The sequence below is a fragment of the Gymnoscopelus braueri genome (genome assembly GCF_963280865.1).
Source record: "Gymnoscopelus braueri genome assembly, chromosome: 2".
NCBI lineage: Eukaryota > Metazoa > Chordata > Actinopteri > Myctophiformes > Myctophidae > Gymnoscopelus > Gymnoscopelus braueri.
In genome coordinates, this window is record NC_137604.1 from 27,656,005 (window position 1) to 27,760,473 (window position 104,469).

The 104,469-nt window shown below is 43.1% G+C and overlaps 2 protein-coding genes across 2 annotated transcripts in view; one reads left to right on the plus strand and one right to left on the minus strand.

Moving 5' to 3' along the window:
* haspin (histone H3 associated protein kinase) overlaps nucleotides 1-2,510 on the minus strand; it is a 13,811-nt gene extending 11,301 nt beyond the window's left edge. Inside the window, exons 1-4 of the mRNA XM_080452538.1 lie at nucleotides 2,263-2,510; nucleotides 1,386-1,490; nucleotides 975-1,100; nucleotides 579-692 (exon numbers count right to left, since the gene is read on the minus strand). Coding sequence (XP_080308664.1) covers nucleotides 579-692; nucleotides 975-1,100; nucleotides 1,386-1,490; nucleotides 2,263-2,417 — 500 coding nt within the window. The 5' untranslated portion in view covers nucleotides 2,418-2,510. The remainder of the gene's footprint in view (nucleotides 1-578; nucleotides 693-974; nucleotides 1,101-1,385; nucleotides 1,491-2,262) is intronic.
* Nucleotides 2,511-10,704: 8,194 nt separating this feature from the next.
* LOC308076576 (amyloid beta precursor protein binding family B member 2-like) lies at nucleotides 10,705-81,174 on the plus strand. Its single transcript, XM_080416961.1, is given in 20 exon segments — nucleotides 10,705-10,822; nucleotides 20,697-20,780; nucleotides 34,477-34,581; nucleotides 36,100-36,163; nucleotides 37,006-38,136; nucleotides 46,249-46,502; nucleotides 47,753-47,905; nucleotides 50,257-50,325; nucleotides 51,081-51,131; nucleotides 51,686-51,771; nucleotides 52,951-53,011; nucleotides 60,419-60,565; nucleotides 62,050-62,152; nucleotides 62,155-62,179; nucleotides 68,147-68,261; nucleotides 69,300-69,387; nucleotides 70,065-70,145; nucleotides 70,562-70,677; nucleotides 72,226-72,405; nucleotides 76,060-81,174. Coding segments are annotated over 16 exon segments (2,817 nt in total). The 5' UTR covers nucleotides 10,705-10,822; nucleotides 20,697-20,780; nucleotides 34,477-34,581; nucleotides 36,100-36,163; nucleotides 37,006-37,022; the 3' UTR covers nucleotides 76,234-81,174.
* The last annotated feature ends 23,295 nt before the right edge of the window (nucleotides 81,175-104,469 follow it).

Sequence of the window (104,469 nt, forward strand, 5' to 3'; positions counted from 1 at the left end):
TACAATTTCTAAAAACAGCCAGAAGCACAAACGGGTCATTTTCTTTCACCATCAGTGAGTGTATAAAGTCTTAGTCAGCAGTAATGAAAGCATGGAGATAATTGGTGTATTTTTCCCACAAATCAAATAACTTAAAAGAAAACTGTCAATACAGTTGCATCAACTGCTGCATCACTGCCAAAATATACTGGAAAGGTTGCAGCCAGAGTTATGTACAATCCAACTCTAAATCGTAACAGCTTGCTGATTTGGCAGTGTCAGGTCTTCATGTTTTCATTGCTGACCCGCTTTTCAGCTGGTTAGTTAGAGATTGTGTATTGCCTGCATCAGATTTAAATATATACATCTTTCAACATATCAATATGCAAAAACTGAGTTCACCATTTTCAAAATGGGAACGGTTTTGGACAAACAAGGTTTCCGACAATACATAGCAACTTAATATAAGACAATAGCAACTGAAGTTTTTCAGAAAACTGTGGGATTTAATCGGCCCCAGGTCTAAATGGGTTAAGAGACATACATCTGACATCTCCATGCGGGTATAATGCATTGTACCCTATCCAAGTCATACAGACCTTGCTGGTTTATTAGTCTGTGGAATGGAGTCAGACGGAGGTCTCTTATCCTTCAAGGAACCCATAGCTCGTCTCTTGGCAGCACTCGCTCTGCTGCTGACAGTACTCCTCTTCCTAAAATAAAGAACTTTGGTGAAACAACCGTTTAAGCCTGCAGTGTTGCTAGGCAGATTCACACACACAGTAGCCACATTAACTCTGAAAGTACAAATGGAACCAAGTGGACCCGTAAGGATCCATTTGTACACTTTCCAAGCGAACACTGAGGATTTCACAGAGTAGATTGGGGTTCCAGAGATAGAAATGGTGTCAAATTGAGGTCTGTGGTCTAATGCATATCAAACTGGGGGTCCTTGAAATTAAAAAGCTTGAGAAAGAATCACTGATAGAACATACCTGGTTTCCTTGGGTTCTTCTTCTAAACAGCTGGCAGACATGGCCGAGTTTGAAGAAGAGGTTTCACTGGCCTGCTGAACATTCCTCCTTAACAGACCCCCCTGCCTGGAGACAGGGTCACCTCTCCTGTTCACACACAGAAACAAATATTTTCACACAATAGAATTTGTTTCCATTAAGTCATGGAGAACTTTGTACCAGTAACGTCATGCTCACTTCAAGGGTAGCAGTCTAGTAAGTAATACGACACTCTGTGGTCAATAGGAACGGTCTTTATTCTCATCGATAAACATTTCAAAATATGTAAAACTGACTTCAGAGACTGCACATGCTGATGACTCATCTGACATCTCCATGCTGTCATAATGCATTGTGCCCAAGCCCCCACATCCCTGTTCACTTCATACAGACCTTGCTGGCTCTTTAGAAGGCTCACAGTTCTCCTTCAAGGAATCTAGGGATTTCTTCTTGGCAGCGCGCACTCTTCTACTGCCGACAGTACTCTTCTTCCTTTTGCTAAAATAAAGAATAACTGCGGTGAAACAACAGTTTTAAGCCCAAGAAGAGGCTGGTGAGGGGTGGGGACACTGTAAAATCCCGAGAGCTAATTTAACTTGTGTACACATTTGTCATGCGAACATCTAATAAAGTATTCAATCAAACGTTCAAGGCTGATCACCGAGCCCTGAAACATGACTGTCATGGTGCCGAGTCCCCCTGGTTTATAGCAGTGTTCGATTTTTTCACTCACACATGTACATAAACGTTGAGATTTCAAATATAAAGTGCTTACCCCCGAGCCACGGATGTTACAAGGCGATCCGGACCGCGATACGTACCCATATCTCCCGTATTGTTCAATAAAAAGCATTTTAATCCCATCGCCGGCCTTTTTTTGGTAATGTATCAGAGTGCAATACACCTCCCAACCATTAGTGTCGCATGGTTGAAAGTATCGGAGAAAATTTGGAGGAAATGGCCGGCGATCGGATTAAAATGCTTTTTATTGAACAATACGAGAGATACGGGAACTTATCGCGGTCCGGGTCGCCCTATATTTGAAATCTGAACGTTTATGTACATGCGAGAGTTGGCAATGTAAAAAAAAATCGTGTAAAAATGTGAACCATGGCTAATGCTTGTAGATTGTGGTCCTGTAGCGCAAACACCTAGCAAATGCTATGTGCATCGTATCAAATGGGGCCTGACCTGTGGCCTAACGCAATGCATATTATCAAACTGTTCCTGTGGGTCATTTAAATGAAAGGATGAGAATACCATAACATACCTGGTCTCCGTTGGTTCTACACAGACGGAGGGGTTAGAGGAGTTAAACGCAGTGGTATCAAAGGCCTGCTTTCTGTTGTCTGGAGACCAAGCAGCCGGGACCATTCGACTGCTTTTCCCGTAGGTCTTCAATAAAAATGCCTTCCCTCGATTCATCGTGTCTTTAACGTTAATAACCGTAGTTTAAACGAAAAAAAAAAAAGATTTGTGGATTTTCAACCGCTAGGTGCTCTAAATATTCACCGTCTAGCCCGGTTCTCATTTCAAATATACAACAACACTCCCTCTTTATCCCTGATACCCGGATGTCTAGTCAACGAGAGCCTCCTGGTGCCGCAAACAATGGCCGTTAAAGAAAACACCGCCTCCTGCTGGCTCAGAGGAATAACAGCACTGATGAGGTGTGTGTGTGTGTGTGTGTGTGTGTGTGTGTGTGTGTGTGTGTGTGTGTGTGTGTGTGTGTGTGTGTGTGTGTGTGTGGTAAATATTGTGGATTGGATGGTGTTTATAAATGCAGTATTTATGTGTGGTAGGGAGAGTGGGGGTTTTATACTGTTTTACACGTATGCAATCAATTCATATTTTTTTTGCAACTAGTATTAGCCACTCTGTTAGTCGGTCTGTCCAACATGTTCCAAACCAAGAGTTGGTCTACTGGTGGTCACAGCTAATTGTCACCGATATGTGGATTTCCTGATCAACAAATCTCAGTGTGTTCAGCTAAATCAAATGGTTCCCATTCTGAGAAACATTTTTCATCTACTGGCAGTGTATAGTACATAATAAAAAAAAACATGCACACACAATTCTCTCTCTCACACACACACACCACACGCACACGCACACGCACACACATACACAAATATGGAGAACGTCTTGGGCCTGTTTTATTTTATTTTAAATAACACAGTTCTGGCAGATTTCAGGTCAGCTGGGATTTGACAGTTGTGGAGAACAGAAACTGAGCATTATTTTTTATGTCATTTGATGAGAAATATCTGTCTTTCATCTCATCCATATTTTATTAAGTATTATTATTATATTATATTAAGTTTGCTGATGACGCAGGCATCCTTAAAGCATAGTCAGCACTTCCTCTCTCTGTCCTGCCTCCGGTCCCATACATACAGTATGACGTCATCTCTCTTTTTATATCTAGAGCAGTGGTTCTCAAACTTCTTCATGATGTCATGTTTGGCCGTAGACCCCCATCTGAAAATGTTTTGTGCCAGGGACAAAGAGAACAGAAGTGAAGATTTATGTAAAAAAAAATCAAAAATCATTAGAAAAGCTCAGGTACAACAGATACTGTACAAGTCTCGCCAAAAATGTATAAAGGCCTGGTCCCCTTTTATTGAATTCACCATTTCTCTATCTTTTTCTACAACGACTGGAAGTGATACTGTATTTTAACTGGAATAAGTGTTTTTCCTGTCATGACATATTATGTCTCTTTTTGTTTTAATTTTTTGTTCCTGTTTGGTGCACCTGTTTACTGTGGCTTCTAGAAAAATTGTTGTTGTTGTTTTTTCTGTGAGGGAACCGGGGAGGGTGGGGTATATGTGGGTTTGTATGTCTATAAACTTGAAAATCCTATAAATAAAAATAAAAAAGCAAAAAAGCAAAGATTATTCAAAATCTTCCAAACATTTTCAAGATTTTTCAAAAAAAATGGCACATGTTACCTAGTGGGGGGGTAATAATTAAAATAAATATGCTCTGGAATCCACGCCACGCGGCCCACCCATGATTTGACCACTGCAGGTGGGCAGCGAACACTTTTGAGATTTTCAAGTCGGCCCTGATCCAGAAAAGGTTGAGAACCAATGTGTGTAGTCTGTAGACTGTAGACAACCTCATCTTCTCCAATATGAAGTGACCAGCTGCTTCTTGTCACTTGGCAGGGAGGAGCACTGCACAACACACTTTGTTCTGTTACCCTCCCTGCTGAGTGCTGACAGTGACTCATATTTTATTTCTACATAGGTAATTTCTTATATATATATACACACATGGTATACAGGTATATGGGGGTTGTGCAATGTCTGCTCTGCAAACATGTTTGCCCTAATAAGGGGACAATCATGTTTAAATTGATGGATTGATCATGGTGAAGGAAGAATTGCTCATCAATGATGTGTTATTCTTCAGTGGATAATATAATTTTAAAAGGATCCCTAGCTAATAAGCCAAATATGCCTTAATACATTATAATTGCCCTCTATAACTAAAATAAAAAATGTAAAACACCTTAAATATTTCATTTATTTTAGAAACAGTTAATTGTTCACACAATAGGGGCTATGCCCGTGGCAAGTTGATGATGTCATTTGCCCATGTGTGGTCTAGCCCTATGGAATTTATAATGCATGTGAAAATTAAAACCAACTTAATACTTCCTAAGGTTAATATGAGCATCAAAACAATATTTCAAATATGTTTTTTTTCGCACATGCATTCCATAAATTCAATAGGGCTAGACCACAAAATGCCATCATCAACTTCAACAACTTGCGACGGGCATTGCCCCTATTGAATGAAACATTAACTGTTTCTAAAATAAAAAAAATATTTAAGGTGTTTTTAATTTAACATTTTAGTTATAGAGGACAATTATAATGTATTAATGCATATTTGGCTTATTAGCCAGGGATCCTTTTAAGAACATGGGCTGTAAATCCATGTACATATTATGGTCATTGTTTGAATACAGTAGTACAAGATTGGGCCTGAACCTGGAACACATTCTTGTTCAGGCCACAATCAACCATTATTTTTGAGCCATTATTTTGTGACATACAGTACATTATAATGCAGTACATAAGCATAACCACCAGGTGTCCTCGTTCATCTAAAATACAAAGAGCAGAGTATTTCAGTTACTGCTGCTGTGTTGTTTGGCTTGAGGGGCAGGCAGGCAGCAGCTGTTTATTTTTTGCATGTGCTTGTTTTAGACTGCAGCTGATTTGATCTTTTTTCCCCCCATCACTTTATTATTTACATTTACGTGTTCTTTTCTGTTTGAGTTGAGTCAGTGCAGTGGACACACTGAGGTAAGGGCCTGGATCACATCAATCAGGGATGGGACAGCAGCTCCTATACAGGGTGAGTCAGCCTAGTCTAGTGCAGTGGTTCTCAAAGTGAAGTTCAGGGACCCTCAGGGTTCCGTTCCTTGGGGGGTTCCAAGAGAACCCTTACAGGTCTGTACCTCTGAGAGCGTACAAATGGAACCATTTTGTACACTCTCAGAGTTATGGGGGTCCTTAAAATTCAAAGGTTTGAGAACCACTGGCCCAGTGGAACCTTGAAGTGCTCAGTAGGTTGCATCGCCCAAATACTGGAGGGGCATAATCAATGGTGAAAGAGTGAATGAGTGAGAGAGAGATAGAGAGAGAGGCATAACCTTGAAAGTAAATATTTTATGCCCAGAGTAGACACTGTCCAGTGCATGGAGAAATGGGCCGACATCTAAAGAAACAAGAACAGGGTACTTAAGAACTCACTTTATAATTCATCTGTCCGGGCACAACCACAGCCAAAGATCCTGACACTCAGGGCTTCAGGGCTTTCTTCAAACTGAATGTCCCTGTGCAGAACCCCTGATGAATGTCTCTATGGTTGCATTCACCAGATGCCCTAGTATGGTCTGAGACAGACAGACAGGCAGACAGACAGACAGACAGACAGACAGACAGACAGACAGACAGACAGACAGACAGACAGGTTTTCACAGTGAGAGACAGTATGTTAATGTTAACCTTTGCCATGGACTAGACGGGGTTTCTGAAGGACAAAGCACCCCCCCCCCACACATCATACAAATACTTTATATTCACATGCATCCAACCAACCAACCAACCAACCAACCAACCAACCAACCAGCCATCCATCCATCCATCCATCCACTTAGCCTCATCCTCCTGCAGGGGGCAGGTGTCTCCATGAATAGTAGGCTATCTGTGATCTGTGAACCCAAGTCAGTTCACTCCTGCAGGGTCACTGCAGACGTGCTTACCAATCTTAATGCTACAATTCCACTTCCTGAAGTTGTATCAATTGTAGTGGGAAAACAATTACATGCTACCTTGTAGTAGATATATATTTATATATATTTATATAATATTTACCTTATACTAGATATAGATTGATTGAATAGATTGATTGAATACTTTATTTAGAAAGACATGGTAACACTACATGGAAGTACAAATCACAATACAAGGTCCTCTAAACTGGATCGCTCATAAAAGCACTTGGCTTATTTAAAATGAGATCCCTGTGCACTCAAATCACGATGACATTTAAGACATACAAATATACACTACTATGCAGAACGTCATACAAAAAGCTTACATTATTACTGGTATAATATAGTAGATTCATAAGCCAGTCTTTAAATGCTTCAGGCAGAGATCTTCTGGCAATGCAACACTATAAATATAGTATATTAATATAGCAATCATATACAAACACATATGTGTGTGTATATAATGAGTGTATGATTACTATATTGATTGATTGATTGAAAACATTATTAACAGTTTGCAAAAAGTACAGAGGTACAGACAATAATGCTAAAAGGATAACACAGAATGCTTTGAGGGCTTGTTTCCATTGTGGTCGTACTGTATGTATTCAATTCATTAAGACATAATAAAGAAATACAAGAAATCATCAATACTATGAGCAGTAAATTACTGTATTAAATTGTATTAAACTAAACTATATATCAGACTATAGTAATCATATGCACACACACATATGTGTGTACATGACTATACACTATACTATATAATAAGTGTATACTGGTGAGAATATAGTTAGTAATAGTAATCATATATACATAGCCTACCTGCCTTGCTGAGTTCTTTTGGGTTTTAAACGGTCCTTGAAGGCACTGTATATAATGCTTTACTAATAATAATGGGTGATGAAAACAATGACACAACAGGAATCATGAGTCTAGTTTGTTAAAATGGCAAAGCCAAAATAATCACAAGTTCAACGCTATTTGTGACTCTCTTTGCTTTGTCTGATCTGTGGTTTTACTATGTTCTCTGTGCTCACTGGTGGTGATGTCAGAGATGGCGGATGTTCTAAAATCGTTTTGGTTTGATTAATACATAAATAAATAAATTAACATAAGAATTAAATCATTGCTATTTATCGAACTTTACTTCACACTGAAGACAATAAGCACAATAGGATTCATTTGATCATCTTAGAATAGATGATGCCATGATGTAGATCATCTTTATCAGTGTCTCAAAGAAGAAAAGTGTGTGCATACACCTGTGCTTGCATGGAGGGTGCTGAATACTAATACTATTAGAATACTTGGCCTACTTTTCAAGCCTAAGCACATTGCTATTATATTTTGTATTTGACCAGTATCACCATTCATCACTAGGCCTAGCTACATAATACATCATACATTTAACAGATAATTATGTTATAAAGATAACCACTGCTTCATGTGCTAGGAAGGAAATGTCTGTAAAGTATATATAGGCTATTATAAAAGCAATAGCCCACCATATTCATAGGCCATCCTTAAAGCAAAATGAGCTAATATAGGATCACAAACAGTTTAACCACTTATCAAAAATAGCAGATTCTTTGAAAAAAAGATACTGAATCTTCTCTTTTGGGGGTCCATGACACAAAATCTTTTCAGATGGGGGTCCACGGCCAAATAAATATCAATTTGGGGGTTATTGACATTTTTCAGAACCCCTCGCTCTGTAGATCACGGAACCCCTGATCTACATCATGAATACTTACTTTCTTCAGACAGATTTTCACACATCTGCCACTGAAAGGGTGGTGGCATTTGTAAGCATGATAGGCAAGGATGGTAGCCTATGAACATGGCATGGGCTGCTTTTATAATAGCCTTCTATAATTACAGACATTTGCTTCCTGGCACATAAAGCAGAGGTTGCCTTTATTTAACATTAATATCTGAAAATGTGATCTATTAGGCTATCTATATAGGCCAAGTGGCCAACTGATGAATGGTGATACTGATCAAATGCTAAATATAATAGCAATGTACTTAGGCTTGAAAATAGGCCATGTATTTTAGTAGTAGGCCTATTAGCAGTCCTTTCAGCACAACAGCACCCTCCATGCAGGCAGTCTCATACACAGATTTTTTTCTGTTTAATTATTATTTCATGTTTCACTCACACGCACGCACGCACGCACACACGCGCGCGCGCGCGCGCACACACACACACACACACACACACACACACACACACACACACACACGCACGCACACACACTGTAACAATCTCTTCCTTTATACAACAGCTGAAATATCATATAAAATGTTATAATAATGAGTGACATATAAAGAGACAACGGGGTAAAGCGCTGTCACGTGAATCCTACTTAGTAACAGCGTTAACAGTGATAAACTACAAAAAGAAGCTTGGTTTTATAGCCTACTTGGTCGTCGTACGGCGGTGTCGCGCGCCAAAAAACACCGATCTACAAGCCCATAGCGCGTGGCGGGCACGACGCGTTATGGGCTTGTAGAGCGGCTGTTATCCATCGTCGGGAGTTTGCTTCCGGAGCAGCGCTCTACTCGCTGCCTCAGCGTTGCCATGTCCGCTTATTATAAGCGACTTACTTTGGGCTTGATTTTCTGTAAAGTTGATTGATTGAATACTTGATTTAGAAGTTTGCAGAAAAAAGCACATGAAAGTACAGTTCAAATACAAGGTCAACTTAAGAGGATTTTTTTTAAGCCAAGAAAGCCACTGCTTGTTTCAATTGGGGTCCTTTTGTACTCAATTCATAGTGACATTAAATGACAGACAGATATACACTACTATGCAGAACATCATATAAACAGTTTAGAAATGAAAAATAAGAAAAACAAAACAAAAAAAATACAGTAAAAAGAAAAAGTTCAGGGGGGGAGGGCTGGGTTATGACTTTTACGGGGCCAGTTTCGAAGGTACTCTTTTAGGGAAGTTTTGAAGGAGAGTAGGGTTTTACATTCCTTCGCTACTTTTGGTATGGCATTCCACATTTGTGTTGCATAGCAGGAGAACGAAATCAGTGGAGCTATACCTCTGGTGTTGTGATTGTGGACGTTTTTGAAGTAGTTTGACAGGTGGGTATCTTAACGTTGTGTTGTATCTTGTAGACCAGGCCCATTGCAAGTTGCTGTACTGTCCTCTACCCCGACCCTAGCAAAGTGAGCAGGGGCTAGATGAGTTGTAGGTGTAAGGCCAAGGAGTAGCCTTACCAGTTTGTTTTGGGATGTCTGGAGCCTTTTAAGACTCTAGTGGTGTTGTGGTACCATCCATGAGGTGCATTCATAGTCGAAGTGACCTTGGATGAGGGGGGCTCCTGTTAAAATCCTCAAAGTATTCTTACTGACTAGAGAGGAAATCCTATACAAAAAACGTGTACTTTGGTTGACTTTTTTGATGACTCTTGTTGCCATTTTATCACCATAAAGGTTTGCCTCTAAAATGGAACCTATAGGTAATTTCCTCCTTTCTTGTGATAACATTATCACCCACTTTGATTGTGAAGCGGTCGGCCTTGCCGAGGTTAAAACTAGACCCAAAGAGAATTCCTTCAGTTTTTCCCAGGTGTAATGATAGTTTGTTATCAGCGAGCGAGCCAGATGTGGATCATATCGAGTTCAGAGCTGAGAGCTTTTTCAACCCGCAGCCTGTCCCTGTCCGAGACCAGCAGAGCCGAGTCATCTGCGAACAGGAACAACAGGTTGTAGTTACAAGCTGATGACATGTCGTTTACATGTATCAGGAACAGTAAAGGTCCTAGTATGCTTCCTTGCGGAACGCCACAGCTCACTGGGAGGGGGGGGGGGACAGGGTTCCGTTCACCTCCACCACCTGTTCCCTCCCCTCCAGATAGGATCGCATCCAGCTCACCGATGTACTATCAAAACCAATAATTGCCTTTAGCTTACCAGTCAAAATAGGGTGATTAACAGTGTCAAAAGCCTTTTGGAGGTCCAGCATGACCATGCCGCAGTATTTGCCCTGGTCTACCTCTTGTTTGATGTGGTTGCTTGTAAAGATTGATTGTTGCGGGTTGTGTTTTTTTGGGCTTGTTTCTAAAGTGTAGTTGCTTATTTGGGCTTGTTTCCTAATGTTGTTTAAACCAGTGGCTCTAAAAAAAAATATGTCAAGGACCCCCAGATTAATATGTATTTGTCCACGACCCCCACCCCCCATCTAAAAGTATTTTCTGCCAGGGACCCCCATACAGGTTAACGTTGTTAAAATATTCCAAAATATTCATTTTTTCCCCCTTTCCCCCCAAGATTTTATTTGAAAATAGCCGATGTAAATGTTTAAAGTGCTTGTTTTCCTAGACCTGGTTGCTTGTTTGTCTCACAGAATCTGGCAACACTGGCTGCCTCCCTTCAGGGAACATCAGCATCTGGAAGAGAAGATAGAGGAGAAGGAGGAGAAGAAACCAGCGGAGAGAAGAGAGAGACAAGGGGGGGAAGGAGGAACATAAAAAATAAACTGAAGCGCTTCGAGGACGTGGTGAACACAGTGGAGGTGAGAGTGAGGGCTGTGTATTTATGCTTATTTCACGGACCGTATTAAAAAGGAAGCTGCGGCTGTCATTTTATTCCCAGGACTGAAAAAAAATAAGACGTGACTGAGTTAACTTTTCATATTGTTGAGGAGGGAGGGCGACGCAGTGCCCCCCTCCTCTCTCTCTCTCTCTCTCTCTCTCTCTCTCTCTCCCTGTGTCTCTCTCTCTCTCTGTCTGTCGCCGCTGTTGTAAAGGAGCAGAAGCGGCGCTGCTGCTGCGACACATGCCATGTTTTCCTTTACAGGAATGTAGCGGACCCGAGATTCGTTTGGTTTGGTTAATGTCGTGTGGGTTTGCTGGCCTCAGCCCTGTGTGTAGATGTCGTCGTGATTGCAGGAATACATCAGGTAACGTTGCAGACAGAACTAGCGCTGCTTGTGTAGCAGCGACTAGCCAACGCCACCAGTGTTGCCAAGTCTGCTTATTATAAGCGACGTGATTGATTGATTGATTGATTGAATACTTTATTAGTTTTGCAAAGACAAGCACAGGGAAGTACAGTGCAATACAATGTCTGTTAAGAGGATTTTAAACCCAAGAAAGCACTTTGGCTTCTTTCCATTGGGGCCCTTCTCCTTTGTACTCAATTCATCGAAACATATATACTTTGGGCTTCTTTTTTTTATAAAGTTGCTTGCTAGTAAATATTGGTGGTTGTGTTTGGGGGCTTGTATGGTTGCTTATTTGGGCTTGCTTACACATTTTGTAATTATTTAAACCAGTGGTTCTCAAATGTTTTCATGTCGTCATGGATGGACCACCCAAATGAATATATGTAGCCTATTTGTGTTCAAAACGTTTCCTGATATTCCACATTTTATTTCAAGATTTTTTTGATAATAGCAGCATCTACAAGCTCACAACGCGTCGCAAGCTTGTGTGTATATATAGTATATAGGTTTAAAGTGCTCATGTGGCCTATAGCTTCTTTGGGCTTGTTTTCCTAGACCCGGTTGCTTATTTCTCTCACACAATCTGGCAACACTGAACGCCACTGGCAGGCTGGCTGTCCAGTCCCGTGCTGCTGTTAAAAGGTTAATGCACGCTTCGATTTTTAAGTAAATGTCATAGTATAGGCCTATATGAGGAGGTGATTGGTGGAAAATCTTGCGAGACGGACAGATCATTTGCTCTCTAAACGTATTCATTGATGAATTGTAAAGGCCTGCTAGTGGAATCCTAGCTGTGTTGTTTTCCTTTCTCAAGTATCTGGTTGATTTAGAATGGGCCCATCCTGTCATCCAGGGGTAGACATAATACTAAGATAGGATCTGGTTGACGACCGGTTATTATTACCTACATAACTCATTTATACACGTTTGTTTCAATTGATGAAACCCACCATGTTGTAGCTCCTAAGCATAGCTGCCCATAGAGGGGTGGGGTAATAGTAACAGTTACATGTAGACTATGTGAAAGAGAGCTTCCAGTTCCAGGGAATCTAGGCTAGCCAACTTTGTCATTGCATCTTCTGGTTCTCATTCACAGCTGCAACCTCAATCTAGCCCTGTGTTGTCCCACCTCTGTGGAGCTGGAGTTGAATCAAGAATGCAGTTCATTGTGTAACAAACATGCATACAGCAGAGTATTACTGTACCTTGGGTTGTGCACATACTGTGTAGGCTAGCTGTGTAGACAATATCCTACAACTTGAACTGGTGCTTGGTGCTGGCTGGACCCTGTTACTTAATTGTTTCCAGCCAACCAAGGTCATTTTCTGCAAAGCCTGTGAGTCTGAGATAATAGGCCTGGTTGTTTTATACAAACATGGAGCCACTTAATTGCCTGTTTATGTTTCTTGATTTAAGGAATGGAAAAAATAGAGAAAACCAACGCGAAGAACCTTCCTGTGTTGTGGACTGGTGGGGAATTTAGATCATTATCAGTTAGGCATTCACAATTAATTGCATTGCATCTGTGTGAGGGAGGGATGAGAGAGGTGTCTAGTGCCTACCTTACTTTGATTTTAGAGTTTAACAGCTTATGACGGAGCATATCCAATTTGTCTGCCTCTCTTTTGGGAGAGGCAATTCTGCTCTGAAGTTGTTGACAATAACACCATTACCAAGGACATAATTGCTGTTTCTGGTGTGTGTGTGTGTGTGTACCAATAACATTTCCCTATCTCTCTCTCTCTCTCTCACACACTCATATTATCACTCTCTTGTGTGTACTCCCTTAGCAACACACTTAAGCTCTCCAGTGTACTCTTTCCATCGCATGTGACATGTACGTTATTTACAGAATGTGTTTGTGAAGTAATGATGACACACAGCACAACAGTACGACATGAATGAAAGCCTTGTTAATGTCTCAATGTGTGGTCTCGATTCGTTGGCCGCTATCTCTTTGAAACACATTCCTGTGTTTTTAAAAGACCCAGCATCCACGACTTACAACTCCAAACAGTGGTTGCGGTGGCTACTCTCCATAAGCTTTATGCTGTGGCATTGGTTTCAGGACTTCATTAGTGCCACCCACAAGACGGAATGTGTCACTGGGACAGCGTGGTTGAAATGGTGCACTGTCATTCTCTCTGCTGTTCCTTTGCTCTTTCCCTTCCCCTCACACTTGCCTCTCCTTCTATTCCTTTCCCCTGTTTTCTGGGGTCTCTCTTCTTGGCCCCACAGTGTGTGTTTAGGGGTGCAACAGCTAATCAAAGTAATAGATTTAATCAAGTTGGGGGAAAAAAAATGTCGCATAGACAAACACTTTCAAGATCGGAGATCGGCAATTTTTGCTATTTGTGTGACACACAAAGTAGTATAAAATGGGGCTTAAGTGGTTAATCATTATCAATCGATTTATTCAATTATGAAAAATATAAAAAAAAACACGTGAGAAATTTAAGAATGTGCTTCTTGATTATTTGATTAATTAAAAACACCATCGATAGAAAATAATTGATAGTTGCAGCCCTATAGGTGTGTGTGCATGTGCTCATGAGTGTGTGCATGCCGTGATGCATGCGTGACTTTGTGTACGTGAATGAATGTGTGTGCCTGCTGAGTAGGAGCATGATGTCATTGCTAATTGCAGTGGGCTCTTTGGTTGTTAAGTTGGTTTATATTCTGACCCCTTTGCCTCTCCTCTCCTCTCATCCCTCCTACCCTCCCCCTCTCTCTCCATTTACTGTATTTCCCCCTCCACCAATCCCCCACCTCTCTCTCTCTCTCTCTCAGTCTAGCGTTTCTATTCAACATCAGGAGTTGCTGACTGTGGAAAAAGTGACTCGGACATTTATGGGCCAAGTTTTTTGGCCAAGTACTGCAGACTGTTCTTGTGTGTGTGTTTATTGTGTGTGTGTGTGTGTTTGTTTTGCTTTGGTGTTATAAAAGCTCTTTGATTTTGCAGAGCTGCAAACTCGCAACATTGCCCCTTCCAGGTTTAGGGAGCTGCTTTGAACAGTCTCTTAGAATTGATATGCATCCTGAATACACACAAAGACCCAGACACACTTGTCATGCACACATGACACATTGAGTGCAAGCAGACACTTGTCACAAGCAGTGCAGCGATGTACTCTATATGATTGTCTCTGTGTGAATCTACAAGCATGTCAGATAACGTCAAAATAACACTACATAACATACCAAAGTTAATCTGTAGTCAATATCTCCCAAAAGGTGTGTGTGTGTGTGTGTGTGTGTGTGTGTGTGTGTGTGTGTGTGTGTGGGGGGGGGCAGGGGGTGGAAAGTTGCCAAACCATCACCTTAAGTTCCCTGTATGCAGGTCTGTTTGTGTATATAGAGTTTGTGCAGCTGAGGAGGACAAAAAACAGTAATGCATTTGTGTGTGTGTGTGAACAATCAGATAAGTGTGGGAGATCTCCGTTATCATCACGCTGCTTCCCCAGTGAAACAATACCACTGGCCCACCCTTGAGCAAACAAGTTGCCTGTGTGTGTGTGCCCGCACACGCATACTTATGTTTACAGTAAAATGGACCTTGAGTAATAGGGCTGCTCCGATTTATCGGCCAGTGGCCACTGATATAAATCAGTCGATTTTTATTAGAAAGAAAGGTTACCAAATTTAAAATGTGTCACTATACACTGTAGTGTATACTGAAGCAATTATTATTATTAGCTGATATATATTATAATCAATAATATTAGGAGGCCCTATCAAATGTTCAATGAGTGTGTAATAATGGGCAACCTTAAGCCTGATTCATACCTTGTCGCACGACGGTGTCGTGCGCCGAATATAGCCGACCTACAAGCTCACAACGCGTTGCGGATACGACGTGTTGTCAGCTTGCAGGTCAGCTATTTTCGGCGAGCGACACGCGTCTTGGATCAAATCTCAAGTGTCAAAGACAGTGTCCTCATGTTGGTACAATGATATGGGTAAGACCATTTTAAGAAGAGATAGCCAGTCCAGGTGCTTTGGGAGCAAAGATTAAACATTCTCATATTCCTTTTTTTATCTGCATTGGCCTCAACAATCATGATCAGAGCCAGACCACCCCTTAGTACTGAGTAAAACGTGAGTATTTTACTGTATACTCCACATTCAACGGATGAATGCCGCATTAGTGCTAGATATATTATTTTGATTAATCAGGTATCATATTGGCAAACATTATGACAAGATAATGACAATGCTCAGTGTGTGTGGGAGGGCATGGAGTGCTCATGTGTGACCTTTTTGTCAATCTTGTTCTTTCTCCTCACTTTCTCTCTCGGGCCCCCGTCAATGCCCCTCAATAGGGTTATTGTCCCGTCATCAGGCTATGGTGTGCGTGTGTGTTGTGTGTGTGTGTGTGTGTGTGTGTGCGTGCTGTATTGTTGTTGCAGTGAGCAGACAGCCGTGAGGTGTGTTTGGACAGTGAAGGAGCACTGAGGCCCCGTTCATCCTGTGTAGGGTGTGAGACTGAATGATAGGGCCTCTCTCTCTCCGTCACTCTCTTTCTCTCTTTATCACTCTCTCTCTTTCTCTCCCTGTCTCTCTCTCTCTCCCTCCATTTCTGTCTCCATTCATTCACCCACTGAGTTGTTACTCTCGTCCTCCTCTTTGTTAATTTTCCTTGGCCTTTTTATGTGTGTGTGTGTGTTGTGTAGGTTATGTATTCTGTCACATCCTGGCAGGTCTCATTGAGATTCTGTCTCCTTGCTGTCAGTGGTCTTGTGATTGGGTCATCAGTATGCATGATATTCCTCATATACAAATTACCTGTGGAAAGGAGGAGGGTGTGGAGCAGTCTCTCTCACTTTAAAATAACACGAGACAGCACACGTGCATGCATGCACACACACACACACACACACACACACACACACACACACACACACACACACACACACACACACACACACACACACACACACACACACACACACACACACACACACACACACACACACACACACACGTGCACTCACGAGCACACACACACACATTTTTCCTTTTGTTTATAATATAAACAATATATTATATTTCTGCTGCTGATGCTGTCGTTTCCACATCGCTGCACACTCATACATGCACCCTATCTTGCTCTGTTCAGCTGCATAAGGGAATTATGGCTTGCATTTTGATCTCCCACACACACACACACACACACACACACACACACACACACACACACACACACACACAGTGAGAGATGAAATGTGATGAAAGACCTTGTAAAGACCATGGCTACAGACAGGTGCCACTCTAATTGGCCCAGTGAGCCCAGTGAGTTCAAGGATTTAGCCGTACAATGTGAAAATGAGGACTGACTCTCAGACACCGCCTCCTTGACTCCTCACGTGTCTTTCTGCCTGCCGTCATTTTGCAGAAACACCATATTGTCATTTGTTGTTCACTGTGAAGACTGGGGTTTCAGAGATTGTGCCTTCTTCAAGTGCGGGGACCTGACACTAGTAGAGCATAATCACCAGTTCTGAAAATAGTCTTCTGTATTGGCTAATATGACTTCAATGATTTGGTTGTTGATGAGAGCAACATGTACTCTATTGCGTCTCAGATTTGCTATTGATTATCACCGCTGACATTCAAGAAATAACAGAAATTACACATTGTGTAATAATTATGACATCAAATGTGCTGTTAAACCCATCGTAGTTTAAAGATAGAAAACTTTCCAACTGATTATTACTAGCTGCTAATGGTAGAATTAGTACTGCACACATTTGTTGGGACCGAATAGGATGAGAACATTCATGCCTTTCAGCGCTGGGAGCTCGCAAGCACGCACACAAAGGCAAAAACGTTATCTGGTCCGCACAAAGTCACAGTCGAATTATCTGCTCGCTGGCACGCCTGTCACGACTATGTCTTCGCCTGGCTACAATCACTGCTGCCATCACTAGAAAGTCTGGGCGTGACACCCCTTATAAATGTGCTTCAGTTACCTCACAATGCTAAGAAGATGCTAATAACTTGCTGTATGAGTATATAATGTTTTCTCTTCTATTTTTGTTAATGTATATGATTGCCTTGGACCTAGACTAGCTGTCATTTAGGCATCAGCTAATGGGGATCCGTCTTAACTCATTAAGACCGGGAAAGCCTATACGTTGTTATTGTTATACCTTTATAACCGGGAAAACATCTGTGTCATTTTAGATGTTGCTATGTATATGGCAACAGGATTCCTTTTCGGAAAACTTAGGTTAGAATTTAGAAGGCGTTTTTAAAATCGTCCTCAGGTCTAAATGGGTTAATAATTATGGTTGTCAATTCGATTTATTTTGCAATGAGGCTCATTTGCAAAGGAGAATTACATGGTTTCTTTTTTTCCTATGTGTACAGGTTTAGCTGCCACACAAGCCATGCAAACCTTTTGTGAATTTTTACCAGGTGGCTGTTGTGGCAGATTTCCTCATGAAGTCTGCCGTTGCGCAACATGGGAATGCAGGAGTTCACTTGGACTGGAAAGAAATTCCTGTCTGATGAATGGCCCGAATGACAGGTGATTGGATCGCTGAATCAGACTTACAGTCATTGTGCTGGTTTGGGTTTCCTTCCTATATGAGTTTTGCCATGATGATGTCACATCCTGTCGGGGAGAGCAAGAGGATTAATTTAGCAGCTGTTTGTCGGGTGTGATGTGGTATCACTCCGGCCTTTTTTATGGCATCCTAATCCTTAAATATTCAACTATGTTTTCTTAGCTTCAATCTGCACTCTCTGATCAAAATTATTATTGAAGAAATGAGCCCAACAAGCCACAAAGCTGGAATTTACCCCTTTGGCTTTGCACTGACCTGGCAAAACAAGACGTTTTGGCTGTGTGTGTGTTTGCTTCAAGAATGGGCAGCCAGGGCCAGCTAGCTATATGTGTCCTGTCCAAAATGAATGTCCTGTCTGAGAAAAATGCCCCGCTAACAACACAAACTTCCTCTTCTCCAGAGGGAAAGAGGAGGGAAAAAGAAGGGTAAGGATTTGACAAGAGGGGAGGGTTTTAAGTGTTGAAGAGAAATAGATAGTTTGTGTGGTTTCTGTGGTCCCTTTGGCAAAGATGGGACATTCCTTTTCTGAAAAGTCACTTCGTCTCCTTTCTTTCGTCATATCTGATATCTCTGTCCATGAGCCTTCCTTCAGTGCAGATCATATTAGACAGATTCAGCACAGTCCCATCCCCTGACATCTGTAAGGGACAGCTTGCCATAGGCTCTGTAATTAAATGTCATCAAATGTTTAGCACACAGAGGAGGTTTGCACAGTTTTGGCAAAAACAAACAAACAAAGAAAACAAAGAAGAAAAAAATCACAAGACAGAAAGCTTGACATCACCATAGGGAGGTCAGGTGGTAATTGTCTGGTTGGGAGAAGTGATTCAGAAAACCTTTAGAACAAAACAATAATTGTGCATAAATCAAATGATTTGAGTAAAGCCCATATTGTTCACGTCTAGACTTCCTTGTACTCTCGGATGTCCTGCTATATATCTCAGATAAATATAGGATATCCAGTCTCTCTGCTGCTGGCCTCTCATTAGATGATCTGACACTCTTTGTGTGTGTGTGTGTGTGTGTGTGTGTGTGTGTGTGTGTGTGTGTGTGTGTGTGTGTGAGAGCGAGAGAGAGCGAGTCAGAGAGGGAGAGAAGATATTTAGTGCATGTGTGTATCAAAGCCCATGGTGGCTGAGGATTGTGTCTCTGTTGTTGCCATCGGTGACGCATCCAGGAAAGAGCTGTGGTCTCATTACAGAGCCATTGCTGGCTGCTCTCCTGCGGTCTGAGGCCGTGTGTGTGTTCTACAGCCTGCAGGTTAAACAGTTGAATCAGGAGTTTCCTCCCCCAACTCTGTTTTGTTTGGGGGGTGTGTGTGTGTGTGTGTGTGTGTGTGTGTGTAGTGTGTACATGGTGTACTCTTTCCTTGCTGGCTGCGCCTCCCCTCACCCACAGGAAAGGGAGACGGAGAGTGAAGCAGAAGGGAGAGGGTATTTGGGACAGGGGGAGGGGTCTCACCGCCATACTCGCTCCCAAGTTTCCCAAATCCAGGAAATCTCTTCTTGGCTCCTGTGTTTCTTTTCCACTTATTTGGGTTTCACTCTCTTTATTTCGGTCTTTCTTTTCTGTTATTTTGTGTTGGTCCCGTCGGTTTGGGGACACAATCATGACCAAATGAATGTGAGCTCCTGGCGTTTGTCAAGTGTCAACAACACATTACGGGACGTCTCACATCAGAACAGAAAACTGCACTGCACCCATCACTCCATATAGACAGCATGCTAGCACTGTGTGCACTGTCAGTGTCCTGCAGCAGCCATTGGAACAATACCACAAAGTACCTAGCTACAGTATACTGAATAGGATAAAAGGCATGAGGTATCTTTTAAGCATAATGGAGCATGGACACTCCTGAAGCCAAAGTGCCATCATGTGCCAACTGCTGATGTGGCTGCACAGACAGATACAGGAATGCAGGACCTTTCATTAGTCAGAAGTCTGAAGGAGTCCAGACTCAGAGTTTGTATGAGGACATGGACAGCACAGATTAACCACATGAACCCTAGCATCCCTATTCTGGGCCTGTCATAATAGGTTTGATTGATTTATTGACTACTAATGACTATGCACAGAACAAAGCAATGTACACAGGAAAACGTCAAAAGGATAGACACAAGAAAGCTAAAAGCTTATTTCCATCGTGGTCCCGTCGAGCTTGGTGCGTGTGAGTATGTGTATGCGTGTGTGTGTGTGTGTGTGTGAAATGTAACTTCAGGTCGAGCTGGTAATGAGCCATCTCTTTAGGGAGGACCTAAAGCTAGCCATAGAGCTAGTGGTCTTAATGCTTGTGGGTAGATCGTTCCATGCATCTGTTGCAGTGTACAGGAATGAACTTTGGCCCATACAGCTGCTGAATAGGTGAGGCACAAAGTTGGTGGAGCTTCCTCTGGTTGAGTACCTATGTACTGCGCTGACCTTGGGAAAGTATTCATGTAGGTATTTAGGTGCGTGCAGCATTATTTATGATCCTGTGAACCATACACATTTTTATTTGAGTGAACAACCAGTGAAAATAGGCAAACATTTGGGGAAAATAGCTGACAATGCATTGTGTTGTGCTGTGTTGTGAGCTTGTACATTGCCTATTTTCCTCAAAGAGATTTGGTGTAGAGGGGAGAAAAGGAGGCGACCAAGTACAAACCCCTGAGGGACCTCAATTAACAGTGGTTAAAGAAAAAGCTCCTAGGACCGCGTTGTTAGCTGCATGGTCTCTTATACCTCCCATCCCAACAGGGTTTTAACAATGAATGACAAATCGGTGCATGCCACACCACCACTATCCCCTTTCCTCTTCCATAGAGCATAATGCCGTGTTTAATGCTAGTGCATAATCATTCCAGTGCTCAAATCTATTCTCTCTTTTTCAGGTGAACCTCCGCTGACCCGTCCTCTTCTCCGTTAGACGACTGTCTGTGTGTCCTGGTCCCAAGAGAAGAGAGACTTTCATTCAGGTATTTATACCATTACCTGCCCCTCTGTCTCCTCCATGCCTTACTCCTTGTTTCAGATCTTTCTTTGGATAGACTAGCATAGCTAGTTTGGGCCAAATGCCAAAAAATAAAAAATGTACACATGCATGCAGCAGTAGTCAGCATTTAGGCCCTAGCTCTGTCCTGTCCGTAAGGTATATACTGCATGCATGTACAGACTTGTGTGTATGTTTGTTTGCTTGCCCTTTTGTCAAGTAATTAAGAGACTAAAGCCCCCCTGGCCCCAGCCTCTGTGACCCACCCACCCAAATAGAGACATACCAGAAATTCTTTGGCACACCCTGAAAATTCCTCTATTCTCTCCTTTAGTTTGTGGTCATTTCTTCATGTCTTGCTCTCCCGCCTACGAAAACCACGGCAGAAGGAAATTATACCTTTTCCATAGTACACTGGGACAAATGCACACAGAGGCAGACTTCATGTGTACTTTAAGCTGTGAAGGAGCATGTCGAATTCTAGTCGAGCGGTATCTATTCCTGTATGACCTTCACACTCACTATACATTACTGCTACAAGGACAACGTCTGGTCATGGGATCACATTGACCTCACATGGACCACCGGCAACCATGTCTGTCTGTCTGTCTGTCTGTCTGTCTGTCTGTCTGTCTGTCTGTCTGTCTGTACTTGTACTAGTACTATATGTGAGGGCCAAATGTCCCCACAAATATAGTAGAATTTGAGAAATAAACATGGGGTCAATTTTCCCGGTCCTGCCAATACAAGAGAAATGGTCGTTTGATGGTTAAAAAAGATTAGGCACTCAACACACAAGATTCGGGTGCAGGTTTTAGGATTAAGCATTTAGAGTTTAGGTTTAGGAGTTTGGGTTGTAGTTCTGCCTGATTTATAATTAGTTGCACACCGGTGTTGGATGCCAAAAATAGGCTTTAGGCTTAAAAACACCAAAAAGGTACACACCTTGTGTTTGTGTGTGCATTCGTGCGTGCATAGTTGCATCCCAGTATGTACAGTATTAGTGGTGTTTGTGTATATGAACTCATGTTTAGGCTACAGCCTCAGTCAAATAGTGTTACATTGTCCCTGTTATTTCCTTCCATTGACAGTATAAGGATACAATCACACAGACATAGAGGACCCCCCCCCTCTCTCTCACACACACACACACACACACACACACACACACACACACACACACACACACACACACACACACACACACACACACACACACACACACACACACACACACACACACACACACACACACACACACACACACACACACACACACACACACACACACACACACACACACACACACACACAGGGCTGGGCCACTTCAAAGTTGTACCACTTCCGTTGTTATGCCGGAACCAAAATCTGAGGATGACATATTGTTCTCTAGCTTGCCCCTTCCTCTTATTACCGGTTGAAAACACACACACACACACACACACACACACACACACACACACACACACACACACACACACACACACACACACACACACACACACGCATACAGGGACACAAATATTTTAGGATAAGTCCTAATGATACAACACGCATGTCACTCAACACTCCAAGTAGCGGCGGCTCCACCACGTATGGCAGCAGAGACAGCACAATACTTTGCCAGCCTTTCTGCCTCGTCTTTGGGCATCCCCAGTTATCAAAACCCTCCAACAACCAGTCCGTGGGTATGTCCTTGGCTGGAGCACCAGAGGAAACAAAGTTCTTAGTCTTGCACTGCTGCTTGGTGTTAAAGCGCTCTCTGTAGTTGTTCTCATGGGCCTGGAAGTCCACCCATTGCTATTCCGACAGCGGACGGACATTCCGCTGGAAGGCCGCCGGGTCTATTGCCTCTCTTCCCGGTAGCTGTTCACGGGAGGGGCCGTCAGGATGCGTCGGCTGTTGGTAGAGTCCACCGGTGAGAAGTGCTTTCTTGTATGCAATTTGATTGATTGAAAATTTTATTAGGCAAAAGAATGTAAAACAACACAGTTACATTTATAATACTTTTGTCTAAAAGGTCCGACCAAAAAAGTCCTTGCGGACTTGTTTCCGTTGGGGTCCTTGAATTAATTTCATAGACATATATAGTAGCAACCAAACAGTTCAAATCAATATAAAAAACAGAGAAAAAAATGCCACTATGTACAAAAAAAGCATCATGAAAAAAAAAAAAAAAAAGTATATACAAAAGCTACATTGTCCACAGAAATTGCAATTGCAGGGCGCCCGCTGGCCTAGCGGTCCAGGCGCATGCCACATATAGCGTGACAGCGTGTCGCGAGTTCGACTCCCGTTCCCGACGACCTTTGCTGCGTGTCTCTCCCAAGCCCACAGAACCCAGAATGGTGCATTGAAGCGCAATGGACATGCTGGCCATTCATTCATTCAGGTACTGCAGCTCAAAACGGCTGGGGCCACTGTACATGAACGAGCGAAAACGGTTTCGAACAATGGGCTCGACTCACAAGCTTGCGCACGAGCTTGCGCTTCTCTATTATTTTTAACTCTATGGTCTCTCACCGTCTCTCTCCCTGTTTCTTATCTATCTCCTGTATTATCAATAAAAGCAGAAAAGGCACCCAAAAAAATCTTTCAAAAATACAAGAAATTCTAAATGAATAATAAATCTACTACATTGACAATGGTAGTTACAACGGGGCAGTTTAATGTCATGCCCAGCACACACACACACACACACACACACACACACACACACACACACACACACACACACACACACACACACACACACACACACACACACACACACACACTCAATCGTTTGGAGGTAGTCGTGCATTTTTGTGTTGATTGATGCATCTTAAAATTCCATATCTGTGTATTTGGGAACTGTTATGCAATCACTTACATGGATATCATGGATGTACCTTCAGCAGGGAACTGGGAATCCATCGTTGACTTTGCATATTAGACTATTAGTTATACAGTTAGAAATATACAATATGTGAATTCAAGATGAATTAATTCTTGTTAATGATTATAAATATCTATGGTTAGAATAGTCTCCTAGCGGAGCCTGGAAGCTGATGGCAGCAGCTAGCTAACAGCTTTAGAGGCCTGGGCTTCAAGATGCAGCCAATGAAAATAAAGCATGGAAAGATCTGGAGAGATTGTCCGCGATTATGCAGCTGGCTTTTACTCTCACGTCCGAATCCAAAAGTTACACAAACACCCGCTTGCCTTTGCTGCTCTGCGTTCCTCGCCTCTTTCACATGAATCCGTCCACATTGTTTTCCACCGGCCAGCTTCAAGCTGTGATGGTTTTGCTTCTCTTTTCACTTTTTTTGTGGTTGCCTTTTTGTTTTGGGGGGGGGGTGTAACAGATGGGGTTTCTTCTCAGAAGAGAAGAAGGGAAGAGTAGTTGTAAATCAGGGTGTAGTGGTGAGAAACCGGTCTTTTTTTATTGGCATATCCAGACCCCCTCTCCTGTTTTAATGAGCTCAGACAGCAACACTCTAACACAGGGGCGCTCAAAGTGGGGTCCAGGGACCCCCAGCGGTTCTTGAGGGGATTCCAGGGGATCCGCAGCAAATAATGTATAAATATAGCATCAAAATCAATGTAATCACTTAAACCCATGTACATCATGTGATGCCATGTAGATCTGCTATTTTCAAAAAGATATAAAAAAACCCGAACATTTTGTAAAAGGAAAAAGCGTGGAGAAATTACAATGGCTTGGGACTAGAAAAGATTAGAATGGCAAAGGAGAAGTTTGAAAAGAAGGTTGGAACTTGGAAGAAGAGGACTTTCTAATTGTAGAGTATGTCCTTGGCTGCTCTCCACTTGGCTTATGAAGTCAATGCATTCTCTGCGTCTGTCTGTTAGTATGTCAGTCTTTCCTTCTGTCTTTCCATAGTTTCTGGTAAGCACACACACACACACACACACACACACACACACACACACACACACACACACACACACACACACACACACACACACACAGGGGGACAGAGAGAGAGCAAGTGAGAGAGATGGTGGAATGGTGGATTTGCAGCTGCTCCCTTCATTCTATCTGGAGCCAGTCTCCCACCATGCCTCACACACACACACACACACACACACACACACACACACACACACACACACACACACACACACACACACACACACACACACACACACACACACACACAGACAGCATGGGTCGACCAAAGGGTTAGAAGTTAAAGGTCTCATTGCGCCACATCCTAGCTCTTATTACCTACCCCCCTGGTTTGTGTCTGTGTGAGTGTTAGTGAGTGAATCTTTTTGCATGTTTGTCTTCCAGCCTCAGCTCATACATTCCTTAACTGTTTACAACTGAGTCCCCATATGCAAAGTTTCTCCTTGTGTTTTCTGTGTGTGTGTGTGTGTGTGAGTGTTTATGTCTCTTTCTTTAGTAGTGCCAGTGGTTCTTGCCCACAGTGGGGCCTTGTAATTAAGGCTACACCACTGTGTCCACAGCAGAGGGCCGATGGGGGCCCTGTATGGCTTCCTTGGGGCCCATCCCAGAGCGTCCCGAGTGCAGCGACACAGCTAGCTCAGTCTCTCCATCCAATGGAATCCATATCCCATTTCTAACTAGTTCTACATACTCAGTACATTTAACTCTGAGAGTGTACAAAGGGGTGTAAAGGGTCCATTTTGGTTACATTTGTACAGTCTCAGAATTACAAATGAATAAATCAACACTGAGGATTTTGCTGTGTGCTGTACTGAAATGTTGGCGGGGACACCAATTTAGTTCTCTATTCACCCATCAGAAGGCTTGAGGAATGATATTAAAATCAAATGTCAAATGTGTTCTACGGCTATGTTATAATTTGATTCATATAATTGCACCAGCGCTTGTAGCTCTGAGCTGTACTTGAATTATCAGTATATCAGATAGACTGTTATGCAGCTGCAGTTTGTTGTTGAGGCCCTTCAAGGCAGTCCAAGTATTGTATAGATTGTTGTATTGTATTTACAGACTTCACTGATTATGAATGGTTGTTTGTTATTTGAGTCGAAGTTGGGGAAGTGAAACAATTTTTCGAAGACACACACACACACACACACACACACACACACACACACACACACACACACACACACACACACACACACACACACACACACACACACACACACAGGTATGTAGGCCTGTTGCAGCAGGAGTCAAGCAGCTAAGAATGCCTTGAATGCAACACATTTTTATGGTGTTATTTTATGATGCCCTTTTATGCATCATCTTTCTTACTGCTCTGTCCTTGGCTGACTTTTACATCAGAGTTGCGTGCATGTGTGTGTGTGTGTGCGTGCGCACGTGTCTGTCTGCATGTGTGGATGATATGTGCGTGTGCTTTCTCCATCAATCAATGTGTTATACATACTCATACATACTCCCTCCATCTCACAGTCCAATCTGTATCTTGGTGGAACACCAGTGATGCTAGAGACAGGAGCTGACATCTGCATTCAGCCTCTGAGGCTCTTGACCTAAGCATGATGTTTATATGCACTCTTTTAAACCCTTAAGCCCTAATATACTCAATCGCACAAGAAATTGTGGAAAATAGCCACTCTACAAACACTCAACGTGTCGCATTGAGGAATTGTGAGCATATATTCACCTATGATGATGATGATGCCCAAAAAGGGGAGGCCAGGTTGAAAGTGGTTAAGTTCAGCAGCACAGTCCTTAACATGATGCTGAGTTCATTATGACAGTGTGGCTCTGCAAAAGGCTAGCCGTCTATTATAGCTTGTTTCCACTTCCAAAAGAAGAGAGGATGTGTGTGTGTCACACAGACACACAATGTGTCTGTCTTTGTGTTTGTCTGGAGCAAATCTCGCAAACCGCTTGGCCGATCGATTGGCGCTAAAGGTTGTATGCATGGCTGCCAGTAGACCACAGAAGTATGTTTTTATAATGTGGTTAGCCAAGTCAATAGGGGCTGTGATCGTGCTGAAACCAAATTTGGAGCCCTATTTTCGGCCCAACATCCTATAGCCACTATTTGGGGATTCAGCATTGCGCAAGGGGTGTTCCCGTGCAAAAGTTGCTATTTTCGGACACCAGACTTATCTCTAAAACACCTACACTAACTGTTACATTATGCATAGGTGTGGTTTGGGCGTTACAATAATAAAACCAATCACCGTGTCAGATGCCATTGCCTTTAAGAGAAGACTGTGCAAGCCATTATCTTATCAGCTCTCTCCCTCTCTGCCCAATCTGCCATGGCCATGGAAGAGCGACGTTGCCTTGGAATAAAAGTATATTTGATACACAGAATTATCACTCACACATTGCTGGTTATAGAGAACTTTAAATTACAGCAATCTGCTTGTGTTCTGTCACACATTGCTGGTTATAGAGAACTTTAGATTACAGCAATCTGCTTGTGTTCTGGATTAATCAAACGAACCCTGCAGCCACACTGGGGTGCCTCAGCATTGAACACTATACGCAACGTTTGCTTAATACCCTGTAGCCTTTGAATAAAACCATTTTGATCAACATAATTATCACCCACATTGCAACCCACATTGCTGATTATAGAGAATTTTATATTATTGTAATCCGTTCATTATTTCCTGGGCAATGGATTAATGAAACTGAACGGTACGAATGGCATAGCGCGACGCGGCACAAATCATTGTCTGCTTTGTATAGTCTATCATCTTTATATAAACACAATTGACACAAGGAATTGACAGTCTCACTTCTGCTGATTAGCATAGCGGGTGGTTTTAGAATCCACTATGCTCTTTCCCAAACGCGTGTGGGCAAGATAGCAATTTTAGGGAAAGCGCAACAACACGCCCACGGGCACACCTCCAGGCGGCATAATGAATAGCGGGTATAGCGGCGGCAAGATACCGTTTAGGGACAGTGCCAGCTCCCTTGTGCGTAATTCACGGGCAGTGGGTAATGCCAGCGGGTAAGGCACCGGCAAGAATGGGGCCCTTGGAGTCATACGTCATCGATAAGTCAAAAAAATGTATAATGTAAAAATGTATCCTACTGAACAAAGTCTTGGTATCTTGCTTTATTTTCATTATTTTCTATGTTTCTTACACATTGTGTCATGATTTTTTGACACTGTGATAGTGAATATAGGCCGAGTTGAAATATGAAAAATAGAAAACATTTGAATGTCTGACAATCTACAGACCTAGACAGGCCATTATGATTATTTGTCTGGTGAAAAAAGAGAGAAAAAATTAACCCAATATATATTTTAAACGTTTTTAACTGGTTTGTATTGTGTAGTGAGTATTCATTGTACTTGCAAACACCTAGTCAATGGTATCCCATCTAGGTCACTTTAGGGGGGATGAGTCGCGCCTGCTGTGATTATCTGGGGGTGGCATACAGTGGGGCTTACAGACAATGGCGTACATCATTATAAGGAAGTTTATAAGGAAACGTCAGTTTTGTAATAAAGAAGTATCTTTCCCGTCTTTGGTGTGCAGGCTCTACCTTTTTGAAGTTAAGCCTCTGTAGCCCAGTGCCCTGAGTCGATGTGCGTATAGCTAAGTTTCCTTTGAAGATGTGACTAGAGTGTGTAATTTGACTTCTGGAGGAACTCTGAACTGCCTGACCCACCTAGACAGCTTGAGTATATTTTCTTGTATTAGCAGGTTGCTTTAAGTAGCTGTACTTTGCTCCAAAGTATCAGTGTTGTATAGTTGGTTTAGCTTAAAATTAGTTTGTTATTTTTTGATTAGCCTATTGTTAGGTCTCAGCTGACAGCCCCATTAAAGGCAGTTTCACCTGAACCAGCTCTATAGTCTTGGATAAATAGGGGAGGAGCCTACTTAGTCTGAAGGTGTTTATAAGTGTGTCCAGGAACAGTGTTTCTTCAGTGTGTAATTTGACTTCTGGAGGAACTCTGAACTGCCTGACCCACCTAGACAGCTTGAGTATATTTTCTTGTATTAGCAGGTTGCTTTAAGTAGCTGTACTTTGCTCCAAAGTATCAGTGTTGTATAGTTGGTTTAGCTTAAAATTAGTTTGTTATTTTTTGATTAGCCTATTGTTAGGTCTCAGCTGACAGCCCCATTAAAGGCAGTTTCACCTGAACCAGCTCTATAGTCTTGGATAAATAGGGGAGGAGCCTACTTAGTCTGAAGGTGTTTATAAGTGTGTCCAGGAACAGTGTTTCTTCAGTGTGTAATTTGACTTCTGGAGGAACTCTGAACTGCCTGACCCACCTAGACAGCTTGAGTATATTTTCTTGTATTAGCAGGTTGCTTTAAGTAGCTGTACTTTGCTCCAAAGTATCAGTGTTGTATAGTTGGTTTAGCTTAAAATTAGTTTGTTATTTTTTGATTAGCCTATTGTTAGGTCTCAGCTGACAGCCCCATTAAAGGCAGTTTCACCTGAACCAGCTCTATAGTCTTGGATAAATAGGGGAGGAGCCTACTTAGTCTGAAGGTGTTTATAAGTGTGTCCAGGAACAGTGTTTCTTCAGTGTGTAATTTGACTTCTGGAGGAACTCTGAACTGCCTGACCCACCTAGACAGCTTGAGTATATTTTCTTGTATTAGCAGGTTGCTTTAAGTAGCTGTACTTTGCTCCAAAGTATCAGTGTTGTATAGTTGGTTTAGCTTAAAATTAGTTTGTTATTTTTTGATTAGCCTATTGTTAGGTCTCAGCTGACAGCCCCATTAAAGGCAGTTTCACCTGAACCAGCTCTATAGTCTTCGATAAATAGGGGAGGAGCCTACACTCCTCGCAGGCGATTAGCAATCAGTTGAAGTGGCCTTAAATACTTGCTCTGAAAGCGTCAGCTTTTAAGCGGCGGCCAGCAACCGAAGGCCAGGCGACCAAAGGCGACAGGCGACTTTGTCAAAATCTGACTTAGTCAATTTACAGCCTTCCACATTGAGTGCTTCTTCTCTTCATAAGCAGCAACAGTGTTTAGTGATATATAGTAGTGTGATAGTAGTAGTACTTATAGTAGTGTGTATATGTTTAGTGATCTACGATGTGTTTTCTTCCTATTCCTGTCCTCTCCTCTTCCTGGTGGTCGCAAAAACACTGGGTTACACCCAGATGTCGCGATACAACTAATCTAATATATCCTACTCTTTCCACTCACGTCGAGCAAGTGGTAACGGGAGGGCTTTGGAATTGCCACTCGGCTGTGGTGGAAGGCAAATCTGCTTTCATCTCAGCCTACGCATCCTTGCTCTCCCTTAACTTCCTTGCTCTGACTGAGACCTGGATCAGACCAGAAAACACTGCTACGCCCGCGGCTCTGTCAGATGTGTACTCTTTCTCTCACACTCCCAGAGCCGTGCGGACAGGTGGTGGGGCTGGTCTGCTAATTTCCAGAAAATGGAAATACTCTCCTGTTTCACTGTCACAATTCTCTCCTACCTCATTTGAATTTCATGTGGTCACTGTCTCTCATCCAGTCAAGCTCACCATTGCAGTTGTTTATCGCCCACCGGGCCCTGCTGGTGGCTTCCTGGAGGAGCTGGACAATCTAGTCTCCCACTTCCCTGTCGATGGCTCTGGATTCATCCTTCTGGGTGACTTCAACCTCCCGACTGAGAAGCAGCTAGACCCACTACTTTCGTTTCTCGCCGCCTTTGACCTAGTTATTTGCCCATCTCCTCCTACCCATGAGGCGGGCAACCAACTGGACCTGATTTTCACCAGAGGCTGCTCTATTGCTAACCTGTCTGTCACTCCTCTTTCCAGTGAAAAGGGTAAGAAACTCTCTGATCACTACTTCATGTCCTACTCTCTCTCTCTCTCCTCTCCCCCCTCACAGCCCCTCCCTACCCACATGATTGCCTCACGTCACAATCTTCGCTCACTTTCCTCCACTGTTCTTTCCTCCTCTGTTCTCTCTGCTCTCCCTGCCCCTGAATCCTTTGCTCTTCTATCCCCTGATACCGCCACAGATCTTCTTTTCTCTACTCTATCCTCTTCTCTCGACCATCTCTGTCCCCTCACCACCAGGCCTGCACGCCAAACTCCTCCTGCCCCCTGGTTGTCGGACTCAGTGCGGACTGAGAGACGGAGCCTGAGAGCGGCTGAGCGCAAATGGAGAAATGGCAACCTCCTGGAGGACCTTCTCACCTTCCAATCTCTCATTTCTACTTTTTCCTCCTCTCTATCAGCTGCTAAAGCTGCTTTTTTCTGCACTAAAATTCAGGCTTCTGCTTCCAACCCTAAAAAACTCTTTGAAACTTTCTCCTCTCTCCTGCAACCACCACCCCCTCCTCCCTCCTCGTCCCTCCTCCCCGACGATTTCGCCAACTTCTTTGACAAGAAGGTGAACGATATCCGATCCTCCTTCCCTCCTCCCCCGGCTGGTGCCCTGCGCACTACCCACACCCGTCTGCCTGCCACCCCCCCCTCTCTACCCTCATCTACTCCTCTCCCCCCCCCCATCCCCTCTCTATCCCACTTCTCTCCCCTCTCCCCTAACGAGGTCCTTCTCCTTATTACCTCTAGTCGCCCCACCTCATGCTCTCTGGACCCGGTCCCATCCACTCTGTTGCAGTCTATTGCACCTGAACTTCTTCCCTTCTTAACCCACCTTATTAACACCTCTCTGACATCTGGCTACTTTCCCTCTACTTTCAAGACTGCCAGAGTCACCCCCCTCCTGAAGAAACCGACACTTGACCCCTCTGAGATCAAGAACTACAGACCGGTTTCCCTTCTATCCTTCCTATCTAAAACTCTCGAACGTGCTGTCTTTAAACAACTGTCCTCCTATCTCCACCAGAACGACCTCCTGGACTCCAACCAGTCTGGGTTCAAAGTGGGTCACTCGACAGAGACTGCCCTCCTGGCAGTGACGGAGTCGCTCCATGCCGCTAGAGCGAACTCTCTCTCCTCCGTTCTGATACTCCTGGACCTGTCTGCAGCGTTCGACACGGTGAACCATCAGATCCTCCTCTCCACCCTCGAGGGGATGGGTGTCTCAGGCTCTGCACTCTCCCTGTTTGCATCCTACCTGACGGGTCGCTCCTACCAGGTGATGCTGAGAGGGTCTGTGTCAGAACCACACAGGCTCACAACTGGGGTTCCCCAAGGCTCGGTTCTGGGTCCTCTTCTTTTCTCTCTCTACACTACATCTCTGGGTGCTGTCATCCACTCCCATGGCTTTTCCTACCACTGCTATGCCGATGACACCCAGCTAATCCTCTCATTCCCCCCCTCTGATACCCAGGTGGAGACACGCATTGCTGCTTGTCTGGCTGACATCTCGGAGTGGATGTCGACAAACCACCTGAAGCTCAATCTGGACAAGACCGAGCTGATGTTCCTCCCGGGGAAGGGCTGTCCGCACCGAGACATGGCCATCACCATTGATAATGCTGTGGTGACCTCAACTCGGACTGCGAAGAATCTGGGTGTGACCCTGGACGATCAACTGACGTTCTCGGCAAACATCGCATCAGTGACGAGGTCCTGCAGATTCCTGCTCTACAACATCAGGAGGATTCGCCCCTTCCTCACGGAGAAGGCAGCCCAGGTGCTCATCCAGGCTCTCGTCATCTCCCGCCTGGACTACTGCAACTCCCTCCTTGCTGGTGCTCCGGCATCTGCCATCAAACCCCTGGAGCTTGTTCAGAAAGCTGCGGCTCGTCTGGTGTTCAACCGCCCCAAGTTCTCCCACACAACCATCCTTCTCCGCTCTCTACACTGGCTCCCCGTAGCGGCTCGCATCCAGTTCAAAACCCTGGTGCTAGCCTATAGGGCAGTGAAAGGAACAGCTCCTTCCTACCTCCGGGCTATGGTCGATGCCTACACCCCTGCCCGACCACTTCGGTCTGCCACCTCGGGGCGACTGATTGCCTCGTCACTCAAGGGTCCTTCTGGCCGCTCCAAACGGTCACGACTCTTTTCTGTTCTGGCCCCACAGTGGTGGAATGAACTTCCCACTGATGTTAGGACAGCAGAGTCACTGCCCATATTTCGCCGCAGGCTGAAAACTCACCTCTTCAGGAAACACTACCCTTCCTCTCTGCCTGACCTACTTGTTGTTAACTAGTTGTACGAACGCTTGTTTTCTATTGCTGTATTGTTTATTGGATTATTGGATTGTTTATTGGATCTTGTTTAGTCGATTCACTTATTTGTTTTAGCTCATGCTCATTTGATTTAGCTATTTTGTCTCATCTGTTTAAGGAAATAGGTAGCTGATATATTGCACTTTTACCTTAGCGCTAGGTATACTCTTGGTTGCTTGTTTTTGCAGATAATGCACTAAAGACTTCTGGTGATTAGTAGTTTTCGTTCCCTACCTATGTTGAATACACTTATTGTAAGTCGCTTTGGATAAAAGCGTCTGCTAAATGACTGTAATGTAATGTAATGTAATGACTAGCTGACCACATAAAGTCTGAGATCCACATTGGAACCACACCGTTTCTATGTGGATTCCAAGATCCACATAATATCCTAATTTATCTGCTCAGCTAGGCTGTCATTGAGATTGCAGGTTTGTTTCTTGTGGAGTTCATTCATGTATTGTCCTTCACTTGTATAACGCAGTTTATTATTGCTGCCTGCTGCAGCCTTCAACATTGCTTTTCCTTCAGCTTTGTGATGCATGATCGTTATGGTAGCTTATTAGTCTGAATTTATGTCAGTCCAGCTCATAACCCCACAGGGATTCATTTGAATGGAGGACTTTTCTAATTGATGATGAATTTGGTCAATTTCTTAGTTTTTTTCTGAAATTATCCCATGGCCGACTGGCAGACATGCAGTAATGTGTTTATAGATTTGCAAACTCTTCATTGGGCCAAGTGCAGATTTAGTGGCACATTTTGTAGTGGAATCTAACCATGCTAATCACATCGTCTATAACTGACTTAAAAAGATCCCTGGCTAATATTTCCTATAGACTGTATGGGGAATGCATGTGCAAAACTACTCAATACTTCCTAAGGTTAATATGAGCATCAAAACAATATGTTTTTATTAACACATGCATTCCATACATTCCATAGGGCTGGACCCCATATGGACAAATGACACCAACTTGCAACGGGCGTTGTCCCCCTTGAGTAAAAGATGAACTATTTCTAAAATATCAAAGGCGTATTTATTTTTTAATTTGAGTTATAGAGGGCAATTATAATGTATTAAGGCGTATAAGGCTTACTAGCTAGGGATCGTTTTAAAGCTTGTGTATTGCCTGTTTGCCTGTATACAGTATGCAGCACTTTGTGTGTGTGTGTGTGTGTGTGTGTGTGTATGCATATTTGTGTGTTTTGTGTAGGGGGAATTTACAAGTCTCCTATGACATGAAGTTTATGATGGCTTCAGTCAATTGGCTGACTGCGCCAAAGGAAGAAATATGAGCTTTCTACAAAATGAGCCTTATGTTCCACACACACACACACACACACACACACACACACACACACACACACACACACACACACACACACACACACACACACACACACACACACACACACACACACACACACACACACACACACACACCTTGTGTATTAATGTTTGATCAGAGGTTGTGAATAATTGATATCTTTATTTGTCCCTCTGGTGTCCTGCAGACCCCTCCCCCTCTCACTCTCTTTCTCTCTCTCTCTCTCTCTCTGTCTCTCTTTCTCACTCGTGCTTAGCCTCGCTCTCCCTGTCCAACATTAATCCTGTTTTATTTGTACTTGTCTCTCAGGAAGTTGGTTGCCCTGAGGCTCTGTGATTGGTTGAAGAGAGAGGCCGTGCCTGTCAGCATGGACACTGTCCATCGTGGAGTTTCCATCAACCCCCTGTTCCTCTGGTATGCTGGCTAGCACACTGTTAGCTCTCTGACCACGTCAAACAGCTCATTGTAAACACTGATCAAGATGATAAAGTCTCTATATATTTTTTATGATTATGTACTGTACAATATGATCCATTGTAGAGAATAGACATCAAATGTTAAAACCAGACACCAGTTTACTATTACCTTTGATATTGCATATCTCTCTTTCTCTCTCTATATATATCTATAGCTTATGGTTGGGTTACACTTAGCATGAATGCTGTTTAAACATTAGACATATGAGGTATAGGGCTGTGTGTCTCCACAACGCATTCTCACTCCCAAGAATGGGACGCACATCCCAAGAAGTCACCCGTTTGACTGGAAGGGGGGACATATTGACTAGGGGGGGATATGAGTGACGATTCTGTCCCTATCTGGACATTAACTTGAACGGCGCTGAGTCTGCTGAAGCGGACTTCTTAACGCTCGGCACGGCAGTGGTGTAAAGTAACTAAGTATATTTACTCAAGTACAGTACTTAAGTACAATTTTGAGGTACTTTTACTGGAGTATTTCCAATTGTCTATACTTTTACTTCTACTCCACTACATCTCAGTGGCAAATATTGTACTTTTACATTATAAAACATACATTAACAACTTTAGCCCTATTTTATACCTAGGCTATTTGAAAATAGCCGATCTACAAGCTCACAACACGTTGTGAGCTTGTAGATCTGCTATTTTCAAACATTTTAGTACTTTTACTTTTGGTGCTTTTAATTTGGATACCAATACTTTTGTACTTTTACTCAAGTGAATTTTGAATTCCAGACTTTTACGTGTAACAGAGTATTTCTACATTATTATTATTAAAAAATAGTTACTACTAAAAAGTATTAATACTTTTACTTAAGTAAAACATTTGAGTACCATTTCCACCACTGCGGCACGGCGACTCGCTCGCCTAACGGCTCACTCGGCGGTGCCTCTCGTGGCTCAATTTCTCTCTAGACGGCTCGCCACCGTCGTTTTAACTGTTTTTTTTTGGCGGAGCCGTCACCCTTTTTCGTCTTGGGTTTGAGAACGGCACTTCCGCATTCCTGGAGTGCGGAAGTGCCCGGGACGGCACCAGATGACCGGAAGGGGGTAGGTACCCTTCCGGTCATCTGGTGCCGTCGTTTGAAGAGTGTGTTGGTCTCAACAACATGAGCAGACATTGCTCACTGTGCAGGAACACACACACACACACACACACACACACACACACACACACACACACACACACACACACACACACACACACACACACACACACACACACACACACACACACACACACACACACACACTGTATAGCATGACCTGTCAGCAGGTCCTCCGCTGCTTCAGAACATCGTGTGTGTGTCTCCTTAGCAACCAGTAGCAGTTAGGTTCCACATGGGTGGCTGTGTCTCTGGGGTCAACCCTTAGGAGTTCTCAGGATTCTCCACATTCCTTGTCTGATCTTTCTTTTCCTTTTTTTTCTCATTCCCTATATCTTGTTCAGATCTGCTGTTTGCAGCTCTAGTGAAACCAGCATCGTGACCAGTCCATGACCGACCTCCTGTAAGGTACAGTGTGCACACACACACACACACACACACACACACACACACACACACACACACACACACACACACACACACACACACACACACACACACACACACACACACACACACACACACACACACTGGTCCATTGCTGTTTGCCTGTCATTGTTTTAGTGTGAAGCTGGCTTCCTGTTGAGATTTGAATGAGATTCGGACGTGAAAGAGATGGATCTCTGATATTGTTGCCGTCTATTCCCACATGAGTTTATTATGTGATTCATGTCCTTTGCATTACAATACTTAGTTACACAAGTACTGTATATGAACCCATGCAGATAAAATAATACCCTTTGAAATGGAGTTACACACTTCTCCACAAGAAAAAAACTAAATGATCTGTAGTAGAACCAGAACCAGACGTATGACTCCAATAAGATCTGAGCCCCACTGACTTAGAGCGGAACTATGCGACTCTTTTTTAATGAATACAATTTAATTTTGTCCAATCTGTATGATAGAGTATGTTAATACAATATAACTTATACAATTGGGGTTGTTGTATTTTGTCTCCCTGGGGCTCTATTAGCTCAATGGTAAAAATGTCAGCACTTGCGCAGGAAACAGGGTTCAAATCCAGGGTAGAAGAGGAAAGTTAGTGAAATATATTTAAAAAAGTATAAAACATATGTGAAAATAATTTGTGGAGGTACTAAGGTTGCCTACTGGCAGTGTGCACAAGATATTTGGTGCTGATCGATCCAGCGGTTTTATCGGCCTACAGTATATTATTAATACTACTCGCAATTGTACACACTCACTTCCGGTCTCCCTCCCTCTCTCCCTCTCTCTCCGTCTTACAGTTAACCCCTCTCGTGTCATGATGATGTCGGTGGATGTGACCAATCGCAACGGCCCTGCCGCCACCCCCCCCACCTCGCTCAGCCTCCGCTCCTCCCACAACCAGCTGCTTAGCGGCGAGGTCATCAAACAGGGCTCCGCCACACCGCCCAAGTGTCGCAAAAAGTATGCCCTCACCAGTATCCAGTCCGCCATGGGCCTAGGGTTAGGAGACGGCGCGCCCCCCTCCTCCACGTCCCCATCGTCCTCACCCACCACGGTGTCATCGTTGACCCCCAACAACCCTAAGCTGACTAAGAATGGCGTGAACCAGCTCCGTAAAGCTGGCCAGGATCACAACAAGAACACGACGGATGCCGAGTCGTCCGACCCCGAGTCCAACAACCCGACAGAGGACAACGTCAACGTGGCCGCAGAATGCCACGCTGAGACTCTGATAACTCTCAATAACAAGCGAGACGATGACGGTGAAGATGAAGGTGACGATGACGACAGTGATGTTATCGAGCTCAACTGCGAGCCGACCTGCCCTGACCCCACCGCCAACCCAGACCCTGATCGGAACTCCCACTTGGAGCAGGAGGAGGAGGAGGAGGAGTGGAACGTCATTGTGGTTCCGGAGGTGGAGCTGAACTCCAACAACACGGGTCCGGGTCTCGACGAGAACGCGGAGGACGGCGACGACATCAGCATCTTGTCTGAGAAGGAAATTATGTTGAAAATGAAGATTGAGGAAGAGGGAGAGGAGGTGCCGGAGCAGGAGGTGGAGGAGAAGAGGCCTCTACTGGTGATAAGAGACGAGATTCCGGAGGAGAACCTCAAAGCTCCTCCTGGCCACGGACTCATCTCTGACCTCCACCCAAACCTCAAGCTCCTCAAATCGAGCAAAGACTCCCCAGTGCCTCCTCCTCCCTCCCCACCCAGGCAGGCCAGCCCCGAGGACGCTCCCCTGCTCTCTGTGGCCTCCTCCTCCACATCGTCCTCCTCGTCCTCCTCACCGGAGACCAAGAAGGACAGGAGGACAGGCGCCAAGACGGACTGCGCTCTGAACCGCATCCAGAATCTGAACCCGAGTGACGAGGAGTCCAGCTGGACCACTCTGTCCCAGGACAGCATCACCCCGGAGGAGACGGGTACGTGCGCACACACACAAACAGATACTGTATGGTAACAGCATCTTACAGCCAGTTATGAGCTTGTGGTGTGTGAGGTCAGCTGCTGTGTTTTTCCTCTGTGCAATTTAGTGGTTTCCCTGTTACTGTATGTTGATGACATGTTTTGTGTGTGTGTGTGTGTGTGTGTGTGTGTGTGTGTGTGTGTGTGTGTGTGTGTGTGTGTGTGTGTGTGTGTGTGTGTGTGTGTACTGAACCACAGTAATGGGCTGGAACCTCAATAATAAACAGTAAAGCCTCCCCTACAGTATATCTCCCAGAATCCCTTTAGAGCAGGAAGTGCTACTGAGGCGCCAGAGAGTGTATGGGAACTTTGGAAGCTAGGTCAGCTGCTTCCTGTTTCAACCTGTGTGTCCACTTGAGTTTATATTTATTTGTGTGTACTTGTATTACTATTCTTGTGAGGACCAAATGTCTCCACAAGTATAGTAGAAACTAGAACAGTGGTCTACTTGGGAACGATGCAAATAGGGAATGCATGCCCTACCTTGCTATCCAGTACCTGTTGTCAGAGTGCCCGTTGTAACCGTCTGTCTGTCTATGTCCCTTTTGTGCCCATATATGGAGCTCTCTGTATCCGTCTGTCTGCCTGTGTCCCCTTTTATGCCCATATATTTGCATATCTGGGGTATCGGCGGTTCTGGAAAGTCCTTGTGCAGTGGTAAACGTCTGTGGAGAATGTGTGGAGAGTGCAAACTGACTGTGGAAAGTAGACTGACTAAGTAATGAAATGGCAGGTGAGGGGAATTTGCCAAATCAAGCTTAGGAGCTTGAAGCTTGGCAATCAATTGGCTCATTTGGGCCACGGCCAGAGCCGATTCTTGACAACCTTCTATCTGACGACTCGATGCCGGGCACTGCACTCCCTCTGGTTGTCTGCGATTCTGGGTTATCCTTTTAGCATTCTTTTGTATAAATCTGTGCCACCGTGCCTTGTTTTTGCAAACTGTTAATACAGTATTCAATCAATCAAAAAACTGAGATTCCCTGCAATAGTCATTTTCTAGTTAGACTCCTCACAAGATAAATGGTTGTTAAAAAATACAATTCACAAGATTCAGATTTGGGTAATGTTTAGGAGGACTATCAATTTAGAGGTTAGGTGTAGGAGTTGGGGTTAGAGATTTTCCTATTTTATACTTTTAGACTAACCAAAGAATGAGCTTGTAGATCAGCAATTTTTCGGGCATTTTCAGCTATTTTCAATGCCATCTTAAAATGTTGATGTCCTCACAAGTATAGTAATACAAACGTGTGTATGTGTGTGTGTGTGGCTGTCAGTCACTGGTCAAGCAGTGAAAAGTGGAGGTGAAATACAGTGCTTCTTTGTCTCTCTATCTTCCTCTAATCATTCCGTCTTTTCCTCCAGCGGCTGTATGCCTTCAGTTCCGTAGCCCTCATTGTCCTGGCATAACCTTGTCTGACATTTGTCTTCTCGCCCCTGGGCTGCATTTATCTTTTTCTGATTCGCTGAGTCTTGCGATTCTTTGATTTTTTTCTTCTCCCCTATCCACCCTTCCATCTTGCTCCTTTATCTTGCTGCACTGCACTAAACACATGAGGAGCTGGAAACAAGCCGTAAATATTTACTGTTAGGATGCAGTTAACACACACACACGCACACACACACGCACGAGCACACTCGCACACAGAGGATGGTGGATCTGCAGTATTACATTTGAGCCCCTCTATATGTACCTGGGGCTGTGTGTGTTATGAGAAGAGGTTTACATGTTGATCCTGCTGATCCCCAGACAGTCATGTGGGTCTGACATGGGGACATGAGAAGTATCTGAGCTCCTAACAGCCACGGTTGTTCCTACAGAGAGGGAACCGTACGCAGCATTTAATTCTTTGCTCAGAATGATGAGTTTAAAATCCTTGTCTTTCTATCATAGGGTTCTCTTACCAGCTACCCTCGATACACCCCTGGTGTGCCACCTGCATGTGATTTGCTATGCAAAACCCCATTTAACCACTTAAACCCTACCGTATATACTTAGTTGTCAGGGGTCCCCCAGGGCTCTAGACAAGGTCTGCTAGTATTTTACATCTACACCAAAACTCTTAGCTGACAATAGCCGAAACACAAGCTCACAACATGTCACGTTGCGAGTTGCGATGCCTTGAGAGCTTGTAGATCTGCTATTTCTTATATCTTCATATGGTTAAATTCTCACCAAGGTCTGCTGATGATATGAAATACCATGCTTGCTTGCTAAATCTGGGAGTTTTATAGAACCTAGGCTTTACCATTTGCTATGGTGATGGAATGTGTCTGCTGATACATAATGAAATGGCATTTCAGATTTGAATCCTTCCATCACATAGTATTGATCCGGTATAGGTCAAATAACAAGTTCAAAGTAGATTGAATGGAAGGACATATGCGGTAACCTTGTTTTGGTGTAATTTGATGCAACCTAAATGGCTGAATTCCATTTGAAGCAGTTAAAGAGGTTTTGTCTTACTCATAGTTTGTCATCCTTGTAAACGGTAGTCATTGCTGAGAAAGGCAGTGTGTGGGTGCCAGACGTTGCTTGCCCGTACTCGCTTCTTGCTGGCCGTCTCAACAGAAGACCTAGCCGCACTTACTTTGGGAGCATATGTTAAAAGCTGGGTGGTGGTTGCATGTAATTTGACCCTTGAAAAAACACCTTCTGCCATGTCCTTTTGTTGTAAACACATGCTGTGAACCAGGCACTCCCTTTTCCAGACTGGGAGCCTTGACCTCTGACACGTGTTCAGCTGTTTGGAGCTAACCCCTCTCTCAAAGTGTCTCAAAGAGCTCTACTGTTGTTGAGACCTTTCAGCAAGGCTCAACCCCAGCCTCTCTCTGCTGACTCACTCACTTTCCCTTTACTGTTTACTGTTTGGAGGCTCTCAGTTCAGTGGTGTTTCTGATTTATTATAGGGCTGTCACGATCAGGCAATTGTCGCTGACCATTAATTGTCACGCAAATAAATTAATGATTTAATTGCGTTTTTGCCATTGAACATACAAATCACATGTCTGTTAGCCTTTTAGGCTTTGTTGTGAGCTTGTAGATCTGGTGTTTTTGTATGATCTTCTACATTTTTTTATTTATTTTTGCCCTAAATGCCTAAAAGATGGGCTTTCAACCAGCCAGGTTGAAAGTGGTTAAAAGAGCGTGGACAACATGGAAATAATGTGACATATGACATTTATGTGAAATGTTGTTGCTGTTTTTATACAAATTAATGGAAACGATTCTAATGATTCTGAAAAAGTATTGTGATTAGCTCAAATAACTGCGACCAGGCAATCATGTAATAATTGTGACAGGTCTATCTCTGAACTATTCTTTTATCTAGATCTTTATCTACATGTCCCAGAAGAATGCTTAATTCTACTCTCCACATTCTTACAGAGTTGTTGAACTTTGGTACAACTTTGGGTTGTATTATGCTACCTGGGCATGATATACTGTACTAGTGCAGTGTTTCCCAACCAGGGGTCTTGGCGCCAAAGATGTCCAAAACTGTAAACATGTTGCACAAATTAAATATAATAACTTGCACTTTTGGGTCATTATATTGTCATTTTTACAAAAAAGTGTCAAAAATAGCGGCAAGTGGCACATACACAGGCATAATCAGGTTTATTTGCATTTGTTTCTATTTTGACCTGTGAATGGCATGGCTAGTACTCTCAGTTCCTCACAGAGCTCAGAAGCAGCAGACAAAGATTATCGGTAATATTTGGACTTCAGGTAGCTATACCTCCCATGGGTCTACCACAGGGGACTACCCTAAGGTTTTGTGTATAGGTATTGATTGTCGAAGGTGCTGTAGTCTCCATATAAAACCGTTTTTTTCTCTTGAGGATCGATGGGTTTGGTAGAGACCCTTATCTTACACCAGTTATGAAATTACATGGAAATAAATATAATAATATAATATTGATGTATTATTACTACTTTTATTATTCATATTTGTCATATTAGGAAAATATTTGTCTAGTTGTTAACGATATAGAGCAGAGAGTCTAAATAACAGCTGCAGGAGATGCATACTGTAGTCTCTCTCTCTCTCTCTCTCTCTCTTTGTCTGCAACTCTGTTGTTTTTCCAGGTGTATGTTATATTCCTCTGGTGATGTTGTGGATTAGAGTGCTAGTGTTACACTGCTTTCACACAAAGGAGTCAAAAAGCACACACACACACACACACACACACACACACACACACACACACACACACACACAGTCACACACAGTCACACACACACACACACACACACACACACACACACACACACACACACACACACACACACACACACACACACACACATATACACACACACATTTACTTACCTGGGAAATGGTATTGACAATGCCCTTGGTGTTCTTACACAACTGTATGTGAGCATCGCAGTGAACACAGCGCTGCAAATGTGAACTAGTTTGCAGCAAGTAAAGATACAAGATGTTTTCAGACTTAAGTGGGTGAGTCGTTCATTCACCCACCCACCACCCACCTGCTCTCTCTTTCACTCGCTCACTCTCTCTACCTCTCACAAACATGCTCTATATCAGTGGTTCTCAAACTCTTTCATGTCAAGGACCCCCACAGTGATATGTATTTGGCTATAGTCCAGACCCCCATTTGAAAAGATTTTGGGCCAGGGACCCTCATAAGAGAAGATTTGTCAACATTTTGGTGAGATTTTTCTAAAATGGCAGATCTACTGCAAGCTCACAGGTCGTCGCGATGTGACGCATTGTGATCTTGTAGATCACCTATGTTCGAATAGCTGGAAAATAAAATAGGCCTTAAAGGGTTTAAACTGTTCCTCATTTAGCTGGGAACCCCCGTAAGGACCCTTGGGGGTCCCTAGACCGCACTTTGAGAACCAGTGCTCTCTCCTCTTTCCCCTCTCTCTCCCTCTGTTCTCCTCCGTTCTCCCTCCATGTGTGATGCTGCAAGAAAGATGATCCGGTGGGGTTGCTAGGACAACGGAGGAGAGGCAGCAGGGAGCGAGATACAGGGGAATAAACCAATATAAAGATGTTTGTCTTATTGAGGGGAAGACAGGCATGTCAAGCGGAAGCGTCTATGGTTCATTTTCGTTTCGCCGAGGATGTGTGTTTTCTGAGCCTGTATGTGCAGGTGTTTGCACGCATGTGTGAGTGAGCGTGCGTGCGTGCACCTTGTGTATCTGGCACAGGGAAAGGGAAGGCAGCCTGAGATGAGATGTTGTTGTTGATGTTCCAGATGTGAGGGAAAGGGGTGACAACAGCAAACACAGCCTCTCTCTCTCCCTCTGTTACTCCTGTCCTGCACCTCCACTTTCTCCCTCTTTCTCCCCCTCTTCCTATGTCTCGCTGTCTCTCCTTCATCGTGTCTCAGCCCGCCCCCACCACCACCACCCCATCTTTCTCCGTTTCTCCTTCTCTCTCTCCTTGTCCCCTCTCTCTCACTCTCTCTGTCTCTATCTGGGATTGTCTCTCTCTCGTCATACCTCGCCAGGCTGTGTGCGGTCACAGGCACCGCCACTAGCTACAGTAACTATGATGCTGGGGAAAGACTACATGCTGGCCATTGTGATTGTCAACTACGAGGGTAGGTGACACTGATGCATCATCTACAGTCTGGGGACGGGGAAGCACACTGTGACGCTGCTACGGTCCCTGTGCTGTGTTGTGCGTGTGTGTGTGGGCACACGTGCATGCACGTGTTTGCCTTGTGTGTGGGTGTGTGTGCCTGTCAGCTCTGATAGGAGGAAGTTCATGGCTGTAATTGTGTGTGTATGTTTTTCTGTTTGTGCGTATATACTGCTACCTGTCTGGCCGTTGGGATATAGTCTGTCTGTTGCTGTGTGTGCAGTAGACTAGAGAGTAAGTGTGTGTGTGCGCACTTGTCAGCGTGTGTGTGTGTGTGTGTGTGTGTGTATATGTGTGCGCGTCCGTGCGTGCATGCGTGTGTCTGTGTGTTATACTGCTGAAGATCAGTATTCTCCCCACCCCCTACACTCAACTCTGCTCTGGTGCGAGGCTGCATGCTAATGGCTATGTACAGGGCTGTGGCACTGTGCTGTGAGCTGAACACGTACATGCAACTATATGTTGGCTAAGTGGTAGCATCCATAAGCATTGAAGGAGTAGTACAGGTGAAGGAATAACACTAGGAGTGTAGTACAGGTGAAGGAATAACACTTAACAGTGCTAACAGAAGCTATAGCACTGGTCAGTTGGAGTGTTGATTTACTGCGTAGAGGCAAACGACAGGCCAGCATGGCACTAAATCGTGTGTGTGTGTGTGTGTGTGTGTGTGTGTGTTCTCTTCACCCACCACCCGTGATCGTCACCATCTCTTCTTTAGTGCTGTGTGTGTGTGTAGTGCTACAGTATTGGCTCTGACCTAATTCTTCTGCTCGTAAAAAGGCTGTGTCTCCCAGAAGCCACTGCTGCACAGCTCTTCGCTGTTCTCTGTGTTCTCAAACCTCAAGGCATGTGAGGCTTTGTGCGTCTGTGTGTTGTGTGTGCAGAAAACCCAGTGCCAAGCTTTGCATCTGAGTTATTTTCCATTTTATCCCTTTTTGGGAACTGGTTTTAGTAGCCTCTTCGCTTTGTGTGTGATTGTGTGCGCACGCGTGTGTGCAGGTGTGCGCATGCATGTGTGTAAAGGTCCGTCTCAATCTCTGGACTGACGCAGTCGTCATGATAACATATGGCCTGCTGTCGTGGTGACAGACCCACGGGCTGTGTTTTATCTGCCTGGTCAGCAGTTCAAGAACCCCCCGTCCCCCCCCCCCCCCCCCACACACACACACACCACACACACACACACACACACACACACACACACACACACACACACACACACACACACACACACACACACACACACACACACACACACAGTCCCCCATAGCCTCACAGAGCTTATATCACCTTTATGAGCTGCTACAGCACCTAATGCAGTGTCATTTCATCCCTACTACCAGGTAGTTTGTCATCTTCAAAGACACACACATAGAAGTACAAGTACACCAGGGACAAATGTTGTGTGTGTTTTAACTTGCTCGCTGGTGTCGGGTATCTAAAAACTTTTGATGTGAAGCCACTGTAATAAGAAGTGCCAAAAGAAAGATTAAGTATTGCTATTCCAACTGAATCCACTGTCAGCATAGAAGGGTGAAGGGTTTTCTCCAGACACATCATGAATTGTGTTAACAGCCATCTGCTCTATGTTCCGTAGCCACGATATTCCGCCGCATGGGATTTCCTCCCCTAGCTGTTGTTACACAGGAAAATTGCAAGACTTGAATGAACCAGAAGGGGTTTGAAGTTCATCTTTGTAATCGTAAAGGACCATATTTGCATCAATACAAGCCTTTGTCTTGTAATTTTCATACCGTGCTGTAATGAACGGAATAAATTGGCTCCCTCAAAAATCAAACAAACCATGATATGTTTTGGAATATGTTTACGGTCTGCAGTAACGTCAAGTATACAGTACCATGAGTTGAAATCAGTGGGATAAAAGCAGGCCACGTCTTTATAGCCAAATGTGTATTCTAGAGACTGAAGAGTGAGTACAGAGAAACACAGTTTTACATTTTTCGATGACGTTGTTTCTCTGTACATCTGTTCTACTGTACGGCTCGATTATGTATTACCTACTTCATTAATTAATTGTCTAGGACCCAAAATACGTCACAAGACTGTAGTTGATGTGACATTTCTGTCATGAAACTAGGCCAGTAGAATAGGCTAAGATAATAAGTTAGGCAAGGGTGCGTACGTGCGCGCCTTTGCATGTGTGTGTGTTGGCGAGGCAGTAATAATGGCAGGGCCGGCCTACTGGGTTTATGTCAGCTGTTAGTGGACATACAGACACATCCAGATACTTGACAGCTGATGCTGGTAATCCCAGTCAAGTGTGGATATAATACGGGAATGGGAGGGTTAATTTACAGCTGTTAAAGGTCAATTTGAACCATACCTCCAGCTGCAATTTGGTATGCTAGTGTGTGTGTGTGTGTGTGTGTGTGTGGCTGTGTGCGTGTGCAAATCAATTAAATGTGTGTGTGTTCCCTCCTCTAGACATCTGGAGTGAACAGTCATTCCAGACGGACCCTGACCTACCTCCAGGATGGAAGAAGATCACGGACATGGCTGGCATCTATTACTGGCATATCCCTACAGGCACCACCCAGTGGGAGAGGCCCGCCACGCACCCAGCACCCACCGGACCCTCACAGCCAGAAGAGGCCCTCGTCAACAACAGCAACACAGTTTCCACACCACGCAAACAATCCCTGGGCTCCCTCACACCTTCGCCCACACCTGATCACGAGGTAAACAACACATTGTTATTGTTCTGCAGAAGCTTTCCATGTCCTGCTTCATAAGGCGATCATCTGATCCTGCCAGTATCCATAGAGTGACAGATATAAATGCCCACATAGCTGTATGATCTCCATAATCACTTATAGAAGTGATCATGGTCAAGTAGGGTTGGGTACGTCCGTACTACCTATTCATATTCGATCAATCAATGCCAAATTTTGCTATCTTGAGAGCGGGTATAAAAAAACGGGTATAAAATAACAACGAATGGCTGGAAGTGAGTTTGCCCCGAAACGTAAACATGTGCATTAATGTTCCTTGGTATTCAATACAGCAACACAGTCAGGGCAGTGGCTAGACGGTTTGACACTTAACTCACGTTTGGGTCCTGGAGCAAAGCTATATTCTTCTTCCATTAGCAGATCATCAACTGTGGCACGATCCCATAAAATATCATCAGTCCTGGGGCGCCCGCTGGCCTAGCGGTCCAGGCGCATACCACATAGGCGGGTAATCCAGTTTGCAGCGTGTTGCGGGTTCGACTCCCGATCCTGACGACCTTTGCTGCGTGTCACCCCCCCCGTCACTCTCCCCATTTCCTGTCAGCCTACTTTCCTATCAATAAAGGCCAAAAAAAAAAAGAATATCATCAGTTCTCACAAATCGCATTGGAACAAAGCAACAACCACTGCCTACCCTGTTCAGAATATAAACTACTGCAAAAATATATGTAGATCAGTCAACGGCAATACATTTATCTGATTAGTTTGTTTTTGAGGTGTAAGTCTTTTGCCAGTACATTTTAAAAGCAATTGGCTTTTACATCGACATTGACGTCGACAAGCGACGAGCCGGTAAGCCGTGGTGGATGGAATATGGAATTATCACCTGTTTCAATGCTCTGAGGTGGTTAGTGCTAGATTCGATGGGCAAAACAAACATGTGTAACTCAAAATCTTTGCTTCTAGGGCTCCCTGGAACAAAATATTATATGGAACAAAAATATATATTGCACACATTTTTAAGATTTTTCAAAAATAGCAGATCTACAAGCTCACAGTGCGGCACTCGGTGCCGTGCTATGACCTTGTATGTCTGCTATTTTTGAATAGCCAAAAGAAATCTAAGATGACAGAGATGAGATGACGTTCCCCGATTAAATGGGTAGATTCACGTAAATACTAAAAAAGTTCAAATATGGACAACAACGATATCTATGTTACAGATGGCAATAACTCATAATTGTGTGTGTGTGCAGTCATCCCAGCCCGAGGCCGAGGCGGAGGCGGAGGTTTTCTTCGGCGCTTCAACCCGTTCAGGCAGCACTACCTCTGACAGTTCAGTGGAGCCTCTCTCAGCTCATGAGCCCGTTCTCCCTACATGTGGAGGATTTGTCAACAGCTGCTACTTTGTAAGCCACAATGTCTCTGTATTACAATTCTATTACTGTGATATGATGACACGAGAAAGATCAACGAATAGTGGAGCACATCCAACCTCTTTGAACACATGGTGCTCACCCCGAAGTGAACTGAGATAAAAGAATACAAAGTTAAGCCCCGACACTCTTGTTGCTCCCTTAGTCAGTTATTTATGTTTTTCAATAATATGAGTGACGTTTCTAGCCCATGCTCTTCTCCAGACACTGGAGTCTGAAGGAGAGCATGAGCTCAAAACGTCACTCATATTATTGAAAACTAAAAATAACTGACTAAGGGAGCAACAAGAGTGTGCGGCTCAACATTTTATTCTATGATGACATGATAAAGCCTTGTTTGGTACTGTAGGTTCTACGCAGTTTCAGGCTGTAAACAGTGTAAAGTGCGTGTGTGTGTGTGTGTGTGTGTGTACGTGCGTGTGAGCCAATTTCATTCCAATTAATATGATTGATTAATTTAGCTGTGCTCTAAATAAAATAATTGGATCCTGTTTACTCCACAAGATAAAGACTGTTTCTGATTTGCACAAACAAAGCAACAGTTGTGTCAGAATATAATACTCCTATAGAATATGCATGGGAGAAGGCGAGCCCAGGATTAACCTGACCACAAGCACCACATCAAAACATAACTGTAACAGGGGCGTATGAGGAGCTTGCTGTTCCAACATATGGCCCTACCCAACCATGATAATGATAGTATAGTAAAAATGAGAATTATTTATTTGATAGCCTTTATATTAAACTAACGGTATAATTAATGGTATAGCCTAAAATATTCTATTCTATCCAAAATGCACAGTCTATAAATTAATGTTTTCTAAATTTAAAGTAGCTCCTCGCTCATAGTCGAGGCTGAAAGAATGTTCAGCCTGCTCACTGCCGTTACACGATGTAAATCATTTAATAAAGAATGAATTCGCAACAGAAAATAATCAGTAAATACTTGCATTATCATGTGTAAAGCATTGCTCTGCAACATACATTGTTTATATAGTTGTTTATCTGTCCATACTTGTCCATACTTACTCCATGCTCGATTTAGAGGATTAACATCGATGCGGAAAGGGAGAAATAGAGGGGAAGAGTTGTGAGAAAGAGAGTAGGATGACAGTCAATACCCGTATTGTTCAGAGAGATAGGAAGCACTGACGCAAGTCAATCAGCTAATCAGTCAGTCAAGCAGAATGATGGAGAGAAACGGAGAGATGAAAGGAGATTGATAGAGAGCGGGACGGTGGAGATAAAACATTGATCCGGAGAGAATGGGTTGACATTGACAGATAGACCGCAGTAGTCTGACACACCACAGTGAGGGGAGAAACTGACCTGCTAGCTGCACGGAGAGTCTGAGACGGTCAGGTACAGTTCTAGTCATTACAGACAAAATGGCAGACACTGTCACCAGAGCCATGAATGAGCTTAAGGTACACTGGTACACTCAGAGGACATTGGTTAAGGTTAAGAATGGGTTTGGTTTAATTAATCAATTTGAGTTAAGGTTTTGGCACTGCTAGTGGGTTAGATTGTTTAGGCATGCGTTTGGTGTGGTTTGACTAACTAATTAGCTTGTAGTTAAGGTTGGGCAATGCTAGTCGGTAATCATTTAAACTACAACCAAATCCATGCCTAAACATTAATTAATTCTAGTTAAGGTGAGGCAGTGTTCTAGGGCATTCACCGAATTGTCGAATATTCGAATATCAAACCGACTATTCGAATATCAAACCACTACATTTTTTTTTTTTAGATTATTTTTTACAGCAGACATGCAGCTGTGAGCTCTGGTGTGACGTCAACTCGCATTCCTTGAGTCGAGTCATCAATGCCATTGTAAAAAAAAAAAAAAAAGAAACTTTTTATTTTTTATAATCAAATCTATTAATCGAATATTCGAATACTTATAGGTCGAATAATTCGAATACTAAAAATCACTATTCGTGAATGCCCTACAGTGTTCATATAGGTTATGTGTAGGCAGAGGTTTGGTGTGATTAAGGTTAGGGTGTGGATCTGGGGAGGATGTTCACCATGAAGACCTAGAAACCAAGTTCGTGGTGACATTTGTTGAAACTTTTGTCATTGATTAAAGAAAAAAACAATTGAGCCTTATTGATTTATTTTGGCATTTTTGACTTTATTTGACAGTTACAGTAGAGAGACAGGAAAAGAAGGAGAGAGAGAGAGAGAGAGAGAGGATCACATGCAGCAAAGGGTCAGAATCGAAGGACTCTACAGGACTTTACAGCTACAGCATGCACTCATACCAGGTGAACCACAACACCGATCCTTACTTTATCTTCTCTCTCTCTGTCCATCTCTAGCCCCGCTCCTCCTCTCTGCTAGGCAATCCTGACCAAGAGTACCGTTCTCAGCACCAAGATGAAGACAAGGTAACGCAGTGAGAATAGTTTTTCCAGTGTCTGCAATCCCCCTTCCTCACTCAAATCTCCTCCAGTACTCCTTTACCCTTTATATGTCCTCTGTCACTGCATTTACACTTACAGTTTGTGTGGGTGTGTGTGGTATGGACATGAAGTCCTGCATATTTGCATATGTGTGTAGTGTAGCGTCTGTATGTGTGTGCATCTGTATGTATGTGAGTGTTCTCTGGTTATATACATAAAGCTATTCCTCTGATGCTAATCCAGAATCGGTAGATGATTCTCAGAGGTCTGGCTGACATTCAATAAGAGCAAACTGCAGTATAGAAAACATTTTTATAATTTTTAAACTCATCTAGACTGTAAGATATTGTCTTCAGTTGAGCAATGTTTTCACTGGACTGCTTCTTATTGAAACAGGCAACAGTAGGGAGTAAAGCGAACTGGCTAACAGCCTTGTCCTTCCTCCCTCTCTCTCCCTCTCTCTCTCTCTCTCTCCCTCCCTCCCTCCCATTGCACCTTGACTCCCAAATCGTGACCCCTCACTTTGTGTGTACGTGTGTGTGTGTGGGTGTGTGCGTGTGTGTGTGTGCGTGTGTGTGTGTGTGCGTGTGTGTGTGTGTGTGTGTGTGTGTGTGTGTGTGTGTGTGTGTGTACTTGTACTTGTACTTGTACTTGTACTTGTACTTGTACTTGTGTTTGTGTGTGTGTGATTGCGTACGTGTGCGACCGTCCGTGTGTGTTTGTTTCAATGATGTGTTAAGAAACAGGTGTGGAGTGATTTTGGCGGAAAGATTGATAGTGAGGTTTGGAAGGCAAGTATAACCTGCCTAATGTCAATCTTGTGTCCATGATGTAACTTTAGCCACTCTGTTTGTGTGCATTTGGGTTATAAAATCACTGCCTGGGCAAAAGCATGTGTGGCTGATGATGCTTTCACATTGCGAATGTAACTACAACTACAACATCTAGTCACTGGTAATGACTGTATTTAACTGCAGCAAGAGATTCATTTGGTCAAACATGTCCATCATTCCTCAGTGCTGGCATGGATACATTCAGTTCTATCTCTAAGTGTGTGCGTGTGTACGAGTGCTTGTGGCTCTCGATGTTTCTAAAAAATGTTTCTCTCTCCTTGATGTAGCATGCCCCATCCCATGTAACCCACCAACATATTTGCTCTATTCAGCAAGGACACTAGCCTGCATTTGGACGCATGCTACTAGCATAATATTTGGTTTCTGCTGTATTTTGGGGGAGTATTCTGGCTTGGTGTCATTTCAAGCTGAGGCATTTGCCAGGTGTTTTGCTGTGTGGGATTTGTTGAGGTCAGTTGATGCTCTCTGATGATGGCATCTGTGTGTGACAGGACCTGCAGTTTGCCACAGTGAACCCTGATCCTAGCCTGAAGGAGTTTGAAGGAGCCACACTTCGCTATGCGTCGCTCAAGCTACGGTGAGACATATACACATACGCGCATGTGCGTTGTATTGAAGTACCACTGTCCTTTGTTGCTTTACTTTTCCCCTGTTATTCAAATAATCATTTCTGTTTTCTATCCTTCCATACGCTTCTTTATATCCTTACACACATACATACATACATACAGTATATACAATGCCCAGCTGCATCAGGGCTACCACATTATCAGCTTGTCCGGCGTTGCTGGGGTTATTGTACTGACAATGCGTCACAAGTGTGTTCAAGTTTTGGTACCCAGCATTACCGCTCCCTCTCTCTTCCTTCCTCTCCCAACGCAGATTTGCGCATCCATATTTGGGCACATCTGTGCACCCGCGGGTTTATAGCACTTAGCACTGTCGGTTGTTACTGGGGTTATTGCGTTGACAACACATTGCGAATCTCCAGTCCATATATGGGCATGTCTATGCGCCTGCCACAGACGCAATTTGAACTTAATATGAATTAATTAATTCAGTATTGTGACATCAGGCATGTCAATGTTTGGGCATAATCCAGGCACTTAGTGTGACGTAACCGTCACCTAACAACATAGATTGTGTGTGATGATGTCAAGGATCTCCAAATATGGGCATAATACACACACACACACACACACACACACACACACACACACACACACACACACACACACACACACACACACACACACACACACACACACACACACACACACACACACACACACACACACACACACACACACACAGGTATTGGGGGAGGGGGAGAGACTGAGGGAGAGAGAGAGAGCCTATTTCACCCATGCAATAACCCGGCCAATGCTGGGCACTGAAACCTGAACATGCTGATCAACGCGTTGTGAAGCGATGCGTTGTCAGCGCAATAACCCCGGTAAGCGCTTTAGCAGTTTTCTATGTATGTGTAATCTGTGTATATACACACATAGATAGATAGATAGATAGATAATCAGTATGAGACATGAATAAGATCAGACAGCAGGAAGTGAACCCATAAAATCAGGAAGTGTGTGTGAATGTTTTCTCAGTGTAGCAGTTGCCTCTAGTCTTTGTCTTTAAACACACACTGATGACAGGATGCTAGGGTAGTTAACACAAGCAGTAATTAGACTTCACTACACTCTTCCGCCAACTGTACCCTGTAAACTCAAATCTGTTCACCCTCCCCCACCAGAAACCCCCAACCGATGGAAGAAGACGAGTGCGGCAATGTCAACGGTGATTCAGAAACCAAGGTAAGTTGAATTCAGCGCAGGCCTGTCCATGGCCATGATGTGAGCCACAGCTACTGTTGAAATCTTCACACATCGCACTTCTAAAGTGCGATGCTGCATCAGCACTTATGATGTTTACTGCTCTGAGAGTGAAGGCAGAGTAAGTGGCTCTGGACGTACCCTTTGAAACAGGATCTGTTATTTTTTTCCCCAAAGCTCGTGCTTTTTCTTCCAGAATGCTCAGTTCTCCAGAGTTGTTCTTATCTATTCTCTTAACCTGCTGTCACACACTGTGAAGTATAATTATCATTCCTACCACAGTCCTCTACCCCCCCCCCCCCCCCCATCACATTTTTTGTCTGTTTATATCCTCTACTTGTTTGTGTACTGCTGGTTCTTTTGTTGACCATTGTGGGAGACTTTTCTGGAAGACATGCGACGATGCCCCCGTGTGGCCAGACTGAGAACTGCGGTTTCATGGCATACATTATTTTGTGCATTGCTGTAAAGTGGGACTTTTAACCTGAGATTCACATGAGAAGTTTTATGTTTTAGCAAAAGACCTATACATGTATGTTAATTAGTAGCAAGGAAGGTTCTTGTTTCCAGCAGATAGCCTATCGCTGTGAGGTTTACAGTTAATGTAAATTAAGGAATCAAGAAATCAACAATCTAGCAGCTGGTACGCATTCTGTCTCTGTCATTCTGTTCAGTGAAAAACCACACCAGATGGTGGTGAGGTTAAACTTCATTCCACACTGTGTGTATCATTTGCGCAGCATTCGCATGGATGGTTGAATAGATGAAATTTAGACTAGTCTAAATCCAACAAACGTCATGAAGATAGCATGCCATCTTGGTGGCTTCATTTCTTTTTCTGGGTGCGTTTTCCTGGCAGAGTTATACTGTACTATCCTTAGCAACCGTGACACTGACAGTTACCAGACACAAATACAGACCTTCTACCAGAGCACACACACACACACACACACACACACACACACACACACATACACACGCACACACACATGCACACATGCACGCACGCACACACGCGCCTAAGCCAAGTGCCACTTGCTTTATCGTCTGTAACAGCTTCTATCCAAAGTTTTATCATGATTGTTCTTTTTATTCTGCTCTTTAAAGCACTTTGTGACTTGTCTGGAAATGTGCTATATAAATAAATTCATTATCATTATCATTATAAGTACACAGCCACTGGTATCAAGCCAGGAACCATGTGAAGTTCTGTTCCAAGTTCAAAGAGTGGTGTAAGCAAGTTTCTCTACTGATGTAATACAATTCTACAATCTACAATTTAGTAGTACTGCACACTTCAGCCAGCTGTCACTCACCTGAAGAGAGCATTAATTTGGATTCATGTAAATTATATAGCACTTAGCTCTGACCTTGCATCTCTATAAAAGTATCACTCTGCTCAATTTACCTTTTATTATACTTGTAAACTAGCAATACACACCAGTTGTAAGAAATTGAGTCAGTTTGCTCCTGATGTGACAACATAGTGAAATCTGTTTCTCCTTATGTGCGTCAGCAGTGTGATGCAACTCTATTTTGAAATGGTGTTGCATCACGCACACAAGGAGAACCTTAACTGATTCTCTGCTCCATCATCTCAAGCATGCACGCACTACAAGATTTTAAAATAATTGCGCATCACACAGTAGGCTACACCACTGGATATTAAGATTATTGTGCCTGCCCGGCAGAACAATGAACCACCACTCAAAAGTCGGTTGCGCCTAGATTCCACTGGGTGCGGTAGCGTCACGTTCCAGTATCGTGATCGCGGGCACTCATGATCAGTGGTTCTCAACCTGTGGGTCTGGACCTCCCTGGGGGTCCCCACATGATTTGTGGGGGGGTGTCCCCAGATGACCTTTTTAGTACCTAAAAAATCACACCCAGTGTGAAGTGAGCGGTGCTATTTATGAGTTATTAATTTCATCATGCATCTCGGTAGCCAATCACAGCACGTCCTGCGAAGTGACGTGCTTACATTTTTTACATTATTATTAATTTCATCATGCGTCTCGCTAGCCAATCACAGCGCGTCTGCGAAGTTTGAAGTTAATTTCATCATGTGTCTCGCTAGCCAATCACAGCAGGTCCTGCGGAGCTTAGCCTATGGGCGTGTTTTCCACAGCATGGCGTCACAGCGAAAGACACATTTTCGTGACGGAAAGAAAAACTTTCACCACGGATGGGTCCTAAACCCACTTATAGGAGCGGTTACACCGCTCAAAAAAGAAGTAAAGAAAGGAAAAAAGACCATTACTGCATCAAAAGTAATCAACAAACTATACTATAAAAACTGGTTAAACTTTGGCCAAATTGTCAAATAATACAAGAAGGAGGCAAACATTGTGAACCAGCCACGCTTCACACGTGTCCCAGAAACTTGTCTCTGTCAGCTTGTGGTCGTGTGCAACCATTCGGATAAATATAAATAATTATCGGGGTGGCCCTGATGCTGTGAGCAGATCAATAGATTTAAGATGGGATCTGTGAACCCATCACACTAAATGATCATCTGGGTAGATAATCGGTTCTGATCAGCTCGAACTAGGAACGCCCCCAGAATTATCGGGAGGGGCGTTTCCAAATCACTAGGAAAGGAATTAACTTTCTAAAAAAAACTAATCTTTGTGGACTGAATAAGCTTTTATCATAAATTAATGTCATATATACTTTTAATGAATTTGGTATAATCACAATAATACACTCAAGGGCATTCTATACTGTGAGATATTGGCACTGGTGTGCTGATCTATGACTGATCTATGAACCAGCACGCCAATGCCAATATCTGACAGTATAGCACTCCATGTTGTGTAGTATGGATAAAATGCATTATTACAGTTTATTACTTAATGTTTTTGAAGTCATTTGTATAGCATTTGCTCTACATTAGATAACTAGTCCATACCTGGTGATGCGTGGGTGCACCCCAACTATGTGCAGAGCTCCTGGGATGTGTGTGCCACAACTCCATGCAGACCTATCAAAAATGCTCATTGTGCAATTTCCGATTTATTGGATGTAGACAGAAGACAGAAGAACAGAGTTTTGCTTCACCAATCCCTGTCTGGAAAAACTGCTTCGTCAGTCCCTGCCTATGGCAATGCTCAATGCCCTTGTGTAATTTCAAATATTGATAGGCCAGCCCATTGAAGGGGAAAATGGATGCAGACAGACAAAAGGACAGAGTTTTCTCAATTTTATAGTAGTAGTACAATGCAAGTTAGCTGGTAGATAAGTGTTCCAGGTGGCTCACACAGACAGAAGGGCTATTATAGCTAGCCTTTAGGGTAGGTATGATGTATTCTGTTTGTTGTGTAACTGCTACCACCTACTGGTTTGGGTTTGCCATGCACCCTCCAGCAGGCTCCTTGCAAAAGGGAGAGGTGCGATGTTCTTTGCATGCAAGCATGCATGCCTGTGTGTGTGTGTGTGTGTGTGTGTGTGTGTGTGTGTGTGTGTGTGTGTGTGTGTGTGTGTGTGTGTGTGTGTGTGTGTGTGTGTGTGTGTGTGTGTGTGTGTGTGTGTGTGTGTGTGTGTGTGTGTGTGTGTGTGTGTGTGTGTGTGTGTGTGTGTGTGTGTGTGTGTGTGTGCCTCTCTTGGCACATCACCCTCAATCACCTTCAAATCAGCAGCAAGTAACATTCCTTTATAATTCATCATCATGTTCCAGTCTTTAGCTCAGCCTGCAGTAGTCTAATTTAAGATAGGCACATCCCAGTCTCTAGCCCAGCCTGCTGTTAGGTTAATGTAAGATGTTAACATCCAGTCTCTAGTCCTGCCTGCTGTAGGGTATACATATAGTGTTTAATTGGTTAAAAGCAAGGATAACAGAGGCTTGACCTTAGTATTCTAGCATAAGCTTTAACTGTTGCAACATGCAAAATGTGTGTGTGTGTGTGTGTGTGTGTGTGTGTGTGTGTGTGTATATCCGTGTAGATCTGTTTTAACATTTAATTTGTTTTAATTATGTTGCACTGGTTGGTAGTCAATAATTTTTGGAGATATGAAGTTGAGTGAGATGCTGAACTGCACTCTGTGTTACCTCTTTTGGACCAGGGCTGCCCGCAGCAGTTTGACTGAAAGTTTAATGAGCTCTTTCTGTGTCTCCCTCTCACTCTCGCTCCATCTGTTTCTCTCTGGCCTGATTCATTCCCTGTATATCTCATCAGTCTGCAGAGTGCAGGTGTATTCAAATGAATACTTGATGCAGACTGTTAAGACCCTGACCATCGAGAGGCAAATAACAGAAATATTGGTGGAAGGACTGAAGGAGGATTAGTTGCGTGTGTGTGTTATAGAATCTGAAACACTGCTACAGGCAAGACAATAACTCAACAGGGACTAATTCAAAACAAAGAGCAGCTGTGTCTAAATGCCAACTACATTTAATAGTTACTTAAAGGATATACAACATGATTTTTTTATTTTTATTTAATATCATATTGTTTATGTCCCTCAAACGTTTTTCAAAAGGTTTGAGCCCAAATCAAGCCTCAGATATACTCATTCCAACTAACTTCTCTCTGGCTTATAAAGCACTTTTACCTGTAAGATTTTTTTAGATTTTTTTTTATGTTGGAACTGAAAAACGGGAGGGATTGTACCGCTAGTGACGTCACTTTCGGGGGCAAATTAGTTTGGCCTGTTTTGAGACCAATTTACATAAAACCCCAGATATGCTGTGATAGCCTGAGTGCTCAAACTGGGGTATTTTTGGGGATAGACGAGAGGTAGGGGAGACCAAAAACACACAAAAGAGAAGAAAAAGTAAAAATTCATGGTGTAGTCCCTTTTAATAGGGTTTCACTGACAACATTTCTCTCAACAACAAGTGGCAAATGAGCAAAAGCAGAGCCATTGAAATAGAAAGAGTTGTGTCAAAGAGGGGTAATCAGCACCCATTACGAGGATTGCATTTTTGGAACTTCTGCATTCTTCTTTTTCTTGTTATCCCTGGCACTCCCTGGCAGGCCTGCGCCAGAGTACCCGTATGACCCTTTTGTATTTCCTTCGTCTCAGCTATCCATCGCACCTATACTGTACAACAGGTTGTTTTCTTCACTGTCACGCTGTGTCAAAAGTCGGTCGTGCCGAGTTAGTGACTTTGAGGAATTATTTGTTTGAAAAAAATGCAAATAGATTGATTTTGGTTTGGTCAATGTGTGTTCAGTATGTTGAATTAGTGTTTTTTGGGGGGTAGATTAAGATTTATAGAGACGGCTTGGAGCAGAAGACAAGTTGTATGTTGTGTAGTGTCTTGTATGCTTATGGGCTGCCCGCCTTTTGGTGCAAGACAATAAGACAATAATAAAAATCAATCATCATTAAAGCCAGTGGCTAAAGGCAGTGGCTTGCATATGCAACTCTGCAAATCTGCAGCAGTAATGTCAGTGAAGAGGCTTGTCTGGAAAGTGAAGATGAAGTTGGAGCCCGCAGAAGGCAACACTCACATCAAAGACGAAGCAGATGGAGGAGCAAGGGAGCAGATGAACATGACACCGTTTTGGTCACAATATTAGATGTTCCATCCATGGTTGCATCAACAAATCAGACCTGAGATCACATAATGGCACAATCCCAGTCAGACTGAGTTCCAGGCTGGTCTTTTATCCCATTCACTCATACTGTGTCATTTTAGATTTTTTGCTATAACCATTATTTTATACTTTGGGCTATTCAAAAATAAATAATTTGTGCAAATCTTTGAATATATATATATTTTTAAAGCGAGCATTAACTCAAATCTTTGCTTCTGGGGATTCTACAAACGTATTCTAAATCCTAACAGTTTTTTCGAAGAATCTTGCTGTAATATCAGTGGTTCTCAAACTTGTTTCATGTCAAGAACCCCCTAAATGATATGTATTTGTCCACGGACCCCCCCATCTCAAAGTATTTTGTTCCAAGGACCCCCAGAAGCAAATATTTGAGTTAAACAACATATATATTCAAAGATTTGCCCAAATTTCAAGATTTTCTTTAAAAAAAATAGCAGATCTACAAGCTGTGAGCTTGTAGATCTGTCATGTTTGAATAGCCAAAGAAATCCAAAGTGACACAGATGCGTTCCCAGATTGAATGGGTTATATACAGTAGGGAGTGGAACAAGCATCCTCCAATCAGTGGAAGCAGTAATTACATTGGCCAAGCAGTGGAAGCCCGAGTTGCAATCGGCCAATAGCAGGCCAACCTGTACCCTGAGGATAGTGGATGGGATCAAAAAGACTTTCCTACACCAGGGTGTAACACGGCCAGATGGGGAAAAAATAGGACTGTCCTCATTCCCTTCTCTGCTGTGTTGCAGTATTTCATTCTCCTTCTCGTTCTCCCACTTTTCTTATCTGTGTTTAATTTGTGTGTCTTTTTGGTCAATTCTTTTCAGCCTCGTCGGTCACTTTACTTTACCTCTCAAATGTGCTCCAGTGCTGTAGGTAGCCAGAAGTCATCGACTTAAAAAAAAAAGCACTGCATTGCAATGCAGTGCTTTTTTGAAAAATGGGTCGTCTTTGTCGGGTGGAAACCTCATATGTCCAAAACCGTTACTTTTCAGGATTCAAATTTTTTTTTTTTTAAAGTAGCAGATCTACAAGCTTAAAACTCGTCGCTTCGCACAGCGTTTCGCGCAGTGTTTCGAGCTTCGTTTATCTGCTACTTTTGATGCTTTTGTGTGAGTAGGGCATTAATTTATGAAAAAGCTAAAAAAGTTAAATAATAATACATACAATTCATATGGCGCTTTTCTAAGTACTCAGTCGCTTTACAAAACGGAAACAAAATAACAACTTAAAATATGGAGTTAAAAGGTTTCTCCCCAACAGCAACGATATACCTTCTTTTAACCCATTCAATCCGGGAACGCATCTGTGTCACTTTAGATTTCTTTGGCTATTCAAAAAGAGTAGATATATGAGCTTGTAGATCTGCTATTTCTTTTATATATATATTTTTAAGGCGAACATTTGTCAAATATTTTGTTCCATGGACATCCAGAAGCAAAGATTTGAGTTACAAATGTTCGCTTTAAAAAAATATATATTCAAAGATCTGCACAAATGTTCACGATTTTTCAAAAAAATGCAGATCTACAAGCTCATAGTGCGCGGCACTCTGCGCTACGAGCTTGTAGAGATCTGCTATATTTGAATAGCCAAAAAAATCTTAAATGACACAGATGCGTTCCTGGATTGAATGGTGCTAATTGGTGTCATCTGGTCGGCTTCCAAACAGCTAGCAATGTGAATGCAATGCTAACTATTGTTCTGCACAGGAAACGTTGACCCTTTCATCCCCGTTGAGAAGTTAACCAGAAAAACTCAACTTGGGCACAGTTTGTATCTACTGTATGTAGATGTATTGTATGAATTGTCATGTCCCACATTCCAGTGTTTTGCGGTCCGCTCCCTGGGCTGGGTGGAGATGGCCGAGGACGACCTGGCACCGGGCAAAAGCAGCGTTGCCGTCAACAACTGCATCCGACAGCTGTCCTACTGCAAGAACGACATCAGAGACACCGTGGGCATCTGGGGAGAGGTGAGCGAGGCTGGGAATGCCATGTCCATGTTTATGCATGTACGGCAGTGGTTCTCAAAGTGTGGTCCGAGGGACCCCCAGGGGTCCTTGGCATGAAAATGTTTGAGAACCACTGACGTACAGTAAGTATACTGTACATGCGTGCTTGTGTATATATACAGTATATGAGGGGGGCGGCCATAGCTGAATGGGTAGAGAGGCCACCTGGGAAACAGAAGGCCCCCGGTTCGCCCCCCCAGCCCTGGTTTATTAAGTGTCCCTGAGGAAGACACTTAACCCCAAACTGGTCCCCGGGTGCTGTATTAATGGAAACAGCCCACAGCTCCTAATGAATATGTTGATGGGAAATATTCACAGATGCATTTTCAGCTCGTTTATTTGTCACGCCTCCGGTGTGTAAGGACCTTAAGACTTTGAGATTTGTTAAAAAATGTATGATACATTTAAAAAAACATTATTAATATTATTATTATTATTATTAAGAGAACAAACCTGACAATCCACTGCATCTCTACCCTCTCTCTCTCTCACTCTTGCTCTGCTGTTTTTGTTGTTTCATGTGAAGCCGTAGAACACAGAAATAGAGAGAGAAAAGCTAGCTGCACGCCACTTTCATTGGCCTTTCATCCTCTACTCTGTTTTTTTTTTTTATCATAAATTATTTAGTGGCATTCAAAGCGCTGGTAATAACACGCACGCATGCACGCACGTGCGCGCACAACACACGCGTGCATAAACACAAAGTCTAAATGAAACGGAATGAAAGCACTTTTTAATTATATAGTTCTCTTCATTGTTTCAGGACTTCAGTTTGCGTGTTTCTTTTATGCAATCAGACATGCGTGTGTGTATGTATGTATGTATGTATGTATGTATGTGTATGTGTGTCTGTGTGTATGTATGTGTGTGTATGTGTGTCTGTGTGTATGTGTGTCTGTGTGTCCAGGGGAAAGATATGTACCTTAGAACTGTTATAGGCAGTTTGGCTGTGTGGAGGAGAAGGTGCTATATGTACCCTTAGGTGTCAATGAACATGAAATTAATATAAATGTGTGGATCAAATAAAGAATTAACCCATTGAGACCTGAAGCCGATTCTACATGTCTCCTAAATCTCAACAGTATTCAGAAAAACGTATGTTTCTATATCAGTGGTGCTCAATCTTTTTCATGTCAAGGACCCCCAGAATTATGTTTTTGGCCACGGACCCCCATCAAAATATTTTGTTCCAGGGACCCCCAGAAGCAAAGATTTGAGTTAAAAATGTTTGCTTTAAAAATATATATATCAGAAGATTTGCACACATTTTCACAATTTTTCAAAAATAGCAGATCTACAAGCTCGTAGCATGAGCTTGTATATCTGCTATTTTTGATAGCCCAAAGTGGTAAAATAATGCTTTTTAGCTCAAATCTAAAAATGACACAGTTCCAGGTCTTAATGGGTTGGTTAAAATGTGTGTGTGTTTGTGTGTGTGTCTCCAGGGGAAAGACATGTTCCTGGTCCTGGAGAACAATATGTTGAACCTAGTTGACCCCATGGATCGCAGTGTGCTCCACTCTCAGCCAATTGCAAGCATTCGTGTCTGGGCGTTGGCCGTGACAATGGCAGTCAGTCTCTCCAATGCAAAAAAAACTATGCAACTTATTCCATTTTGAATAAGTCCATGTTCTCTTAAATATTCATATGTTAACTTAAAATACTCATCTATTATTTCAGGTTTTGTTTAGAACGTTTCATAATTGTTTCCATAATTGATATGAATTAATTCAATAATTCAAGATTATTCATATGTGTGAGACGTTAAAATGTCTGTGCTAAGGATTTATGAGGGAAACGTCTAAAGGATTATAATTTTAATTTTATGGGCCAATTTTGAGCAGTTCTAGGTCTTTATTTGGTCGTACAAATGCTTGCCTTCCAGATTTTCATTTTGTAGGTTTTTTTTCATAAGGTCACGGGTGTAAATGAAATCAGTGATGTATTACACTCACACCACACACACACACACACACACACACACAGACAAAGGTCAAGGTAATGATTGAACGAGCTGGACGAATGGTGGGATGACGACATAAGAGAAGAGGCGTGAATGATTGATGATGAAGGGATGCTAATGAAAGATTAATTACTCAATACAAAAGGAGAGGAAGACAGTTACAACAGCCTTCATCTCCCCCCACCCGACTGCCTACGGGGCTCTTTCATCTCTGGTCAGCAGAAATTGCTTCACTGAAGGGGAATTGTTGGTGTGTGAGTGTGGATATGATGGGTCTGAACACACAATGGTGTTGTCGATGAGAAATGGCTCACGGAGTGTACACTACCACCCCGTCATCTAGTGCTGTACACTTTGCCTGGGCAAAGAACGCTGAAAGGAAAGAAATGACTTTCATGGCTGCATGGTTGACACAGGCTTTGTAAGGGTGCTGGAAATCCTGAAATATGCTTTAAGTTTTAATATGTTATGGTCACAAATGGTGTTGAATTTTGAATAAAGTGCTAGAAAGTGCTTTATTTACCTGGCACATATGACCGTTATAATTGTTCTTATCTGCGCATCCTAAAATGACACTCATATCAGAAATATCTATGGACAGAATTAATTGAATGGTACTTTTACTCAAACTGACACTGGCTATTACCTTTTGTCTTTGTAAACCTACAAACCCTGCTTATGGAAGTAGGTGGGGTAGTATTGTTGTTGCAGTGTTGACCAGCAGAGGGAGCTGTGCTGTTGAAAGACAATAGGATCCTACTGCTGCATGCCAATATATTTAGGTTAACTGACAGTGTGAACAGCAGAAGGTTTCTATATGATTTGTACTGGCACCTCTCTCTCTCTCTCTCTCTCTCTCTCTCCTCTCTCTCTCCTCTCTCTCTCTTCTCTCTCTCTCTCTCTCTCCTCTCTCTCTCTCTCTCTCTCTCTCTCTCTCTCTCTCTCTCTCTCTCTCTCTCTCTCTCTCTCTCTCTCTCTCTCTCTCTCTCTCTCTCTCTCTCTCTCTCTCTCTCTCTCTCTCTCTCTCTCTCCAAATTGTGAGTTATTAATTCAAGCATGTGCAGCCGAATGCACACCCACACAGTAGGGGGAATAAGAGCACGCGTTAGCGATGGGAATACCACAATCTGCAGCAAAGGGAGGGGGCGCAGAGTGAGGGAGGGAAGGAGGGGGTTTGGGAGGAGATGGAGAGTGGGATGAGGCCGTCTGTGGGGGAGCTACGGTTAGTGCTCATCAGCCACGGAGCGGACAGGTTGAGGGGATGTGTATGCATGCACTGACTATCACATAGAGTGAGTTCAGAAAGGCTGCCTTGAATAGGATTACCTGCAATGACAACGTAGGAAATCCTTTCTCTGTAAGTACCTGATTTCATCCTAGTCTTTTATGTTTTTAATACATATCTTTGTCTACGGCTTGCTCATTTTTATATCCTTGCTTTTCTCAACTCATCATGCTGTGTATGCATGTGTGTGAGAGTGTAATTGTCTGGGGAAGTCAGGAGTATGGCAACAGTAGTAGACAAAGACTTGCACGTGGGCAGACAGATTGGGCCTCTTCACGTAGTAGATGGTTTAACTTTACAGCTAACATGAGATGCGTGACAATTGACTGGAGCTCAGGTGCCGTGTGAGACTTCTCATTGTGTTGTTGGTGAGCACATGTGTGTGAGCGAGGATGCTACTGTCAAATTGGATCACTTGGAAGCACAGTAAAAACCTAGACTGGATAATGTTGCAAACTGAACTGCACTAGTAGCAATACGGAACGAGACCTTCGGTGCTAATCCTCTAGAATCTAATTCATTCATTAGATACCTCAAGTTGTACAAATAAATAAGGAGATGGCAAAGTCACTTGGTTTTTCATCAGTCAATAGAGATGGATTATCACTTATGTTTGGTCATTTTTTGTTTGTTTGGTGATTTCCTTATCCGTTCACCTGGTCAGTTATGGTATGTTCGGATTGTAATTAATGTTCTGTTGAAGTCGATGGAGTTTATGTGCATAATTGTGCATAAATTACCTCCAGGTTTAGGTGGGGTCGCGAGTCAATGGCCGCCTTATTTTGGGGTCGCGGGCTGAAAAGTTTGGGAACCCATGATCTATCGTACAAGGTGTCGCGTGCCAGAAATATGTTTGAGTGTAAATTAGGCAATAGGGATAAGTACTGGCCCTTCTTTGTCTTGGTTCATAGTCAGGTATTTCACACCCTCAAATGCACACACGCACACACACACACACACAGCTGGGGATTGGAGTGAAGATTCCATCAGTGAGGGAATTTTACCCAAGTGTGTCCCCTCTCCTTGCGTGCCACAGAACTCATTATCACCATGGAGATGACATATTCCCACAGCAACCTTGACATTTTCAGGGGCGTTGGCATTAATATAAGATCGTATAAGAAAGGAGATATTGCCATCTCTTCATCACCCATCTCCCACTTCATCTCTATCTTTTATTCAGCCCCTCATCTTTTAGACATTTATTGTTCGCGCTGTTATAGTTAGATTCCTCCTACATCCTCTGTCCCACTTTACTTTGCCCATATTTTTTTACTCATCCTCTCCTCCATATTTCATGCTCACTTTGTCATTTATAGCTCTGGTCTTCGAGATTTACTGCCCATTTCTTCTGTGAAACTATTATCTGCAGCCATTTAATGTTAATTATACGGACTGTCTATATACTGTACGTATGTCTCTTTATCTCTGCTGTTGTTGTGTTGTCCTGTTCCACTTAAGTCCTATATACTTTGTCATATGACAAATAGCCAAAATAGCCAATCTAAGCTCACAACGTGTCACGATCTGCTATTTTTGCTTCTTCTTTCTTTATATATACATAAAAAAAATAAAAAAACATTTTGAAAGATTATGAAGATTTCTGCAGCGATGCTTTAACCTCTGTCCTGCTCATGCTGTCACACAGAGACGGACATCAAAGCAGACAGACGTGTGCAGTGTTGTGCACGCACATAAACATGTTTATGCCCAGCTGTTGAGGTTGGTCCTACAGGGAGCATTAGAGGCTGGAAATAACTCAAGGATAATGTTTGTGTGCTTGCGCGTGTGCGCGCTTGCACGTGTGTGTGCATGTGTGTGTGTGCGTGTAGCAGACTTGCCCTTTTGGCCCCAGCAGAGGGCCAGTGCAGTCATTTTCGTTCTCTCCTTGACTAACTGTCCTCCTTTCCTCCCTCGCTCCGTGGACACAGAGAGAGGTAAAGACTCTTTTTCTTCCCCTTCTCCTTTCATCTATCCATCATCTCTGCTCTATGTTATTGTTTCATTTCCTTGGCTGCTCACTTTTTTTCTCTGGCCTCAATTGATTATATACAGTGCAGTCACACACACACACACACACACACACACACACACACACACACACACACACACACACACACACACACACACACACACACACACACACACACACACACACACGTGCGCATACTCACACATACAGACACAGCTGTAGGAAATCAAGGTGACCTCCATAGTGGTCCCGCTGGGTCCCTGCGGTTTTATAGCACACACACACACACACACACACACACACACACACACACACACATGCGTCAGTATCTTTGTGAAGAGATTTTCCCTGGAGTTTGACATCAAAGCCCTCATTTCCCCATTCCTTAGCAGGTACATAGTGTACACACACCGCATACACACACTGCATTGCTTGTCTGAATGACACACCAAGTCAATTTCCTGCAAACCATAGATGGTATATTACCCAGGAACCATTGTGACTAAGGAGTCCAATCAGAATCTCTGTCACAAAGCTATCCAAATAGAAATGTCTCCACTAAGACATCCAATCAGAATTGTCACCACAAAGCCATCCAATCAGAAATATTTACCCATCAAAACAGAATCACTTTTACAAAGCAGTCCAACGAGAATCTCCATTACAAAGTAGTCCAATCAGAATCTCCATTTCAAAAAGCAGTCCAAATAGAATCTCCATTTCAAAAAGCAGTCCAATCAGAAACTCCATTTCAAAAAGCAGTCCAATCAGAATCTCTATTACAAAGCAGTGCAGTCAAAACCGCTGATACTAAGACATCCAATTAATAACAAATGCTAACTTGTATAAGTTGTGAGCTCTTACTACATTTAGAAATGTGTAATGTTTTGAAAATGGCAAACATTGCTGGTAGGGATGGGACGATATGAACATTTCATGTCAAGATTATTGTGACCAAAATAATTGCTATTGATATTATCGCGATAATCAAAATATGCTTAAAACTCTTAAAATGACACTTTTGTTAACCACTTGAACTCCAGCATCCATAGTCTGGGGTGGAACATTTGCCAAAAATAGCAGATCTACAAGCTCATGACGCTTTGTTAGCTTATAGATCTGCTATTTTTGGCAAAGAGATTTACAGAGTGTAAAAAGCATGTATCAAGTACGTTCTTTACAGGTGCATTTTACCAATTCTAGAGGGTTTAAGTGGCACCGGATATGGAGCTCGGCAAAGGTGAATTGATCCCAGTGTATGACGGAGGACAATTTCACCATAAATTAAAATCTCTGCGATACGATTATTGTGAGCGTTTTTATCACGATAAATGATAATAACGATTATCGTCCCATCCCTAATTTCTGGCTCCTACAGTGTGTTTAATGTATGTAGATGTGTGTGTTTACTGCATGAGTGTAAATGTACATTATGTGTTTAGTGCACGTGTGTAAAAGTACATGGATGTGTGTGTGGATAGAGCATTTGTATAAATGTAAACAGATCTGTGTGTGTTCAGCGTTTACATTTACATGGATGTGTGTGTGATCTGCAAGCTCACAGCAAGCTTGTAGATCGGCTATTTTCACCATTTAGATTAAAAAATATATATTTCTACTCAACAGCAAAGATATGTTTGATCCTTCAATGTGTGGCTATACTGTAGGCCCTATTGTTTTCCAGAAGCATTCCTATGGCTTCATTCCTCCATCCCTCCCATCTTCTTCTCATTCCTTCTTTTCTGCTATTAAATTGTTTTCAGGTCCAGTGAGCCCCAGGGAAAGTTCTCCCCTGCTGTCATTCTATTGAGCTCCCTCCTGCATTGCACTGCTCTATTGATCTTTGGGGTCCATCGACCTGCGAGTGTGCGTGTGCGTGTGTGTGTGTGTGTGTGTGTGTGAGAGAGCACACGTGAGTGTCTATGTCCCCTACACTCACTAAGCTGTTAAAGGTCAGCTGCATCTTTCATCTGTCGTCTTCTTCCTTGTCAGTCCAAAACCTGGACACCCCTGAACATGCAAACACACACACACACACACACACACACACACACACACACACACACACACACACACACACACACACACACACACACACACACACACACACACACACACACACACACACACACACACACACAGCTTAACAATTGTGGTTAAGCTTCACTGGGCTTCATCATTCATGTCCCCACTGGTCCAGCAAGTCCTGTTTGGTCGTTCTCTTCTCTTCATCCTTCCTCTGTGTCCTCCTCCTCCTCCTCCTCCTCCTCCTCTTCATGTATTTGTATTTATTAACCCACCTTTCTCTCCTCTCTCCCTCAGGGACTTTGCATACGTAGCACGGGATAAGAACACACGGATCCTGAAATGTCATGTGTTCCGCTGTGACACGCCAGCCAAAGCCATCGCCACCAGCCTGCACGAGATCTGCTCCCGGGTAAGCAGACCTGCACTGGACTGACGCTCCACCAAGACAGAACTAATTCTAACACCAGGACTGAACTTGGACTTGCACCAGTGCTGGACTAGGGATGGAATAGGGCTAGGCAAAAGGCTAGACCAGGTGGCAAGGATCCGGTTTTGAAAATGAAGCCAATGACATTAAAACACTGCAGTTCTCATCAATGGCCTGGAGAAGGTGTCACTATTTCCACTCCTACTGGTTGCAGTGAATGAGTATTTTGTCCAGACTTTACATTTTCATAAATACTTAATTTTTTCAATCGCTAATTTACAGTCTTCGTTCAATTTCCATTATATGCTTTTTTGTAAATTATGGTCCCATTCATTTGAAAATTGATGATAAAGTAGGGTATCCTTCTAGACCTTAAATAAGTAGCGTGGGTCACAAAGGCTCTTCATGGCTACAGCGCTGAGTATCATTATTGGCATTTATTTGACAGCAACATTATTGCATTAATGAAATGGCTCTATAACATAGTGTATATCCAGTCATTAACATCGTAAGACATCATGTCCAAAATGACCCGTTGGGACAGGATAATTGTAGCAAAAAAAAAAAGGAAGAGAGGGAAAGACAGAGTGAGAGAACAGGTCACTGTAGCGGGAGTTGAGATGCAGATTTGATGTGACAAACTCTTTGATTAAGGTCATCAATAATTGATGGTTGTGTGTGACTGTGTTGCCACTCTGAGTTCCTCTGCAGAGTGGAAAAGCTTTTACCCTCCTTCTGAGAGAGTGCGTGCGTGGGTGGGGGGGGTGACCTGGTTAGCGTGTGTGTGTGTGTGTATGTGTGTGTAGACTGTGTACCCCTCAGTGAAGCGGGTAAATCGTGTGTCAGTTTCAGGGAGGAAGCTACTCGATGTCTTTCATCTCTCCGTTGTCTCTCACCCTCCCAACAGTTTTCTTCTTATTGCTTGTTTTTTTTTCTCCTTTTCATCCATGGGTTTTTTCATCTGATTTCTGTGTTCCCCTTTTTCACTCCGTTTCATCATTCTGCTCCGTCTGCCTGTAGATAATGACAGAACGAAAGCATGCCAAAGCAATGGCTGGAGGCGCTCTTCAGGATAGAATCCAGGCTGGACTGGACCTTCCCCTACAAGGTACTGTAGGCCTCCAACTCTCGCTCTGTGCGTGTGTGTGTGTGTTGTTAGTGCTAGTATATTAGCCTGGTTCCAGACAAATCTGCCATTGCAAAAAAAAAATTGCCCTTGGCAGATTAGGTCTGGCCCCTCTCAATAGAGATTGGATTTCTCTCCCTCCGAAGTTGTGAGGGACCAATCATGGCCCAGTATGCAAATATGGGGCAGGTATATCACCAGAGGCATTTTCTTTATTTGCCCCTCGGAAATGCAGATTCCACAGACTAATATCTACGCAGTGATATTAGTCTGGCCATGCCAGGCTACTAGCATATGTGTTATTATCTCACTGGTCTTATTTTTAACCACTGAAACCCCAGAATTGTGGGGAAAACCTTCGCAGGAAAATAGCAGATCTACAAGCTCAAGCAGATTGTCTATTTTCAGCAAAGATATTTAATGTAGAGCGAAAACAGAAAATACACTAGTATAGAGCCCTGAGGAACTCCGGTCAACCAAGTACTGTATAGATTTTAAGTGGTTAAATGCTAGACAGTTGTATTTGTTGCGCTTCCTGATCTCTCTCTGTGTTTGTGTGTGTGTGTGTGTGTGTGTGTGTGTGCGTGTGTGTGTGTGTGTGTGTGTGTGTGTGTGTGTGTGTGTGTGTGTGTGTGTGTGTGTGTGTGTGCTCCCAACAGAGTTCCCCACACCAAAGACGGAGCTGGTGCAGAACTTCCAGGTGCTTTACCTGGGTATGCTGCCTGTGGTCAGACCCATAGGTGAGTTTTCCTGAGGACCACAATGTCCGTCTCCTATATCCTATAGTTTGTTATTGACAGTATATTGTTTACTGTCCTGTAATCCTAGTTTACTGAGGCACAACACTGTCTCTCTGCATTTGACGTATGTGATTACTTTGCTTATTGTAAAGCTCTGGATAAGAGCGTCTGCTTAATATGCCTAAATTGACTTTTGGCCTTCCCAGGTAGTAACACACTCACTCAATCACTCACCCACTCACTCACTCACTCACTCACTCACTCACTCACTCACTCACTCACTCACTCACTCACTCACTCACTCACTCACACACACACACACACACACACCCATACACACTTGCTGAAAAGATACTGCTTTGGAGGAATAGTCAGTGGGTTGATGCCTATAGTGTGTGTTTGTGTTCATCTTACAGGTATGGATATTTTAAATGGAGCTATACAAAGCCTGGTGACCTCTTGCAACAAAGAGGACTGGGCTCCAGTAGCCCTCAACGTAGCAGACGCCACTCTCACCATCAGCAAAGACAAGGTGAGTCTCACGCACTTACACAAAAATACACATACGCACGCACGGACACGCAAGCGCACGCACGCACACACACACAGCATAGCTTACATTTAACAGCTTCATCTTGCATAAGGGGAGTAATATAACACATTAGACTAAAATTGCGCAGTTTGTGTCCGTGGCTGCGTGAGTAATGATGTCTCATCAAAATGTTGCATCATTAGTTTGATAGTCGCACATGTTCTTCAGAATAATGACCAATAAAAAGGTCTGCAAATCTTTCATAACGTTGATCGGTTCATCCGGCCAGCACTAAATGTAGGCTACTCACAGGTTTGGTGACATAATTATGTCACGAGTGCATCCATGCGTCTGTTACAGGCAACTTTGGGAAAGTTGGATAAGCTGTGGAGATGATGTACAGTCTCCTCATAAAGAGTTTCAGTTCAAGTGGTAATGTGTTATGGGTTGGGACCGTGCATTCATTGTATATGTATCCATATAATTAGCTTCCTGGTTTAACGCTACACAGCCTGATGCTAGTATGGACAGCTGTTGTCTCTGACGCTTCATCTTCAAATGCATGTACATTGTTATTGATTTGTGGTGGGACAACTTTTTGACAGTCCCAGTACCACACAGAACTGCTACAGTACTCCTGTGAGACAGAGCAGCTCTGCTGTGAAAGGGTGTCTCCGACGTGTGTGTGTGCGAGAGAGAGAGGGAGAGAGAGAGAGTAGCAGCTGCGGAGAGGCGCAGAGGATTGAAATGTGTCTGATTTGCGGGGGGTGATAATACTAAATGATAATATATTGCCGTGGGTGTTTTAACAGGTCAGGATGTCCAGAGGGAATTTCAATTGTTGATGCAAGAAAAAAAGGAATCCCTAAGAATGTATTTCACAAAAAAAACATCCCTGGAATAAAAACCTTGCTATCTCTGTGCTGATCTCTGTTGTGAGTCATTTGCACAAAGTTAACTGTATCTGTGTTTTATAATTCCACTGATTGACCCATTGGGGTGGTTGTTAATGCAAACGAACTGTACAGTTCATGTCATGTTTGAGGTATTGCCTCTTGTGTACCCTATCCTCATTGAACAGATATAACATAAGTGACAGTTCTGTCAGTCATCCACCAACGTGCTCCCAACAGTAGACATGAAGAAGGTTGGGCTCTAGCTGTGGCTTTTCATCCCTCTCAGGTTTGGTGCCCTCTGATAAACTCCCTGCTAGAAAGCTCTTGTGCTGCTGATAGTTTATGCTCGGGGCACTGCAGTGAAATGAGTTGAGTAGTTTTTACCATCGGAGGAGGGAGGGGCTTTCCTGTGCTCCCTGCTGCCTTGTTAGAAATCACAGTCTTGTCAATAGTCCACAAATTAGAAACCTGAACACTAAACCTATTCTAAATGTTTTATGTTATTGAGCTCTCCACGAGCTTTCCACTCGAATGTCTACCACAAATTATGAGTCATATACGGAGCCATTCAGCACAAATACATGTTTGGTTATTTACATCCCTAAAGTTTGAGAAGAAAAACGAATGTCACTCCCTGTGATTTTCTTTGCAGGAGGAAGAGGAGGTGCTGGTGGAATGTCGCGTGCGTTTCCTCTCTTTCATGGGCGTGGGTCAGGATGTGCACACCTTTGCCTTCATCATGGACGCAGGTGGCTCGCGCTTCGACTGTCACGTCTTCTGGTGTGAGCCCAACGCTGGGCATGTGTCAGAGGCTGTGCAAGCAGCCTGCATGGTGAGTCAAAAAGTCACTAAAGCCTCTTTCACATCTGGAACATGTCCAGGGATTCAGGTCGGTCATGGTCATTGTCCTTTCACACATGTAGCACACAGCAGGAAATTGTCCATGTCAGTGTTCTCACTGTACTGTAGGGCCCCCATAAGAGAAGATTTGTCAACATTTGTCAAAATAGCAGTTCTACTAGTATACTCAAATGTAAAAATAAAACGTACATCTCCTACATAATTCTGGAAGCCGCTGACTCTGTTTTAAACCACTTGAACCCCAGCATCCAGATTCCGCAGGGTGTCACGTTGCGACACGGTCGTGAGCTTGTAGATCTGCTATTTTTGGTGGAAATTGTGTGTGGACAAAAAAGGAAAGGAAAAAGGCGATCCAAGTTCAGAGCCAATTCAGGTCCAGAGTACTAAGTCTAGAGGGCTTAAGTGGTTAAAAAGTTACTTTAAATGCATAGTCCAGATAGAAAGGCTCATTCACTCCTGAGAGGAAATGTGGATTAGAATGCAAAAACCATGCACTGAAGGTCCAGAGATACCGAACACTCGCTCATGTGTGAAAGTAAAAATCTTTACAAGTTTGACTTGGGCTGTCTTGTGCAGTGTAGACAGATTAGTTTACAAATAAATCCATACCGTTGCTGTTGGGCTGAAACCTTGTATCAACCATATTTCTACTTTGTATGCTTTTGAAGATCACTACACGTTGACAAGTTGAGCTTGAAGATCGGCTATTTTTTTTAAAGTGAAAGTGGTTGTGTGTGGGTTTTATAAATGCCGGTATGTAACCAATATTAACAATTGGATCACAGGTTCTTCTTTCCATTTCCTGAAAAGTTGCTATTTTGGACATACAAGGTTTCTGCCTGACAGCAACGCTTTGTTCTATCCAGGTTGATTGTTGCTCTCTGTGTCCACAAGTTTCCTAGGGAGCTTAGAGGGGGAAAGGGGGAGCGTGTGAATTAAGCACTATTACACGAGAGGATGTGCTTTACCGAGATTATTGGCAAGACAGTGATGCAGTCAGGAACGAGTTGGAGCCGAATAATTATGGGCAACACTTGAGTGATGCGTGTCAGTCGACAATAATGTGGGAACACAACCTGACAGAAATCCAAAATGGTCGTCATGGTCTGCCTGCTTACCCTACAAGATCTCCTGATTCAAATTAATGATCAATGCGTTATTATCAAGCGCTGAAGTCACTTAAAGGAGTAGTTCACCCAAATTATTACATATTACATACCCCATGAAGCCTTGAATTCATGGAGATGTTTTAGTTTTTGTAGCATTCCTGAGCCAATAATTTGATGACCAGGTCATCGGTCAATAGGAGACTCAGTAGGAGACTTTTTGAGTGTCCTGCTGGAGACTCCGCCGGTCATCAAATTATTGGTTTAGGAATGCGACAAAAAACACAAAAATCTCCATGAATTCAAGGCTTCATGGGGTGTGTAATTGATGAACTACTCCTTTAACAAGCACCATTTAATCCCCATGCAGAGATTCAGGTGTCACAGCAGCAACAGCAGCCAGTAAGATAGCCCCATTTGGAACCTCTCCCTCCCCTGTATAGTTCCGAGATGAGGTCCCACAGCGTCGAGTGCCAGCAGGTGACAACACCGGCGAAAATTGGCCACTATGCATGATTATTACCTTTTTCCGCAGATCGTATCCAAAAAGTAAAGGTCAGCCTCCCTGCTCTCAGATGTTTTAAATTTTAGCGGCCAAGAAAATTTTACAGACGGGTTGAAACAAGCTTTAAATCGCTTTTTTAGTCAGCCTGTGCCATGTTTTCCCAATGCAATCTTACGGGAGCAGTACAGTGCATGCGGACGGGGGTTGACTGGCCACAGGCTGACTAAAAAAGCGATTTAAACGCTTGTTTCAGCCCGTCGGTAAAAATTTCGTGGCCGCTAAAATTTAAAACATTTTAGAGCAGGGGCCCTGACCTTTACTTTTTGGTTACGATGTGCGTAAAAAGGTAAGAATCATGCATAGTGGACAATTTTCGCCGGTGTCGTCACCTGCCGGCACGCGACGCTGTGGGACCTCATCTCAGAGCCATACAGCGGAGGGAGAGGTTCCGATTGGAGCTACCAGTAAGAATGAAACACAGGAGTTAGGCTACTGCTAAGAGCAAGTGTCAAGAGCCGAGCGTTGATCATTAATTTGAATCAGCTGTGTGGAGGGAGATCTTGTAGGGTGAGTAGGCAGACTAATATGACCCTTTTTGAATTTAGTCAGGTTGTGTTGCCACATTATTATTGACTGACACGGATCTCTCAAATGAATTGAATGACAACAGTAATAATAATAATAATTCACTCAAGGCCTCTGGAATACTGGAAACTGGTGGATACATACAGCCCATTCAATGGAAACATGCACTGACGTCCACCACAGGCATGTGAAGTTCAGACAAAGTTTTGTTGACACTCTCTGAATATAGTAGTCTTTCCAACACTTATGTGCATAACTCTTTTCTTATGACACTCATGCAGAGATAACTATGGCTTAACAGACTTTAACCCTCACGTCCCTATTCTGGGGGCAAACATTCTGCGTAAATAGACTATCTACAAGCTTGTAGATCTTTTTTTTTCAGCGAAGATATTTAGTGTGTAGCAAAAACAGGAGAGGCCCTAGTATAGAGTCCTGGGGGACTCCGGTCAACTAAGTATAGGGTTTAAGTGGCTGTTATGCCCTCACAGATTCCAGCAGTTAAACTCTAATCACAGTGAAGCAGGCCCTTTTTAGTATTATTATATAACGCAGTAAAACACAGGCCATTAGTGAGGTTAGGCTCTTTTTCGTGTGTGTGTGTGTGTGTGTGTGTGTGTGCTTGTCAGAGCAATTAAGTATGCTTTTGGCCGTACTTTTGATCCCTATCAACACTGTAGATAGATAGACGTGCACGCGAACAGACACGTGCACACACACGCACACACACACACACACACACACACACACACACAAAACAGTAAAACTGATTCACTGTGACAAAAGGTCATCAATCATTAATACTGATCACATCTACCAGTCTGCAGTACGTAACATCTCTCCACACACACACACACACACACACACACACACACACACACACACACACACACACACACACACACACACACACACACACACACACCACACCACAAACCAGTAAAACTGATTCACTGTGACAAAAGATCATCAATCATTCATACTGATCACAGCCACTAGTCTGTAGGTAAGATCTCCCTACACCCACACACCCAATCACACACAAAGGTGTGTGAGGCTAAGTGCTGATTCACCCTCCAGTGTGGTGTAGGATTTAGTATCAGGCCCTGGTAGAATGGGAATAATTCTAACTCTGTGTCAGAGAGAGAGACACACACACACGCACACACACACACACACACACACACACACACACACACACACACACACACACACACACACACACACACACACACACACACACACACACACACACACACACACACACACACACACACACTCTCTCGCACTCACTCTCTCTCTCTCTCTCTCTCTCTCTCTCTCTCTCTCTCTCTCTGCAGTTCCATACTAAGCATCCTTTACTCCATGTTATTTATAATGCATCTCCCTCCCCCTCTTTCTTACCCCCCCACCCCCCCACCTTCTCCAGCTGCGGTACCAGAAGTGTTTGGTGGCGCGCCCCCCCACCCAGAAGGCGTGCGGCTCTTCGCCTCCCAGTGGCGACTCGGTGTCCCGCCGCGTCTCCACCAGCGTGAAGAGAGGCGTCCTGTCCCTCATCGACACCCTCAAACCCAAGAGACCCGTCACGGAGTTGCCACAGTAATGCTATAGCCACACCCATCACCCTGCCCCCCTACCCCAGTCGCCATGGTAACCAGTCGCAACGCTGCCAAAAACCCCTTCAGTCACCATCACCTTCTGTCACCACAGACCCTAGTAACCATGGAAACAGAGTAAAAAAAAAACCCCGGGTGATGCTCGGTTGGGGAACGGTTAGATTATGGAGCTTTGTGGGGGGGATTTGATTTGAATTTTCAATTCAAGAGTTTGAATGTCAATAAGAAATGGTCCCATCGGTAACTCTTGAACAGAAATGTAAAATGTATCTCCGTCAAGCCGATCTGAGTGGAATAAGCCTCCTTCTTCTTACCGGAAGGCGACCTATGGCGAGCTGAAGACCTGTTTGGCAACAGTAATGAGAACCTAAGGCACCCGAATGACGGTCATGAAGGTGTTTATGTAAATAGGAGCAACTCTCATCCCCCTCAGCACAGAGAAGGAGCGAGGAAAGAGAGAACAAAAAACAAAAAAAACAATGAACAAAGCAGGAAGTGCTCTTTTTGAGCACAGCGAGCGTGGTGAGCGCATGTGTCGCTGCCCGAACTCTCGAACCCTGACCTCTCCATGCCCTCTGTGACCTGTTGATCCCTGATGTCTTTGTGCTTGTGCCTGTGCTTCCGCATGACCTCGCGTACCTGGCCACACCCCTTTCACACCCCCAGGAGCGTGTCCACTTAGTCTGTAGTCGCTTTGTCTCTCCGTCTCGGTTCCCCTCTATTCTTGAAAGTGAAAGGGACGGGAAAGTAGGGTTCACGAATACATGAGCAATTATTCCACATGGCCAGTTTTTGCATCAGTGTACAGAGCAGTGTAGAGCAGCGGTTCTCAACCTGTGGGCCGAGGCCCCATGGTGGACTGTGAGGGTATTGCAAGTGGGCCCCCAAATAATTGGCAAAACACTTAGATTTTAATTATAATATAAATGTATGGAAAGAACCTTGAAAAATGTGTTTTCATAATTATACCAATACCTAGAAACATATGTAAGTACATCATTATACTGTTTAGTATGTTAGTTCCATCAATCCAAACCGGAACACAATCGATTGATCATTGAAATGATAAAACGTGCTCTGAAAATGCACGTGACGTGGCTGCCGGCCCACCCATCTGACCACCATTCGGCTGCCGTTTTAAAGTGGTCAGACGGGTGGTCATTATTTCCAAGTGGGCCCTGATCCAGAAAAGGTTGCGAACGGCTGGTGTAGAAGTAACGAGGAAGTCACTACAGACTAGTAAGACTCACCACTCAGTCTCCATCACACTATTACAAGTACACATCACACTGCATGAACTTTTTCTATAAACGTGAAACATTTAAGACGGTGACACTACAGTGCTGCTTCCAGACTGAAGGGGTGAGAAGTCAAGTTAAAAAACAATATATTTTATTACCCCCCCGTTACTCCTTATTTTGTTGTTAGTTTCTTGTCGGTAGTGCTCAACTCGCTCTTGTGTGCGAGAGAACTCTGGCTGGTCTAAACGAGAGGTGACCTTTCACCCCGGAAATACATTCACATTTTCATTTACACGGTCCAATCCCTATTGTGACACACGGAAACAGCCTTAGTGTTAATTTAACCCCATTAAGTGTACAAATGGAACCAAATGGTCCCTTACGACTTTCCTTGAACACTTTTACTGATTTCTACCGTGCATGTATACGTACCTCCGTGTTTCTGACTTGTTTGTTTACTTACACCGTTTCCTTCTTTCATTCTCCCGCGGAAAAAGGACAGACAGACAGACAGACAGGACAGATAGCCATAACAGAGGAAGGGAATGACTTTCTTCCAGCCAGTGACTAGAGCGCTACACCAAATAACAGGAGAGACACACACAACGGGCATGTTTGCTGCTGTTTGATTCACATGCTGGACCAACCCGCTGACTCGACTGCGTTGCTACTTTAAATCCCGCCTCTTCCAACGGATCCAGGAACCACTGGAAGTCAGTCTATGAAGACTTGGTGTCCACTAATAAAAGGGGGATTGATGAAATAAGAATGGCTGGATGAGTAACTGCGCAGAAAAGTGGAGGATTGTGCTTTTTTTTTTCTCTTCACCTTGGTGTGGTTATACCTGTATGTGGCTTTTGTACACATCGGATCTCTGGACATTCTGTAGCCCCCCCCCCCCCCCCTTAGTGGTGTTAGTGACTGATACATGTCCAACCGTGGCTGTTTTCAAGAAGGCGTTTTTTCGATAACAGAATGTTCTACACAGTAAAGTCTGGAGGGTTACTTAAACTCTGATACACTTTCAGAGTTCAATTAACCACTTTTCAACCTGTCGTCCCTATTTTGGGCATGTCACTATAGTTTAGGCAGATCTAAAATGTGTTTTAAGGAAATGTTTAAAATTTGCAAAAACAAAAATAGCAGATCTACAAGCTCACAACGCATTGTGAGGCGTTGTGTAAGCCTAGACTTTTTTCCCCCCGCTGAAAACGCCAAGGTGCTCACCTAAAAAAAAACGCTTCCAAACGCCCGAGTTGAAAATATGTCAGCTCTCAGGCACGCGGATAAAACCCTCCACACGTGAACGAGCGAGCGCAACATAAACGCTCAGTGCCTCGTCAGTCACGCTGCCGGGGGGGTTTCCTAAAACAACGGCGCTCCCATTGTAAACGATTCAAAACGCTGCACTGAGGAACAAAACGTCTTGGTGGACACCACGGCCCCAAAGTGGTTAGCGCTCACGATTTTGCTGTGTAAGAGCGTGGAGGTCAACTGCTGTCTCTGTCTCCTGGGTTCTGTTCACTTGAAGTGTGGTTCTTCTGACCACCTACTTATGTCCGCCATCATCTGTGCCACTAGGACACTTTGCTTTGGTCTGTTTTTTTCAGTGTTCTCATGCAAATCTCACTCTGTCACTCCTAGTACCTTATAAACCCACTGGTTCTCAAGAGTGGGGTCCGGGGACCCCCGCCAGGGGCCCTTCAGGGATTCCAGGGGGTCCCCGGGCAAAATGTGTTAACCCATTAAGGCCTGATGTTCCGATTCTACAAAATGTCTTCTAAATCCTACACAGTATAGTATGTTACTATATCAGTGGTTCTCAAACTTTTTCATGTCAAGGACCCCAAAAATGGCCGCCGACCCCCATCTGAAAATATTTTGTTCCAGGGACCCCCCCAGAAGCAATTAATTTTAAAGTAATTTTTGAGTTAAAAATGTTTGCTTTCAAAATATATATAATTCAAAGATTTGCACTAATTTTTAAGATTTTTCAAAAATAGCAGATCTACAAGCTCATAGCGTGGCCCTCGATGCCGCGCTATGAGCTTGTAGATCTGCTATTTTTGAATAGCCAAAGTATAAAAATAATGGTTAAAGTGGTTACACAGATGCGTTCCCAGTTTTAATGGGTTAATATACCAAACACATCAGTTTGGGGGTCCTTCCCATGAAAAGGTTTGAAAACCACTGTTATAGCCAACTGATAGAAAATAAATGATATGAATACAGTAATAGCTGAACCTACCAATGGAAGTGCTACCCAGGAGCTATCCTGCATTGGTACTGCTGGGTTTTCCAAACAGTTCCTCTTGGGGGTGGGGCAAGCATGTTAAAACAATATGCAGTAGTTGCTACAATGGTTATATTGACCGTATTCACATGGCAGCTATTTTGCACTTGCATCATACTCAACTATATTGGGAAATTCAGACTGCTGTGCTCCTTTTGTCTTTGCAATGGTCTAATGCTTAATTTATGCTCCGTCGTGCGATGGTGTCGTTAACCAAAATGGCAGCTCTATAAGCTCACAACCCGTCGCGAATGCAACACGTTGTGAGCCTGTAGATCGGCTATTTTCAGCACCCAGACACCGTCTTACAACAAAGTAAAAAATGTGTCTGAAAATTGTTTAGACTCGTTGCGAATATTTGGTCTGAAGTCTGAACTAGGCTTATGACACAAGTGCAAAATGGTTGTGGTGTGAATACGGTAAACGTTGCTGAATAATTGGCCATGTTTGCTGTGTGGCTATACTGTACCTCTGGTGTTCTGACTTTGATGTCTGCAGTAAGAGGCGGACCGGACCAGTCGTAGGAACTTGGGGGGGAATAGATTTGAGATTCTGCTGAGAATACCATGAAGCCTTCTTTTGTCAGAGGACATTGAAATGTGAATGAGATGCCAAGTGTGTGTGTATATATTATCCCGATACATTGTAACATTTGACATTAATTACCTTATAAGCTATCTTTTCATTTTGAATGTCTGTAGTTTTCTATTGTTTTCTTCGATGAAATGCCTTTTGTTAAAGAACACACTAAGATGGCCAAAGTGTAAAATATTGATATATACAGTACATTGTTGTAGATAAGAGAAGAAGAAAAAAAAGAACAAATATTGAAAAACAAGCGAGCGAGAGAAAAGAGAAGTGATCAGAAATGTTCAGTTATCAGTTGAGTTGATACAGTTATCTATCTATGCATTCTTTTGATCTCAAGAAAAGGAAGTCACAAAAAAGCCTTGCATGCCATATAGGACAGTTGAAAGAACGACTGTATGTACTGAACAGAAATAATTTTTTATTTTATTTATTCTATTTTATAAAGGTATATACTGATTTTATTAGGACGAACAAGTAGGTAAGTCTGTTGTCTCTTATTCTCTCACTCCCTGGTCAAGTCACAGTTACAGAGAGAGAGGCAGGCAAAGGAAACTGTATCTTCACCTTGTACAGTAATGCACTGGGAGACTGGAAGTGTATGCAAGGGTTGAATGTCTGTAGATGAAGGTGATGATGAGGTACACTTCCAGCCTCTCAGTCAATCTCACACATATACAAACAAAAACACTCACACAGCACTCACTCCACACAGATGAACGTATCCGCTTCAGTTTGCTGCTCACTGATTTGTACACCATATCAATGTAACCTATTGTGAGAATAAACAGCATTGTAAAACTTGACACCTGGCTCTTGTGGTGTGTGTGTGTAATTAACAATTTAAGCAGAGAGGATGCAGAAATGAAGCAGGATGAGTGTTTGTGAGTCTAGAGGAGTGTGAGCGGAGATCGAGAGGCTGAAGGGGACACCTGTAAGGAATGAGAAATGTCACTCCCACTGCTCAGAGAGCCCAGGCTTGGGGAGGAAGTTGGGCTCAGCACCAAATCTACGGGGTTCATCTTTTCCCCTGTGGCCTTATTTGGACTTCCTGGTTTACCAACTTCCTTGTGCGGCTTTTTGGCCTTCTTAGGTGCTGTCTTTTTCCCTGATGGCTGTTTGTAGCGTCTGCGGGGAGTGGTGGGAGCAGGCTGTGTGGGTGAGGGATGTTTCTTGGTTCTGGGGGTAGGTGGGACGGACTTGGGTTGTTTGGACACCATTGTCAGGATATCAGAGGTATCTTTGTCAGGGAAGGGGGTGATAGGGGTGGAATGGTCAGAGAGGGTAGGTTTAGCTTGAGTTTGACCTGGAGGATTTAGTGTTTTGTGTGGTGTCGGTGTGATCTTCCTATAACCTGGTTTCTTCCTGTGTGGACGGGTTTTGGTTACCACGGAGGTTCGACGGGATTTATTCAATGGCTGTTTTGACTTCACCTTACGTCTCGTAAGCCCTCTCATCTCCCCTTTTGCTACTTCATCATCACCCTTCTCTGGATCCAGGGCTCCCTTCAAGCCCTTGTCACTTCCGATGGTTGACTTTTTCCTTTCTGGATCCTGTCCTATAACGAGCTTGGAAAGCGATTCACTGGCGGCTGAGGTTGTGTCTTTCTTCCCGCCTCGTCCCTTTTTAGGAGCTTTCGATGCTTTCGATTTCTCAGGGACAATTCCATCCAGGAGACCTGCTGCAGCTGCTCGTGCAAGCACTTCCTGGACTGTTTCGGTCTTAATGGCGTTCGCCTGAAAGGAAGAGAGAGGAGTAGTGGGTGAGGGAGAGAAAAGAGCACATTAACCCATTAAGACCTGAGGCCGCTTCTAAACATTTTCTAAATCCTAACAGTTTTTCGGAAAAAAATGTAAAAATATATATTTTCACGATTTTTCAAAAATAGCAGATCTACAAGCTCGTAGCGCGGCACTCGGTGCCGCGCTATGAGCTTGTATATCTGCTATTTTTGAATAGCCTAAAGAAATCTAAAAGTGACACAGATGCGTTCCAGGTATTAATGGGTTAAAAGTACTGGTTTTGTGGGCAACAAATCTGAGTTTATGTAGGGAACTGCAGAGGATGGAAAAGGGATGGGCGAGGCTTGAAAAGGGGACAGAGAGAGAGAGAGAATAGCAGAGGGGTTTGTGGCTTTGTGGTTGCCCACAGAATAAAGTCTGGGACATTATTCATGGGCAACATGACAGTTGCAGTCCCTGGTCTCCTGCCATGCCTCCGTTCTCCTCTCTTCGCAGATAGAACAACATTTGAGAGCACAGGGTTCCTTAATGTGTCTGTATGTTTTATGAAGAACTGAGATACAATCCCTGAGACGGATTGGTTCAGGACACTACAAAGAGACAGCTGATTGTCCACGCAGACAGTGGTCTCTCTCTCTCTCACACACACACACGCATGTACACACGCACGCATGCACTCACGCATACAAATGCCCACACACAAGAAGAAAAGTGTCTTGTTCTGCAGTGGCATTTAGACAGAGGAATAATCCTTTTAAATCTCTTATAAGCTCAACCCTCCCCTCTATCTCTTTTTCTTTCTTTCTTTCTGCCTCTCCCTCTTTCTCTTCCCCCGCTTTCCCCCTCTCTCTCTTGCACTCTCTCTCTCTGCCTCCCTATTCTGTCTTATCCCAAATGAATTGTGTGCAGCACAGCAGTTATACAACTGCAGATTAATTTTTTATTCTACTCCTCTTTTCTGGAGTTTTTATGTGCGTGTAAGTGGGTGGGACCTGCTTTAATAGTTTTATTCTCACTTAGACCACGACCCTGGCCTTACTTTATGTCCAGTTATCCTTATGTCCAGTTATCCATAGACTTGCACAGCTCTGAGGATACTGATATCTGTGGAATAAGATGTCTGTAGTGGAATAAGCCTACGACCAACATGTTGACCTAGTCTGCCAGTTGGATTAACCACATTAACCCTAGTGTCCCCCAAATGTTTGGCATGTCATTTTAAGTGATAACTCTCAATTCTTCAAGATTCTTCTATGAAATAGAGCATAGGTTGTTAACAAATGAGATTTGGCAGCATTTTTATGTATTTCACCAGGCATTCATGTAACTCCCATTGGTCTGACAAAGATGTCTCATTTACTGCCCATCTGATTTGTAAAATATTTTTGAATTCTACAAAGAAATTCCTGAATGTATTGTATGGTGTTTCTTTGAATCGTAGTGGGCTTTTGTGGTTGGCTATAAAACTCACCTATTTTCCGTTTTCTATAAATGGCTTATTTCTATATGCATTCACCACATTCCCTACATCTAACAAAATTAGATCATGCTCCTGCATCCTCCTCTCTCTCTCCCCCCCCTCTCTCTCCCCGCCCCATTTCTCCCCCAACATACACTGCAGCGCCCATGGATGACTGTGGAGACATTGACCTGGGATGTGGTGAACTGTCTAAGCAGTGACACTCCTAACTGAATCACAAGCTGTACTTCTGATGTGATCTGGACCGTCATAGGAGTGGCTGCCGATCTAATTAGAGATGCTTATTAAATTCAACACCACTGCACTGACTGAATGTGGAATACTGGTTGGTATTGTGTGTGTGTGTGTGTGTGTGTGTGTGTGTGTGTGTGTGTGTGTGTGTGTGTGTGTGTGTGTGTGTGTGTGTGTGTGTGTGTGTGTGTGTGTGTGTGTGTGTGTGTGTGTGTGTGTGTGTGGGTGGGTGGGTGGGTGGGTGGGTGGGTGGGTGGGTGTGCGAGTGTGTGTGTGTGCAGGAGTACAGCATGAATCATTGAAAATCAGGTGCACTGGCAAAGGATAGGAGCTGTGCTCACATTATCTTTGTGTCTTCTTTCAAACACAAAAACACATGCCACACACACACACACACACACACACACACACACACACACAATTCCCACTACCTTTCAATACACACACATAAACACCTGCGCCAGGTTGAGAGCTGTAGAGGATCAAAGGAACTATAGCATCTGTTTTTCACCTTTTTATACTCCTTCTTTTTAACGATGGAGGGAACAAGGTAGAGGACGAAAGAGTGTAGATGACAGAAACTGCAGGAGTAACAGGAGGCCAGGAAGAAAGATGGCTGCATCACCTTGCAATGTGCAGGGAAGGCTGTGAAATGGTATTTCATCTCTAAGGTGTCTGCTTTTTTTATGGAGCATTGGAATAATGCTTGTGTGTGTGTGTGTGTGTGTGTGTGTGTGTGTGTGTGTGTGTGTGTGCGCACACACGTGCGTGTTTGGCTGTGCAGACAAGCAGAAATGTCTGACCTCCCTGCAGACAGACAGTAAAACAGTGCAGCCTCAGCACTACTGGAAGGGTCTTGTCCCAAAGCAATCACACATGCACAACCCATGCGCACACATGCGCACGTACACACACGTTACACTGGTGCAGGTGCGTACGCATGCACACACACACACACACATACAAACAAAACATAAATGCATGAGACTTGACAGTGCATGCACACACATCATTCTAATTAATTAGTACTCTGCTTCTGCTTTGTAGGGTTTATTTAAGAAAGAAGTTCTCTTTCTGCACACACTTCATTATTTCTCTCTAATTTTCCCTCACTCTCTCCATGTCTGTCACACACTCTCTCCAGTCCAGTCTGATGTCTTTGTTTCTCTCTCACCTCTCTAACCAGCCGTGCTATGAAGCAGCCATTGGTGTGCTCAGAGGGTTCAATCTTGAAGAACTTGTCTCTTGTTTTGTCTCCGACAGGCCCTGACCCAGAACCTTCAGAGAAAACTGGACCATTCACCCTATGGGAGCAGCACAGAAGCAGGTTAGAATACGGAGCAGCCAGCAACTATAAGTCCTGGGAAAGTTGTGGATTTGCTTTCGTATGTGTGCATGAACACGGCCACTGTGGTTGATTGTTACTGTTTTTGATACAAATACCAAATACTTTATCGCTTCTAAAACGTTCCATGTTTAGTTAGTTTAGTGCTGTGTGACATCCAGCTTGGTACAGCGTGTTAAGCACTTGAATGAACCCTAGCATCCCTATTCTTGGAGGAACATTTGCCAAAAATAGCATCTACAAGCTAAGATTGTAGATCGGCTATTTTCGGCAAAGAGATTTGGTGTAGAGGGGGGAAAACAGTAGCCTGGTAAACCCCCCTCCCTCCGGAAATCTCATTTGCATTTGGTTTCAGGAAGGAGGGTCTGGGATTGCTCACAGAGTAAAGCTGCCCGAACCACTGCGCATACGAACCAATCAGCGGCTGCTAGGGGCGGGATCATCCAATCACCTGCCTAGTAGCTTGAAAAAATGAAACTCCGTCTGTCATCGATTATGCGCCCGGAGTCTCAGATGCAAGTACGCTGTGAAACAAAATGTGTGTCGCAAGCTTCTTCCATTTGACGGAGTGAGGTTAGGAAAACAGAGGACCAGGTGCACAGTCGACCGCGGTCAACTAAGTATTAGTTTCCAAAGTATAGAGGGTTTGATGCAAACCTAATTTGACAGCCCACAGTGTTACATGAAGTGAAAACTATGGACAGTGGGTGAATGATTTAGGCGACTGTGGAGGGATGAGAGCTGATGAGGCAGCGCGTTTGAGAGCATGAGCAGCAGGCGTGAAACTGACTCCCTGAAATCTTCTGCTCTGTAGCGTACCTCCTGTCCTCTTCCACTGCCCTCGTCTTTGGGATTAACTACCTTGCTTTCTATGGCAACTGCAGTCCAACTTTACATTAGCCTAGTTACAGAAAATGACAGATGAGCTGGTAACTTCTCTCTCTCTTTCTGTATTTATTCATTCTGTTTTCCTTGCTCTGTTTTATCCCTCTAGCTGTCTCCTTCACACACACACACACACACACACACACACACACACACACACACACACACACACACACACACACACACACACACACACACACACACACACACACACACACACACACACACACAGCAAACAAAGACGTGTACACAGGCACAAAAGTGCTAGCATTAATTATCTCTTTCACACTTTAATCATGTGGGCATTCACATACACGCATATGAATACATATTCATATGCACAAACAGGCATACTAAACTTACACAAACTACAGATTCATACACACACCCATGGGATTATTAAAATAAAGAAACATATTGTTTTTTCCTCTCTCACGCTCTCTCTCTGTTCTTGTCTTAGGCACCATAATGGGACTTGGCACTGGCAGTATTATCTCTTAGGCAGAGGAATATGCAAATGAAGCTATAGGGTTAGCTCATACTGTACAGTACATGGTAAACCACATGCTTATGCATATAATGCTTTTATTCACACTAAACCGGCCTACTCTGGGTCGGGAACGATGTAAGTTGGGAATGATTCCCCCACTTGGTTATGCAATGCCCATTGTCCCTCTTATCAGAGTACTCGCTGTACCCAGTGCAGTATCTGTTACCACAGTTATATTAACAGGCACCGACCTACTCGGGAACGATGAAAGTCAGGAACGATGCATGTCGGGAATGCATACCCCACCTGTTTATGCATACCCGTTATACTTGTTGTCAGAGTACCTGTTGTGACTGTTCTCAGAGAACCCAGTACTGAGAGTACCTCGGGTTAAATATGAAGATACTGGGATCCCTGATGTCATCAGAAACTGCTGACATCCTGTTGATGATTTAGTTCTATTGTGCTCGCCACCACTTATCGGTGGTGGAAAGTAACTAAGTACATGTACTCAAGTACTGTACTTAAGTACAATTTTGAGGTATTTTGACTGTACTGGAGTATTTCCAATTTTCTATACTTTTACTTCTACTCCATTACATCTCAGAGGCAAATATATTACTTTTACTCCAGTGCAATTATTGGACAACTTTAGTTACTAGTTACTTTGTAGATTTTAAATAGTATTACAAAACATACAGTAACCACTTCAGCCATATATGGACTTCGGCTATTTGGAAATAGCCGATCCACAAGCTTGTGTGTGTGTGTGTGTGTGTGTGTGTGTGTGTGTGTGTGTGTGTGTGTGTGTGTGTGTGTGTGTGTGTGTGTGTGTGTGTGTGTGTGTGTGTGTGTGTGTGTGTGTGTGTGTGTGTGTGTGTGTGTGTGTGTGTGTGTGTGTGTGTGTGTGTGTGTGTGTGTGTGTGTGTGTGTGTGTGAGTTCACCTGAAGGGCAATAGTTTGGAGTGTGTGTCTACTTTCGCTAAGACTGTTTTCACCAGCTGTTCATTTTCCTCCGGATACACTGATCGTGTGCAGTAGACCACAGTCTTCACCTTAGGAACTGACAGAGAGACAGTCGGAATGTGACAGGGTCTCTTTTGTGCACAGTATGAAGATAAAACAATACATTTTTTGATATTACTCACAAGGATAGTAACATGAGGAAACATTTTGCTGGTCCCCACTTTGCAAGGGGCTACTTTAGGACTTACAAGTTTATGGTTAGAATTATAATTAGACTTACAGTCTGTATGGTGTGTGTGTGTGTGTGTGTGTGTGTGTGTGTGTGTGTGTGTGTGTGTGTGTGTGTGTGTGTGTGTGTGTGTGTGTGTGTGTGTGTGTGTGTGTGTGTGTGTGTGTGTGTGTGTGTGTGTGTTTCTCACATTTAAGAGCGTGCTTCAATAGTCGTGCCTGCTGGACTACCAGTGTTCGTGTCTTGCTTGAGGACACAGGACCTTCACACAAATCCTGTAGCAGGTCACGGTCTGAAAACAAATGCAGGTGTTCAATAATATAATTCGCATAATACCAGTGACAATATTGATTTTAGAGGGTGTTTCAGCAACTCATATCCTTCTCCTGAAAGTTTTCCCATCCTCCATGGTTTCCCTATTATATATATATATATATATATATATATATATATATATATATATATATATATATATATCTCCATCTTTGCATCTGCCCTCCCACCATTTGTCTTTCCACATACACGTATACCTCCATGTTCAGTCAGAATGGTATCAACAGGGTCATTGAGGGCTGAGCAGGAACACTGAGGCAGCAGTATGATGAGGTTCATGCGATGAACAGCACCGGCAAACTCGTCCAGACCACGGTACTGCTCTGACAGAACACGCACATCTACAGGGATATAAATGCATATATAAATATACAGTACATCTCAAAACTCACAATATCAGCTCTCTCTACACTTAAGCCTGAGTAATACTTAGTTGTGCGCCAGTGTCGTGTGCGAGATCTACAAGCACACAACACACCGCGATGTGACCGTTGTGAGCTTGTAGATTAGCTAATTGTGGTGTGGGACAGTGGTGCACAACTAAGTATAGAAATCAGACTTTACACGCAACGACACAAGTCACATATCTCAGATACTGTACTTCAGTACCCATTCACTTATTTAATCACTTTTGTCTCATAAAGGGAATCAAAGTTTTTCTAAGATTTTTCATTCAATATTTCTCCTCACTCTTCAAGTCCATTCGTGTGAGCAGCTCTTGTAGCTCCTCTGTCTGTAGAGGAGTGAGGTCACCTCCGCAGACCAACACCTTTCCCCCCGAACAGCTGGCAGACAGGGCTGCTATATGAGCCACAGTCAGTGCTGAGAAGGAACCTGCCACCATGATGTCATTGTTCTCAGAGACCAGGGACCGCAGAGCATTTACTGCCAAACACACAGTCCTGTCCTGAAGAGGTGAAGATGGTTATACTGATTCAGCAAAAAAGGGGGTAAAAGGAAGAATATTGCATGTATGTTTCTAAATACAAAAACATATTTCCTAAAATTGTTTCTGAAAATACATTTTGGGACCCAGAAATGTATTTGGGCTAAAACAAAATAGTATTTTCCCCTGTTATATTTTGATTTACAGAATTGTTTTTCACATGTTAAGTATGGTAGGTAGGCCTATATATTAGTTATTCTAATCTTTCCTCTTCATTCTCAGGGTGACTTCTTGAACCCACAGCACCTAGCTGTGTTGTCAGCATGATCACAAACAGCTGGCCTAGTGACTTCTTCCACTTTTTCAGCTGACTACAGATCTCAGCAGTTGCTCCACCAGCTGGGCAAACCAGGTGGTTGATTCACGGCACCAACAGTACAGGTTTCTTTCATTTTTAGCAAGGAGTATAATCGATTTTCGTAAGGGATTCATCATTCATCATATCATCAAACACATTAACAGTTTGTGGCCTACGGTTCCCTGCCGCTCACACACTCAGGCTGTTTTGTCGTACAGGCTCACAGGTTTATTAAGCCATCAGGTATGGCCCTGCTATAAAATTTGTGTGTCTGTCGACTCAGTGCCATCCAAGTTCAAGTAGTTGATATTTACAGTAACTTAGACCTTGAGTCAACATTGTAACATCAATGATAAAAAAAAACAACTATCAACTCTTAAGTTTCAATAGGCTTTTTTTCACACAGCCACGTTAACATGAAATAGGGTACACATGTTAGCAATACTAATTCCATTCAGACTAAGTTAGGCTGCTATGGTGCATGAAATTGCACTTGTACTTGACATAGTAAATAGGACTTTATTTATTTATTTTTTAAAACATATTTCACAGCCATATTAGCATGAAATAGTAGGGTAAATACACACACGTGTTACCAATTATAATCCAGTCCAGTCTAGTCAATATGCTGCTATTGTACATGTTGGCTCCCTGGACTAAATGGATGTCTTAATTAGTATCATTGGTAACACCTGTGTTTACTATTTAACGTCAATATGGCTGCTGTGAAAAAGGTCTCATTAGGTTTATATATCCAGTGCAATGACATTTTTGGTCATTTTATTTTGAAGTTTCAGTCTGAAACAGCCTCGCAAACCAATCAGAAGGTTCCACCCCTTCTGGCTATGGCATGGTAGAACCTCACTCACATGGTGGTGTGCAGTGTTATTGTAAGGGCGAATGAGAAAGACGGCCTCACGGCCACTGTACAGAATGTTTGTTACCCAGTTGCTTATTTCTAACCTATATTGTTCTCAGATACATATTTTAGTATGCTGATTAAGTTTACAATGAGTAATACACGTCTGGACGTCATCTTGAATGAGATTCAAAACGGAGTAGCTCTGTTATTAAAATCAGCTGTGTTTGGAGGAATGTGCAGCTATGGGAATCACACAGGTGAAGAAATCAAGATTGATTTATATTCATGAGTGTATCTATGTCGGTTAAGACTTTTTAGGGACTTTTGATATAAAAATACACCATTTTCCCCCCTCCTTTTTTTGGGGCATCTATTGTTAGGTATGCCCATATGATGACCACGGATATGCTCTAAAATTGTGAAAAACGTATTTTTATGAAACTAGAACTTTAAACTTGGATTAGTTTAATAAACAACTTTATGTTACATTATCTCTTTTTCTAGCCTATCCAAAACCTGACAAGACAACCCAAAGGCACACAACACAACACAACACATGCAGCCAGGACATAATAAGGCACCACCTGATGTAAAACATCTTATGACAGTTAACATAAACAACTGTAAAGAAATTATAATACCTTTTTGGATGAATAAATGGCTAGTTAGTGCTTGCTAATAGCTAATTCAGGACTGTCTGCCTGGATTTAACAGGCCCAGTTTTCACATACACAAATAACTAGCTAAATAGCTAGGGGCAAATTGATTAAGAGTTGTTTTTTGTAGTGTGGTACCAGTTTTTATGTTGATTGTAATTTCCTTCTTTTTTTTAAAACACACTTTAGGCTACTTGCACTTAATGAAGCAATAATTTTGTAGCAATAATGTATGCCTGAGGGAGGCATTGCTTCTGCATTTTATTTTGTGCACCTTGCGCATTTTGAAAAAAAAACCTTGAAATAGATGCATGTAGAACAATAGCATTTCTCTGATTTGTGAGCTTGACCTTTTCAGCTCCAGCCTTCATTATTCTCACACAGACGTTCTGTTCCTACCTGCATGTTTAGCAGGAGTGAAGCAGTGAGTTTGTTGAGCTGAGGCAGTGTGTGCTTTTGTTGGGAGAAGACCAGTGTGTCTGGACAGAGAGGGTCCTTGTAGAATGTAGATTCTTTCAGTTCCGTCACACACAGCACCTCACGCACACCGTGTCCTTGTAGCTTCTCACTCACCTCCTCCACACTAGACAGAGTGACAAGAAAAGGTCAACTTGAATTTAGTGCTTTAGGGAGAAATAAATCTGTGTGTGTGTGTGTGAGAGAGAGAGAGAGAGAGAGAGAGAGAGAGAGAGAGAGAGAGAGAGAGAGAGAGAGAGAGAGAGAGAGAGAGAGAGAGAGATTGACATAGTGAGCGTATACCTGCTTCTGAGTGTGTTGACCCAAGCATAAAGTGGCAGCAGCCTGGCTCTGTGTTGTTTGGTCCTGACAGGTTCAGAGAGAACACAAGAGATACTCCACAGACCCTTCTTCACCCTGCAGCGAGCTAGAGACGCTGCCAGCCTTGTCTTGCACCTATATACATAGACAAAAAGCCACACACACACACACACACACACACACACACACACACACACACACCTGGATTATACATGGACAACCACATGCTCAAGCACAACAAGGACTTACAGCTTTAGCCTAATATACTCCCCTTTCTTCTTTTTATTAATATTTGTTTCCATGTTGTGCTTTATTCCAGAGTGGTCAGGAAACCAAAGGCGAGAGAGGGGAGAGACATGCAAGTCGAGGGTTGGATTCGAACCTGGGCCCTCGCGCTCACAAGGAGCATAATTATGGTCTGTGTTAGTAACTGGCAGCCGCAAGGCACCCCTAATATACTTCTTTCACACACAAAACCAGGGATGGGCTCAACCCACGTTTGTCCCATTCAAAACACACTCAGGTTTTTTGTTGTTGTTCATATAGCACAGGAAAAACAAGATCGCACCTTGTTAATCCTCCATTGTTATAATTAACTCTAAGCTAGAATCAGTACAAATATAGGGATTCAGAAGCGGAACACTTGTCACGTGATGTAGAAACAGACATTAATCCTGACAAAACAGAGAAGGACATGACAGAAAAAGCAAGGAAAGGAGCAGGCAAATACCTCCTATTTCTCTATTTAGACAGCACAAATATTTAACAAAGATTTATCTAGATTTATCACATTGTGTGACTGGCATATAATAATTAAATTTAAAGTAAAACTTTAAATGATGATAACCAGCTTGGGCTTGCTATATATTTACTCTAGTGTTTTTCTATAAACAAAACAGGAAATCAGCCTTAGCTGCTTCAATTTACCTGTTAACATATGATTACATAATACAGTATGTATGTGCAACGGTACCGCACTCCAATCCAGAAAGTCGGTGACCCTGTATTGGCATTGCTATGACTGACACAGATGAAAGTAAAATTGAAAGTGCTGGTACCTGCAGATAGATACCCTGCCTACACTCCGCCTTCTACTGGATTGAGAAAGCTTTTACATCAACTCTGATCGTAACCAGTGAAGTTCCTTGATCAAAACATGCGTAAAGTAACCCACTTCTTCCCTTTTTTTTTACCGCAGTGGAGCAGTTGGACCCCCGTGTGAAAGGTATATTAAATATACATGCTGGATCAGACTACATACTCAGACTGTATGCCACTGATTCTCAACATTGTAATTGCATCAAATGGGGGTTCGTGGCCTTATAAAGCTTGGTGTCGTAAGCTTGTAATGTAATGGTTGTACACACACACACACACACACACACACACACACACACACACACACACACACACACACACACACACACACACACACACACACACACATACACACCTGTGCAGACAGCTGTGCAGGTTTGTGACTTCCTGGTGATCCTCCTCCCCTTCCTGTGCAGGAAGCTCCCGAATGAGAAACTGTCTGTCCTGGAAGTCAAACAGCATCACCATCGCCAACGGCAACAGGTCCGCAGACTGCAAAACACCACCCCGTCATCATCATCATCATCATCACCACCATCACAGCTGTCATTATCATCATCATCACCACTACCCTCATCATCTTCATACTAATACAGGTGTGTGAGTTTTGCCATTAATAAAATATGTCATGTTTTCATTCTCCTTCTCTTTTTCCCTTTTTCCAGTTATCAAGTCTTTGTTTACTAACATCCTAACACCCCCCCCTCCCGCCACACACACACACACACACACACACACACACACACACACACACACACACACACACACACACACACACACACACACACACACACACACACACTCACACACAGTCTAGGTATTTTATGGTGTAATTTGCTGTCTTCTGGTTGGAGAGCACGTCAGACTCTGCCTGTCTCAGATGCATCATTCATTACTTGTAACCTGGCCGACTATGTACGGAATACAAACAGCCCTTAACTACACCTCTCCCTTTCTCACTACCTCTCAACTGTATCCCAACAGCACACTCGTACTGACTGAACAACGAATGAAAACACATCATATTCAATTCAGCAGCTCTGTGTGTTATTATATAAAATATAATTTGGTGTGGGTGGACAGTGATGTATATTTCATTGTCGGGGAGGCTCACAATTTGCTGAGAGGTGTGGAAACGGCTGTCAATGATAACGTCTTCAAGTAGGTCTTGGTCTAGAATAGATGGAAAATAATATGGTCAATTCGTGAATTTACCTGTTGTTTATCAGAGGTTCAACTGAATCACAACAAAAGACACAGTATGCATATTGTATTGAAACGTGTGTGTGTGTGTGTGTGTGTGTGTGTGTGTGTGTGTGTGTGTGTGTCAATGTGCGTGTATGCGCTCATATCTGCACAGTCATGTGTATACTGTATCTGATTCTGCACAGCCGTGTGTGTGTGTGTTTAGGCAAGCTCCGTCTTATCATTTTACTCCACAGCATCTCCTGCTGCTCTGGCTCAAATAATTACTTTTCCCACAGAGCAATGCAATACATAAATAAATATATACAATTTAATCTACAGTCTGCAGTGGAAACCTCCATTCATTCATAGGTGAATACTGGAACAACATTTGCTGCTACTCCACAGATAAGGAGTCCCCAGGGGGCGGACAATGAGGCAAGCAGAGAAGAGCCTAAATCAATTTAGCTCTGATATCCACTTTGTGCGCCTACCCTGTCCTGACGGGGTACAAGGCTCAAATCAAATCCAAAACATGTCTTAGGAAATACTGTAGGCCAATTTAATTTACAAAAAACATATAATTCATTTTAAGTAACCTTCCAGTGAGATTCATGACTATGTTCTAGGGAGTTCAAACAAACCAGAAATGTGGAATTATGGCATCCTGCTTTTTCACTCACTCACTCACTCACTCACTCGTCATCCTTTAAGTCAGTGGCCCCCAAACACTGGGTCGGGACCCATTTGTGGGTCACAGACACATTTTTATGGGTTGCGACTTGCGAGTAATTATCCCTTTTTTCCGTTTCCTACAGTTTTGAGTGATTTATTATTATTTCAAAAGATTAAACTAAATAAATAAAAAACTGAATTTACAAAAAGTTAAAATAAATTCAAACTAATTTCATATATATTTTTTTATAAACAATATTCCATACATTTAAAAACGAAACTTTTAAGAAGTCGTGAAAATTGCCGATCTACGTTGTTAGCTTGTGGATTGGATATTTTCACTAGTTTGGGCCCCAAGGAGACATCAAATTTCTCTTTTGGGTCTCGAGCTAAAAAGTTTGGGAACCCCTGCCTTAAGCCACTCACTGAGTTGCCCGTACATTTGAGTGTGTTGAAGGCGAGCTGGTAGGCCTGTTTCTCTGTAATCTTGTCTGGGCTCTCCGGTATCTCTGGGACCGTGTCTGGCTTCTTCCCGTACGGCAGCAGCTGTTGGGTGATTGGCTTTTCCACGCGCAGCTTCTGGAAAATGGCTGCCGCCTGCATGTAGGCATGATCTGATAGGTCACAGGAGACTATTGGCCCTGAGAGAGGAAGAGGAGAAGGGGTGGAAGAGAGGATGGAGGGATGGGAGGGAAGAGTGGATGCGTGACAGAGAGGAGTAGGAGTGGAGAGAGTTGAAGTGGAGGGGTGTGGGGGGAAAGAACCTCCTTCTTTGGGCAGAAGGAAGAAAGGAGAGGATGAGAGAGAGTAGGAATACATGGGGTGAAGAGAGGACAGGAGAGAGAAGATGAGCCAAAGAAATGAAAGGAGGAGAGGAGGGAAAAGTATGGAGGAAGGGCGAGTGGGGAGGAAATGAGGAAAGGAATTATGGGTACAATGCATGCATTGCCTGAAAGCTAATACGGTTCATCAATACTGTAGGTGCTCTCTGTGTATTCCTATAGGCAATAACTTAGAGTTCACACTGAAGATGTAAAATTAGGTTTGACATAAATATTATTACACAAACCAACATTGTATACTGTACTGTAGGTACTAATGAAGAGCCTTGAAAGTAAAATGTTTTTTTTTTACCAATTTAACACAATTTGTGACTAGAGTTAGGATTGAATTGCCATAATTTAACGTAAACATTTCGGAACCTACCTGGAGGAGGATGAGGAAGATGGAGGGAGGACTCTTCATCGGTAGAAGAGGGTGGTGAAGGAGTGGGGGAGTCAGCAGGGGTGGTGGGCTCAGAGTCTTCTGGGTCTGTCTGAAGACCATGGTCTAGGTTGGAGACAAGGAGTTGCTCTTTTGTAGACCTGTTACTCACATCCATCATGGGGCTCCCTGTCAAGAGAGAGTATGCTGTGTGTACTCTTATGTACCTGTACATGCACGCTAACAAGAATTAGTAGTATAAAGACCTTACCTACGATGACTTCAAATCTGTCAAATCACACAGACTCTTGAAGCACATCTGTGTTGCACTCAGCCCTTCTCTGTCTGTTTCTCTGTGGTAGCCGCCGGTGCCAATCCAAACTCTATATCCGACCGAACCGAAAGAAAGCTACGTTTGCTTACAGAGCTGAACTGGAACCCTGTTGACAAATGTAAATAAGACGCATGGCGTCAGTCAGTCACGGTCGAAACGTGAGCCGCCCATGTGAGATCCTCCCGGTGTCCCTCCATGCGAGACGGTATGGCTGTAATGCGCCATGGGTATTTGGGTTGTGTTCCTCCCGGTGCAATTAGGCAAGGCCAGTCAGATACGTCAGCATGAATAAATGATGACCTCCTGTCCGACCCCGGGCCAAAGGTCCACCTCGCTCTCGCTGACCTACTTCACTCTCCTCTATGCAGTGGATTTGGGTCTGCCATGGAACACGCACGCGTGCGCACCAGAGTCTGTTTAGGTAGTGCTCGTCAGTGTGTGAGCAATGTAGCACAAAACATTAGTTGTTCTCAATCACTTGGATGCATTTCTTGAAACTCTAACCTAATTGTCTTGTCACAGTGCCTCAAAACGGAACACAACGGAACACCATTAAGGCAATTGGCCAATACACTGTCCCACTTGTCTTTGTGTTCTCACAGGATGCAAAACACTAAATACAGTTGTCATAGTGTAGATGCAGTTCTTGTTCCACTTTGACATTCTATTCAAAACATATTTTTAAAATGTTTTCTCAATTGGTACACTACATTTCCAATTGGCATCGACACAGTTCATCATTTGGTAAATCATTGCATGCAAAATACTATGTAAATGAGCATTGTGTACTAAAGATAAGGTGATATGGGTGATTGGTAATTGAAGAGTAACGAACAACACATGCTGCCAATTCCATCCCACAGGTGCAAATTGTGATCACAATACTCACAAACATAATTATGTTAAGGTCTCCAGTGTACTGTTTGTACATAAATATGGAGCAAGACATCAGGTGTGACAGGGAGGATAGAATGGATGCCCAATGAGAGTCAAGTAGAACTTGACTTTATTGTTTGTCCCCAGATGGGCGATAGGTTGCGCACTGTTGAAACAAATAAATAAAAGTAAAACAATACTAACACTATAGATAAAAAAGATACATAATAAATGTGTTATTCTTGTATTCCTGTGTCAAGGAATTTGTCTTCCATTGACAGCAACACACAATCTGTACACGATCTGTATGCATCCAAACTATTGAGAAAAAATGTAAACTAAAAAGCAGTGCTCTGCAGAGCACACATCTCCGCCAGGCATGGTAGCCTACAAAGGGCTGTGTAGCTTTTCCACCTAGTAAGAGGCAGAATGTGACAAACCTGTACCTGTCCTGTACAGTACAGTGCAGTATGTTGTTGGATGCATGCACTTGCATATACTGTAGTAAACATTGTGTGGGTAAAATAACAGAGTATGACATGGCAGCATTGCTTTGATTAGAATCTATGTGTTTATCATGTTTTTTAGTTTAGGTGTTGTAATATTGGAGCATAAAGCTGTCATCCTATGATATCAGCATTGATTGAGTAATGGAGCTCAAAGAGTTACAGAGTGGCAGAATAAATGCAACTGTTTTCCATAGCAGCACTGGATGGCAGAAACTATGTTATTACATAATGTTGTTCTTCACAGCATGATCAAGTACCAGAACGCACACCTCAGTAATAATACTAACACTGATGGAGAAATGTCCAGCTCTGGCTACAGTATGTCTCTCTGTGCATCGTAGGTGTGTGGGGTATGTTGTCGCATACCCCCGTATGTCATATTGTCATATTCATGCAGTGAAAGGTTTTGGCGGAATTGGCACTTATCAGTCCAGCGGGTTGCGAGATGTCCATGAGATTAACTCGCATCAATGAATATCAAACAGCAGTAATTCAATTACTTTAAAATCTGTCTCTCTCTTCTTCTAAGGAAGAGATACCATAACGGTCCACTTCAGAACACCAGTGCTGGAAGAATAAGCTACACCAGCTTAGTGTAAGCTGCCCGGACTATGTGGAACTGTTTAAAATTGCATAGGAGACGTTTACCTTTTGTCATTCAGAGTCCTCTACACAGGAACAGCACAGCTCATCTGTCTTGACGATAATACACAGTCCAGAAACAGTAGGTGTTTAGCTTTAGATCCGATGTCACTACACCAAACGTGACGTCATTTAATATTCTGTTCTATAAGTCCATATAATTGCAGCATATTGAGTTTCACACTGTAGGTCAAATGTATCAATAGTGCAACACGTGAACCAGCTCCCCAATATTGTGCATTTGTCTCTCTGTTGGATCAAAAGTGGAGTGGAGTGGCCTCTCCTCCAGAGGAGGATGTCATGGCAACAATATGATTGTCACGGGGCAGCCGTGCCCTATACACAAACACTGATTATGGACAACGTACACACCTAACTACACAGTGGCTTCCAATTGACTAACTTTGGAAATTACTGGTTGGTTCCTGGACAGTGTTCTTAACATCGTATTTCCCAATGCATTTTAATGTTTGAAGTTTCTGTTTATTGAATCTGGGGTGGTTCATTGTGGTGGCGGTGATGGTGGTAATCATGGGTGTGATCACCTCCCCTGTTTCTCCTCTGCAGTGCTGGCACTCCTCTGTAGATTGGAGGGTGCCAAGTATCTTAGAGGAGGAGGGGTGTTTGTTAATGTTATTTACCATTTTGCTTGTATGTGTTTGGTGCCTGAAATATTTATTGAAGTGTGTTCATTGACAATATCTTTAAAAAGCATTTATGTAATTGTAGATTAACTCATGGGCCTTGGTTTGCCTTGTTTGAGATAATGGATAGAAATTACTTTCATGGTGCTTGGTTTATCCCACCTGCTTAAAATGTAGGCATGCTACCAATGTAGGGAGTTCAGTTAGACTTGGAGCAACAAGCTGTAAGCACCTAGGGGAGAGCTGACGGGGCCGTTGTTTAAGGGTGTCGCTGGTTTAAGTTTCTCAAGTTCCTAGGTTGGTTGATTTCTTTCGTTTAGTTTGCTGTCAAGTATGCCCATTTTCTAATGTTTTTTAAGGCCTTCACTTATTTGCTGAATAGAACTGTTGGTGGAAGAGTTTTGGGTAAAATAAATAACCCTAAATTTGCATCTCTGGACTTGGTCAATCGGTCACTTTTACAATGATAATCAAGCTTCTTAATGATACAGATTGTATACAGCTGAACGTTTTTTGTTCCCTTTTTTTTTTCTTTTTTTCGTTTTATAGTATAGGCTATTACTTTCCCCTTCTTCGGCCAATTTAGTCATTGTGTCAATTCCTGAATTCCCCACACACACGTAGAGTTGTCACAACTTTTTTCCACCTGCTGGTTCACCTGCCAGTGAGGAGCTTCACCAGGAGGACCCGACGCCTCCCAGTTCAACACCCCCAAATAACAGGTGCCCTGCCTAACCTGTAGGAGTAACTGGTGCAGCGACAAATTTCCCTCCCTGTCTGGCTTCCCTACCACAAGCATGGCCGATTGTGCTTTTATGGACCACGGAGGATTGAACCATGTCCCTGCACCACCCGAGCAGGCGCGCACCCTGAATACAGATGTATGTTAATTTAATTGTACAGTGGATTTCTTTTCTTTTCTTTTTTAAGCATGTGCAAAGGTGTGACACAAATATGCCTTCACCGAACTCATTGCAGGACCATATACCACAAAGAATGACTGAGAGAATAGCCTTACCACACCCACTGCTCATTTTTTTAATGGAGAGTTGATGGGTTAAAGGCCTTCGATGGTTGGACAGCAGAATGGGTCCAGAAGAAGCATTGTGAGAGGCATTTTAAAAGTTTAGAGAGGGATTGAGACGGGGACAGAGAACGAGACAGAAGGAGATTGTTATTAGATAAAAATACGTTTTTCATACGATTTAATGTTTATGCCTAGGTGTACTGCTGTCATATTTGTTCATGTGGGATTGACAGTAGTAAGGCATTTGGTATGGAGGTGGACCAATGCAGACTTGAACAATACTGCCCCCCACTGGGTGCAGTGCAACAATGGTTACTGGCTATGAATAAAACAAACCCTAACCCAGTGCATGTACTTTATAATAACTAAGTAAAACTAGAAGTACTGTGAGGAATATAAAAGGAAATGGTGTCAAATAAAATACGTCAGCATCATCAAAGTATACATTCTTGGATGACTGTTTTTCATTTTAGACCAAATGTTGATGTGTTATTTCACTTGGGAGGTAGAAACTACCCTTATGACAGGTCCATACATTTATAAAGGTCCCATAGGGGTAATAGAAAATACTATAAAACTGTCCCTGTGGGAGAGTTGTTCCAGTTGTATGCATATTTAAGTGATATTACACATATTTATTATATATGTATAGTATAAATGCCGTGTCTTTAAGGTAATGACACTGATTTAAAAAAGGGGTGATGCTATGCATCCCATGTCTATAATGCATTATAAGTATACTTATAATGCATTATAATATGTTAATAATGCTGTATAATTAATTATACATACAGAACTCACAAATACTCATAGTGCTTTATAACAATGATCAAAACACATTATAAAGCATTGTATAATGAATTACTGTACTACAAGGTCAAGTATTGTAATACTTCATAAGTGCTGGACACTCGCAGACTTTTTTTTTGCAAGGATCATAGTGTATTAACCTATATTTATCATAGTTGTAATACATTATAATGTTATAATGTATTATAATCACTGTTAAAATGCATTATAGTGTTATAAGTCGCTTTAAGTGGTCTATGGGTGCTTAAAGTAAAGTAATTACATTCCTGAAAGTGTAGGCAGAAACTTTGTGTGCTGCTGCTATTGAATGCTATTTATTTTTACTTTAAAGCACCAAATGACCACTTATAGGAACATATGATCATGCTAAATTGCATTAGAACAGTAATTATACTGCATTATAAAATCATTATAATGTATTACAAGTATGAGAATTATAATACACTATGATCCTTGCCAAATGCAAAAGTCACTGAGTGACCAGCAATTATGAAGTATTATGTCACTCGATCTTATGAGTCAGTATAAGAGGCTTTATAATGTGTTATGATTGCATTATGAGTACTTATAAACTTAGTATAACTTAGTTCTTATAACTGTATTTATACAGTGTTAAAAGCAATTGCATGGCCTTGTCCTGAGGAGTCATTATAGAATGCTTTATAATGTGTCATAATTATTGTTATAATAAAGTATGTTTATAATGCATTATAGAGTAGACATACGGGAGGCATAGCAAGTGTAACCAAAAAAAGAAAGGAAGGAATTAAGGGTCCACACTCATAGAATATATTTTTCCGTCTTTGAATAAAACATTCAAGGGAAGACGATCGTTTCGGCCGTGGGCCATTACCAGTGTTATGAATGTTTTATTAAAAGATGGAAAAATATTCCACGAGTGCAGACCCTTAAATTAATTCCTTTTTTGATGGCATAATACTGCCTCAATGTCTATGTCTGCTTTACACCACCAGATGGAGACATTCATCCAAAAGGTTGCAGTAACAACCAGGCCCTGTGCCTCAAACAACCAATTACAACTTAGTTGTCTGTGTTGGGTTTGGATAGATGGTCGTTAACCACTTAAACACTCTATACTTAGTAAAACGGACCTGAGTTGGCTCTGTGCTTGGTCTGCTCTTCGCCAGAAATAGCCGATCTACAAGCTGAAAACGGGTTGCAACGGACGCGGTTGTGAGCTTGTAGATCGGCTAATTTTGGCGTATGTTTCCCCCTGAATAGGAGGGCTCTAGGGTTCAAGTGGTTAAGAAAGGTGTGTTATCAAAAGTCAGTTATGGTTGTTGTAAATGTTTATTGTTCACCTACTGTATACTTTGGAAGATGAAGCTGGGCTGAGCTGAACTGAAGTGAGTGTAAAGAGGTTCTGTCATTGTGTAGAAAACTGTGGCAACCATTTGGGATCAAATGGGCCTCACTTCTCCACGGGTGAGAGTACAGCTGGAGAGATTATCCAGTCCAACACGCGTCATCGATGTTGGTGCACAACAGGACTCCATTTGCTGTGTGTGTGTGTGTGTGTGTGTGTGTGTGTGTGTGTGTGTGTGTGTGTGTGTGTGTGTGTGTGTGTGTGTGTGTGTGTGCGTGCCACAGCGACTGTATTCAATAATCGGCCCGGTTGGAGACGGTGGGTCGTGCAGCCGTAAGCCGACCTGGAATTTTCTCAATAAACGTCTAATCTTTACTAGAAGCTGTACAGCAAGATGGAGTCCGCTTCTCCCTTCTCTCTCTCTCTCTCTCTCTCTCTCTTTTCTCTCTCTCTCTCTCTCTCTCTCTCTCTCTCTCTCTCTCTCTCTAATGAACCTGCAATGTCAGAAGTTCTCAATATAGGCTAATGACATCAACTGTCGAATAGCCACACAATATATTATTTGTAATCTTTTAATTTTGCACACACAATTTGTGATTGTGCATATCTGTGTGTCATGTCTCTATGCCAATGGATGAGGGGTACTTACTTTCCTCTCTGTACATTTCTGATCAGTGTGTGTGCACGTGCATGTGCACTCGTGCACCTGTGTTTGTTTCTGCATGTGTGGTGTGTCTCATGCATCAGGGTCCCATCCAAGGCCACATCTCTTTCACTCTCTTTCTCTATGCACAACACTGTTATATATCTCACATAAATGTGATGTTAGGCTATTCTTTCAAGGAGCGGAATGCTGCTTTTGTTACTGTTTTTATACAGTTTACTGTATGTCTAAGGTCTGATCTTGGTGAGAAACATTGTTGCCACATTATAGCTCATGAGTGTATATAATAAAAGGAGAGATTACTTTGAACAGCTCAACATTCTAACAACTCTGCCCCCACAAATTCACCCACATGCTAAGATACAGTGGCAAGCCTGCAAGCACAAACTCATCCCAACCCAACCACACTTGAATAACTATTCTTGAGGGAACAGCAAAAGCAAATTTTAATTAAACATTTAATTATTACTTAACTTTCTGGCCCAACGTAACTGTAACCCTAACCCTAACCTCAAAACCCTTATCGCTAACACTAATGCTAACCCCTCGCCCTAACCCCTAAATTCCTTATCCTAATTCCAACCTGAATCTTTAACTAATTGCAACCCTAAACCTAATTATTATTAACCATAAACATTTCCTTGTCTTTCATGGGGACCAGAAAAATGTTCCCATGAAGTCAAGTTTGAACCGGCTGTGCTACCCTTGTGGGGACCATCGCCTCCACTATCAACAGTTAAAACTTGACATGAAAAAATGAGTTCAGCAGCAGATATAATGGTAAGGGGATATGTTGTAACACATTCTTTCTTCCTTTCTCTGCTTTCTTTGCTCTACGCGATGGTTTGATTGAGTCCACTTGTTGTAAGTGAATGGATCCACTGGCCCGCCTCTTTGTGTGTCTTTTGTCAGGCATTTGGAGTATCAGTGGAGGTTTTTTCTGGGAATCTGTGCTCAGTGTGTCTCAGGTCTCCCTGTCTATTGTACGGGGAACCAGGGCAGGGCCCGAGCTGCTTATTGTGGAGAAGACATGCTTTTGTTTACTCCTGTGAAAAGACATGGCTGTTTATGTGTGCCTCCGTGCATGTCCGTCTGCACGCTTCAGTGTGTGTGTGTGTGTGTGTGTGTGTGTGTGTGTGTGTGTGTGTGTGTGTGTGTGTGTGTGTGTGTGTGTGTGTGTGTGTGTGTGTGTGTGTGTGTGTGTGTGTGTGTCTAGTACATCAGTAATTAATTAAATACTTCATCGCACAACAGTGTCACTTGCCGGAAATAACGTATTTGCGTGTGCAATTTTAACCCTTAATTCCTACAATATATACTTAAATGACCGGAATCCCCCTCACAATGCTCACAATGTTGTGCGACGCACTGTGAGATCTCCTTAGATGTGCTATTTCCTCCCAATGTTTGCCCCAGAATAGGGATACTAGGGTTTATGTGGTTCAATGCACTTGTAATTTAAAAGTGCACTCATGGAGCTATATCGGAATTGTGATGCTGTAATATTGCTTAGGTCAGTGGTTGTCAAACTTGTTCATGTCAAGGACCCCCAAATTGATATGTATTTGGCCACGGACCCCCATCTGAAAATGTTTCGTGCCAGGGACCCCCAGAAGAAGATTCAACATTTTCCAAACAATTTTCAATATTTTTCAAATATTTTCAAAAAGAGCAGATGTACAAGCTCGCAGTGCGGCACAAAGTGACGCACTGTGTGCTTGTACATCTGTTATTTTTGAATAGCTAACGTATAAATGGATAGAGTGGTTAAAATGATTGTGATGCTATTAACTACTTTTTCTGGGGACCCCCTGGGGTCCTTTTTTTTGGGGGGGGGGGGGCAAGGACCCCTGAGGGTCCCCAGAAC